This window comes from Mesocricetus auratus, unplaced genomic scaffold (genome assembly GCF_017639785.1).
Source record: "Mesocricetus auratus isolate SY011 unplaced genomic scaffold, BCM_Maur_2.0 Super-Scaffold_100031, whole genome shotgun sequence".
In the NCBI taxonomy this organism is placed as follows: Eukaryota; Metazoa; Chordata; class Mammalia; order Rodentia; family Cricetidae; genus Mesocricetus; species Mesocricetus auratus.
In genome coordinates, this window is record NW_024429212.1 from 70,393 (window position 1) to 214,571 (window position 144,179).

Consider the following 144,179-nt stretch of genomic DNA (forward strand, 5'->3'; position numbering starts at 1 on the left):
GGTCAAGGTGTGGGCTAGGTGTTTCCAAGTTCTTCCTTTGTCTCTTTTACAATGAATTGAAAATAGGGGATCCCACAGGATTTGCGAAATAAGCAAGTTGATTTTACTTGGAGTCAAGTGACAGCGCAAATTAAAGAGGGATATACTGTCAAGATTGACAGAAACACGCAAGTGAAGATACTAAGAGGGAAATAGTGTTGCTGCAGCCTTTTATGGGGACTGTGGATGAGAACTCCTGGAAAGAAGCTGCGTCTACAGGGACTGATAGGCTGATTAGAACCGGGGTACTTCGGAGAGATGGGAATGTTGCAGTCCAGAAACTAATTCAATGATGTAGGCTTTTCGGGTGGATCTGGTGGGACATGCATTCTGGCACTCGAGAGTCACAGAATACTGAGTGTTACACAGCTCATATGGAAAGGTATCCTGGAGCTCAGGAGCCAAGGACTATCACAGGTTGCAGTAAGCTTGGCTGCTTACAGCCCTGCCTCAGGGAAAGGCTTCCCCAGTGTATCGGCTCTACTCTGGCAGGAGAGGGTCTTCCAGCTGGGGATGTTTGCCCAGTGTAGCAGTTTTGCTCCACAAAGTTTGCAGGAGAAGGTTTCCCTGGCAAAGTTGTTACAACGCAGCTGTGCTCCCGGAGAGTCGAGAGCAGAGTTCTAGCCCTGCCCAATCTGCTCTGCACAGGGTGGTCTCCGCTCTGCAGCAAAAGAAGGTCTTCACCCAAAGCTCATCCAAGGGGTTTATTGGGAGGGAAGAATCCAGGAGAGTGGCTGCTCTCTGCCAGAGTGGCAGAGGACAGCCAAGGCAGACCAGCCACAAGCTGAACAGACACAGGGTTTATATAGGGCTTCCAGGGTGGGGATTGGTCAAATTTTAATGCTGAGCTCAGATTGGCTAGAGCTTCAACTCGAGGATTGGTTAGTTTTCTCTACAGGGTTAGGATCAGATTTGGCTCTGGCTCTAGTTTCAGGGCTAAAGTGTGCTTCTTTCTCTGATCCTTTTTAGCCCTTTGGCTCTAATTTTAGGGCCAGGGTGTATTTCTTTCACTGGCTCTGATTCCAGGGACAAAGTGTGTTTCTTTGGCACGGTTTTCAGGCTCAGGGTGCATTTCTTTGATTCTGGTTGCAGGGCCAAAATGTGTTTCTTTGGCTGGCCCCTTTTCCCTACAAAAGACCTTATTTTTGGGCTAGTTCTACACCTCCCCTCCTCCACGTGGCCGTTCCCTGCCACCTCTGTGTTGATACTAACCTTTTAGAATCTGTTAACTTAGTAGGCCACTAACTTCCACCAATCCAAAATCTCAATAGCATCCTGGACCTGTGGAAACACTTCTCCCACTTGGTGGTGGTCCCACACACCTTTAATCCCAGCACTCCGGAGGCAGAGGCAGGCAGATCTCTGTGAGTTTGAGGCCAGCCTGTTCTACAAAGTGAGTTCCAGGACAGGCTCCAAAGCTACACAGACAAACCCGGCCTAAAAAAGCAAAAAACAAACAAAAAAGAAAAGAAAAAAAAAAAGAAACACTTTTCCCAATTTGAAGTACCTGCCTCTTTGATGTATCCACTGATGGCTTTTAATCTTGCCCTGATATAACTTTCTTTGTTCTGCAAAACTATAAAAATTCAATGAATGGCTTCCATGCTGAAACAAGGTATTTGGATTAACCTAGATCTGTGCCCCTGAACCATGGTCACTCAAGATAGCTCCAGAATAAATTATATCTTATTCCATTTAAGATTAGGCTGTGGGTTATTGAGTGTTTTTTTTTTAATGTGGACAGCTATGACACCAAAACGTGGGGAATCTGAGCCAGATCCACTTTTCACTGGAGGACTCCCTGAATGGAAGCTAAGTACCTGCATGGACCCATCAGAGTCCAGACAATCTGGTGTTATTTCTCATGGATTTTCTGGGGAATAGCTTCATAAAATATGATCCTCCCATGTAACAGGCTGGCAAATATAAAGCTACTCTAAAAAGACACTTGTGTCTCTCCACCTGAGTACCAGACTGTTGAATGAATGGACCCTAAGTATGTGTGTGTGGTTTTCTTAAGAATCTCAGGCTGGGAGATGGAAGGAGCACTAGCCAGAGGAGTAACTTGTCCCCCTGAAGAGTATTTCAGACACTTCTAACATCTTGTCAGACCACCTTATAGAATAAAGCTAAGCCCGATAGTGGTGGTGGCGCTCACCTTTAATCCCAACACTTGGGAGGCAGAGGCAGGAGGATCTCTGTGAGTTCGAGATCAGCCTGGTCTACAAGAGCAAGTTCCAGGAGAGCTTCCAAAGCCACAGAGAAACCCTGTCTTGAAATAAACAAAAAAAGAATAAAGTTAAAACTCAGATAATGTTGAACCAATGGTGGTGTGACTGGGTCAGGGCATTCTGTGTAATGCAGGTTGTTTGAATAAAGAAGACACCCCAAGATGAAACTGTAAGGCCTGTGTGGCAGCAAGTCCAGCCTCTTCTGATGAACTGAACCCCGAGTAGCCATAAAAGGTGTATTTATTCATTGTTACACAAAGTATTTCTCATACCAAACTCCTTAATCTATTTTACATGGCTTATTAAAAGAAAGCATCACATGCCCTCATGACTTTAGTTCTTTATTATGTATCATTTGTAATGCACAGTAATACAAAAGGCTCAGGTGTGCCTTGGGGTCTTGTGAGCAAAGTCTTGGGATGGCTGCAATGCCCCTTCAGTAAGATAATTCTACAAATCACAGAAAGAAATCACTGTTTTCCACAAGGATTCTTCAAGGTCAAAGCTGTTCATTCTAATGTTGACCCTGGATACAGTGACTCTGCTAAATTCCTACAACATGACTGTACCTTGGGAAGGACTGGTTGGATGTGCTCATCCTTGGGGCTCTGTTTAAACTTTGATGTTACTTCCAGACCCTAAAGGTGTACTTGAGAGGTTTGCTGGATCTCTGTTCTCCCTTTCCATTGTGAGCACATTAAATAACCATTTATTTTCTGCTGTCCACTTTAATTTGGTTCTTTTAATAGGCTTGTTGTGAAAGGGTGCCAGATACCCAAGTTAGCTGTTAGAAAACAGTCTGGGATGAGAGGAGGGGGGTGAGAATGACCTGACCCTTGGCCATTTAGAGAGAAAGGGGCATACAGACATGACAGAATATTCCAGCTTAAATGTATATGGCAAATGTCATATTTTGTTAAAAAACTTTTGTGTTACTAAGCATTCCTCACTTTCTAAAGAATAGAGAAACTTTATACCTTAATTTCCTGTAATTGTGCCATGTGTCTATGATAATTGTTTCCAATATTTTGGGGGTTTTGTCATATATTTTTGTGCCAAAATTTTTTAACAAACTGTGGCCACTTCAGTTCCCTTTTTAACTTCATTTTTACATGCTAAAGTTATTTTCTTGTATGCCCAATTTAAATGCACATGCAGACTCAAATTTAAATATTGTAATAATATATTAAGACTCGGTAAATACATGATATTTATGAATTTGAGTACTCTAAACACATTAAAACCTATTAAAATGACATCTTTGGGAATATTAATGTTTCAATAAATATCCCATTTACATGGGAGCTCAAACTTCCCCCTAGCCACTTAAGCCAGTGGTTCTCAATCTTCCTGATGCTGGGACCCTTTCATACAGTTCATCATGTAGTGGTGACCCCCAATCATAAAATTATTTCATTGGCATCTTACAACTGTAATTGTGTTAGCAAGGAGCCTGCCTGACTCCATTTTAAAGGTATGAACTACTATGAAATACTATGCTGTATTTAAAAAAAATAAGTTTCTGTTTAATGTGAGTTGAGTAGCTCTGCTTCCGGGAAACTGACCTTCCCCAACCCATGACCTTCATTTGTTTTTGAGAATACCCTGACCCTCCCTGACTGTCCCTGACCCCTCATAACTTGGTGAGTAATCACAGGATGTTTTTGAAAGTTTTTTAAAATTTCCTTATTGCCCAATTGTCTCCCTTCTCTAAAACTACTCGTGATTTTACTCCTTAAAAGGGTCCAAGAGATGGATTCAGGGTTCTCCTTTTAACCAGACTTAGGAGGCAGTTGCTGGCCAGTTCTTGGGTGCACCCCAATAAAAATCAAGCTTGCTTCAAATCTGGCTCAAATTGTATTGTGGTAGTGGTCTTATTCTCGCCATTAGGATTAACACTAGTTATGAATTATAGTGTAAATATCTGATATGCAACCCTAAAGGGGTCATGACCGTAGTTTCATTACCGTAAGCTGACAGGCTAAGGACAAACAGTGTTAGGAGGGGTGATTGATGTGGATTACCAAAGGGAAATGGGGTTTTTCTCCACAAGGAAAGACAGAAGAAAGACTATCTGTACCATGTCCTGTGATTAGTCAATGGCAAAGTTCCTTCTACACATGTTCCCTGAATGCCACAGTGTACCAGCACAACTCTAAAACAGTGATGTTTAATAGAATTTATGGAAATGATGAAACTGTCCTGTGTGTGTCCTACACACAAGCCACAAGCTACAAACCATAAGCTGTTTCGGAGCTCTTGAAATTTGACTAGTGCAAGAGCATCTGAACTTTAAAATTAATTTCATTATATGGAAATTAAGCAGTTACACATAGGTGAAAGCTACCCCAAAATAGAGAAACATCAGTTAGCAACATTAAGTCCTTGCACTTGTTGGTTTCCAACCGCAGACGAGCTGGCAATGGACAACAGGACCAATTATAAGTACTTTTTTTTTCATTTTCTAGTTGTCCTTATGGATATTCCTTTTGTTTTGGTTTTTCAAGACAGGGTTTCTCTGTGAAGCTCTGGCTGTCCTGGAACTCACTCTGTAGATCAGGCTGACCTCAAACTCACAGAGATCTGCCAGCCTCTGCCTCCATGAGTGCTGGGATTAAAGGCATGTGCCACTATTACCTCGCTCTTATTCCTTTTTTTGAGGATTTATTAATTTGCTTCTAACATTTATTTTGGATGACTTAATTTGTTTCATGATCCCCTGCACTTGGATGACAGATGCGTGCCATCACACTAGGGCAGTATGGTTTACTCCGGTTTCTCAAACAGCACTTATTAATACATTCAAAATAGCCTTGATGTTAAATTGAAGTAAAAGCATCATCATAGATGTGGATGTGGCTCAGTGAACAGGAATTGAATGTTTTTTTTAAAAGCAAGGTAGCCCATAATGATGTAATCTATCAAATTGATTGCCAAGATCCATTTTGGCCGAAGTAACGAAAATGCATCAAGGCTAGAGGTCTGCTTCTGGCAAGGGACACATCACAGCTACTTAGCCTCAGCAAGGACATGGAGTACGCACTGGAAGAACTTGCTGGAGTCACAAGGCCATGAGAGTTTAGCAGGTGGCTCCTGCTCAGTGATCTATCCCAGGATCCTGTGCTCCCTGGTGAGGCCTTCAGCCAAGCCAGGCTGGAAACATCTGCTCAAGCCAAGCTACAGGGAGTCTAAAGAGGCACCCTGACATTCCACAGATCCCAGCCTTTTCCCTCATCCATTTCCCTTACCAGCCTAGGGTTTGCCTATAACTTAGCATGGTTTAGTTATGCAGGGTTATCATGGTTCAGTTAACTCCTTGTCTGTTTTGGAGAACTATCTTAACATGAAGGTGCTTCCTGCCTTCAGGGCAGAAAGCAGAATCCCACCTTGCCTGCTCCTATGTAGACATGCCAAAGGCTAGAGACCAAGGGTATGGCATCCATTAGCTGTCACTAAAGACCTGTCATTTGGAAATGAGCAAAACCAGGCAGTGACAGGTCATGGGATGATTTAGCATGCAAACTCGGTGAGCATTATGTTCAGCTTTGGAAGAACAGAACCACAAAAGGGACAGGGACACAGACTAACACAGAGCTCTACAGAACTTCAGCAGGCACTTCCAGGGAAGACTAGCTCTATAGTGGGAAAGGGAGGGAAGGGTCTTGTGTAAGGAAGGTTTCCAGGAGTCCTGGCTCTCCATCTAGTAATAAAAAAAAAACTGTCCCTTTCATCAACTGCCTATTGTGCCTCAGCAAGTACAATTAACTTCTGTTGAGTTTAGTAGAGCCCTGAGGACTACACCAATTAAGGACCACTTCCCTGAAAAGGGACCATACTTCTTGAAAAACACACCTTGCTGTAGGGTTCCCCTGACACCAGCTTTTACATCCTCAATTCACACCCTCCTGGGATGCTACCTGCAAGGGTTTTTTTTTGGTTTTGTTTCGGTTGTTTTTGACATAAAGTCTCACTTTGTAGGTGAACCTAGTCTTAAAGATTTTCCTGAGATTACAAGTATGTACTACCATATTGGCTATGATCCCAAACATCTCCTAAAGGAATATGTGTTGAAGGTTTGTTCCAAGATGATTATATATTGGGACATGGTGAACTTTTTGGGAGGTAGGGCTTAGGGGAAGAAAGTTAGGTCATTAAGATGTGTTCTCTTTTTTGGAGTTTTATTTCAGGACAGAGTTTCTCTGTAGCTTTGAAGCCTGCTCTGGAACTCATTCCGTAGACCAGGCTGGCCTCGAACTCACAGAAATCCACTTGCTTCTGCCTGCTGACTGCTGGGATTAAATGCCTGTGCCTCCACCACCAGGCAAGATGTATTCTTTTAAAAGATATATCCATATATTTTAAGTTTTTGTGTATATTCTATGAGTATCTTGCTTGCAATGTCTGTGCATAAACCATGCATTCCTGGGGCTCACAGATGCCAGAAGAGGGCACTGATTCCTCTGGAACTGGAGTTATGAATTGTTGTGAGCCACCATGTGCACTCTGGGAATCAAACAAAAGTTCTTCATGGCTGAGAAATCTTTCCAGCCCACTAGGGGTATGATCGTGAAGGGAATGTTTACTCTCATTGATTTCTGGCCACCATGAGGTGAGATGATTTATTTTACTCGACAGCCTACTCTGTTATGATGGCTGTCACATCACACACCCCCAAAAGGACCATGAACTGACACCTCTGAAATAATGAACCCCCTTAAGTTGACACAGTATTTTATCACAATAACAGAGTAACTAAGACAAATACAATGGTTAAAATCATGGGAGAAAGGGGTTTATTTGACTTGAAATCACATGCTATAGTCCATCATGTGGGGAAGCCACAGAGGCAGGAGCTTGGGGACAGGTGGTCACACTACATCAGTGATCAACAGAATAGAAAAACAAATACACCCACGCCACCGCTTGCTTCTGCTTGTTGTTAAGCTAACTTTTTTTCTTCTTTCTCTGATGCAGTTCAGAACCCTGCCTCTGAAGTGGTTCTGTGATTCAAGCAGGAATCAGGACCACATGGCTGTCACATTCAGAAAGTGTCAACAAGACACAGCATCATGGAACAGTTCCACGCCGGCGTCTGCCACGTCATCCCCGAGTGGAATTGCAATGAGAAAATCCCAGAGGTGTGACTTGTGATGCCAAAGGCTATTTCAACGATGTGGTAAAGCTATGGGAACTTACTGGGCAGTGGTGGTGGAAGACTTTAATCTGGGTGTCTGAGAGCTGAACTGGAGAAATACCAGACAGAGCAGAAGAGCAAAGGAAATGCCTGGACAAGAGCGGGAGCAGCTGGAGAAGCTCCCCGGGAAGAGCCAAGTACACTGAACTCGTCTGTAGGCCAGAGCTGCCCTGGAACTCACAGAGATCCGCCTGCCTCTGCTTCCCAAGTGCTGGGATTAAAGGCGTGTGCCACCAACGCCTGGCTCAGCAAAAGTTCTATGGAGTGGGTACTGAAACTCTAATTAAAGCATTATTTTCTTTTTCCTTACCAAGCACACATTTGAATCCGAGATGTTCTGTGCTTGTAATTTGTTTGCTACTCCAGTTACCACACTTTGTTATTTTTTTCTCCCATGACGTCATTAACCTGGACATTGGGAAACTCTGGTGCACCGACAAGGGCCTGATTCCTGTGGCCAATCTGTCTGTCCTCTCACCTGTGTCAAACCTGCTTCCATTACAGGTCAGCCACAGTGACATCTTGCACAATCCCGAGGGTAGTCAGCCACTACTTTGAGCAGAGAGGCCCATCTGCGACAGTGTTTGCTTATTTGAAATTCAGCTCTGAAATGCATTCTGGTGTTCGGTGGGGGGGGGGGCTGTATTCCATGGCTACGGCACGCTGTCTTCATGAGGACAGGGAGGCAGTTCGGCAGTTAGGATCCCCTGCTGCTCTTAGAGAGGACCCAGCACAGAAGGAAGGCAGCTCATAACTCTGTAACTCTAGTTAGGGACTACCACTTTCCCTTCCAGCATCCACAGGCGCCAGCATTCATGTGTTCACGCATAGGCATCAATTTAAAAATTAAAAAAAAAATCTTAAGAAAGAGGCCCCGATATTCCTGGGGACTCATTGAACAGAGCTGCACAGGCACTTTATTTAGTGCAATCCAGAGCTCTCCAATAAGTCCTTCTTTAAGCAGCGGTATAGTGTTTCTCATTCCCTAGAACAAAGATACTAGGGGAGAATGGAAAGAAAAAGGGATTTGAAGCGATTTTATGAACTGGTTCCGGCAGCCCAATCACTTGGAAAAGAAGCCTTCCTGCGTGTGTGTGTGTGTGTGTGTGTGTGTGTGTGTGTGTGTGTGTGTGTGTGTGTTGAGGGGGAGGGGATGTAGTACAGGCCGGTTAAAGAAAGAAGGCACTCCCCCAAGATGCAATTTTAAGGCCTGTGTAGCTGCTGGAAGGCCCAGCCTCTCTGATGGACTGAACCCAGTACAGCCGAACAAAGGAGTATTTATTGTTACACAAGTCTTTCCTCCTCTAGGTCCCTAATCTAATTTACATGTTCTCACTAAAGGAGAGTATCAAATGCTCTCACGACTCTAGTCCTTTATGTCATTTATTTATTTATTTATTTTAGTTTTTTTAAAGATGGGGTTTCTCAGTGTAGCCCTGGCTGTCCTGAAGCTCACTGTACAGACCAGGATAGCCTTGAACTCAAGAGATTTACCTGCCTCTGCTTACCAATGCTGGGATTAAAGGCATGAGCCACCACCGCCTGGTATAGCTGAGGATTTTTAAAGAATAAGAAACTCACTAAAGGTCACACGAGGACTCTGACACCACATCCTGGCTCTGTAACAGAAGGTCCAGGTCCATCCTTAATTAGGTTTTCCTTAGGTCTGCAAAGCCACTGGGCACTGGGCCAGGGGACACTGCAAAGCAGCTGAAGGTTCCAGTTTGTAAGGCTCCATGTCACTCTGAACAACTCATCCAAACTCCCTGGCTTGTCACTATAGTTACACTGCTCTCTCAGCGCCAGGTCTAAGGGGTTAGTGCTGACCAGTGCCCTACGTACTGTCTCTCTGACACTGGTATAGCATACACTGAGGCCAGCAAGAGCTGCCCCTTGTATACTAATGTCACACACTAAAACACTTCATGCCAAATATTCAAGTCAGTGACACCCATTACCAATTACTTAATTTAACTGGCTATAATCCAATACCATATCCAAATGGTAATAGATTTTTTTTAGATAAGGGCTCATTACGGCATCTATTTCTCATCTTCCTGCCCAAACGTCCTGAATGCTAGATTGACAGGCTGGACCACCCCACCACACTTACTAAGGAGGGTAAGGCAGGGATTGGGAGTTGGTCATAGGCTAGAGCAGTAGCTTGAGCAACAAAATGAGAGGCTGTCTAAGAAAAAGAAAGTAAGAAAGGAAAGACAAAAGAAAGGAAGGAGGAAGAGAAAATGAAGAAACTACAACACAGAAAATGGAAATAGTTATGGGGCTAAAGTCGAGTGGGAAGGTGGCAGCTATGTGTCACATGAAACCGAAGAATCTTCTGATAATTTATCATTGTTGTGAGACACACTTTCTGTAAGTATTCTCAGCTTCTTTTGATTTTATTATGTTTGAAAGACTTTTATTTGTAAACGCGCGCGTGTGTGTGTGTGTGTGTGTGTGTGTGCCCCCCCCCAGTGTACATGCAGATCTCTGTAGAAACCAGAAGAGGGATCTATCAGAGCCAGTAGAGTGGGTTCTGGGAACTGAACTCTAGTCCTCTGAAAGAGTAGTATTCTAGTTTCACTCTGTTGCTGCATAAACAGCAATTTGGGGGAGGGAAGGGTTTATTTGACATACACTTTCCTTTCGGGTTGAGGGAAGTCAAGGCAGGAGCCATGAAGGAATACAGACCACTAGCTCACTCTTTAGGTTGACCCCTGGCCCGATGTTTAGCTAGCTTTTTGATCCCAAACATCTCATAAAATCAAGCCTCCCTGCACTTGGAAGCTCAGGAAGTTCATGGCCATCCTTAGCCACGAAGCAAGTTAAGCCTGGGCTATGTGAGTCCCTGTCTCTAAACAAATAAACACACAGTTTTAAAAGATGGCCATAAACTGATCCTGACCCCCTGAATGTGGGTGTCAGTGAGGAGACTCAGGCAATCAATGGGGTTTTTGGGTAGTAGATCAGTATTTATCCCTGGCACACAAATGGACTTCCGGGACCCATCCCACAATGAGGGATGCTTTCTCAATCTGGACACTTTGGGGAGGGCCTGGGCCTTCCCTGCAACAAAATGACAGACTCTAGAGATCCCCCGTGGAGGGCCTTACCCTCTCTGGGGAATGGAGTGGGGATTGGGTGGGGCGCTGGGGAGACTGGGGGGGAGGGAGTGGGCGTGGAGGGGAGAGAGAGGGCACTGGGGCTGGCAAGGGAAGCAAGCTTGTTTCTAATATAAATATATAATAAAAAGTGTAAAAAAAAAAAAAAGATGGCCCCATAAGTGAATTTATATTTCACCACTACCATGCTAGTACTTTTCATTTACCGTTGAAAACCAAAGCTTCTGGAGCTGGATAATGCCAGGAGACCTCAAGGTGAGTCTTCCTGGAAGCTGCTACCAGCACCAGAGATACCAGTCTGCCAGCGTGGAGAGCAGACTTCTGGGCCTCGGGAGGGAGGGAGAGAGGGCCGGCGGGGGAGGGGCTTCTTGAGGGAGTGGCCTCTGGGGGGAGGGGCTGAGGGGGCGGGGAGGAGGGCCACTGGAGGGGGCTCGGGAGGGAGGGCCGGACCCACACTACGACCTTAAAGAGTGTCCCGGGGACGCAGCCGCCAGCGGAGCGCGGACGGCGGAGTGCCAGCCGGTGCAGCCAGGCGCGGCGGTGAGGTGGCCGGCGTAGGAGGGAGTGTGCGTCCGGGCGGCCGGGCTAGGGGATGCGGCCTGACAGTCTCCGCCCTGCTGCACACGTGCTACGACACCGGCGCGGACCAGGCTGGCCGCCGGGTCCCGGGAAGAGCAGGGGGTCAGGAGGTTTCTGTCTCCAGCGGTGCCGCGCGGGGTGCGAGCGCTGCGCGGACGCGGACGCGGGGGTGGGGGGAGGAGTCCGGTGCAGGCCGGGTGACGACGCGCTCCGCAGCTGCAGCAGTAGTTGACACCCGGTGGCCGGTGCCCTGTGCTCGGCCGAAGGGTTTCGATGGAGGTGGCAAGCGGCCTCCTTCCTGCCATCCAGCTACAGACCCCGGGACAAGTCTTCCCTAGCGAAATGCAGCCTCACCCGGTTCGACCACCTAAGAAGTTAATTTCCTCTAGCGACCAGTCGTGGTACTAGCGTTCTTTCTGCGACTACTGGGTAGTTTGAAGGGAGAGAGGGGGATGCGAGAGGATTCGGGTTTTCTACTCCAAATGGTACAGCAAGCCTCTAAGTCAGTTTAAATCCTCCGTGCGGACCAGTCTGGTTTGTGCAAGTCCTGCAATCTCTCCAAGCCACAGTTCATACTCAGTTCATTCTGAATTCTTTCTGGGCTCATCTGTTAGTACCACTTCTGTCTTCTATAATTTGACAGGTGTCCCTGAGAAGGAGACTAAGTGGTAGAGTGCTTGAGCAGTATGGAGGAAGTCAGTCAGGTTTAGTCTCCAGCACGGGAAAAGCATTTTTATATATAATAATGTTTTTGAAATTATAATTAACATCATTTCCTCCTTCCTCTTTTCGACTTCTAACCCATTCCATGTAACTCCCTCTCAAATTCCTGTTCTCTTTTTCTTTGTGACTTCACACACACACACACACACACACACACACACGGAGAGAGTCCTAAATATATAAATACAACCTTCTCAGTGCTTATAATGCTACTTGTATGTATGTGGTGGATAACCAACTGGGGGACTCTTCCCTTGGGACGACCCTCCCTGCATCATTTCTTAGTTGCCTGTTTTGGGTTTTTTTGTTTTGTTTTGTCTTGTTTTGTTTTTGGTCCAGGTTTGAAGCGCCCCTGAGATTTCCTCCATCCATGTTAGCGGGTCTATTGGTATCATCCTCGTGTAGGTTTGTTTAGGCTTCCAAGTTGATGAGACTTCATGGATATAGCCTTTCTGACATTTCTAAGAGACAAGCACAGCAAACTTCCTGTTCCTTTGGCCCTCTGCATGTGTTATCTCTAGGATTTGAAGTGTTTACATTTGGCTTCTGTAAAGGGGTTGAATTCACAGTGACTGCATGGTTTTCTATGCCTTCCCAGTTAGTAAAGAGTCGTTCAAGTGAAGAGAAATGAAGGCAGTGAAGTCTATCTGAGGCCATGTGACTGTTACCCCCTGCAGCTAGTCTTTTACTTTCACTGCAGAAATACAGTCCTGATGTTTTTGTAACTACCACATTGCTAATTTTAAAAGTTTTTTTTTTAAGAAAAGATTCTTGGAATGTGGTCATTGATAAAGCGTTTTTTTTTTTTTTTTTTTTTTTTTTTTACAAATTCTTGGTTGCCCACTGTCATTATTTTCTCGACTTTGAGAATGGCTTTGGCCATTTGAAGGAACCTTGGCCTAGTGCACCAACCTCAATGTGACGAGGCATGAAACTGCCCTCTGTTATATGTAGATCAATTCTGTATTTTGAGAACATACAGAATAGTTTGAGTAATGGGTAACTTGATGTTAAGGAATTCTCCATTTTTTTTCTAGTTAATATTGAGTCCACATCTCAGCAAGTTGGTTTTTCTTGGCTACTTGACTGTCTGAAACTTACTCCTGGGGTTCCCATTAAGTAAAATGGAACCCAGTTGTCCAGATGTGGTACCAGTGTGGCTGGCCCACGTTATCAGCCTTGCCTGGGAGCTTGGGCTGTGAGGCTCTCTGGTCCTACTTGAGGCCTGTTCAATTAAAATCTGAATTATGGCAAGACCTTATGTAAATCTACACATTCGCTGTCAAAACGTGATGGAGTAGTGATGAGAACAGGATCAGGGCTCTATGCTGGCCTTGTGGCATCTGTGACTACCTGTGCGTGGTAATTCTATAATCCACCTTGTCTAGATAGAGTCTTCCAGTTTCGGGGCCACCTGACTCAGTGGAGCTCCTCGGCCATGGCGCTCAGCGGCACAGGCTGCTGTCTGAACTTACATCTGAGTTTGGTGCACTGGACTTCCATCATAGGCCTCTGAAACGCTAGTCTGGTGTGGTCTGGGCCATTTGTGATTGGCTTCTTATCTGGTGTTTGTTGTCCTAAATAAAGTAGGGGCTGTAGTAGTGATACCCTGGGGAGCGGAAGTGGGTCACTTGGCTACGTTGAAACATTCAGCCTCCTTGGGAGCCTATCTTCCCACTCCCGGTAGTTAAGGTGCAGTGGCTTAGAGAATGGGGCACTGCAGGGGCTAACGGAGCCTTTCCTTCCTCCCAGGGCTATGTGGTACACATCCTACACTCTAGAGAATTGCCTTCCACAGAATCCAGTGGCACCATGAAGTCCAATCCTGCCATCCAAGCTGCCATTGACCTCACGGCAGGGGCCGCAGGTAATCCTTAAAAAATCTTTCCCCCTGTATTTATTCCTGAGTCCTTTCCCCTGTGTTCCTAAATCCTTTCCCCTGTGTTCCTAAATCCTTTCCCCTGTGTTCCTAAATCCTTTCACCTGTGTTCCTAAATCTTTTCACCTGTATTCCTAAGTCTCTCCCCCTGTGTTCTTAAGGTAGTTCCTCAGATTGGATTGGAAATTGTTACCCCATAGGTAGTATACTCTACCCTCAGAATGAGTCAATTTAATGGAAATGTGATACTGGTCAGGGCATGGCAGTAAGAACCATATAGTAGTGATTAATTATACTAAAGCTGTACCAGTCAGTGAAGGATGACAATGTCCCTGATATTGCTAGAAAGCCTGCTTTCCAAAATGAACTAACTAACTTGGCTACTGTCACATGCCAGGATAGGCATATGGCAGTGGGTCACCCCACGCTGGGCAGTCCTCAGATCTTTTGTTGTACAAAATGCCAGTTACTGTCCTTTTTGTGATTATCTGCCCCATGTGAGCAGTTGCCCAAGGTGACTGGAAGAGGGTATCGGATCCCATCCCCTGGTGCAGGAGTCATAGGCAGTTGTGGGCCACCCACGTGGGTGCTGGGAACCAAAGTAGGTCTTCTAGAAGTGCAGTAAGCTCTCTTACCGGTGAGCCATTTCTCCTCTCCCGTTACTGTCCTCATTGGTGATGGGAAAGAAAGGAAGTCTGCCTTTAGCAATGAGGCTGGTGTTCCTCAGTGTCTCCTGGTGTGTCAGGGAAGAAGATGCAGGCCCAATCTTTTGAGACTGGCCAGTTGAGGCCGACCCTCAGATCCTGAGCCTAAGGACAGACTGAGCCAGGGCTGGTGATCTGAGACCACAGTAAAAAAGACCATCTTTAACATGCAAGCACTGGGACTAGCTTAACCTGGGACACAAAGAACTGGGTGCCATGTCATGTTTGGGGCAAAAGCCCACTGCAAGGCACGTGTTTCCCAGGGTACCTTTGATCTACCCCTCGCTCCCCGTGTCAATTCCTGTAAATGGGGAGGCCAGAGCACCACGTTGCTCGATGTTCTCATACCCAGTGTGACCTCTTGGGTCAACAGATCAGGTGTGGTCAGGGGACTACCACCTCTCACCCTGTCCTTTGTTCAGCCGGAGGAACAAAATCCTTGAGCAGAAAACAACTCTCTCTCACCCTTCCCCCAGCTCTTCCATGCACCTCACCTCCATGAACCAAAGGTCAAAGTTGGTTCAGAAGGCTGATAAGGATCCCCTTGTCTCTGGGCTAGAGCCAAGGAGTGTTCCAATTTCATAAGCAGGTCCAACAGCTAACAAGTCTGTACCCCAATGTGTTATTAACTGCCATGAGTCTTCATGTCCCTCCCCACTACTTTATGGAAGAGAGGATGGGCCAATCCCTTGGACCCCATTCCTTCCTCTTAGTCCTAAATCATAGGATTAAATCCATTCCTTTCTCTTAGTCCTCATGCCATGCTGTGAAGATGCTGACTGTAAGTGACAAAAACATCCGCCAGCTCTGCCTAGTGGAGAGCATTGCATGTCCAGGCCTTGTCTCTTTAGTGAGAGGGTATACAGTCTCTTGAGAGAATCCATCTGCAGGCATTCTATGCTCTTCCATTAGTCTAAGAGGAAACTAGGCGTTATTGCAATAATTTTTTAAAAATTTACCTCTTTGCTGACTATGTTCATTCAGATACTCGAGATAGCACTTAACAGGTTATAGATTTTTTGGGGATGTTTTGTTTGTTTGTTTTCCAAGACAGAGTTAGCCTTTGAGCCTTTGGCTGTCCTGGAACTCACTCTGTAGACCAGGCTGGCCTCAACCCACAGAGATCCATCTATCTCTGCCTCTTGAATGCTGTATGAAAGGTGTGGGCTACCTCTACCCTATCGCCTGGATTCTTGTTTTGTTGACATCTTTGTTTTAGGGTGCCTAGTAGAGCAGCAGCCTTCTCTGAGGTCAGAGGTGGTTTGAACTTTTTGCTACCCTGTCTGGACTAGCAAATTCCTAGGTTTTGAGATTTTTTTCCACTTGCACAGAGAGCCCTAGTGTTCCATGAGCACCTCTCATTGTGATTTTCCTGTAGGTAGAGAGTCAACTGTGGTCAAGGGTCACGACGGGTGTAAATGTAAATACATTCTTTGTCTCCTTTTGGTTTTAAGCAAAGCTTCCCCCACTAGACTAGTTTCCCAGCTAGCTCATTTCTACCAAAGAGCCTAGAACTTGTCTCTGGTCTGACCTGTGTTTGCTGTAGCAGAGGTCCCAGGCTAGAATGGCAGCTAAGTCTGTGGAGTGCTTTGAGTTAGCTTAGTATCTCCCTTACATCAGGGAAAAGCAGTCCCTATCTGGAAGTTCTTGCAGGATGGATGCCCCATTAACTGGCACACTGGCTGGGAAGGAAGAACTCTACAGCCCTTGAAGTTTATCTTCCCAGTGTCAAAATAGCAAGTACCCCAAAAACCATTTTGAAGGGATATCTTCCAATGTCCTGCTTCTCAGTTCTGTGAAGTGTCACTGCTACTAAGTGGGAGGTTTGTATGTCCTGCAGTAAGTTGTCCCTTCTCCCATAAATGGCCTTAGTGACTTGTGAGTCCATGACTCTGTTGGACAGACTCTGTGCTATGATAAAATATTCAAAGAAGTCAAGCTAAGGGAGGGGAGGGAGTACTGAGATTACGGGCACTCTGCTGGTACATCTTGGTAAATGGTATTCCAGTGATTCAGAATTGTGGATAACCAGGTGAAACTCTACTGTTAACCCTCCTGGAAGAAGCAAACAATAGCAAGAAAAATCACAGAAATTGTTTTGATTGTTTAATAGGCCAAGTCATTCTCAGGATCCTTGGAAATAACACCTTGTCTATCAGTAAATAAATGACTCGTCCTCACTGCCCTCTACTTCCTACAGCACAGGTGCAATAACGATACACAATAACTGAATTGTAAAATTGCATTTCTTAAATATTTTGTGTAAGCTTTCCATTTTGGTAGTGTTTTGGCGGCCTCATCACATAGCTGCTATGTTTCCTGACCTAAGCAGGGGGTATTTGAAATGTGGGGCCTTCTAGGTCTCATGAGAGAGGTAAATATTAACTAGTGGCATGTCCTGAAACTTTGGTCCTAGTCCAGGGTCTACAGATACTATGGGGCAATCACAATGTGTTCTTATCCCTGTGTTCAGAATTCTTACTGAAGTAATCTAATGCAATTTAGACTTAGTACATTTGATATTCTCATAGTATGAGAACAAATGCAAGGCAGATTCCAGTTCATTTGTACTAAGCAAAGGCAATTGTAGTTGACTCCCTAAGTAAGTACAAATCATTAATTGATAGAGTTAAAATTCAAGTGCTTTTTCCAGGGTCAAATGCTATACTCTCAAGAGATTAATTAGCAGGCTCCTTGTTTTCATTATCTGGCACTTGGATCTTGCGTTTTTCTAAAAGTCATCGTAGGTCTTGGACAGGAAAAAAATCCTGTCTCTACCACTGTACCCACTGTCCCTTCTGCACGATTTCTCTCATGTCTATAGTGGCTGTTGTTTAGTAACCATTTGCATGCCAGGTTTGTGCCAAGTTAACACTATGAGTTGGTGTAAAGATTCAGGTGTATCCACTGTCTGGGATGGCACAGTAAGATCAGGGTCCATCCCATCTGTACCCATTAATTACATGGCTGAGCCCCCCAAACATAGGCCATATCTTGTACTCAGGCCTTGGACTATAGAAACCCAACATCTTCCCTGGAAGCATGAATCCCTTTAGGATGGACCTCTGGTGTGCTGGCCAGCATAGGCACCTGCCAGAAGTTGTATTAAACTTGGCTAGAGGATCTGGGGGGAAAGGCAGTCAGTCATTGGGAACTAAAATACTGGTAAACCATAGACTGAAGTTACTGTCCTTGTCCGTGTCTGTAGACCTATTCTAAAGCCTCATGTCCTACCTCTAGGGGGCACAGCATGTGTACTGACGGGGCAGCCCTTCGACACAATGAAGGTGAAGATGCAGACATTCCCAGACCTCTACCGGGGCCTCACCGACTGCTGCCTGAAAACCTACTCTCAGGTGGGCTTCCGCGGCTTCTACAAGGGCACCAGCCCTGCACTGATTGCCAATATTGCAGAGAACTCGGTGCTCTTCATGTGTTACGGCTTCTGCCAGCAGGTGGTCCGCAAAATGGTTGGACTGGACAGGCAGGCAAAGCTGAGGTGAGTTGGGACACTGACAGACACTCCATTGTGTTTTTAACACTTGATTTTAATGACATTGCTAGGAAACTTGATCCTGATGTGTCTACACTGTCATGATGTGAATCAGAGAAGGCCAAACGCATCGGGCTAAGAGTCCACCGTGTGCTTTGGTCCCTATGGGAAGATGTTTCTGCATGAACACAAGTGCTGGGCTAACACTCTGTAGCACGGACTTGGGCTTCAGGCTCCGTCTCATCAGCAGGGAGTACTGAAAGGGTACCTGAGCGATGCTAGACAAGAAATGTGGAATTAGGAAGCTACAGACGGACCTGGTTTTCTTTGGCTGAACCCTCCCTATACATCAGACATGCATTTGTGCTTGATCTTCCCTAGGTACCCCTCATTCAGAGACCAAGCAGAATTCACAAGCCACTGGGGATGCTTAGTCATCCTTCTTTCAAGTGTTGATTTATTTGAAATGATTTGAAATTATATTGGGGAGGGGGCTGGGGGAAAAACTTCATGACTAAAGTGCTTGCCAGGCACTGAGTTAGATCCTCTGCCAACATAAAAAGCTGGACATGATGTGTGCCTATAATCCCAGTAATGGGAAGGCAGAGGTAAGGAGATCTAGGGCCCCAGGTCCCAGAGAAAGAGATGCTTTCTCAAAATACAGATATACAACTCCCGAGAAACCCATGCACACATGTACACACAATAAAACCATCTATTGTTTACCTACACACACACACATTTATACTTGCAAAGGGCAGGCTTGCTGGCCATGTCAGTGGAAATTGGAACATCTATTGCAGCCGTAGGTTGAACACAACTTAAGTAGATTCCTTGTACATGGAGGTGTGTTCTGGAGATATCTACAAGATTCAGATGTGCTTTTTTGTCGGCAAGACTTTGATCATGATTGTAGAACCTGTGTTTAAAATCGGGATGAGATAAGACAGTCCATGGAGACATTGTAGGACCTAGGAGGGCTGAACATGGTCCTCCAGCTCTCCAGCTAAGAAAGGGCAGGAAGCGGAGCCCAAGGAGGCCGAAGTAGAGGACCAAGAGAATAGCATCCCACAGGGAGACCAGACAGAAGCAGAGCAGTAGGCAGCTGACTCTCTAGCTGAAGGAGCGACTTGCTACTTCAGGACATGGGGGTTTATCTCCTGAGCTTCATTAGTGAAGGACAGCATGGGAGAAAGCCGAAGCAACAGTGGGTACCCAGGGAAGGTTCTAGTAGAAGACTCTTTGCTCCCTCTGGGCCTAGTAGCCTTTGGCTGTAGATCAGAGATGGTGATGGGAGCAAACTGTTGGGGTGGGAGGTAGGGGGGCGGTTCTGCCCCACGTGTCCCTTCTCACTTCCCTGGCTTTGCCTATGAAAAGACTGGTTTGAGCACATTGCCTGTAAAAGAAGTTCTTAACTGGTCTAGATAATAAAAAGCTGGAGTCAGATACAGGGGGATATGCTGAGAGGTCAGAGAGAACGAGCAGGCCACAGCACGCCTCACCTCCTAAACGTCTCAGCAGAGAAGAGAGCAATTTTGTGTTTCTCCCTACTTATAGCCTGTTTCTGCTGAGTTAAGTCGCTTCCTGCCTGTCTGTACAGACCTCTAGACCTCTATGGTTAGCTAGTGGCAAGCTCCATTCTGTGACCTCCAGAAAGGCTTTATTTGTGCAAGAAAGACATCAGCACAAGTGCCTCTTCTCCTTTGTGCTTTATTTGAGACATGGTCCTACTGCATAGCCTGGGCTGGCCTGAAATGCCATCCTCCTGCCTACAGTGTGCATTCCTGCATTCACTTGGTCTTTTCTGATGGACAGTAGGATGCTTACAGGTGTGTTTCTTTCCACCCTCTTTAGAAGCAAGAATTGGTGTCACTGAAAAAGGGTTGGAAAAGGCCTCATTGTGTTTCTTGTGTGGAGCTTTGAGGAAATTTATTTAATTCATGTGGTACCCATAGTGTGTAGCTTCTTACCACACAGTTAGTTCTTTAGTATGGTCACAAGCCTGTTTAACTTGTTCTAACACAGCGCTAGAATCTTTTCTGAGCTTAGATATTCTCTTCAGAGAGTTTTGCTTCGTACCTGCCTGGGGAACTCTACCTACAGTCTGCTGTACTCCTCTGACACTGCCTACAGTCTGCTGTACACCTCTGACACTGCCTACAGTCTGCTGTACTCTGACACTGCCTACAGTCTGCTGTACTCCTCTGACACTGCCTACAGTCTGCTGTACTCCTCTGACACTGCTTACAGTCTGCTCTATTCTGACACTGCTTACAGTCTGCTGTACTCTTCTGATACTGCCTACAGTCTGCCGTACTCTGACACTGCCTACAGTCTGCTGTACTCTTCAGACACTGCCTACAGTCTGCTCTATTCTGACACTGTCTACAGTCTGCTGTACACCTCTGACACTGCCTACAGTCTGCTGTACTCCTCTGACACTGCCTACAGTCTGCTGTACACCTCTGACACTGCCTACAGTCTGCTGTACTCCTCTGACACTGTCTACAGTCTGCTGTACTCCGCTGACACTGCCTACAGTCTGCTCTATTCTGACACTGCTTACAGTCTGCTGTACTCTTCTGATACTGTCTACAGTCTGCTGTACTCTTCAGACACTGCCTACAGTCTGCTCTATTCTGACACTGTCTACAGTCTGCTGTACACCTCTGGCACTGCCTACAGTCTGCTGTACTCTGACACTGCCTACAGTCTGCTGTACTCTGACACTGTCTACAGTCTGCTGTACTCCTCTGACACTGTCTACAGTCTGCTCTATTCTGACACTGCCTACAGTCTGCTGTACTCCTCTGACACTGCCTACAGTCTGCTGTACTCCTCTGACACTGCCTACAGTCTGCTCTATTCTGACACTGCCTACAGTCTGCTGTACTCTTCTGACACTGCCTACAGTCTGCTGTACTCTGACACTGTCTACAGTCTGCTGTACTCTTCAGACACTGCCTACAGTCTGCTCTATTCTGACACTGCCTACAGTCTGCTGTACTCTGACACTGCCTACAGTCTGCTGTACTCTGACATGTAGAGTGTGTCTTTATGGCCCTTACCATCGTTTCTTTTTCAGATGGAGAAATAGTCATAGCTGCTGGACCAAGGATGGTGTCATCTGAGCCCACTTTCCCCTTCCACTTTGTCCTCTTTCTGTTAGACCAGCAAGGATACTGCTGGTCAGATCTAGAGAGAGCATTCATCAAGAGTGGCAAAGGGAACAGTTAAAGGAAGCATTTCCTGTGGATCTCTGCAGCCGCATCACAAATATTTGTGTGTCCTGGTGTGAACCTGATGTGGTTTCTACTTTGACCTTTGGCTCAATGAGATCTTACACAGCAGATGCATTTAGGTCAAACAGTACATTCTTTTTTTTCTTGAAAAAATTTTATACAATATATTTTAATCATATTTTCCCCTCCCCCATGCTACTAACTTTATATTCTTTTTATCTCTTTAAAAAAAAAGGAAGACAAGAAGTACATACACCACACACACACACACACACACACACACACACACACACACACACACACACACAAAATGAACAAGCAGGCCAGTAAGGCAAAATTATGCAAACAGCGCAAAATGAGACAGATTCTACAGAGGATTCTTACAAAGCCCCATCCTATACTTTCTGCACTTTGAATCCCAGTTGTACATCTTTGTCCCACATGTAGAGCTGAAGGTTCTTGCGCCTTATTTTGTTGACTGGAAAGTGCTTACGAGGAAGCCAAAGTCCGTGGAAATGCTGACTTGGCCTCTCCCTTAAGATGTTTTATGTTCATTCAGATTCTGGAACCATCCCAACACCCGAGGCTGAATTGACTTCCATGTTTATCAACATCTGAAACCTTCGCTCTCACAAACTTTAACATGTTCTAGGTAATGACCCTCATTGACAGTTGCCTGTCAGTTGATAGTCCCTGAGGAAGGCCAAATATGGCCAAAATACCATTTGAAGCTTTGGCTTTTAACAAATGAGCTAAGGAGAGATGTGAAGAGGTGAACTAAACACAAGGATGTCGGTATGCCTGCTTGGCTCATCTTTGTTTGTGGTACTAGGCTTAATTCTCTAAGGTTGAAAGGGTCTAGCCAGCAAATAGTCCTGCTTCAGGCAGTCCCATGGTAAGCCTGAGGATGCTCGAGAGGCCAACTCAGCCTGTGGACAGCATCTGTTGTCTGACACACAGAGTCAAGGCTACAGAAAGCGAAGGCCAAAGCTAGAAGCAAGAAAAGAAACTTATTTTGTTTACAGTAGTCCGGAAATACAAGCGTGTGGGGTTGGAATCTGCTAGGTTCTTCTAGGGTATCTTCTGGCTCTATGACAGCATTGCAGATGGAATCATGAGGAGAGGTCACCAGACACTACAGGAAGCTCTGCTCTAATGGGAGTTAACTGCAGTCCTATGAGAACTGTATTTGTCCCCTCTGAGGGTGGCAGCACCCTAGGACCCACCTTTTTTATAATCGAAACTTTTTTTTATACAGTGTATTTTGATCGAGTTTTCCCCTCCCAGTTCTTCCCTACCTCTTTACCCACCAGGCTTTATAGTCATTTTCTCTTCCTCTCCCTCTAAAGCAAACAAAATCAAAACAATAACAAAACAAGAAACACATACAGTCCCCCCCCACACACAAATGGAGGTCAAAATAAACAAGCAAAAAGGTGCACAAAGCAAGCTGAAGCAAAAAGTCTACAAAAATGCCAAGTTCGCTTTGTGTTGCCCAATGACTTCAGGGAAGTGTGGTGAATATGCCCAGTGAGACTCCGCCGGAGCAAACCAATTTTTCCTTTGCTCCAGGCACCAGTTTTAGGTAGCTGGTTAGGGGTGGGAGCCTGTGTCCACTTCTCCTTTCTTAGTGCCAGGACCCCGTCTGGCTGGAACCTGTGCAAGTCTTAACACCTGCTGCCCTAGTCTCTGAGTTTATATGTGCATCAGTCCTGGTGTGTCTGGAAGACACCGTTTCCTCGGAGTCATCCATATTTCTGGCTCTCACAGTCTTTCCACCTCATCTTCCGCACAGATCCCGTGCCTGGAGGGGAGGGGTTTGATGGAGACATCCCATTTCAGACCGTGCGCTCCAAAGTCTCTCCCTCTCTGCACTTGGTCATTTGTGGGCCTTTTGTGTTAGTTCCCATCTATGCTGGAAGCTTCTCTGATGAGGGCTGAGTGAGGCTCTGATCAGGGACTATTCCTAATGAATATGCCATTGGGAATCTTTTTATGACTAGTTCCTTTAATAGAAGTATAGTTTTAGGTTTTCCCCTAAGCCACTGACCTATCTAATGTCAGGTTTTGGCCACATTAACTGTCAGTTATGGGTTCCAACTCATGGAGTAGACTTTCAAGTCCAATCAGAAAGAAAGTGGTTGGTTATTTCCATAGCATTTGTGCTGTTAATGCACAGTACATCCTGCAGGCAGGTTGATGTTGTAGGTTGCAGGGTTTGTACCTGGGAGGCATTGATGACTGAGTTTCTCCTAGTAGCATGCAGAGTTCCTTCCAGTACCACGAATGCCAGTCTGCAGAGGCGAAGCCTCAAGTTAGGCATTGACTCGACTTCTCTGAGCGTGACATATGTATGTGTTGTCTTCAGCAGTGGGGTTTTACCATCACCAGTAACATTGGCAATGACCTGTCATGTTTCGGGGTTTCCAAGGCCAGGCACCACCCCTTAAATGTCCCATCACCTCAACAAGACCCAAGGGACTAAGCTTCCACCACAGAAATTGTTGGGTAACATCGGCAAACCATATCAAATCTTACCAGATGTCATAGCTGAATTGGGAAACCTTTTTGTGATCATGAAAATCTAGACTGGTTTGTGTCTGTAGTCATTACATTACATGTCTGGTTATTCCAGGTTGGATTCAGGGCCAGAAGCAATATTGTCACAAATATACTAAGGTATTAATAGACTATATTTGGGGAGGTATGGCAGTAGGTGATTTCCCCCTTTCTTCTATGATTTCTCCTTTTTCCTTTCATTTTTTTTAAATGTTCCTTAGCTTAGGCTACCAATAAGATATCATTTATTAGGAAATTTAAACATTTCTTTTGGAGGTTCTAAAGTAAAAAATGAAGATGCCAACAGGCTCCCAGCCTGGTTCAGACAGGATTTGTCACTATGTCCTCACCTGGCAGAGGGAGCAAAGTTACAGGCCATAAATGGCATAATAAAGGTCTCACCCCCAGGAACGAATTTATTCCTGATTGCCTCTTAAGTGCTGTAAACACCATTACACATTGGTAGTTAGGTTCTCAACACATGAATTGAGGGGATGGGGGCATACCCATGCAATTAGCAGTCAGGAAGACCTGAGTGGAGGCCTAGCATGCCGTTCTCTGGATGTGTGGCTTTGGGGACATATATTGCCTCTTAAGTGCCATTCCTCACAGAGTTGGAGTACTGCTGTCTGCTACAGGGTCTTGGGATTCTTCGATGGGACAGTGCATGTAGATTTCCGTCTCATCCAGTGCTCGCTCTCTCTGGTGTGGTGTGTGCGGAAAGGAACAGTGAGCTGATGGTAAATCTTTCTGTCCTTTCAGTGACCTCCAGAATGCAGCTGCTGGTTCCTTTGCCTCTGCCTTTGCTGCACTGGTCCTCTGCCCCACAGAGCTTGTGAAGTGCCGGCTCCAGACCATGTATGAAATGGAATCCTCAGGAAAGATAGCTGCAAGCCAGAAGTAAGCACTGTTCATTCACAGGTGTTAGCTATTTCCTCTTGATATACTGCTTTCGTTTTAGATCATTAAAATTAAGTGCCAAGTGTAGAAAGAGTTTTCCCTATTTTAAAATACCATGCCGGGGTAATTTTCTGAAAAGACTAGTTTATTATGTTTGGACTCACTATCTATCCTAGAGAGTGTCTTAGGCAGTTATTTAATAGTGCAGAAAGGAGACAATAAGGAGCTGAATGTCCCCTTTGTCTTCCTGGGAGCATAAGTCATGATCCTCAGCCATTTTTTGGGAGACAGCTTTGATATGGGTCTGAGAGCTACGCTAAGTGTGGATTTAGAGTCTGAGGTGAGTGCTTCATGCCCTTTCTGGAATTTCACATGGGTGTTCAGGCTTATCGCCACAATTTAGTGGCAACTCCCACCCTTCTCGAACCTTCACATGTCCTTGGTAAGGGTCCAAGTTCTGAAAACATTCATCAAGGCTGCTTTCTGTGATCCAATCACTCATCAGCTTAGGCGTAAAAGTGGCTGTCCACTGCTGTGAGGCTATGTATGCCACACGTGTCCAGAATTGAAGAACTGTCTATCAGCCTTATTAATCACAAAAAATGTGTCTATTTATCTCAACGTGTGTCTGGTTGAAGATCTGGTCAAGGGTGTTGCCATCACCCAAGGTCTGTAAATCTTTTGGGGGACCAGTCAACAAATTGACCGGTCATTAGTTTCCTCCCTGCTATTCACGGCCAGTATAATCCTTTAAAGCACCTGAGGGTCCCAACCCGTGGTGTTGAATGACCTTTTCACAAGGGCCATATATCAGATATTCACATTATGATTCATAACTGACAAAATTACAGTTATGAGGTAGCAATGAGATAATTTTATGGTTGGGGGTCACCACGACATAAACTTTACTAAAGGGTCGCAGTGTTAGGAAGGTTGAGAACCATTGATTGAAAGGGTTATTTCTGAACTGGAAGCTACGGACAGTACTGTGAATACATTCAGATCGTAAGTGGGCAGTTCTATAAACAGTTGCTAAATGAATGGGCCTTTATAACCAGTGCCTAGAGGAAAACATAGAAGAGCCTTAACACCACCACCACACAGGCTTGGATGCAGGCTTCCCGCAGCTCAGTATGGAGTCATTTATTATGATCACCTGTGCAATGGGAACAGCGCTTCAGGGACAAAGCTCCCAGAAGGAAGATGGTTGCCTATGTATGGCCTCTGTCACTCCAGGAGTCGATGCACTGTCTCTCCTGCTCCCGAGAACTAGTTACACTGAGCACGTGGCATTCTGCTTGTTCTCAGTGTGTATAAAACCAACCACAGGGCACACGATGGTAGAGATGCAGTCCCAGGATATCTGGCCTTGAAGCTGCCCCAGGACCAGGGCTCATCTGCAAAAAGGAGTCCTCTACACCCCTTCTTGAGAGACTTGGTTCTGGATTTTCCTTGAATCTCAAGGGCTATTGCTCGACCCTCAGAGTGACACTCATTTCTCTGTACCACCTGAACAAATTATCCTAAACACACAGTGGTGGTCACTGCTGACTGTCAATGTCACAGAATCTAGGATCAGCTAGGGGGCAAGTATCTGGGCACAGCAGTGAGGGACTTCGAGCCTAGGTCCTAGACTGCATGATGGGACAGTCTTCTGCCCCTGAAGGCAGATGCAGTGTCATCAGCTGCCCTGGCTTTGCCCCCACCATGGACTGTACCCCTGAACTGGGAGCCAAAAACAAGCCCTTTCTCCCTTCAGATTGCACCTCGCCAGGTATTTTATTACAAGTAACAAGTAACTAATACACCAACAAGCTTGAGCTGGGGCTCCAGGGGACAAGGCACTGAGCAAGTATAGTATTTCATCTATTTCTAGGCTTGGGATGGCTCCTTATTGTAATTCATTTTTACATATTTATTGTTAAAGACACAATCAATGTACCTTACAGAAACACATACCCAGTAGTTAGCAGGCCTAATTAGGCACAAGAAAGAAAGCAGCTGGCGTGGCGAGCAGAGTTACCAGGAAGTCTAGGAATAACAGGTGTCCTTTGAAGGGAAGGGCAGGCTACAGGAAGCACACAGTTGTAGCAAAGGTGCGAGTGTAAGTCATCCTTGGGACAAAGGGTCGCATGCACACATCCTCTCCACCCACGCTGACTCTGCCTCCTACTTTGTGTCCCCCAGTACAGTTTGGTCAGTTGTGAAAGAAATCTTTAGGAAGGACGGCCCCTTGGGCTTCTACCATGGACTCTCAAGCACTTTACTTCGAGAAGTCCCAGGCTACTTCTTCTTCTTCGGTGGCTATGAACTGAGCAGATCATTTTTCGCGTCAGGGAAATCGAAAGATGAACTAGGTAAATGTATTCTCATTGACATCATTTGGGTTCAGTAGAATCAGCCTCATGGGTTTCCTGGTCCCCACAGGTTATGTGTTCAATGTGCACCTTCCTGGGGGGTCCACCTAGCGCTGGGGAGTTTCTGGATGCCAGAAAGTCAAATGGCAGCAGGCATTGGCCAGCACCGAGAGAAATTTCCCAAAGTCAAGTTCTAACGCTAAAGCATTAGCGTTGTTAGAGCCGTCCCTTCCCTTCTGGGTGATACTAACTGTTCTGGGTCTATCAGAGGAAGGAATAGAGATATTATTTTACCGATGGAGAAACCAGCTATTGCTAATCTCACAATAAGCTATAAAACCTTTTTTTCTTTTTTAATTGGTTAATTGCCTGTCATTGCAATTACAAAATAAGATTGTCTGCGAAGCCCTGTGTCTACATCAAATCACAAATAAGTTTGCTCCCCAAACATTTTTATTCGTTATCCATTAAATGAGTACTTACTGATAGATTTACATTTAGGCATTTAATTAAGAGGATTTTTCAAGCTGTTGTGGTGGGATGCCCTGTGCATGCAAGATGTTCAGTATCACCCTTGCCATTTGCCACTACAGGTAGCAGCCTCTCTCTAAGGAGAAATAAAAACAGACCAAATAACAAAGCTTCAGAACTTGTCCATAGTCCCTGGGAAGACAAAGTCAGCCTTGCTTGAGAACCACTATCTTAGAGGTTAAGGACATTTCAAGACAAAAACAAAGCAAACAACTATGTGGCATGTGCCATTGATGGGATCGGTCTCTGTGTTATGTTTAATGTACTGGTTGGGCAGCCTAAAATACACCTGAATATCAAGTCTCCACCCATAGTTTTATCTCTACCTTGGAAACCCTAGCTCTAAGGGTAAGGTGGGCAGGGAACGAGGAAATTAGCCCGTGCTTATCAGTGGAAGCAATTTCAGTTGCCCCTGTTTAATGTAGTACCTTTTGAAAACATGGTAGCGAATCATGGTGGTGTTTCGGGAGCAGAAGATTGTTTTTTCCTTTTGGGTCACAATAGAGGAAGATTTGGGCTGTGGGGGTTAAAGTTGAGAAAGACTGACTGTATTTCAATGGGTGTTGGCTGTGGGCAGGCCAACCCCAACTGGAGGATGAGGTGTGACCAGCTGGTCTTGATGAGGCCCAGGGATATTCCAACTTCCTAGCCAGAACCTTGACCATTTTTCAAGGAGTTAAGTGTTTGATGTGCTTCTGGAAATGCCACCTGAAACCAAGAACCACTGGCTGCTTTCCCTCCCTAGGTCCTGTCCCATTGATGCTAAGTGGCGGATTTGGTGGAATCTGCCTGTGGCTTGCTGTCTACCCGGTGGATTGTATCAAATCTAGAATTCAGGTTCTTTCTATGACTGGGAAGCAGACAGGGTTGGTCAGAACCTTCCTGGGTATTGTGAAGAATGAAGGTGAGTGGGGCTGCTGTGTGCAGACACAGGGTGTGTTCACAGTGATGGATGTCTTTGAATGTGGTCATCCAGGCTTAATTAAACCTGGAACCTCTTTTTCTCTCCCCACCTCATGTCCTTTAACTACCATTGGCTTTCTGTTTCCGACCCTTTTGCTTTAGCTTGTTTTCATTGTTCTCAAAAATATTTCAAGTTGGGGGGGGTTGGGGGGAGGGCACGGGAGTAGGGGAGGGAAAGGGAGAGGGACCTGGAACTGACTTGTGAAACAACCTTGTTTCTTATCTAAATTTAAACTGAAAAATAAATTTAAAAAAAAGAAGCAAGAGCTAGCCAATAGCAAGCCTGAGTCAACAGCCAAACAATTGTAATTAAAAAAAAAAAATGTTTCAAGTTCTTTTCCTAACTTCTGGCCCAGGTATCTGGCAGATTTCTTTGGGGGGGATTTTTAAGATAGAAACTTTGTCTAGAGGGAAGAATGCTCTGAAGCAAGTGACATCACCTCATTTACATAATCCAAATATGAAAAAATCTTAAAACTAGGGTTATTTGAAGGTTTGAATGGAAGGAAAGAAGTAAATGATTTATAAATATATTAAAATCTTAAAAAGATAAAAATTTAAAAAGCAAAATAGATGCGGTCAAAAAAAAACGCCAATATCTACAAAACAAAACAAAAAGTACCTTGGACTGTGAACTCATGCTTTGGGTTTACAGAGAGCACAGTGACAGAGATATGTTTAATTCATAGCCCACATAGAGTGCAGGTCTCTTGTCTGTCACCACTCCTACATGCCTTCTCCAGGCTGGCCTGGTACACCCTAGTTAAGTTCCTCATCTAGGTCTCCCCCATGACCAAGCTGAGCAGGGTGAACACATCTCTTGCTGGCCCCCTGGGCTCTTCCGTCACCTCCACCTGGCCATGTTAGGCCTTAGCTCTGCCCTGACCATACTGCAGGAGTCCTCCAGGCATAGAAAGCAGTGCTTTGGTATTTGACATCAATCAACTTTACCAGGGGGCTTGCTACTTACCTTGTTTCTGAAGTCTGTTGAGGGGAACCTGAAAGCAAGTCCCTTCATCACAAGAGCTTTAGTACTGTGCCTGAGTCTGTGGGCCCAGGTAATCTCTGCTGTGCAGTTGGCATGTGTGTCCTCAGGTGACTGCTGTCACAATCTTTGATTGCCATTTTGTCTTGCAGGAATAACAGCCTTGTATTCTGGACTGAAACCTACTATGATTCGAGCTTTCCCTGCCAATGGAGCACTGTTTTTGGCCTATGAATATAGCAGGAAGTTGATGATGAACCAATTGGAAGCATACTGAAGTGGCGTGGTGGACCTGGATTCAAGGCAGGCATTTAGTGACTGTTATTAACTCAGGGTTTCACAGAGTACAAGAACAATGTGGAATTATTTGATTAATTGGGACTTTTGTCCTTGTCTTCCCTTCTTCTATTCAAGGTCTTAAGACTTTGTGGAAGCCCCTCTAGTCTACATGGTATAATTTCTGCCCATTATTGTACCAAAAGAAAAAAGTCACTGCTCTTGCCCTTGGTGGAATGTACAGGGTAACTCGCTGGTGGCCTTATGCACTGCGCTCCTCTCAGGACTTCTGCAGAAGTTAGAGGCACACATGCAGTTTTAGATGGTCCTAGGTTGAGGGATACACGATTTTGTACCATGTCTAGTTGTAAGTGGTGACCAATTTTTACACTGATGGCGGTAAATGATTAACTCATCCTATATGTAGGGCCAAAGGCTGCTGAGGTTAAAACGAAGAGGTTAAAGTGGGACATTAAAACTAAAACATCCATCTATATTTTTAGATAAACTTGTATGAATACTTGTGTGGCTTCTATACGCTTGATGAAATTTCAGGTTGGATATCCCAGATTTTTTTTCTTTTCTGATGCTCATAAGAATGCCAATCTTTTCCTAGGTGGGCTTATTATTTTACACTCTAGTATTGGCAGGAGTGGCCTGGAGGGTGGCAGAGTACTCACCAGCTTCCCTTCTCAGTCAAAGAGCTTCCTGCCCTGTGGTAGACCCATGATAGACAAGGGACTGCCCTGCCAATCTCTCAGGAAAACTGACAGTGTCTCTTACCTGGTCTCAGCAGGAACCCAGGGTGCTCTTTTGGTCCTGGATATGAAACCACTCTGCACCCTCTGTCTCTCTGCCTCCACCCACCAGAGGCCCTTTCAGGAAGTGGAGAAGTCTGGGCTCCCTGCTTTTGTCAAGGGGTCCTTCTCATGAGGAAGTCCAAAGGAGCCCATGAGGCACCACAGCATAACCATATCAGGGCTCACCCTCCTGAAGTTAACTTGTGGTCCATAACTCCTTGATTTACTTCTACATTTGGAGCTGGAAGTGTGTAAATTTTGATAACTATAGATTATGTGTAAATTTGGAAGACATTGTGACATAATAAAAATATTTTTATTAAGCCAGGTAATATGTATATAGCAACAAAAATCTCATTGTCCGAAGTACTTCCAAGACCAGAGGGACTGACAGTAGCATTTGTTCCTACTCTGCCTATAAGGCTAAAGAAGTAGGCTGACCTTATTAATGCCCTCTTGCCATAGTGCCAGGAGCACAAGGTTGAGGAAGCAAAGTGTCCCCCCAAAGGAGGGATGCCTCTCAGTATCCCTGAGCTGACTTCTTATGAGAAACCGTGTTTCCACTTTCTTTCCCTCTGTTCTTGTATGACCAGTGGCTACTGAGTGGTGCTTCATCTGAATTGTAGAAAGTAGGATTGGTTCCCTGCAGGAAGAGGACTGACCAGAGCCAGGGCCTCCCTTTTTGGTGCCTGGGATCTATTATCCCTGTTGGCAGTGTGTCTTCTCACAGTCTGTCCATTGTGGCCTCTGCTACAGAAATAGAAACAAGGGGGAGTGAAAAATAGAGGCCTAAGGAGAATTTTTTGTTATTATTCTGTTGGTTTAATTTGTGGGTTAATGTTTGGGTACAACTGTACTTGAGACAAAACCAGAACTTGTGATAGTTTGTTTAAAGAAATGAGTAATTTATCATTATTAAATGAAACTAATGTGAGTCTATGATGAGTTTCACTTAAAAACATTCTATCTATATTAAGGACCAATAGGAATATTAAAGAGTTATGGATAATAAATTTTAAGGTGCTGTTGCCTGTGGGTCAGGTTGTGCACTCTCATCTCCAGAGGCATGCCTGCCATGCTCCCCTGCTGTGATTATAATGGACTAACACTCTGAAATTGTAAGCAAGCCTTCAATTAAATGCTTTCTTTTATAAGAGTTGCCATGGTTGCAGTGCCTTATCACAGCAAAAGAGCAGTGACTAAGACAGCATCTATTTATTCATTCATCCATTTATTTACTGTATATGTGTGGTATGTGTGTATGCATTCAGCCATGAATGGGTGTGTGGCAGCCAGAGATTGAGACTGACATTTTCCTCTACTAGCTTTCCACAACTGTGATCAGTTATGGTTTTCTATAATAGTCTCTGTCCATTGCAAAGAGAAGTTTCCTTGATGAGAGGCAAAGACAACACTTACCTGTGTATAAAGATAAAATGCTTAGAATGCAGTCAGGGATCATGCTGGTTTAGTAAAGTAGCGGTTGTATGTTCTCCAAGATAAATGATTGCAGCATGGTATGATAACCCCAACGGTGCAATAGTGGCACACATACTGTAACGATAGCCAACAACTCTCTAATTGTACTTCAGGCTCACTCACCAAGAGGGATACCATTCCTGGTGCTGGAAACCTGGTCAATTACCTGGGGCTATTTAAGTCTACCTTAGGATATTTTGAGTTTGGGGGCGGGGTCTGGACCTGTAGCTCACTGCCTGAGTAGACCAGCAAGCCCTTGAGATTTGCTGTTTTTAGTCCCACAGTTCTGGGGTTACAGATGTGTGTTGCATCTTACACAGGTGCTAAGATCTGAACTCAAGTACTCATTCTTGCTCAGCAGCCACTTTACTGAATGAGCCATCCCTGTTTAGCCCCTCAGTGTATCTACATTTTAAAAATAATTTAAGTAGTTGCTATTAAGTTTAAGATAATTGTTTTTTCTTAAAGGGATTTTGAGGACAGGACTTTAACACATCTAGATCACTCAGTTTCCTTCAGATTCACTTAAGGTTACATAAAAGCAGTAGTCACGAAAGTCTTGCCTTTTCATGCTTTTCAGCATCCTTTTCTCCTTCCTATGTGTGTAACTAAAGAGACTTTGTCATTTATCTACCTGTGCATTGCCTAGAGAAAGGGAACAGGTGAATTATCAGTGAGGGGCTAGTTTTTTTTTCTCCTCTGAATGTAAAACTTTGGGCTGGGGAGCTGGCTCAGTAGGTAAAGGTGCTTGCTGTCAAGCCTGAAGACCTGAGTTCGATTTCCAGAGCCCATATAATGAAGTAGAGAACAGTCTTGCATGAGTTTGTACTCTGACAGCTATGTGTATACAATGGCACAAGCACACCCATGCACATATACATATACATAACAAGTATGCAAATAACACACCAAAACAAAGAAAAAATTCTTGGCACTGCTGCCAATCTGATGTATCTTAATCTGTGAATCCATAGAGGCAAATTACAAACGTAAAACACAAAATAATACTTGTTCAGAAACATGTAAGTACATGTGTGTTATGGGAACACACAATCTCTATATAGCTCAAATTTTTGACAGCAAAGATTTATTATTTCAAAGTTCTTTAAAAAACGATACCTAATACTCCTATGTAATGTATGTTCCAAACAGTACAGAGAGCCAAGCATGGTGATACACACCTTTAATCCCAACACTCATGAGGCAGAGGCAGGTGGATTTCTGACTTCAATTCTAGCCTACATAGTGAATTACAGGCCAGCAAGGACTATATAGTGAGACCCTTTATCAAAAAGAGAAAGGTCATATTGTATGTGCCTTCAAAAGAAAAATACCGAGCCGAGCGTGAATGGCATACGCCTTTAATCACAGCACTCGGGAGGCAGAGGCAGGCAGATCTCTGTGAGTTCGAGGCTAGCCTGGTCTACAGAACGAGTTCCAGGACAGACTCCAAAACAATACAGAGAAACCCTGTCTCGAAAAACCAAAAAATAAAAAAATAAAAAAAAATAAAGAAAAAGACCATTGACATTATTTTTCCTGTATACATTTATTTTCCAGAAACATATGTACATACTCACACATGTATATAATACAGACGTACCATCAAAGACATAGGTTAGAAGACATAAATTTGTAGCATTGATTGGGAAGAACATGATTCTATCAGGAAGGAGACTGGCACTTACTCAACAGCTACTTATTCAACAACTTTATCTCATCAAAATACACCTCTACTGCAAACTTTGGACTGTAAAATTTCCATGCTTTTGGTTTATGAGTATTATCCAATTCATGTCTTGGTAGATAAAGCCTAAAAATAGGAAAAAAATCATTACGTTTTCTATTAGGACTTAGAGAAAGTCACGCAGTAGATTACTTTGTTGGTGCTTCAGGGAAAAGACCTCCCTAACGATGAGAGCCTCAGACCCCTACTATGTATTGGTTGAGTCCTTCCAACTCTACCTTGATAAGGACATGTTGCTGAGTCTTCCAACACTGGTTCTTATGATCTTATTAGTGATATTTCTATAAGTGAGGCATACATACTCCAGAGGTGTGCAATAAAATCCAGTAATAGAATATCGCTTCTCCTTTAAGTGAAGAACTTTGTGTTTTGGCCTAATAGCTGTCTCCTCACCATATAAACAGTTTGTTTTATCCATATGCAAATTAAATGTTACAAACATCTTTAACATCTTATGTAAAAGCAAGCATTAAAGTGGTCCAACTTTACTTTTCCTATATCAACATGGACTAATGGCCTGTTTAATGACAACCACTTCAACACCATCTATTAACTGAGTTAAAAAATTATTTTTCTACTGTAGTGGATTCTCTGTCTATCTGTCTATCTGCCTGCCTGTCTGTGTCTCCCCCTTGTTCTCATAACCACGAGAAGATTCTTTGGAATAATCAAATCCAATTAATTTTTAAATACATATTTCTAATTCAATTTCTAATATCATATTTAAGTGGGAAATTATCACAATTGATTTTAGGTGACTTCACTAGTACTGCTGCCCTAGATGTTAGGTGTACCAACCAACTTCTAAGCTGTGGACACCTCTGGCTCACACTTGGAATTTGGTGGTTGGGTGCCACTTAGCCAACACTCTTTGAGGCCTTGCTAAACTCAAGACACTAAGTAAATGTATGTTCAACTTCATGGAAGGAATTTACTGTCACACTCAAAATCTGAGTATAATACATTTTAACTTATAGTCCAAGGGAACAGTGCTTGTGATTAATCCAACACTGGGGTTTGAGAAGCAGCTGTATTTTGAAAATAACCTTTACCAAGTCACATGATGTCTCAAGTGAGGGGAACAGAGTGGAGGTGGGAGCAGCTAATGGGATGGGGTTCCATGAAAAATTAAGATAAAAGGAAACAAACTGCAAATGTATATTGTGCTGTACGTGTATTTCATTAATAAATACAAACAGACTCTAAAAAGATTTTAAAACCACATTAAGGCGATTAATGCATTGGAATGAAGACTCAAGGATTTTGTTTTGTTTCTGTAAGTTGAACTTAGGACATCCGGCATAAACCTTGACATAATACACACATGGGATATTAAGTTGTTCTGTTGGCTTACAATGTATCCCTACCTGTTATTTCGTATAAAAGCAGTATGAAACCAAAAGAAAAACGGGCAGTCATCATAGTATCTAGGGAGATTCTAAAAAAGGCATGGTTAAAGAAAAGGTTAGTTTCATGATAAAACTGATACAAAGAATTAATGATTCCAATGAGTTTAAAATTTCTTCCCTTATTCCTGTAAAAACATTAAGCAATCACATACATTAAATACATAGCACTTTACAGTTCATAATGATACGCTCAAGACAGAAGGCTTCAAGAGACTATTGCTTTCTCAGTGTTAAAAATTTTAAGGAATATTTATTGTTAAAAATGTATTACTTCACTGGTAATTTTCAATTAAACTATAAATCTCAAATTAATGCATTGCAGTAAAAGACGCAGACAAATTGAACTTCATTAAAATGTAACTTTTATGCATTAAAATGGCATAAGGAATCATTTTTATTGTAAATTTATATATAGTAATATATATGTATATATATGTATATATATATATATATGTATGTTATGCCATTTGAGCTGACAGCATTCCCACCAAGGGCAATAGACCAACAAAACCCTCAGTACCAAGTGTGAGAAACTGTTTCATTTCAAATTATTGGCCAGAGAAGACCCAGAGATTCCCCAAACAATATAGACTATTGCTTTTACCATTGATTGCCTCCCAGAGGTTGACGGTAAGTCCCTATTGCTGAAAACACCATGGACTTTTCGACACAGGACTCAGAAGAGCCAAGCTGAACCTGACAAAGCCTCTGGAAGCTCTCTGTATCCTGTGAGGGGAGGAAAGCAAGCAATAGTCCTACCCAGCCATCAGCACTATGGCAACAGTGGCACTCTATCTTGGCATAAACCAACAGCTGAAGGCCCACTCATCAGGAGATAAGTCATGACTGGTGCCAGAAACCTAGCCAACTACCTGGAGCTAGTGGTCATGGATCTTAGAGAATAATCACTTTACTAAACCAGCATAATTCCTAACTGCAGTCTAAATACTTACCCTCACACCCACAGTTAAGTGTAGCTCTTAAACCTCGACAAAGAAGCTTTTCTTTGTAGCAGACAGAGATCATTACAAAAACAACTACAAAAAAAACATAACTGGTCAAAATATTGAGAACAACTTATCATGGAGAACCTTGCTCCAATGGACACATCCACAGCACACCTCCTGTACCTAAGACTCAAGGATCAACAGGGAAGAGGGGTCAGAAACATTGTAAAAGCCAGAAGACCAGGAAATAAGCTATGAGATGTGTTAGAAGTGATAGGCAGGCTTCATCCATGATCACAACAATATGGCTGCTTATACATGACCTAAACAATGTCAACACCAATAGACATGATAATGTGGAAGGATGAAATCTTAAAATATGAGAGGGGGGAAGGGGAGAGCATATAGGAGGGTGGAAGAAGGAAAGAGAAGGAAGGAACATTTCCTCCAAAAGAACCTCCTTGTTCTTTTTGGAATTCATAGCCTCTGTTTTCATTAATTGTTGTTAAATACATGTGTGAATACACACATACATACATACATGCATACATACATACATATTCCTATGTAAGTACAAGTTGCTCAGGCTGTATAATGTTACTTGTATGTATGTTTTTAGTGTTGACCATTTGGTATTGCATGAACAATTAGTGTGCTCATACTGAGGGAAGAGACTATTTCTCCAGCTCTCAGAATTCCCTAGTTGCCTGCAGTTCTTGGTGTAGAGTTGAGGCCTCTTGAGCTTCCTGAACCAGTCCATGTTAGCATGTCTATTGTTATTGTCCTTGCTGATGAAATTTTAATGGATGTAGCTTCTGATGTAATATCACTACTGTACACTCCCAATGTTCTGGCTCTTACACTTTTTTTTGTTTCTTCCAGACATGGTTTCCCTGTGTAGCTTTGGATCCTGTCCTGGAACTTGCTCTGTAAACCAGGCTGGACTCAAACTCATAGAGAGCCGCCTGCCTCTGCCTCCCAAGTGCTGGGATTAAAGGCGTGTGTCACCACCGCCTGGTTTCAAGCAGTAGAGATTTATCCTCCAACACTGGGTGGGAGGGAGATGGGGAGGAGGGGGGAAGGGGGACAATCAAGGGCAATAGCTATGTATCTGACAGAGGATTAATATCCAGAATATATAAAGCACTCAAAAAATAAATAATAACAATAATAAAAGGACATTTTAAAATGGACATGGACAGAGTTCTCAAAAGAGGGGGAAAATAGATAAGTAATATATCCAAAAAAGTTTATCATCCCTAGCAATTAGCAAATCAAAACAACTTTGAGGTTTCATCTTTCCCCAATAAGATTGGGAAAGATCAATAAACTGGGGTGTGGAGAAATAGGAACTTTCATTCACTCTTGGGATTGCAAACTGGTACAGGCCCCATGGAAATCAGTGTGAATTCTGAAAACACTAAAAACAAGTCTACCATATGGTCCAAAGGTCTCAACATCCTATTCCCCAGTTACTTTCCTCAGCCACGTCCATTACTGCTCTGTTCACAATAGCTAGGAAATGGAAACAGCCCAGTGTACTTCAACTGATGAGTGGACAATGAGAATGTGACACTTACACGTTATGGCGTACTATCTAGATGTTAAGAAAAATGAAATCGTGAACTTTGCACATAAACGGATGGAACTAGGAAAGATCATATTGAGTGAGGTCCTTTTCTATTGCTTTTAGGTGACTCCCTTCTTCCTTCCCATGAGGCTGTCTTCTTTCTGGGATCCTTATGTAATAAAAAGCTTCTGTTCTTACCTTTTGTGTTCTGTGATCGTCTCCACCATACCTACCTAGCACACATGGACTCAGTGTTCATTCTTGGCCATGGAAGACATTCCCAGTTTTTCATTAGGCAGGATTAAGATTACTAAAACATTTTTTTTGGTGTAATAGTCCTGACTGGCCTCAGACTCATTTGGCCTCTGGCCTCCCAAGTGTTGGGATTAAAAGGCATGCACCACCACCGCCAAGCTTAATAAAACTACTATACTGTTTATCAATTCAAAGGTAAGTTAAAAACCTTTCTTTTAATGTATGTTATAAATTATTGGGAACAATATGGTGTTTTGTTTGTTTGTCATCTTGGGTTTTGGGGAGGCAGAATCTCACTATGTAACCCAGTTGGTCTGGAACTCACAACATATACCAGGCTGTTGGGGAAGTCCTGTTATTTGCCTGTGCATTTGTCAATAAAGTACTGTCTGGCCAATAGAAAACCTAGATAGGAGGGACTAGGAGTCCAGGAGGATTCTGGGAAGAGGAAACACAAGAGAGTCAACATGTGATGCCATGGGGGTAGGACGCCGGGAACTATTCTCCGGTAAGAAACATACTTAGATTAACAATTATGGGGTAATTACTTAAGGCAGAGCTAGCCAGTAAGAGACAAACAAGGCCAACAGCTTCATAATTAATATAGCCTCCTGTGTGTTTATTTGGGACTCTTGCGGATCTAGAACCAGGCTGGCGTGGCAGAGCCCAGGCGACTGGCGGGGGGATAAACCAAAGCGGCTAGCAAAAGAAAAAGCTTCTCTTAACAGAATGGTGTCAGAAGTGGGATGATGAATTTCCACGCAAAATAACAAAAGATTTAAAGGAATTTTAGAAACAGAAGAACGGAGAGAAGCACAGAATTTTGGTAGCAGCATTTTCTCAGTTGTGCTCTGTTTTGCTATCAACAAGCCGAGATTCACGTGGCTTGCTTACCGGAGTCTTCCTGACTCGGCATAAAAAGAAAAAAAAAACCAACAAGGTTGTTTTAAGAGACTCTGCTAACAATTAAAAGGCGTGTACGTACAGCTGGAAGTGGCAGGTTTTGCTGGATGTCAGCATGGACTGAGGCGGTAAGCTGCAGTCACGCTTATGCCCGCCATCTTGACGGAAAAACCGGCAGTTTAAAACAGCCGCGGTTTAACAGATAAGACACGTGGTCAGAAAAACATAAAGATTTACAGTAAAGTCAGACTTGGATGAAGAAAATCTCTAAAGGTTTACAGTGTGTTTAAAAATATACGTGAGATTGAGAGAGAAAATGAAACGACAAAGTGGTAAATAAATACAAAAGCCGGTGTTGTGGTGGCGCACGCCGGTAGGATTGCTCCAGAGGCAGAGGCAGGTGGATTTCCAAAGAGAAACCCTGTCTCAGAGAAAAATAAATAAAAGTGAAAGAAATAAAGTAATAATAGATAAATAAATAAGCCACGTAAAGATGGAAAATACACAGAGAGTCTGGATACTGTACGCTATTGTGTTTTTCAGTTTTTTGCTTGCTCAGGAAGGAACTGCTGCTAAAGTACACTTGATTATAAATGCTGCTGAAGTAATCCAACTTCTATCTTTTAAAAATGCCTTGACTTCAAAATTTAAGTGTAAGGATATGTTACTTGGAAAAGGAGTTTTTATTTATGTTTCTACAGAAAATGAAAAGCTAAGGATTCCTTCCAGGCTTTTGTGGTTTGACGAACCAAGACCCCCGGAAGCAGTGTCCCAGGTGTTCCAACAATCGAAACAGCGAAGATGATGCAGTCTTACAGACCCCGAAAATACGGACTTATACAGGTTTCTGAGTTTTGTCATGATCCCCATGGTATAAACAGCGCCCCCTTCCAGCAGGAAGCAGTTTGGAATGAGCGACGTCCCAATTCCCATCTTGTTTATAAATCTTTGTTTTCATCTAAATGGGATTGTTTATAATTGGCTAGTGATCACAGCCAATCTTTTTTAATGGTAAAAAGGGGAATTATGTTATGGGTATTGTTTTTCATTTATTGATACAAATTCAAAGTCAATTTTGTGATAAGTATATTTCTCCTCTTGACTAAGTATTGTACTTACACTGTTCTTTTAAAATGTAATGCATAATTAAATACAGACAATAGATAGTTACTTATAATAGTTAGAATTTATAGTTAGGTAAGTTAGGTTTTCTAGATATACAAAAATATATTTGAGATGGACAGTCTTCAAACCTCTCAAAGACCTTCAGAACATGGCATTTAAAATGGTTTAGGGTTTTTCTTGACAATGAGAAATGTCTGCTCCTGGCAGCACCAATTACGTCTGAGAGGAAGATGGGCATCGAAGAAACTTGCTATGCAGTTTGCTTTCAACATGGCAAGATTAGCCATTTGGGCAAGAACTGCTCTTGCCTGTACTTCTTGACTGTTGTTGTATAAACTGGACAAGCAGGACCCACACGAAAGTGACTACTGAACTCAGTCTTACAGGGTTCCTGCTTCATGAAGAGTCTACGAGACTTTCTGCAGGACAAAGAAAAATGACTTACAGACTGCCAATGCAGATGGACAGTTTGAAATTTCCTGCTTTGCTGAGAAATCTTCTGGACACATTGTGGCCTATGGGCTGAAGATGGATGCCCCAACGTTACAGAGGAACTTCGGGTGACTGTCCAGGCAGTAAGATATCTCTGTTAATCCTAGTGTTTATATATTATCCTTCTGTGGTCTTTGATGGAGTTGAAGACAGATAGTTATAATTATAGTTTTCCTTAGTTATGATAAAAGATACATATAGAACTTTTGACTCACAAGGATGGGATGGATGATATTTTCTGTAAATCTTGCTAAAATATTGTAACTATGTTTACTTGATAACTGTTCTGTCATATACAATTTGACTATGTTAAAATTAAGACCTTTCTTTTGTTTAAACAGAAAAGAGGAGATGTTGGGGAAGTCCTGTTATTTGCCTGTGCATTTGTCAATAAAGTACTGTCTGGCCAATAGAAAACCTAGATAGGAGGGACTAGGAGTTGAGGAGGATTCTGGGAAGGGGAAACACAAGAGAGTCAACATGTGACGCCATGGGGGTAGGACGCCGGGAACTATTCTCCGGTAAGAAACATACTTAGATTAACAATTATGGGGTAATTAAGGCAGAGCTAGCCAGTAAGAGACAAACAAGGCCAACAGCTTCATAATTAATATAGCCTCCTGTGTGTTTATTTGGGACTCTTGCGGATCTAGAACCAGGCTGGCGCGGCAGAGCCCAGGCGACTGGCGGGGGATAACCAAAGCGGCTAGCAAAAGAAAAAGCTTCACTTAACACCAGGCTATCCTCAAATTCACAGAGATTCACTTGCCTCTGTCTCCTGAGTGCTGGTATTAAAGACATATACCCAAACTCCCAGTGGCTACAATATATTTTAAAGATACAAAACAAAAACATAATCACTACTTTGTAGTACACTTGTTTTTTAAATCAAAATGTTTCTATTTTTATTTGAAAATTACTATGTTTATTATATGGAATTCATAAAAGAAACTAAAATATTATATGTATTCTTTAGGGGAAAATGTTTCATTCTGATTTGTTGCTTTCTTCTAACCTCCTGGCCATGGGCTAATGTCTGTCATTTCTTTATTGGGAATTGTAGCAAAGGAAATTCCAAACCAAAATCATTCAAAAGACTAAGAAGAAAGAGCCATGCTCGGTGACACAAACCTGTAACCACAGCACTTGAGAAGCTGAGGCAGGAGGAACACAGGTTCAATGCCAGCCTGTGTTGCCTGGTAAGCTTCCGGACAACCTGGATTGTGAAACTCTGTCTCAACTAACTAAAACAAAAGAAAAAGACTAGGCAAGAACAAGGTGCATCTTGATTACTCACCAGAGAGAGAAATTTCACTTTCACATCATCATATAGAGCTGGACAGTTGAATACATTAATTATTAGTCTGTCTGTTTCAACATCATGAAATATCTGTGGATAAACATGAAATTCAGAACTACATGCTTGGTTAAGAAGTATAAGAGTGAAATCCACTTTTACTCCCTCAAACACCCTGAATTTATCAAGTATTCATGGTACCATAGCCCAGTCATTTCATATATATATATATATATATATATATATATATATATATATATGTAGATATTAATCCTATGAAATAATAACTAAACTATTTAAATTAACCTTACATCTGTTGAAGGCTATGACAGGACAGTGTTGAAAAATACAGTGCTAAATAGACCTTAACCAAGAAAGCATTACTGCTGGAAATATGCCATCTGATATTCCTATATTGAAGCCTTTCTGAAAAAAAAGGCACTATGCCTGCCATCCCCATACCCCATGTCTTGTGCTGGTTGTGCAGCCTTTGCACCCATCTATCCTAGTGAGTTCCTTGCAATCTGAACCACATATGACATTCCCACTACTCAGGCCTAGCTGTGTTAGCAGCTTCTGTGCTGACCTAGCCTGGTAATTCTCACAGAGCATCACCTGGCTATGCCAAACCCAAGGCCTCGCCTTACTAGCACAGCCTGTGCACTCATCAGCCTAGCTTGGTGAATACTCCAGCTTACATCTCATCTGCACATACTCCTATGCATAGCTCAGCTAGTGAAGCTTGCACACCATCCCGGGCAGACCCAGTCATAAGTCCCATTCATACACTTCTTGGTTACCACTGAATCAGAATCACCCACACCCATCTAATCAAAAATCAACACCAAGGGGCTGGAGAGATGGTTCAGCAGTTACAAGCACGGGCTATTCTTCCAGAGAACTTGGATTTGGTTCCCAGAACCCACATGGTGGCTGACAACCATTCGTAACTCTGGTGGCAATCTGATACCCTATTCTGGTTTCTCTGGGCACATGGTGTACACATACAGGCATGCAAAAACACCTGTACACGTAAAAAATAATCAACACTGAGAACCAGAGAACTGACCTACCAACTCTTCATAGCTGATGTCTCAGATCAACCAAACATGGGTGGCAACCAACAAAGCCAACGTCTACTAAACAGAGCAGACTAGAATTCCACATCTGATATACATCCAAAAAAAGAACTCCACATGCCCAGGTCACTTTGGAAAAAAATCATAACAAATGTGAAAGATGTGTTCTCCAATGAGAATTACTTAGATGAACCCAGGACACAGGATTTAAAAATAACGATGATGAGCAAAGAACTCATGGAGTTTAAACAGTTTAAATCTCTCAATTAACTTAAACTCCCAAGTGAAGTCCAAGAAAACACAAACATGGTTGAATGAAATAATGAAGAAAAGACAGGATCTAAAAAATGAGTACAGCAGAAAGACAGAAATACTGAGGAAAACACAAGCTGAAATGATGAATTGAAAAACTCAATAACCCAATTAGAAAGCTCAGGGGAAAGCTGTACCAATAGAATGGGTCAAATAGAAGATAGAACATGAAGACGAGAGTGAAGTGGAAAAATTGGAGCACTCAAGCAAAGAATATAAAGAAATTCATAGCACATAGGAATATGAGGAACTTTAAGACCCCATGAAAAGACCAAAACTATGAATTACAGGCATAGATGGAGAAGAATTCCCAGTGAAGGTCATAGACCAGGTTGTAGAAGGAAATTTCCCCAAATTAAGGAAAGGCATACATATAAAGATACAAGAAGTACATGGACCACCTAACATAAGGGACCAGAAAAGAAACTTACTGTGGTATATTATAGTTGAAACAATATATAGAACCAGGAGGGCATATTGAAAACTGCAAGAGAAAAACAAGTCACATATAAAGTAAAAACAGCAGGATAACTGCTGAATTATCAATGTAAACTTTAAAAGCCAGAAGACCCTGGAGTAGTGCACTCCAAGCTCTAAAAGAACACAAACACCACCGGAACGTGCCATCCAAACCTTTTTTTTCTTTTTTGGTTTTTCAAGACAGGGTTTCTCTGTGGCTTTTGGATGCTGTCCTGGAACTCGCTCTTGTAGACCAGGCTGGTGCCACCCAAACTTCTAAAGGAAGGAGGCAACCCACAGTTGTACTTAGCTATGACACATATGAGGCACATGAATGACTAACATGACATGATAAGCCTAAGGGCACAGTGGCATACATGCCTTAGTAGTAACCTACAGCTCTTTAATTGGACTTGAGTCCCATTCAACCAGAGGAAAACCATGCCTGGTACTGGAAACCTAGCTAAATACTCAGTGCTAGTGAAGTCACGGAAAATTGTGGAAGAGGGGGCAGAAAGATTTTCAGAGCCAACTGATCAGGGAATTTGCTGTGATACTGTGTCTTCTAGTAATTGTGGGAAGTGATACACATAAAATGTTCCCAATATGACTGGCCAAACAAGAGCTGAACAAGGATAACACTAATAGACATGCCAAAGTAGACAGGGAAAAGCCATGGGGCCTCAACCCTACACAAGAATTCTAGGCACCAGGAAAAAGCACACAGACTGGCTATTCAATACCACATGGCCAACCCTGAAAACACGCACACAAGTAACATTATATAGATGGAACAGGTTATATTTATGAATATCCATGTACATAAATATACATACACACATGCAATACTAATTAATGGAAAAAGGGGTCATCAGTTTGGATGAAAGCAAGGAGCAGCATATGAGAGGGTTTGAAGAGGTAAGAGAAGGGAGAAATGTTATAATTACAGTCTCAAAAACTTAAAAAATGAAAAATAAAAATAACACAGGTGTTAACCAAGATTACTATGCCCAGCAAAATTATCAGCCAGAGTTTGGATCCTCAGCACCTACATAAGAAGCTGGGTGTGGAGGATCATTCCCATAATCCCAGCACAGGCGATGTGGAGACAGGAGGATCCCTGGTCTGTCTGAATTAGCCAGTGCCAGGATCAGTTCGATACTCAGTCTCAAAAATTGAGGTGGTTAGCCATTAAAGCAGGCACCCAACCTAGGCATGTGGATTCCGCATGCAACCATAACCCGCCGCATGCACGCACCAACAAAAGCAAAAGTAAAACCAGGATTTCAGTTCATGTGTTTTCTCTTACCATACAATTTTTGGAAGAAAAACAGGAGAATGCAATCTCTTGCCACATTAGTATCTGTATTTCCAGATCACTCCCATCACCTTTTCCAACACCTAAGTAAAAGTGAAAAATATAGAGTTGTTAAAAGTCAAAACAGCTCTCCTACTGACACTCCAGCCTGAAAAGAGACTAATGATCTTACTGAACAAAGTGGTCATATTTAATCATTTGACCTTGTATAGATTTTGTCTTTGAAAAACAAAGACTTCAAAAACCCAATTTTGTCTCCTAAAGCAGAATTTATAAGGATAGAAAGGGAGAGAAAAAAAACATAATTTACTTCCTAAGAGTTAGAATCCCATTGTTTCATCTTTCTAGAAAAAAAAAAAACAGGGAAGGTGGCTGACAAATTTTCCTGGACTTCCAATCATGACATTCAAAAAATTATTCCTCTTATTCTACCCTGAGTCCAGTTTGTGAAGTAATCTATATGAAGACACAGGGCGGCCATAGTCAGACTTCCTTTAGCACTCAGTATAAACTTTACATAAATGGTCTTATGGCCCTGTCTCTAGTTCTAATGGTCCCACTTCTTTGTTTCTCCTCAAACACCTGGTTTTGGAAGCCTCCGCGTAACTTTCCCCATGTTTTACCTTAACAGATTAATAAAGTCATAGTCATTTTTGATGGTCCACTTAACATTGTTTTCTTTACAGTTCAGGCTTCATTAACACAAGCTTACTAGATTATCATTATGAATTGTAGCTTCTTGCCTGTTTCCTCTGCTCCATTCCAGTTACCAAACTTCTACCAGAAATCAATAAAATGCAAAACTGTTATATATGTGTATGAAAATGTTTTATGTAACATAGTATCATTTACAATGAATATAGATGATAAAAATTTAAAAATGCAAAACTATATGAAGTCGAATACTTATATGACAAGAAAAATGGATTTATCTAAGCCCTTAAGTTCTCACATACTTAAAAATTTCAGACTATGTGATTCAAAAACACAAAAGTAAAACAAATTAACAAAAACCCTATGAAGTGAAAAATCTATCTTACCCATCCTTCACCTGTTTTGTTCCTCAGCAACAAATATGTAATCAATATTATTTATTTATATTTTTAGGTGATGAAATTTTTGGTTTCTATATACATATATTATATATATATATATATACATACACACACACACATTACATCCTGATCACAGTTTCCCCAACCTTCTCTCCTCCTAGTCTCTCATTCCTACCTCCCCTCTGCCCCACTCCATCCACTCCTTCTCTGTTTCTACTCAGAAAAGGGCAAGCCTTCCAAGGATATGAACAAAACATGGCATATCAAGTTGTAGTAAGACTAAGCACTTAGCCTTGTATAAAGGCTGGGCAAGGCAACTTGATTTACTTTTAACAATCAATTGTGAATATTTGTTTCCCACCTAAATGTGAACGCATACACCCCTTTCTGTTTCACGGAAATAGCTTCATATCATTGGTTTGAACTTTGCCAAAATTTGGGTTTAATTAAGTATAATGTTACAGGTGTTTTAAAGTACCACACATGAACAGGCAGGTAGGAAATGACTGAACTTATGAGTAAATACAAGTTATTGGACACAATTAACTTACACTTATATGGACAGATTATTTGTAATTATCAATTTTCTGCAAAATAAAAAACTACAAAATAGCTCAAAGACAATGGAAGGTGCTGAGAAGCCTAAACAGCAGCATAGACAGATGTGGTCTATTTTCAAGTCTACACCTTTCCTGACCATTCCCTTTCTATTCTGACCTCTTTAAGGGAATACTATTCTTCTTCAAAAAACAAGACTGGTTGCTGACATGGGTGCTGTAATAATGTTACCCGGACATGTAGGCCTCCTGAAGTCTAGTATGTAATCTAGAGCAAGCCCCCCTTTAAGTCTGGGGTCAGAAGATCACATTTCTGTCCATGGGTCTTCCTAAGGAGTCTTCCTTAAACAGTGCTTAAATGCCTCTGCCTTGTGTTAAACTGAAATTACAAATCAAGCCCATGAAATGCCCTGCTAGAGTTCCATGGATATGTACTTCTGTGTTAATGCCTCTGGTCTTTGACTAAATCTATAAAACATTCTAGTTTTAAATAAACAATGTCTCCACAGAGGTTAAATAAACATGAAACTATTATTGAGGGAAACTATAGTCTTATGATCAGATATCATGTCAGGGCAATGGATGAGATACTTGAATTTATTAGAACATTTGTAATCTTAGAATTTTTAGTAAACAATTTTTATTCTTGGTTTTTTGGCTTTGTTTTGTTTTGTTTGAAACAGGGTTTCTCTGTAATAGCCTTAGTTGTCCTGGAACTCACTCTGTAAACCAAGCTGGCCTCAAACTCACAGAGATCTGCCTGCCTCCGCCTCCCAAGTGCTGTTATTAAAGGCGTGCGCCACCACTGCCCAGCCTTAAATTGTGTCTTAAAGGTTTCTTTCTGAATAACGGAGCAAATGTCAAAGATTATACACATAGGTATTATTTTGTGTGTTCCTCAGAGGATCTCTGTGAGTACTGACTTATGTGCTCCAGAACTCTAGCTGCTCAACTTTGAGCTAGTTCCCTCCTTTGCCAACTTCACAGGAACTTCGTTAAAAACATTTGTATTCATTCTTTGAGAATTCCATGTAACTTGTTCACCTTCTGCTGCTGCCAACTCTCCTAGATCCATTCCTTCAATACCCCCCTACTTTGTATCTATTTGTTCTTCAACTGAAACCCATAAAGACTAGTTTGTATTCCCCAAATGTTCTTGGATGTATAGTCTTCCACTGGAATGTAGTTGACAGAAGCTAAACTTTCAGAGCAAACTGACTCATCTTCTGCCAGCAGCTGTCAACCACCAGTGGTTCCTCAGCTGGACATAGGATTTCATGCCCAACCTCTCTCTTCATGCTGAGCTTTGGTCTGGTTTGGGCTTGCCCCAGTCTTGTGTGTTCTACCTCTACTATTGTGAGTTCAAATGTGAACTTCCCACTGTGTTCAGAAAACACTGTCTCTTTGCAGTCATCCACTCTTACCCTCTTTCCGCCCTGTCTTTCCCATGATCTCAGCCTTGGTATGGTGGGGAGTGCCATTTATATGTTCCACTTTATGTAGGTTGTGATTAACACAGACACTCACAACTGTCAGAGACTGCAGAATTTACCCAAGAACTGCTAAAGGGCAGGAGACACTGGAATAAGCCTGGTCTAACACAAGCCTTAGTAGTTATGTGGCATTAAAGAAAACACTTGCAGCCTGGGTATTTAAGGCATCTTGACGTCAAGATGCTAGTGAAGGTTGTAGCAGGAGGAGAAGGGGTAAATGAAGAAATCAGGTGGTGAGAAAAAGGGGGTCAATGAAATGGCAGGCGAGGAAATTATATGGGGATGTCTGCAAGATGGACCTTGAACTAGAGTTGAGTATGGGAAAGAAGGGGTCTCGAGTACTCTAGGCTATCTTCTTTCCCTGCCCCTCCATTAATGCTGGCCCAGAAATATTCCCTGGACTGAGGTCAGCGAAGCAATGAGAAGGGACAGGGGTACCTTCCCCAAGCCCCCCACACCAGCTGATGAAGAAAAAAGAAGGAGAAGGACATTTAAGAGCTGTCAACAAGCTGCCACTTGGTAACTACAGAGGTCAGAGTTGATGTTTGGACATTGTAAATAGCAGTTGCCTTCCCAAGCATGAAAACACTGACCCTTCTGCACAGCACTTCAGTTCCAAATAAAGCACTTACCATGAATAGAATAAACAATGAATCTTTTTATCACGAGTATTTTTCTTGAAGGGAGAATCCATTGGTAGCTAACTTTCAGTTTTTCAAAATATTTAACATATCTATTCTGCAAAGCAACAGAAGCCTCAATTAAAGTGGGGATGAAAAGTCTAAAGTCAGCATGACTAATCCCGCCTCCTTTTGTTCTCCTTCCCCATATTCCCCCTTTACAAAGAATTTGTCAGGTACAGTTGAGGAAACAATTGCAGGATGCTATTACATAGTTGGGTATATTTCATATATGTTGTCTAATGACTCAGTATCTACCAAGAAAAAGTACTGAGTGGGGTACTGATGCTGTGGTGAATGAACTAACATGAAAGGAGCCAATCCTTATGTATGGGCTGCCCATGTTGTTGGTTTTGTGCATGTGTTATATAATATATATGCATATATATGTATTATACACACATATATGTTGTATAAGTGCATCTGGGTATTATGTGGAGGCCTGAGGTTGCTGATGGTTGTCTTCTTGGATCATCATCATCATCATTATTATCATTATCATAATCATCATCAAGACTCGTCATCAACATTTAGATAAAATCTCAGCATGTATCCCTGGCTGACCTTGAATTTTCTATGTAGACCAAACTGGCTTAGAATTCCCATAGACTTATTTTTCTGACACAAGGTCTCTCAGTAAACCTGGAGTTTATCCATTAGCTAGACAGCTAGACAACATAGCCCAAACAGCAAACTTCTGGTTCAGTGAGAGGCCCATCTCAAGACACCAAGGTAGAAGCAATAGAAGAAGATGCCCAGTGCCTTCTTCTGCCTTACATGTATGCACACAGCACATGTACCTGCACATTCACATGTATGCACTAGACAAACACACACATACACACACACAGAGAAAGAAATGGAAGTCATGTGTCTTTCTGAGTCTGTCATGTTTACTCTTTATACAGAACCTAATTCAAATTATATATAATGTGTATGTACATTGTGTATTTATATGTTTGTGTATGCACATACAGCTCATGAAACTAGACAGGGCATCAAGGGAGGGAAGGAAGAGATCTTAAAGGAATGAGGACGCAGAGAGAATAATGGAATACTAAACTGAGGGAATGAAGGAAATGAGCCAGAGAGTGATGGATCATGGATGAGGACAGTGGGCATGGGGGGGGGTGAATGGGAACAAAATATGACACATATATGAGGATGTCATGATGAAATCAATTGCTTTGTATGCTAACCTAAATGTTAATTTTTTTAAAAAAGAAATGACAGTTATAAGAAAGGTTTCTGTAAGTCCTTACTCTGAAGTGGATGTGATGTGGCCAGTTGAGTTGTCCACAAGTCATAGGATGTGACGGTGTGTAAGTACCACTACTCAACTGCTGAGGATGTGATGGGGTGTAGGATGTGACAGTGTGGAAATGCCAGTACCCAATTGCTGAGTCCACCAGCACCAGCAAAGGGCACTCTAACCATGACCTGGCCAATACTTCTTAAACCTGTAGTTGAGCCCTTGCACTGGTAACCTTGATAAATTATAAGAATAAAGTTTTTGGTTTGCTTTGACAAAGGGTTTCTCTGTGTAGCCCTGGCTATCCTGGAATTCTCTATGTAGTCTAGGCTGGCCCCCTTCAATCACAGAGACCACAGAGATCCATCTGTCTCTGCCTTCTGAGCACTGGGATTACAGGTATGCACCAACCAGCATGTCTGATGGATATTAAGGTATTTTTTATGTTTTTGGTTATGAGCCTAACTTTTAATGGCTAAGTCATCTTTCCAGCCCATATTAAGGTATTTTTAAGAGAATCCTTATGTCAGATGTTATACTGAAATACTTGTAGGGAAAAAAGGTATTCTGGCTGGAATTTTCTTCAAAATAATTCAGGTTTAGGGAAAGAAAGTGTGGACACTAGTATTTAATGTCTCTACCCAGGAGAATGGGTAGGCAATGAATGATGGCGGGCTAAAATGATGCCTGAAGTGGTATGACGACGATAAAGTGTTCTACTTCATTTTTGTGTATGTGTTATGGTTTGAGGGTTATGGTTTGGCTCCCTCATCTACTGCTTCCCTCAGGGGCAAAGAAAATGGAACGATTGACCATGAACCTAAGCTGAGCCAGACAAACCTCCCCACCTTTAAACTGCTCCATCACATGTTTGACACAGCGCCGACAACTATCCCTAGGACACTGTTTTTGAAAGAGTAAAAGGCAATAGCACATATTTCACAATAGTTAGTATATAGAATTAAATGTGATATATAGATACACACATATGAAATACAATCTTATCTGATATATAATAAATATTTTTTGAGACCAGGTTTTATCTAGGCTAGCCTCAAAACTGAGATCCTCCTGCCTCACTCTAGGATTGTAGGCATGAGCCACCATGGCTGACTCATAATAGTGTTTTACAAAGTACTTATTTTTCCTTTTCATTCTGTTTGTTTATTGTTTTGTTTTTTTTGAGACAGGGTTCTCTGTGTAGCCCTGGATATCCTGGAACACACTGTGTAGACGAGGATGGCCTCAAACTCAGAGATGCCCTTGCCTCTGCCTCCCAAGTGTTGGGGTTAAAGATATTTACCACCACTGCCTGCCTTATTCTTCCTTAAAATATAATTTCTCTTCCTCTCTCTGCCCCTACCTTATAATTGTCATATTTTCTCTTTATACAGAACAACACAGAGAGAGAGAGAGAGAGAGTCATACATACAGATACAGACATATACACAGAGACATACATATAGACACATCACACACACACACACACACCATCCAGAAACAGTTCCTGTGACATTCTTCAGGGATTGATGTGTTCATGTGTCTTAACAGGTGTTAGGGAATTGAGTGATATACTTAATATGATGGTTACAGGTCAGGAATGGCGTACTTTTCGAGGGCAAACCAATTTCTGAACCCTAGAAACAATAACAAATATAAGATGTAAAGCAGGATGTTCTGAGCAGATCACAAGATTTGGCATCCAAGGTGGGTTTCTCAGCTTCAAGGAGAGAACAAAGCCTGGCCCAGGACAACTAAGCACTGTCAACTAGACATCAGACTGGAAGGGTGGGACATGAAACTATAACCACTGTCTCTTGCCCTCCCACAGAACCCTCAAAACAGGGGTCTTACCTGAGAAGGGGTCTCTATGCCTTGAAACTTAGAGCTGCTGCTTTTATCTGTTCGCCGCTCCCCAAAAAAGTAAAGACTTTCCTATGGGAAAGAGGACAACACAGCATGGTTTAGCTTCACTCTTCCTTTTCCTACTGGAAAGGGGTTCGACACAGCTTGGCGTAGCAAAACTCTTCATTTTCCTGCACCAGGCATCCTTGAAGTCTGGCTTCCTTAAGCTGGCAGTCTCTGGGTACCCTAAGTTTGGTTAGAAAGCCAAATCAGGAACTTCTCTAGACTCATACACACTGGAAGGCTACAAAGCATCTGGTCCAACCCTTCTACCTTCCATTTTTACAGACAAGAAACGGGCCAGACTCCAGCCAGGGAACCAGGTGGGTAAACTCAGGGTACCACTGAACCTGGAGCTCATTCAGCTAGATTGTCTGGTCAGCAAGCCCTTGAAATTGGCCTGACACCCTGCCTCAGACCCTCCCATGTTAGGGTTATAGAAGCACGCACACTGTGTGGACGTGGTTTTTACATAGGTGCTGGGGATCCGAACTCAGGCCCTCCTGCTACAGCAACAGGCTCTTTACCCACTGAACCACCCCCCTCCAATGGAGCTCACTTGATTTGATTAGGCAGGATGACCAACAAGTTCTAGCGAAGCACCTGTCTCTAGCACCCTACTCACCCATCCTGGAGTTACAGACAGGTACATGCTACCATGTTTTTATGCGGGTGCTAGGGTTCTGAACTCAGGTTTTTATGCTTATATAACAGGCTCTTTACCAACTGAGCCATCTCCTCAGGCCCTCATGAAGTTGATTTTATTGCTCATTGATTATTGATTTGTAATTTAAAAATCACTGTCCAGGGACACCTTTTTTTCTCCTTCTTCTTTCACTTGTGGCCTTGGCCCACAGGCACTAGACCAACTGGCGTAGCCTTATGGCAGGCATGGCATCACCCACAGCCACTAGGGACTATAAGAAACTAGAATGCCACACCAATTTTCAAAACCTATGTGTGGTGGGACTCTGGAAGTGCGTGTGTTTGGGAACCAAAGCCCCTCCTTTACAGCCTGCAAGAGGATAAACAGAGCTTTCGGAAGGAAGCAAACTCCTAGAGGCAGAAGAGAGACTTCTGTTTCAAAATGCGTGAAGAGGACAAGCAAGATGACTCAGTGGGTAAAGGAACTCACTGCCAAACCCGATAACTTAAGTTTGATGCCCAGAACCCACACAGTGGAAAGAGAAAACCAACTCACATACACACTCTTAAATAAAGGTTAAAAAAAATTTTAAGGCTCTGGAAAGAGGCTAAGTTGTCTCCTCAGACCTTTCTAGCAAGGTCAGATATCTCCCACACACTGACATTGACTAAGCAGAGATAATACTATGCTGTTGTGAGTTGGAAAATGTTAATTTCTAATGACTTAATGATTGTAAAGACACTTAAGTCCTCTGAAGGCACTTATCTAATTAATCTCGATATTATTCTTAGGAAGAAGAAGTCATGTGATTGGTGGTGAGGGGAGGGTGAACATTTTGACCTTTTCCCCTCATAATCCAGGCTAACTTTGAGTTTAAGATCTTTCTTTCTCCTGCATGGCACTGGGTCAGGGGCAGCACCAGCAAACCCAACTGAGCCTTTTTACATTTGCATGATGTAGCTTAACCTATTTTACCTTAATTTTGCAGTTACTATGCCCTGCCTCTATTAAAATGTTGCTATTGTACATATCATGATTTTTGTACTACTTATGTTTTAAAATATTGCACTAAAATCTGACAAATATTAATTACTAGAGTGTTTTGCATTCTGTTAGATTTTGTGTCTCTTTGACCTTAGCCTAGTCCTGGCCCAGGGCAAGAGATAGGTCAATAACCAACTGAATATTAAACAAAGGAGTACAAATCCAGGGTTTCTGAAAACCGCCTCTCCAGTTTAACTTCTAGGAGTCATGGCTCAGAGTCATCATAACACCGTGCTGCTCCAGAATAAGAAGATTCAGTCCACGTGAGAAGAGAGTGATGCTTTTCATACCTTTGCATTTAAAGCTACCTCACTGGCAATGAGACAGGCGCAGACCATGGTTCCCGTTCTCCCTAGAAAGAAAAGAAGACCATTTAAAGAACCATTGCTTATCAAAGAGCTCGTTTGAAGAACTCCCTCCAAGGACCTGGGGAGATGGTGTAGTTCTTGGTGGTCAGAAAGCATCAGGACCTGAATTCAGATCCTAGAAGCCATATAAAAAGCTGCTGTGATATTATCAACCTTGACCCCAGCACTGGGTGGCTGGAGTCCGGACCCGGAGGTTTGCTGGCCAGCCAGACTAGCCCCAAACAGCGAGCTCTGGGTTTAGTGAGAGACCATGATGCAAAAAAAAAAAAAAAAGGTGGAGGACCAGCAAGATGACTCAGTGGATAAAGGTGGCTTGTTGCACAAGCTATGTTCAATTCCTAGAACCCACAGGGGAAAACCAACTCCATAAAAACATCCTCTGACATCCACACATGCACCATGGCATGAGTGTGCACACGCCACACACACACACACACACACACACACACTATTCTTGCACACACACATACACATATACACATACATGAATCATGGTATACACACACACTATTCATGCACACACACATACACATATACACATACATGAATCATGGCATACACACACACACACACACACCATATATGTTAACACACAATACATTTTAAGGTGAAAAGCAATTGAGGAAGAAATTCCAAGGTCAAAATCCTACACCATGAGCAGAAATACCTAAAATGCATTTTTTTGTAATGGATGTAAACAAAATACCCACAACCCCACTGAGCATTTGTGATGGCTATTATTCCTCCCATTTAAGAGTTCTCAATTTAAAAACTTTACCCACAGTCTCATGCAGTTCAGACTGTCGTCAAAGTCTCCACAGCTCTGATGCTGGAGGCCTAGGGCATGAAGTCTCCCTTTACACCATCCATCCACACGCACCCCACATTATTTTCTTCCATGAACATCTCTTCTTGTTGTGAAAGACGAGGTAAAGATTTGAGGTGTGTGTGTGTGTATACGTGTGTGGTGTGTGAGTGTGTGGTGTGTGTGCATATAATATGGTGTATGTGAGTGTGTGGGTGTGTGTATGTGGTATGGTGGTGATAGTGGTGGTGGTGTGTGTATGCGTGCGTGCGTGCATGCGTGCGTGCGTGCATGCATGCGTGCGTGTGTGTGTGTGTGTGTGTGTGTGTGTGTGTGTGTGATGTGTATGTATTCTTGCATGTGGAGGACAGAGGATGTTGTCCTCTGTTGCTCTCTACCTTATTGTCTGAGATAAGGACTTCCAGGCCCTGAAGATCACACTAGCTTATTATCAAGCCCTAGACATCTGTGTGTCTCTACCCCAGCACATGCTGGTTACAGACATGCTGGTTTTTCCATGAGTTCTGAAGCTCAGAACCAGGCTACTATGTTTACATGAAAAGCATTTCCTTTATGGCATGCTCTTCCCAGATCATCTTTTCAAAATTGTCTCCTTGCTATGGTTTCATTTATCTATGGTCAGTTGACAACAAGTCACAAGGTCAAAAGTAGCCTAATGCCATATCACAACAGCTCTGCCATTCTCCTCCCTTCATCTTAGAACAGAGGCATCGTATCATCTCCCAACAGGACTGGGGAGAGTTCAGAACAGCAACGTATTTTAAGAGAAACCACATTCACATAGCTTTAATCATAACATATTGCTGCAAATATTCTATTTATTAGCTACTGTTATTAATTCTTATTACTCCTAATTTATACATTTGCTTTTCACGGGTATGTTGTGTAGGAAAAAGTACAGTATCCACGGGCTTCAGTAATCCCTGAGGCATCAAAAGGGCAACCACTGGAGGAATGGAACACATCCCCATTGACAAGAGATTCCTGTATTAATGGAAATACCCAAAGAGGTCATGAAGAAGCTCATTGGCTTTTGACTTCTAACTTACTGTCAGTTGACCATGGCGAGGAGAAACATGGATAAGATGGGTGGATTGCTGTATCGATAGAATGGATTTTTGAATTACTAAAGAAAATGCTCCAAGATGGGCTGTGGTGGCGCACACATTTAATCCCAGCACTCAGGAGGCAGAGGCAGGCAGATCTCTGTGAGTTCAAGGCCAGCCTAATCTACAAAGTGAGTTCCAGGACAGGCTCCAAAGGCTACACAGAGAAACCCTGCCTTGAAAAACAAAACTAAACTAAAGGAAAATTCACCAAATGCATTCAATATGTATTCCAGATGGTCTATGTTAAGCTATGTAAGATGTGAAAAAATCTCAATTGATTTTATTTAATAAGACATATAATTCAATTGCACCAAGGCCACTGCAGAATACCATAGCCAATTAAAATATGGAGTAGTGGAGACCAGTCCCAATGTATACATCTACAAAAGAGTTCCACACCACTCAGGGGTCATTGTAGAAGAGGGGGTGAGACGATTGTAGGAGCCATAGGAACAGGTGTTTGGTGTGAGATTGTCTCCTGGGGACACCAGAAGCTACACCCATAAAATCTTGCCAACATGACTGCCCAAATGTGAGCTGAACAAGGAGCTCACCAATGAACACTCCAAACTGGAAGGAAAAGCCCACAAGGCCTGAACCTTATACACAGAACTACAGGCAATTGGGTAAAGCTGGGAGTTAAAGAAGAGGCCATTCCTAGGGCAGAACACACCAATTGGTTGGTTCAGTACCAAATAGCCCTGAAATATACATACAAGGAACATTATATGAACCCAACAGGTTCTATTTGGGAAGACATATGTATACACAAATACATATAAGCATGCAATAACAAATGATGAGAAAAGAGGCCATGAGTTTGAAGGAAAGTGGCGAGGGGTAGTTAGGAGGTTTGTAGTAGGATAGGGAAGGGAGAAAAAGAATTAAAGTCTCAAAAAGAAAAAAATAAAACCCACGATGTACCGTTGGTGCTGCTCATGTGCTTTTGAATGGGTGGCCTCCTGGTGGAGCATAAATGACTTGCCAGGGGACAAACTGCTAAGAAGACTGATGCTCCCTCTCCAAGGAGCTAACAATTGCCAATTGTTCCTTAGTTAAGGGGGAGCTCATGCCCAACTCCCATCTCTATTCTGGGACTGTGTCTGGTTTGAACTGTCACAACTGCTATGAGTTCCTATGTGGATCTCCCTCTCTCCATCAGAAAGTACTGTTTCCTTATAGCTGTCCACTGCCCCTGACTCTTACAATCTTCCCCTTCCCTCTTCCACAATGATCCCCAAGCCCTGGGAAGAGGGAGTGTGATTTAGATTTAGTCTCTCATTCTTTATACTCGACTAGCTATTGGTCTCTATATTAATCATCATGTAGTACAAAAAGAAACTTCTCTGCTGGTGGTTGAGAGTTGCACTGACAATGGGTATAACAACAAATCACTAGAGTTGGTTTAACACTGTGCCCATTTAACAGTCTCTCAGAGTCTGTGGACAATCTTATCACAGAATCAACCCAGTCATCGTGTCATATCTGAGTTTCAACTTGTGGAATGAACCTAAAATTCAATCCAAAAGTGGTTGATTGCTCCCATCCCAGCAGTAAGCATGCCTTGCCAGCTATCCGTTACTGTAGTTTTCAAGGTGACAGCTGGATAGAGTGAGGATGGCTTTTCCCCTCTGGTAGCATGAATAGCAGAATAGCATGCTCCAGCACTATGAAAGCTAGCCAGCAGGGATGAAGTTTCCAAGTGAGTACCAGCTTGACTTCTCTGTGTTCTATGACTAATATATGTGGTATAGTCATCAATAGGGTCTTGTTGTCAAGTTCTGGAGGGTAACCAAGAGCCTTGGCAATAGTCAGTGATGCTTGGGGGCATATGGGACACCATTGGGAAACAACTTCAAAAGAGGGAGCCCATTCCTCAAACTAGGGCAGAGAACTAAGAAGGGAGTTCTCTAAAAAGCATGAATAGCCAAGAAATGCTTTTTTTCTAATGTCCAATATCCTTAGCCATTAGGTAAATGCAAAGTAAAACTACTTTGGAGATTTCATCTTATTGAAGTTGTAATGGCTAAGATAGAAAAAAAAACACGTCCTGGGTTGGATGTAAAGAAGGGGAAATAGTTACTCACTGCTAGTGGAAATGCAACAGGTAAAGCCACTATGGAAGCCATAGTGGAGGTTGATCAGAACTCTAGAACTAGATAAACCACTGGAACACATACCAGAAGGACTCCATATCTACTACAGAGATACCTGCTCACCCATGTTCATTCACAATAGCCAGGACATGAAACCAGCCTAGATGGCCATCAACTGATGACTGGGTAATGAAAATGTAGTATATTGGAATAATGGACTGTGATTCATTTATTAAGAAAAACAGAATTATGAAATTAGCAGGTAAATGGATGGATCTGGAAACAGAAAGACAAATGAATGCTGTTTTCTCTCATTTGTGTCTCACTGGGTATACAAACCGCACTTAAGGGTAGACCTGTGCCTAGCAGTAGATGGCCATCACAGAATGAACTCAGTGGTGTTTTCTGTTGGTAATTTTTTGTCTGATATTTCTTTGTTTGGGCATTTGTTTTCTTATTTTTGGATTTTTGAGACAGGATATCTCTGTGTAGTCCCAGTTGTCTCAGAACTTACTCTGTGGACCAGGCTGGCCTTTCGTTGTGCCTCCCAACAGCTGGCATTAAAGGCATTTTTATATTACTGGTCTTTGTATATTATAGTTTCCAATTTTGTAGGGGCTTTGTTTGAGTGTTTCTTGTTCTTTTTCATTTTTTCTTTTATTTTGAATTTTAAAAATTGACATGTTTGTTTTGTAAAGATAGAAAGAAGGCATAGAGTTGGATGGGTGGAGAAGAGGATCTGAGAGAAGATAGGAGAAGGGAAACCACTATCAGAATCCAGTGTATAAATTTTCAATAAGAAGAGTACTTCTGCCGGGCATTAGTGGCGCACGCCTTTAATCCTAGCACTGGGGAGGTGGAGGCAGGCGGATCTCTATGAGTTCGAGGACAACCTGGTCTACAGAGCGAGTTCCAGGACAGCCTCCAGAACAATACAGAGAAACCCTGTCTCGGAAAAAAAAGAAGAGTACTTTTCTTTTCTAAGATAAACCAGTGACAGGTTTAGTAGTCATGCCTGTGATATCAGTGTTTGGAAGGAGACAGGAGGATCATGAGATGGAGGCCTTCCTGGAATATATTGGTAGTTCAAGGACCAGCTGGGATAATATTATCCAAACTGTCTCAAGGAAAAACAAACAAACAGAAACAAAACAAAAAAACCTCTTTCTAAACAATTAACCGCAATAGCAATAAAAACAACAACAAAGAAGAGTTCGAAGGTATTTCCAAAAGAAAACATAGTCATAGCCAACAGGTTTATAAAAATGTTCAACATCACCAGTCATCGGGGAAAAGTGGGTTAACCACAATAACATAAGTGTGATAAAGTGATGCATATATTGATTAGTTACATTCAGCCACTCTACAATAAGATAAAACTACAAAATATAATGCATATCATAAATATATATAATCTCTGTCAATTAAAAGAAAAATAGCCTTAAAATAAAAAGTATTATTCTATTCTAAAGATAAAACATTATTGGTATGTTAACAGACTTACATTGATTGTCAAAAGTAAAATAATCCAAATATTTAATAAGCAAGGGAAAATATTCCCAACCTTCCTTAACTCTTATTTTTCTTCCTTCCTTTCACTCTCTTCCTCCTTACATTTCTTTTGTCTTGAAAATGATTATTTTAAGGTGTTAGTGATTAATATGACTAATAGCATTAGTTCCCATGCATATTTCTTTTCAAAAAGGGAAATTAAAAGAAAGGCAGTGTTACCTTTTCCTCCCTTACAGTGAATCGCCACAACGTTTTCAGGATGTTGAGTGAGCCAGTCATTTACTTCCTTGGAGAACAACAACATTTCCCTGATTTCAAAAATAAGGTTTTTAATTCAATTAAATTTCTTTTCCAAAAAATAATTATCTTACACACTGAGCCCAAGGTATTTGACCCTTTGTTGACTGTCAACGTGGAGTCAGACTTACTCGAGGGTAGGGACATTATGGTCATCAATCATGACCCTGCGGACCCTGTAGTGAAAGTACTTCGGGTCATAAGAATTCTCACCTAAAATAAATAATAATATGTCATACATCTATGCTTAATAACATATCAAATGATAGTTATGAACAGATTTAAAGTTTCAATTAGAAAATCTGTCTTCAAGAGTAGTTTTCTGTTTGCTCTAAAAACCATCTTTCAGAGTTACAAAAAGGTTTGGCTTTTCACCTCAGGCAAACTAAACTCATTTTTAAAGGAAGCTTCACCTTTAACTTTCTAGTAACTTCTTGACACATCGTCATCGGTGCTAGGAAGCACAGAGCAGAGACAATGTAGATGATGGAGATGCCAGTTCCTAAAAAATGTCCAACTGACAAGCATTGAACAAATCACTAGAGACAGGATGGTAAAGTGAGCTATAATATTATCAAAGGGTTACATTTTTATTTTTGTTTTAATCCAGTGCTCTCTCCTCATCACAACCTCCTCCAGGTGGGTTAGAGAGCAGACTTGCTAATGTTTACACCTTCAGTGTAAGCTAGAAGGAAATAAAGATTTCCTGACCCTAGAACAGACATTTCCTAACTTGGTTCACCTCTGCTCTGCCTGCTCTTCCAGGACCACCTTTGCCTCCCTCCCAGAGTACTTTCTGCTGGGTGAGCTAACTTTCCTACCACATAAGGTCAATACAGGATGGGACATTTTACTCTAACTCCCCACCACTAAATACTTAAGAATAAATGAAATGTAAGACAGGAGTCAGCAAAACCAATCTGTTCTCTACCTATGACAACACAAAAAGTAAGTTGTGTACATACTGCATAGATTGTAGACTTGATAGTGGTTTGGATGCTTGGCGTCAAGGAACCGCGCAACCTCCTAAAGAAAGACAGACGCAAATGTTACATATCCTGTGTCATCCAGAAGTAAGAGTGGAGAGACCAGGGGTAGCCAAAAATGGTTACTATTGCTTCACCTGGTCCTCACTGGCATCTTCTAGTGAAACTTCCCTAAATATGAAGATATATAGATATTACATCATATGCAACATGCTAATAAAGAAAGTCATATTATCCTCTGCCATAATTTGAATTGAATACCCCTATAAGCTCAAATGTTTAAACACTTGGTCCCCAGCCTGGTGGTGCAGTTTGGGAAAGTTATGGAGCCTTTAGGAGGTGGACTATGGGGAGAAAGTGTTGAGGCTTTATATCTTAGTGTCACTTGTTCACTCTCTCCTTCCTGAGAGTGAATACAATGTGACCAGAGAAGAAATTCTCCATGATACATAACTGTGGTGAGATCTTATTTATACTCTAACAAATAAAGCTTGCCTGAAGATCAGAGGGATGAATTAGCCAATAGCTAACCATAGATGTCTGGAGGTCTGTACAGACAGACAAGAAGTGATATGGCTGGGTGGAGAGAGGAAGTGATAAGGCGGGAGAAGACAGGAACTCGGTCTCTTTTTGGCTGGGAATTTAGTAGGTAAAGTGGCTGTGGCTTTGCTCTTTCATCTCTCTGATCTTTCAGGATTTTCCCCTATATCTGACTCCAGGTTTTTACTATTAAGACCTATTAGGGTTTCTATTACACATGATAATCAAAACACCAAATGTACAGAACAAAGAAAGAATATTAAAAGCTTCAAGAGAAAAAGACCAAGTAAATTACAAGATAGACCCATTAGAACAACACTTGACTTTTCAGTGGAAACTCAAAAAGTCAGAAGGGTCTGGATGGATGTTCTACAAACTCTGAGACCATTGATGCCAAACCAGACTACTATACCCGGGGAAAACTATCAAAAGGTAGAACAGCTGGGTGTAGGGGTGGGGGGTGGTGGGAGGTGGTGGTGGTGGTGGGAGTGCCTACCTTTAATCCCAGTACTCAGGAGGCAGAGACAGGTGGATCTTTGTGAGTTTGAGGCCTGGTCTACAGAGCTAATTCACAGACAGGCTCCAAAAGCTACAGAGAAACCCTGTCTCTAAAAAACCAAATCAAACAAACAAAAAAAGTACTTGTTGGGGGCTGGAGAGAGGGCTCAGAGATTAACATCACTGGCTGCTCTTCCAAAAGTCCTGAGTTCAATTCCCAGCAACTACATGGTGTCTCACAACCATCTATAATGAGATCTGGTGCCCTCTTCTGGTGTCCTCGCATACATGCAGGCAAAACACTGTATACATTTAAAAAAAAAAAGCAACAGAATGTATTTTCCCTTCCTTTCATCAAGCCTGGCTTTGTAATTTATTTGATTCAATAGAACAGCAGAGGCAATTATATCACTTTAGGCTTGAGCATGTGTCCTAAGGGGCTTGGCAGTCTCATTTGGCTGGTGTTTTTGTAATCTTTATCATTGCCATTATGTCAAAAAGGCTGAACTTTGACCTATTTGGGCTGAACAGAAGTCTTTTTTTTCCAAGACAGGGTTTCTCTGTGACTTTGGAGGCTGTCCTGCAACTAGCTCTTGTAGATCAGGCTGGTCTCAAACGCATAGAGATCTGCTTGCCTCTGCCTCCTGAGTGCTGGGATTAAAGGCATGTGCCACCACCGCCCATCCAGAAGTCTTATTTTAAAAACAGATATCACATAGATCCACCAAGCAATCTATTGAGAACTGGAAAATCTTCAAATGACTCGGTAGTTGTTCACAGGTTCGTGAATTTCCAGCTGAGATAGCCAGTCCTGACTTCATTCACTAGAACTGCCAAGCTAAGCCCAATACAAGTCAATAAACCACAGTATCACAAGTTTAAAAGACACTGGTTAGGACTAGAGAGATGGCTCAGTCATTAAAGGCTAGGATCACAACAAAAAATATAAAAAATAGTGCTTATAAGCCAGGAAAATTTTACAGTAGTTTATAAATAACACATTGATGACAGTCAAACATGAGTTTTCACTGAAAGATTAGCATTTAGAAGTATATTGACATTGCTAGTATTTAGCACTGAGCACTTGCTATGGGAACACCCTTACCTTAATTGGATTTCTATAGAAAGACTGCCCTCCAGTTGATGGAAACGACATGGCAATAATACGCTCTGGAAGTCAAAGTCATGGCTATGATGAATATCATAATAGAGATAGCACAACATACAAAAATTTCATTTACATATAACGAAACTCCTTTTTAAAAATAAAAGTAACATTCAGGACAGAAAATTAAAACACATTCTCAGAATAATCAAAATGATACTTATACATTAAATTATCCAATATAATAATAACCATGAAACTGGCACAGTGATCATAAGACTCAATTGGTTTATCCATGGGCCACAGATTTTTATCGGCTTAAACCTGAAGCTCCCTCAGTGTGAGTAAAAAGTTATTTTCTTTTAACAAACAAAAGAAAACAGCCTGAACTCCAGTATATGCAGGGACTTCCAGAGTGCTGTCCAGTCCACTTGACTCAGGAAACCATAAACCAGCAAGAGTGGAAACCTCATTTCTAGGGTTGTAAGATGATTGAAAAGTCTCCTGGGATCCTTGGGACCGAGGTTAACCACTAGAGCTGAATAAATGAAACTCCAACTAAAAATAACCCACCCCACCTTCTGTACTACAACCAAGTAGCTCTGTTTTGAAGTGACATAAGTAGATACTTCCATTGCAAAGGTCATACCACCACAATAGCATGTGTACTCCTATATAAGAATGCTTTGAAATAACATGGCAGAAATAAAAGAGCATGGAGCATATATCACTCACACACAAAATGCAGAATTTTTATAAACAATATCAACAGGTAAGTTTCACGAACCAGTAACGTAAGTGAGGTCCAGGTCAAACCCATCTTTATTGTATCGTCTCTTGTTTCCTGAAACCTGATTTGGAAAGTCATAAAGTTGGGAAACATCAATCAACAGGAGAAAGAATATAATATACAGATCTACAACTTGAAACATGAGACAGATGTATGGTGCCACTCACCAGCCGCCTAGTCAGCTTTTCAAGGTATCTTTTCTCATGAGCCAGCTGGAAAATTCTTACCAGAATGAGAAGCCACAGAGGTGGGAATAAAACTGCCAATCTAAGCAAATTTATAGATTAAAAGTTTAAATACCCATTTTTTGCTAGGAAAAAAACACGAATGATTTTTACTATGGATAAGCCTAACACTTTCATATTTATTTATTTTTGGTGGTGCTGTGGGTCAAGTCCAAGGCCCTGAGCATGACCGGCAAGTTGCTCTAATTGAGTCATTCTTGTGGCTCTGTATTCAGTTTGGAAGAGTGGTTCTTGGTCAGGACAATGCTGTTTTACCCCTATGTAGATGTCTATGTCTGTGTCTGTGTCTCTGTGTCTGTGTCTGTGTCTGTGTCTGCGTCTGCATCTGTGTCTGTCTAGAGATGTCGATGTCTAGAGATACTTTTGAGTGTCATACTGTTATGTGGGTGTTGCTACTATAGAGTGGAAACAGACTAGGAGTACTGGTGAACACTTCACCATGAATGGCATCTTTTCCAAGAATTATCTGACCTAAAATGTCAATAATGCTTGGGAAATAAGTTTGGGAAAAACAGACTCAGAATTTGTGGTTCAATATCAAGAGTTTTTTTCTTTTCTTTTTCTCTTCTTTCTTTCCTTCTTTCTTTCTTTCTTTCTTTCTTCCTTCCTACCTTTCTCTCTCTCTCTCTCTCTCTCTCTCTCTCTCTCTCTCTCTGTGTGTGTGTGTGTGTGTGTGTGTGTGTGCAAGCGCGCGCACGCGAGCGCGTGCATGTATGTTCATCAAAACATTGCCAGTGTTATTTATATTGCAAACAGGGAATCACTACTACTGATGAAGACAGACACATCAGGAAACAGACTGGAATACTAACCAAGTATACTAACTGGCATTTCTCTTACCATAAAATACACCAAGGTAGAGAACTACTGTTCTGAAATGCTGGGTCTTTAATTTGAAACCACATGAACCAGCCACCTGGAAGAGCTCTGTAAAGTTCTTTAAAGCATGGGGTATGGAGTGAAGGGGAAACTCAGTGGTAAAGAGTACTTGTTGCTCTTGCAGAGGACATGGGTCTGGTTCCCAGCACCCACATGGCAGCTCACAACCATTTGCAAGTCCAGTTTCAGGGGATCCGGTGCCCTTCTCTGGTCTCTTCAGGCACTGCCCACATATGGTACATATACACAGATGCAGGCACAACACCCATACCCATAAGAAAAATAAGTAAGTCTTTTTAAAATGATAAAAATCAATGGGGTAGCAGGCTCCAAGCCACTAATTCAGTGGTTCTAACATGACAACTGAGAGGCTGCTCGGGTTGCTTTCAACACACAACTAATTAGTTGGATTCTAGACTGAAGTCCTAGGAAGTTTGGGTACAGAAAGAAACCAGTTATTTCACAAATGAATAAATTTGCCCCCCATCTTTAGACACATATCTTTCTTTTCTACATTGCCACAGTAAAAATGAGGGGGGGGTGGATAAAGAGAAAAAGCATAGAAATCACGGAGAAAAGGGAAAAAGCTTCCTCTTTGTGGCTGCCCACATTACCCCCTGGTCTCGTGCTATGTTTACTACTCTTTAGAGAGTCAATGAAATTTTAATGTTCTCTTGATTATAGGGAAATGCCAGGACTGCCGAACTTTATATCTAAGGTATTTGGGATTGAAATACAAATGGGAATTTATGGATAATTTTATAACATTCTGACGTTAAAGTTGATTTAAGAGGAGTTAAGTCTAGTTTACTACCCTTTGTATGTTCTCTCTTATTTAGCTAAAGGTTCTTAGTATGTATATTCTCAATGGACCCCTAAATGCCAACACTGTTTTAGTTTCAAAATTCATGGAAATTTATATAAACATTTCACTGGCACAGTCAAGAGAGTTGAGTTAAAATATTACTAAAATCAGGGGAAATGCAACAAAACAAAGGAAACCAATAACCCAAAAGAACAAAAGAAACAAAAGAGGGGGACTGGAGAGATGTCTCAGAGGTTAAGAGCACTGACTGCTCTTCCAGAGGACCTGGGTTCAATTCTAAGCACCCACATGGCAGCTCACAACTATGTGTAACCACAAGTCTGACACCCTCACACAAGCATACATGTCCTAAAAACACCAACGAAAATAAAAATAAATAAATTATATTTAAAAAAGAGTTTTTAGAGTTAAGCCATATGTTTCATACCTTGGGGTATCTCTAAGAAAATTCTTGTCATAAGATATGTAAGTGAAGGCAATGAACAGAGTCACACCAATAACAACGGCATATATGGTGTTCAGCAAATCAGAAAAAAACTGTCTCCTGGAGCGGAAAGATGGGAGAGTTTCAGAGCACATGTTATTCAACTCATCTTCATGAAGAGTTCTATCTTCAGCCCTATTGGTAGTCTCAGGAAGTAGGTGGGTTATCCTAACCTCACCTGACATCCTATCCACTTACTGGTTCCTGGTCCCCACCCTGTCACCTGCATATAATTCTGTCCCAAGCACATGTGTTTTGTGGGGTGTGAAGGTCAGCTGAAGTTGAGACCTGGCCTTGATGCTTCTGAGAGTTATCATCTATCATGGGGTAGAGCTGCCCAAGCTGTTCATGCTCCTGTAAAGTTATCTCGATAAACTAACTAGTTCACCAAAATAAAAAGACAGTCCAATCTTAATGTGTTTAAAATGCACTGTCAAAACTACTGGATTACGGGGAAAGTATAACATCAATAGAAAGTTTTCAAATGCTAAATTTATATTTATGCAGGCATCCATCCATCATCTATCTATCATCTATCTATCTATCAATATGTGTATCTTTCTATCATCTGTCTGTCATCTATCATCTGTTTATCATCTATCATCTGTTTATTTGTCTATCTGTCACCTGTCTATCTAAAGTGTCAAGATAGCAATTCACAGTTGATCAGTAAGAGACAGAAGGAAAAAAACTGAGTAAAAGGCAAGCACTTCCTTCTCTTTTGTAGGTAAGGAAGTAGACACTTTGCATTGCTGGCGAGCAAACAAAGCTGAATATGGAATTTAGAGAAACTGGGATTGTGAAAGTGTATAAAAGGAACTTATTATATAGGGAGAGGGCTCCATTATTTCAAACGCATGATCTTTGCATGCATCCTGGGGTTTCAGTGAACTGATATGGTCTGCCCAGGGCAAAAGCAGATTTCCTTTCTTCATATGTGATCAGTGGTCTTCTAGAGAAACTTTCTTCTGATGTGAGATGGCATCTAATTTTAGATGGATGCTTTCCAATTGTCTTATTTATGATTTCTGTTGCTGCAACGAAATACCATTACCAAAAAGTAAGTTTGGGAGGAAAGAGTTTATTAGGCTTACACTTCAATATCACAGTTCATCATCAAAGGAAGTCAGGACAGGAACTCATGCAAAGCAGGAACTTGGAGGCAGAAGCTGATGCAGAGGCCATGGAGGGGTGCTACTGACTGGCTTGTTCCCCATAGCTTGCTTAGCCTGCTCTCTTAAAAACTCAGGACCACCAGCCCAGGAATGGTACCACCCACAATGGGCTGGGCCTTCTCACATCAACCACTAATTAAGAAAATACCCTACAGCTAATTCTTATGGCTGATGTTTCTTAATTGAGGTCCCCTCCTCTCAGATGACTCTAGTTTATGTATCTGCTTTGAGTCTGAGTTCTATAGGGTTCCTTAGAGGATTATCAGTGAGGGATTATTTAGAGAAGCGTGGGCATCTTACCAATAGCTACACCACTGAAGAAAATGGTTATAGAGCCCTTTTTAGACTCTGAGAAACCAGGCAGTGGACAACTATCCCTAGATCAAAAAGGGGCACCAGGATAAAAAAAATCTCTTAGGAGAGGTGAGAAACTACACTCTGAGATGCTCTGAGAATAAAATGAAGCTGGAGGACAGAGCAATCTAACATCAAGGCATGGCTCACCCACCCACCTGCTTAGAAAATCAGAAAGGAAAGATCAAGGTCTGTTTCACTGTGGTGTTGTTGATGGAAAGAAGGTGCCTCTGAACACTTCTGTACTGAACTATAACTAACATTTTGCAATTTCCACTGAAAGATGAAATATTTATGAAGTATTGTTTAGTGTGTCATCAAATCCATTTTGGAATTCAAGTCAATCACTATTAGCATTTGTACATAACTATGGTAGTTTGAATGTAATTGGCCTCCATATTCTCATAGGGACTGGCACTATGAGGAGGTGTGGCTTTGTTGGAGTGGGTATGGCCTTGTTGGAGGAAGTGTGTCACTGTAGAGGTGATTTTCCTATGCTCAGGATACTGCCCAGTGTCTCAGTGGACTTTCTGTTGCCTGCAAGCCAAGATGTAGCCACATTCCCCACCATGATGACAACGGACTGAACCTCTGAAACTGTAAGCAAGGCACCCCAATCAAACGTTTTCTTTATAAGAGTTGCTGTGGTCATAGTGACTCTTCACAGCAATAAAAACCCTAAGACCTAGTTGGTACCAGGGACTGGGGTATTGCTGTGATAGGCCTGACCATGTTTTTGTTTATAGAAATATGGGCTTTGGGAGTTTGGGTTAGGAAAACAGTGGAAGGCTTTAAGCAATGCTTAATGGGCCATATTAGTAGGAGCACGGAAGACAGTGGTGCTGAAAGTGATTTGATGAACTGTGGAATCAAGAGGTTTCAGATAAGAAGAATGTTAGTATGTGACCTAGAGACTAGTTGTAAGGATTTTGGCATTATGCTGGCCTGCCCCTGTCCCCTGGCAGAATGCATTCAGGCAGTATCTTGGTCAGCCCAGGGTTCCATGGTTGTGTAGCCTGCATGCAGGTGCAAACGACCCCTTTAAAAGACAGACCTATATGCCCACTTATGATCTCTTTCCCTCTCTCTTTCCTGCTGTTCCTCTGAGGCAGACAGGACTTTTCCTGTATCCCTCTTCTCTTCTGTCTTCTCCCTGTCTCTCTGTTTCCGTATCTTTTTAATTATTTTCTCTTTCCTTCCCCCTTCCCTCCCCTTTCTAATAAAAGTTTACACTTATGCTCTGTCTGCCTGGCATGTTTGTCCCTCCACCTGGGTCACCCTTGCCTGCCATGAAATCAGCCAAGGTTACCCACAAGTTTATTATAACACCAGTCTTGTGATATTTTGATCCAAAGAATCTGCCTGAGGCTAAAGTGAAGAGTTTTGGATTAATTCCGTTGGCAGAAGAAATCTCAATCTCAAGAGCCTAGTATAGACTGTTGTGTGGTTATTAATGGTGACTCTAATGAATATTTATGATGAAAAGGTGAAAGCTGAGCAGGGTAAATTAAAAATATAAATTTTCAGGAGAAAGGGAGTACCAGAAAGTGGAATGGAGCTAAATCCTGTGTTCAAGGAGATAAATTATATTAAGAAATGGAATAAAGGGAGTGGTGACCTCAGGGCAAGATCCCACCAAGCTAAATTTCCAACTTGTGAAAAGTAGCTAGAAAAAAACTTAGAACCAGGAGTGGTGGAGCATGCCTTTATTCCCAGCACTTGGAAGACAAAGATTGATGGGTTTCTGTGTTTGCGGACAACATTGACTAGAGATACAGTTTCAGGACAGCCAAGCATAGGCAGTGAAGGACAGAAAACCAGTGAAGATGCAATTTAATAAGGCGGCCATGTCCCAGGTCTAGCAAGCAGCAAAACTTGGCAGCATCAGCCATGTGGTTCTGGCTTTAGAGTTAAGGATAGAAGAAATGGGTTATAGAATTTACCTCCACACCTAAAGAAAACTGATGATGACAGGCAGGGGTGCCACTGAACAACGAAGGCCTACAGAGGTCATTTTGTGAAGTTGTGAAGTTGAAGCCTGGATTGTCTAGGAGATGCAAGAGTTGTGGGATTCTGAGGAAAGCTGCTAACAGGGAGTGGAAATAGCCCCAGAGAAAGAAATGTGTTGCAGTCAACAAAGCTGAACAGAGTTGGAAATCTGAAGTGTTTCAACATTAGACATGAAGATGCAGAGTTTAGAGTATGTCCAGCTTGTTTTCTGTCTTGCTTTGGTCCAGTATTTCCTCATTATGCTACTTTCCCTGAATTTTGGAATGGTAATGTGATGGGGGAAGTCATTCTGTATATATGTTTGTCTTATTGGTTGATAAATAAAGCACTGTTGGCCAATGGGGAAGCAAGATATGTGGGACTGGGAGTCGAGGAGGATTTTGGGAAATGTAGTCAAGAGTAGAGGGTTACCATGTGTTTCTGGGAAGAGAGGACAGATGAGGCTAGAATTCTTGGTAAGATGAGACCTTATAGAAATATATATATATATATCCATAATTACTAATTATACATATATGTATATATATTAATACTTAAGACAGAACTAGCCAATGAGAATCCCTGGACTTTGGCTGACAGAATTGTAACTAATAGAGTCTCTGTGTATTATTTGGGGTTGATGAGGATCTGGGACCAGGGTGGAAGGTAGGGTACTCGTTACATGTGGTGTCCTCAATGTGGGGCAAGAATTTCCACGTAAATCTAACAAAAGCTTAAAAGGGCTTTTAGAAACAAAAGAGCAGAGACAAGCATGGCTTCTTGGTAGCAGCATTTTCTTGGGTGGGCTCTGTTTTGCTAGAGACAAGCAGAGACTTGCTCAACCAGTGCTGGCAAGGCAATAAACTTACACCCGCCATGTTGGAAAGCCAGCAGCTAAAACAGTCACGGCTTTCATTTTAGCAATGTTGTTTAACAGATAAAAGACATGTGGCCAGAAAAACATGAAGATTTACAGTAAAGCCAGATTCAGATGAAGTAAAACCTCTAAAAGGTTTACAGTGTGTTTAAAAATATATGTAGGCTTGGGATAGAAAAAGAAACAGGATAGTGGTAGAAAAAAAAAGAAAGAAGAGTAGCTGAGTGTGGTAGCACATGCCTTTAATCCCAGCACTCAGGAGGCAGAGGTAACCAGATCTCTGTGATTTCAAGGCCAGTCTGGTATACAGAGGGAGTTCAAGGGCAGCCAAAGTACACAGAGAAACCCTGTCTCAAAAAAGAAAAAAGTATGCCTGGCGGTGGTGGCACATGCCTTTAATCCCAGCACTCGGGAGGCAGAGGCAGGTGGATCTCTGTGAGTTTGAGGCTGGGCTGGACTGATAGCCTCCAAAACAATACAGAGAAACCCTGTCTGGTAAAAACCAAAAAAAAAGTAAAAAATAAGAGAAATAATAGAGGGATAATAATAAATAGATGTATAAAAAAGTCATGTAAAGATGGAAAATACACAGAGTCTGGATACTGTATGCTATTGTGTTGTCTTTGAATTGTTTAATTGCTGGGGAAGAACAACAAATTCTAAAAGACATTTGATTATCCATGTTGCCAAATTAATCCAACTTATATATTTTAAAAATTCTTTGACTTCTAAATTTAAATATAAGGACAGATTACTTGGGAAAAGAGTTTTTGCTTGTGTTTCCACAGAAATTGTAAAGCTATGGATTCCTTCCATACTAGTGTGGTTTGATGAAGCAAGACCCCCAGAAACAGTGTCCCAAGTGATCCAACATCTAAAACAGCTGAGATAATGTAGCCTTGCAGACTACCAAAACAGGGACTTAGTCATGATTCCCATAGTATGGACAGTGCCCCCTAACCAACAGGAAGCAGTTTGGAATGAACAATACCCAAATTCCCAAATATGATTTATAAATTTTTTGTTTTCATTTAAATGGGGTTGGTTATAAATGGTTAATGGTCACAAACAATCATTTTTTAAAGGTAAAGGGAGATTATGATACAGAAATGAATACTTTGTCTGGGAATGGATTTTTATTTATTGATACGAATTTAAAGTCAATTTTGTGACATGTATATTTTTCCTCTTGGTTAAGTATTGTGTTTATACTGATCTTTTAAAATGTAATGCATAATTAAATACAGATTGTATATAGTCACCTATAATAGTCAGAATTTATAGTTAGGTTAGTTAGGTTTTCTAGATATACAGAGATGGATTTGAGATGGACGTTCTTCAAAACTTTCAAAGACCTTCAGAAAATGACATTTAAAATGGTTTAGGGTTTTTCATGACAGACACAACTTCTCCTGGGACACCAATTATGTCAGAAAGGAGAATGGGCATTGCAGAAACTCATTATGGAGTTTGCCTTTGACATGACAAGACTAGCCATTTGGGCAAGAACCTGTTCTTGCCTGGACTGTTTGATTGTTGTAGTATAATCTGGACATGTAGGATCCACAGGAAAGTGACTGCTGAACTTACAAAACAAGACAGACAGTCCTGAAGGGTTCCTGTTTCATGAAAGAGTCTGCCAGACATTCTGCAGGACACAGAAAAATGACTGACAAACTGCTAATGTAGGCAGACAGTTTAAAATTTCCTGCTTTGCTGAGAAGTCTTCCAGACACACTGTGGTCTATAGGCTGAAGATTGATGCCTATACATTATAGAGTAACTTAGGGTATCAAGATGTCTCTGTCAATTCTAGTGTTTATATATTATCCTTCTGTGGTCTTTGATGGAGTTGAAGACAGATAATTTGGTTGAGTGGATCTGACAATTCTTACAGGAAACTTCTTACATCACTGCAAAAAAATGGCTTTATGCTTTTTAAGATAAATAAATAGAATCACACTTACCCTTCTACATACACTCGAAGAAGAACATCCACGAGGAAAAACAAAGCGATAGCAAAAGAAACCGAGCGATATTCCAGAGGAATACTAAGTTTTTTTTCAATGAGATGGAGATCTATAGCCACAAAAATTATATCCACAAACATCAGCATAATTCCAAATATTCTAAAATTAATAAACCAAGAGAGTGGAGGTGTTGCCTTCATAGTGACACAATATTAAAGCCAATGTTCAGATGTCACCCACCACCAAGTCCTCATTTAGAGCTAAACTGTTCTATGCCAGAAAGAAAAGCGCTGCTTTAGCATCCTAAGAAAGTGCTCCATTTCCACCCAATAAAAGCAGTGGTAAAAGTCTGCACCAAGCACCCCAAACACACTTCCTACAGCAGGGATGTCTCTTTAGCACTACAAGCTACAACAACAAATCTAAAGTCACAAGCTTCCTGGTGTAAACACTTTAAATGCCCAGAACTCATAAAGAGCTTTTACAAATCTCTCATAATAAACAAAATCACATTAGTCTGAATAAGTTTAAGACTTTAGCAACAAAAAGAATCAAAAGCGAAAAAAAAACCCACTCTAACCAGTAAATATATGACTGCATATTCATAGGCTTATGCTTGGGTCCTGCATACAGGACAGATATATGAGAAAGAAAGAATTCAATTCCATACACATTGCATGGTTAATTGAACTCAACTGTCCCTAAGCCTTTTCTTGCATAGTCTCTAAAAACTCCTTATAAATTATTTCCCTAAACTACAAAGATGAAACAACTCTACATTAAAGTGTGTTTTTAAACAACTATCAATCCAGTTAAAATATCAAACTTGGAAGTTAGCAAATGTATACTTTCTTACTTTTACATTTAGAGGCAGAAAAACACTATTAGATTTGCGGAAAGGTTATTTCTTTGTGCATCTTACTGTTCAGTCTTAACTAAACTTCCAAGATAGACTAGATTACATTAAGTGTAGATACATGAACTAATTATCAACACTTTGACAATCTTTTATTTTGTTCTCTCTTGCTTTTTGAAGGTCATTTCTCATTAAACTTTTAAAATTAAATGTAATAAATATTTCATTACTTTCATTTCAAGATCCTCACATACCTGAAGGCAACTGATGACACAAGGAAAACCACTATTTTCTTAACTGTGTTGCTGTAAAAGTTAATACAATTAAATCAATCACATATTCCTCCTAACATGTATTATGAATTTAGCAAAACAAAATCTCTTCATGAGTATAAATTTTAAATAAAAGTACTCAAAAATGTATACCAAAATGTTCTATGCTAGAAATTAAAATGTTTACACTTTTGCTTTTTTGTGTTCCTATCTAGGATATATATGAATAAAACACCATGCTATGGATATTTAGTAACGTATCTTTGCATGTAAAGTTCCACATCCAGCTTTAAGGGAACATTAAGCCTGGGACCAACCAAATAAAGCATCATGGCATGGAGATGGAAAAGGGTAGTTTTTAAAAAGTGTTCTGATGTCAGCTCTTCTATTAGCAAATTAGGATCTCGGGCAAGACATAAAACTTGGAGATACCTTACTGCACTAGCAACAAAATAATGGGTTCCTTTTTAAAAATACAAACTAAAGGAGCACTCCCAAACTCTTTCTGTAAAGCCAGTATGTTTCTAACACCCAAGTCAGGTAAAGATATAACAAAACTACAGGGAGATATTCCTTATAAACATAGATACAAAAATCTACAGTGAAATACTAGCACACTGAATAAAAATGCATGCTTACAAAATCATTTTCCATGACAAATTTGGCTTAATCCTGGAATACACTGTTGGTCCAACATCCATGTCATTAAATATAGTAAATCATACAAATAACTAAGAAAAATAATATGGTTATTTCAAGGGATGTAAAAACAGCCTTTGGAGAAACCCAACATGCTTCATGATAAAATCCCTAGAGAAGTAGAACTAGAGGTAATGATCTTCAACATAATGAAAGCTATACATGGCAAACCCACAGCCACAATCTCCTAAATTAAGAAAAACCCAAAGCAATTTCATTAAAATCAAGATGACACAGGCCTGCCAGTTATCCCCACAATACAGTGCTGGAAGCACTAGCCCCAGCAACAAGGCAGGAGAAGGAAATTACAGGTCTATGAACAAGAAAAAGAAGTCAACTTATCCTTATTTACCAATGAATGACTAGACAATAGAGCAGAATTCTCAATATATCTATAATTCAGACACAAATGATTTTAAGAGCATATTTTTTTTATAGAGAACACATATAAATGCTATTAGATATGTGCAATAAGAAGTATCTCACGTAATATTATTCAGAAATAAATTAAAAATCAATAAAATACATCTTTTATTACCAAAATATGCTCCTTTTCATTACCATTTCTCATAGACAAAGGTCTATAAACTGGAAATCAGAAGATATTCAGGAAAATTAGGAAAGACCAATGTTTATTGGTAGCAATAAAATTACTACCAAGGAACAAAATTATCAATTTTTAAACTGGGAAAACTGGGAGTAGACAAAAATGTCTTCCCAAGCATAGTACTTGTCTATAAATTCAACTGGTTATTATTGAGTTATTTTCCACATTTCTCTTTTATTATTTTTGCCACATTACATGCTATGTTTTCCCAAAGACAAGAGATCCATCAATGACTCTTTCCCTTCCATCAAATATCAAACTCACTTACCAATATGTCTTGCGAATATCAATACATTCATCAGCATCATACATCGTGGAGAACTGTTTTAACTTGCTTTAGCACCAACAAATTCAAAGATATGTCATTAGAGATTGCTATGTTTAACAGTATATATAAAAAAATTATTTGAACTAGAACCCCTTGAGTCAAAGATTACTGACATCATTGTATTCAAGTCAGTACTGAAGATTTAAAATATTCATCTAAGGTCTGAGTGAATTCAAAGACCTATTTTGCATTGAAATATGCACAATTTCCCTACAGTTTATAAATTTCTTAAACACTAAAAACTTGTATGCCTGTTAGTTGTTTGGAAACTGGTATATAATTTTACCTAAATTAACCCTTGTATACTATAAAGACAACTTGTAGCCTTATAAAATAACCTAATGAATCAGGATTAAAGTGCAATTTTTATTACTACATCTAAACCTATCTGTAGTGCCATTTTGGAGGTTACATTTATTTCAAAATTCAGCTTGGAAGTGTAGTTAGTCAAAAATGTTGCCCTTTCTAATTTCATGATTTGCAAGTCTTTCCACCACTCTGTACTTTTTGTTCCCTCTGGACACTTTTCTTGCCCTTGCATAGTATTAAAATAGATGAAGTCTGAGAAAAGGACTCCACTGCAATAATGGCTATGGGTTTGAGACACCAGTATCATGTACAGGCAGAGCTCTGAAGGGTGAGGAACAGGTTTAACGGCTATTAATTTGATCCTACTCTGCTTAGGGTTCCACTTTCTTCCTCCTTACCTGTCACCTCCCTTCTTGCTCCAAATAGGGCTTGTCTCTGTGTCTCTGTCTGTGTCTCTGTCTCTCTCTCAGTCTAGTGGTGTCACACAGGTGGTCAACACATGAGAAGTTCAAAGCACTCTTGTAAGCATTTCTCCTTACATTCAATTAAGACAGAAAGATACCTACAGATACTACAGTAAGAAGACTTTAAAAAATAACATCATAATCTATATTGTCATTGATACTCCTAACGAACTCCACAAGTCTCACTATCTTTCTTTTCTGGTGCATCCCAATACATAGAAATATATATTTACATATACACATATATATATATGTATTTTTAGGTCTTACCATTCGTTGATGTCTTCTTCCTGGAAGTCTGATGTTACATCAGATGAGGCAATGCTAAAACAGTTTTTTTAAAATAGAGTCAGCACATGATTTTATAATTTTTTGTTCAAATTGGCTATAATTACTGTTTGACATTCATGAACTTGTTAACTTTTAATAATTTAATGGAAAAGATTAAGCCTTAATATACCAAAATGGCAAAGGTTTAAGCACTGTTCTTTCAAACTGAAATTAACCCCAGTGGAAAACAGTATTTCATAGCTGGATATACATTAGGGTTCAATTTTTAGGTCCATTTTTAACTAACATGCATTACTGATATTCCCACACAGACTTTTTTCCCAAGATAGGGTTTCTCTGTGTAGCTTTGGAGACTATTCTGACACTTACTCTGTAGATCAGGCTAGCCTCAAACTCACAGAGATCCTCCTGCCTCTGCCTCTCAAGTGCTGGGATTAAAGGTGTGCGCCACCAACACCCAGCTCCCATATGGAATTACAGAATACTTTCAGCATGTCCATCCAACCTCCATTCAACCATTTCCTGGTAACCTTCTCAGTCCCTATAACTACCATATTCTGCTTTCAAATCAACTCTTGCTTTTCCTCACATATAAGAGAAATTATGTGATCTTTGTCTTTCAGTACCTACTCTACTTCACTCAATACAATGTCATCCAGTTCCATTCATCTTACTGGGAATGAAAAATGTCATTCTTTTAGGTTTAACAATATTTCACTCTATCCATATATTGCATTTTCTTCCTTCATTTCTCTCCTGCTATATACTTAGGCTCAATGTATATCTTGGCTATTGAGAATAGAGCAGTAATACACATGAATATGTGAATATCTTCATTATATGTTCACTTTGTTTCCTGTGTGTAGGCCAAGGGATCTCTTCAGATTGTTTGCCATTTTTAAACTGATGTTACTGGTGTTATTTCTTGGGTCTTTTATATATTCTCAGTATTGACGTCTGTCAGATGAATGGTCGAGAAACATTTCCTTCCATCTGTACACTGTCTTCTCTCTATTATTTCATTATTTGGAAGAAGCTTTAAGACTTTTTAAAATTGTGCGTGAGTGGAGATCAGAACACAGTTTATGTAAAGGAGTTCTCTTCTTCAACCTTGCAGGGCTCAGGTTTGGCAACTGTGCTTTTCCTGCTGGCAATCTTGCTCATTCCAGAAGCTTTTCGTTTTTACATAGTCTTTGTCAAATTTCATGTTTGTTTTCTGTGCTTTTGGGGGGCCTTCTACAGATAATCATCATCTGTACCAATGGTAGTTTCTGGCCTTGATGAAGGTCCTCGCTACATTTTGAGTTGTTTTTTGTGCAGGGTGAGAGAGAGAAATCTAGTCTCAATCTTCTGCATGGTTATGCCCAGTTTCCTCAGCATGATTTGTTGGAGAGGCAGTCCTCATTCCAAAATTGGTTTTCTGGCACCTTTGTTGCAAATCAGCTATTTATAACATGTGGGTTGTCACCGGGTTTTTACTCTGCTCCACGGGTCTATGCACTATTTTATGGCAACTCTATGTTGCATTACTGTGGCCATGTGCTATGCTTTGCCATCTGTCTTGGAATCTGATTCTCTGGAATGCCTCTAGCTTTGCTCTTTGTGCTTAGGCTGGCTTTAGCTCTCTAGGATCCTTTGTGCTTCCATGCTTATTTCAGGCTCACCTTTTTAATTTTGCAAAGAACATCACTGGCATTTTATAAAGGTTGTACCGATCAAGAATCTACTTTAGTCCTTAGGTACCCATGTGTGTTAGGACACCTTCTTTGATGAATGTCAATCGCATCCACCATCGCTGGGTCTTTCACAAGTTGAGGTTCTTTCTGTCCCTCAGATAAAGCAGTAACTGCAAACCTGAGACAGAAGACCTTTAAAAATGATGGTAACTGTGGACTGTGGCACTGGTCTCATGTGGGAAGAGCTCAGAAGAGTGAAGGATATAGCTGTGGTTTATTAGTTTCTTTTATATCGTCTGAGAGTGTCTCTGTTTCCTGCCCACTGTGACCTCCTTTTTACTTCAAAATGGGTATTTCTCTACTCTTGGCCTACTCCACTATTCCATCACACACAGACATTCTAATATTTTCTGTGGGTTTTGGCTGCTAGTAACTAAGAGTGAAAATGATGAATAATATTGAGGGGCCCCCCTTTGGTCACCATGACAGAGCTGTGTTCCCTTGCATGGTCCTGACAGTACACACCCCATTATCAAACGCTACATGTTATTCTGGAAGGACTGGTATACACAGAGAGGAGAAGTGCACAGAAAAGGATATTAATTTATTTATATCTTACAGTATACTGGTGGACACAGTTGAGCACGCTGTTTTCAATCCGCTTGAATTTGTGCTAAAGGATTTTAAAAAAAACTCAAATAAGTTCAGGTTAATTACAATCTAATGATTATAATTGTCTTTCCATCTATAAACTTTTGAACTTAAGATTTTTCATATATAGGTCAGATGCTGTAGTTCCATGGGAAATGCACCTGCCTAACATGTGCAAAGGTCCTAGCAATGTAACAAAACAAAACGTGGTGTAAACCAACTGTTTATAACCTAGTACATCACATTCCCTTAAATGATGTTTCATATTTTAATAAATACTTTAGTCTTGTTTAAAGAGAGAAGTAGCTGGATGTTGTGGCATATCTGCTACAGTTCCAGTTTTTGGGAACCTGAGGCATGAGGATCACAAGTTCAAATTCATCCTGGGCTATATAGGAAGGCATCTAAAAAAATACAGTAAAGAAAACAAACAAAAGAAAAGTAATTAACGTTTTTACTACTGACCCTGAACCAATGTGTGAACGTTATAGTAGAATTTACTTCAAATCCTGTTCAGTGCATAGAATCTTATCTGGCTTATCCCACCTGACATCTGGTTTCCCAAATGTCTCCTCCATCCTTTATCCCACCTGACATCTGGTTTCCCAAGCGTCTCCTTTATCCTCTTATTCCCACCAGTTGTTGTTACTGTGCCAGAGAGCATCTCACAGGTGTGAGTCAAAGTTCTTCCGTATATGATGCTTTTTGTTTGTGAGCACCAGCTTCACCTGGTAGCTGAGCTCTGAAGACTGACAAAGGCATCAAGGGTTCATTGCTTGTGTTCTTTCCAGGCTCATCTGCTTCCTGTTCCCGGCTATCCCAGCACTTCAAACAGGAGTCTCTGCTTTCTTACTCAGGGTAATAAAGTCTAATACCCAGAAACTTGGAAATTTCCCTAACAGTTCCAGCTGGTGGTTAAGAGTGTTAAACACACTGCCAGGAGGAAAAAGCATTGCTTTATGAGATGTACCTCTTTTATTTGAATTGGTCCAAAATGATAGGAAGGTCCATTTACATGCTAGAGAGACCACTCCTACCTAGCAGCCTCCAAATCTTACATCTTTCTCCGCTTCTGAGTGTGTGTATATATATATATGGGTGCATCTGTTGTTGAGTATATGTGAAGATACAAATGGCATGTGTTTATATCCATCTTTATTCCATTATTCATTACTAATGCATTTTGTTAAAATATTAGTATATATCTTACAGTTTACTGTCAGTTCCATCACCATGTAGTGACACAGACTTATTCCGGGAAAGGCTAGAAGATTTTTTTAAAAATACATATAATTAGATGTCACAGATATAATTTTCCAGCTCAAATTCACTTAAATTATTCTAAGCACTATGAACTGACTAATATTTACCCACATGGCAGTGTTATTTGAAAACTTCCATGTATTCTTCCTACAAACCACAAACTGGCCCCATTGCTGAAGACAACACCTACACAACTCACTGAACATGGAGAAGTCAAGTTGGTGCCTACCTAGAACCTTGACCCCTACATGCTAGCATCTTTGGTGCAAGAAGGTATTCTTTAAGCTCCAAAGGATAAATGTAAACACCAACCCAGATGCAAACACTTTGAGCTACAGTGGTGTCCTGCCTATAAGATATGTTAGGGCAATGGTGGCACAAAGCTTGTGGAAGTAACCAACCAACATCTGATTTGACGTAATGCCTGTAACATAAGATGGAACACACACCCAAAACTGCTTGGGTGACCAAGAACAAGATGGCTTTGGGACCTAAAGGAAAACCAAATATAACTGTTCTACAAAAGAACAAAGCAATAAAATGACTGCTAATGATATGCTGCTATGTCCATAGGTCAGTGCCTTGCTCAATTATCAACAGAAAAGTTTCCTTATGCAGTAGATGGGAACAAGTACAGAGACCCATAGTCAGACTATATGCAGGAATGAGACACATGCTAAGCAAGTTCTGAGGCAAAGCTTCCGTCTGAGGAAATCACACACTTGGAACATTATAACCACTGGTGGCAGAGCTCTGGAGGTGAGGGAAAGATCTAGGATCTTCTAGACTGTTCTAATATCCCGCTGGGGCCTCTTCTCCCAGCCCATTGTTGTGTCCCCCTAGCTGTACTGGGGATCCCTTCTATCTATTACATGTAGAACTTTTTACATAGTAACTAAAGGTGACAAACATCACACAAGACCATCTTTTTGATTTGTTCTCTTTTTCTACATGATTCAAAAAAAAGAATATTTATAAGAAGACATTGAAATAGTTGAAAAGGGTACTTGTAATAATATAGATGTATTTGACTATGAATAACACAAATATCAGTCTCTGTGTGTACATATGTACACACACACATATATATATACTTATCATTCATATCTTACATTTCTCTCATTAAGTCACTCGAGGAATTCAGTGCATACAGGGATGTGCTAAGGACAAAAACAGACATAATAAGTCAAGATGTGATACCTTATTTGGAATATGACATGATATTTCCCATAGAAATGATGTCTTACATGGTTATAAAGAGTAGAAAAAATAAAAATTAGCAACTCAAGATTGAAATACAATTTTGTTTTTCCTGTTAAACCTGACATGGCATTAGCTACTCTTAGCTTTTTGTGTGAGATTTATTTGAAACTCCACTTGATTTTGTAGGCATCAGATCTTCAATCTCTTTTGACGTCCTACTGCCCAAGCCCCTCCATTACCTCCTTATTGTGACCCACCTTTGCTGAATTATCTGACCATGAGATGTGAGCAGGTGGCTACAGACCTAAGACACTGTTTCCTCCCAGTGCAGTGATAGCCTGAGGTTTGGAGTATGAGTATTAAAATTAGTGGCAGAGATCTGGAGAGCAATGGACATATTAAACTTTTATTAGCTCCATTTTTTCACACTGAGACCTAGACTGCTAATGTCTTCTTGTTATAAAGAGGGTTTTCTTTTCTCTCGCTCCACTTAAAATATCAAACTACAATGAAAAACTATATAAATTCACAGATTCTTTTAAATTCATATTAGCTACGATTCCCTCTCACAACATATAAATTGGTTGGACTCTGAACCTCCCTCACATCTAGACCTAAAGAAGTACTCTGACCAGGGCTGGAGAGATGGTTCAGTGGTTAAGAGCACTGGCTGCTCTTCCAGAGGTCCTGAGTTCAATTCCCAACAAATACATGGTGGCTCACAACCATCTATACTGGGATCTGATACCCTCTTCTGACCTGCAGATAGAGTACTCATATACAGAATATAAACAAATAAACCTTTTAAAAGTGTCTCTATAAAAAGAAATATCCTACCTGGGTGGTGGTGGTACATGCCTTTAATCCCAGCACTCAGAATGCAGAGGCAGGTGGATCTCTGAGTTTGAGACCAGACCAGTCTACAGAGTGAGTTCCAGGACAGCCAGAGTTACAAAGAGAGACCCTGTCTCAAAAAACCAAAAGAAGAGGAGGAGGAAGAGAAGGAGAAGTATCCTAATTATAATCTAGACTCCTTTCAGTCAATTTGACCAAGAAGACAAAGTTATCCACAGATGCAGACTCATACAGTGCCCAAAATACTATGAATTCTCAGGAATATTATGCAGAGTAGATTTTGCAAAACTAAACTTTCCCTTCTTTTCACAGTTCTATACTTTTTATGTATCATGTTTGTACATATTCATGGAAGCATGTGTCCTCATGTGCATGTTTACATACAGGTGTGTGGGTGAGCTGTCTTAAATTAACTTGTAACTTGACTTTTATAATTCATTCATGTGTAATCTAAAGTATTTAAAAGTATAGCCATATACCAGGTATAAATATAAAAACTTCTGGAATCAAATGACTACATTAATTCTATGAGTTCTGGGTCATGAACTGATTCAGTTTTAAGTATTCATATATATCACTACTTCAAATTGACATTTTTATATTAGAAAATAGGCTATCTATATATAGTAATAATGAATTTCTTGTGTAACTCACTTATATTTAAGTAACCAGTATCTTAACTCCAACATATAACGGGTTTTTTGATGGAATTTATTTCTAATTCAGCTACAGTTTATAGACATTTATTCTTCCTACCAGTTTTAAGTCCTCCTTGGTTTCATTTGTTGTGTAAATATGAGATGAAAATGAAACTATGGACCTATGGAAGTTCCATCCAGTGTGGTGATGGACTGGGATTTGGGTGCCAGCCATATATAATGGCAGTGCTCTGGTGGGACACATCTGAGGTCCAGTCATTTTTGCTGAAGACTGTTTCCTGTCCTGGCCCCTGGCTTCTGCCATTTGTCCTTGCCTTCTTTTCCTTACATCTAACCCAGCAGACTGCCATACATAAGCATACTAAAAATTTCCCTAGGGTTTAGTTTCTGATTGCTCAGACTTGCAGCCAAATTAAGGGGTGATAGGAAGTGAAAGACCCCCGCCGCACTCCTGTAACCGTGCCCTTTCTAAGAGCACAAAATTCAAAAGCTGTGACATCACCAAGACGAGTACCCTATCGGCTGTACTCTCGCCTTCTACCTCATTTGCATATCAAGCCTGCCGGACCTGATTGAGAGCAGCTCTTGCAAGGTCCACAGGACTTCATATGCAAATAAAGCCCACTTCTACCTCCCCTAACCCCATATAAGCTGTACTAAAATCCAGCCCGGTATGCTCAGCCTCCCGAAGTGCTGCAGCATCCGCAGGCGCCTCTGTGAGCAATAAAGAACCCTCTTGCTGTTGCATCCAGTGGCTCTGTCTCCAGGACATACAGGACTTTACTGAAATTAAGCCTGGCATGTATGGCTACAAATATCTCTTAGTTTTTATAGATACCTTCTCTGGGTGGGTAGAGGCCTACCCCACCAAACATGAGACTGCAAAGGTGGTCACCAAGAAACTATTAGAAGAAATCTTTCCCCGATATGGGGTGCCTCAGGTAATAGGATCAGACAATGGGTCGGCCTTTGTCTCCCAGATGAGTCAGCAGGTGGCCAAGATACTGGGAATTGATTGGAAATTACACTGTGCATATAGACCCCAGAGCTCAGGTCAGGTAGAACGTATGAATAGAACAATTAAGGAGGTCTTATCTAAATTAACGCTAGCAACTGGCTCAAAGGATTGGGTGCAACTCCTACTCCTGGCTCTGTATCGAGCCAGGAACACCCCAGGCTCTCATGGCCTTACAGCTTTTGAAATTCTATATGGGGCTCCACCCCCAGCCATCACTTTCTTTGATTCTGATATTTCGGACTATGCTAATTCCCCCTCTCTACAAGCACACCTGCAGGCCCTGCAGATCATGCAGAAAGAAGTTTGGAAGCCCTTAGCAGCCGCATACCGGGATGCCACTGATACGCAAACAGTGCCTCACCAGTTCCAAATCGGAGACTCAGTCTGGGTCCAGAGACACCAAACCAAAAACCTCGAGCCTCGCTGGAAGGGACCGTATACGGTACTCCTGACAATGCCTACAGCACTGAAAGTTGACGGTATCGCCGCCTGGATCCATGCATCCCACGTGAAGGCTGCCCACCCAGACGCTTCCACGTCTCCTGCCCAGGCATGGAGACTCCAACGCTCTTAAAACCCCCTAAAGATAAGACTTATTCCAATTAGTTGTCTTGCTACCCTTTTGACTACCCCATCCTGTTGACCAGCCCCCATACCCTAAAGCAATTAACCTGGCAGATAGTCTCCCCAGCAGGAAATGTCTTGTGGTCTCAGTCAGGGAACCATGCTGTGGGAACCTGGTGGCCCTCACTCACTCCGGACTTCTGCCAACTGGTGGTAGGGTCAGACTATTGGGATATACCAGATTATGAGGCAGACACATTGCCAGAAAAACTAAGATCAAACCCTGGCAATAGAAGCGTGCATGGCTATGGTGTCCGGAGAGTCCGGACCCCAATAGGATGTGCCACCATCGAGAAAAGGTGTAAACTGGGTCACCAAGACTTTTACGTGTGCCCAAAGGATGGGAGGGACTTCCACATGTCTCGTAAATGCGGAAGCTATGACTCTTACTTTTGCGCCGCCTGGGGTTGTGAGACCACTGGCGGTACATACTGGAACCCCTCATCTTCCTGGGACAAGGTCACCATATTAAAGGGCTGGGGAAAAGAGATATTGTTCCAACTTTTCTAGAGGAGTCTACCTTCCCCTTAACATCACCTTTACACCGAGTGGTAAAAAGGCTCCAGAATGGATCAGGGGATATACTTGGGGGCTCCGCTGGTACATAGAAGGGGAAGATCAGGGGGTTAACTTTAAAATACAACTTAGAGTACAACAGGCCTCCCAACCAATCGGTCCCAACCAAGTCCTGGCGGAGCAGAGGCCGGCATCCTCCTCCAGTTTCATACCAACCCCCCTGCCAGTGGGTAACTCAGTTAGAGTTGAAATAACCACACCAACCTCACCCCCTGACCAGTCCCAGGATGCCCAGTCCCAGGAAGACTTCCTGGGGACAGGGGATAGACTTATTAACTTAGTAAAAGGAGCCCACCAGGCCCTTAACTCCTCAGACCCCGATCGAGCTAGAGACTGTTGGCTATGCCTCAGCATAGGTCCCCCTACTATGAGGGAATTGCTGTTTCAGGAAATTTCTCTAATTATACCAGAGCCCCGGAATCGTGTTTGGTACTGCCTCACCACAAGCTAACTTTGCCCGACGTTTCTGGGCAAGGGACATGTTTAGGTCAGGTTCCTAGGTTGCACCAGCCACTCTGCAATCGGACCGTCCAGACTCTGTCAGCAGGGAACTACTATCTGGCCGCCCCAAATGGTACGTACTGGGCCTGTAACACAGGTGTCACCCCCTGTATATCGGCCCAAGTGTGGAACCAAACCTCAGAGTTCTGTGTGTTGATCCAGCTGTGGCCCAGGATCACCTATCATAGTTCAGAGACCGTTTATGAGTTCTTCGAAGACACCCCTAGAAGGCAGAGGAGGGAGCCAGTAACCATGACTCTCGAGATCCTCCTAGGAGTCAGGGGCATCGCGGCAGGGATGGGCACTGGAACTCATGCCATGATACAGACAGGGAGATTCCAAGCCTTGCATGACGCCACGCATTCATACCTAAAAGCAGTTGAAAAGTCAATCACTGCCCTTGAAAAATCCCTGACCTCTTTATCTGAAGTTGTTTTACAAAATAGAGGGGATTAGATTTACTCTTTTTAAAGGAGGGTGGATTATGTGTGGCCCTTAAAGAAGAATGTTGCTTTTATGCAGATCAGACAGGGGTAGTGAGAGAGACTATGGCTAAATTAAGAGAGAGGCTGGCCCTGGGAAAAAGAGAATTTAGTTCACAACAAGGCTGGTTTGAAGGATGGTATAACAGATCACCCTGGTATGTTACCTTACTTTCTACTCTTATGGGACCTCTAGTTATACTGGTAATTATTCTAACATTTGGTCCCTGTATCCTTAACAGGCTGGTGCAGTTTATCAAGGAAAGGCTGTCAGTCATCCAGACCTTAGTCCTAACTCATCAATATCAGGTTCTGAAGCAACAGGAGACAGAGATCCCTCACAACAGTTAAGTAAAGGATTTTACTTAAGGATAAAAAGAAATGGGGGAATGAAAGACCCCCACCGCACTCCTGTAACCGCGCCCTTCCTAAGAGCGCGAATTTCAAATGTAAACCGTGCCCTTCTTAAGAGCGTGAAATTCAAAAGCTGTGACATCACCAAGACGAGTACCCTATCGGCTGTACTCTCGCCTTCTACCTCATTTGCATATCAAGCCTGCCGGACCTGATTGAGAGCAGCTCTTGCAAGGTCCACAGGACTTCATATGCAAATAAAGCCCACTTCTACCTCCCCAAACCCCATATAAGCTGTACTAAAATCCAGCCCGGTATGCTCAGCCTCCCGAAGTGCTGCAGCATCCGCAGGCGCCTCTGTGAGCAATAAAGAACCCTCTTGCTGTTGCATCCAGTGGCTCTGTCTCCATTTTTGGGCGAGGGTCTCCTGCTGGGAAGATTCTCACTGGGGGTCTTTCAGAAGGACTTGGTGTCCAAATCTGTCCTTCTCTGTGAATTTGTGAATAAGTATACCTCCATGCATAAATTTAGGGTTCTGTATCTACCCATGTGTCTTTTGGCACACAGCTCATTCATAGCTTCTCACCATGTTCTAACTCATGTAGAGAAGTGATACAGGATTTAAAGACACACCGGGTGAACATGGTGTGACTCCCTGGACTTCACACTCTTCCAATTGCCTTTACTAATACAATCGGTTATTCTGAAACATGCAGATCACTTTTCCACCAAAATTAATTCTATATATTTGAAATAGACATATCTTGTCTGGTAAAAAAAAAAGTTCAGTAAGATTTTTGTCTGGTGTTTAGCTTTCTGTTTTCAGGGTTTTTCTTCCAGTACTACTTACTAGCTGTGATCTTACTAGCCAGAGGTCCCTCTGCTCCTTCCTGGTGTTCTTTCTTCCTGACTCCAATTAGAGTCTCTCTAGGCTTCACCCAATGTCCCATACATAAAAGGTCTGAGTATCTGAAGCATTTAACTGCTACAAACACAGAAGGACAATACACTGACAGGATGACTCATCCTCCCGAGAGTGATTCTCTTTATTCAACTTAAACTAAATGAAAAGCACTGCTCCCTACAAACACACCAGGAAGAATGTTTAGTAACAGCTCAGAGACACTCTCTTCTGCCATGGGTGCTTCTTGGAGTGCAGCTCCCAGATTCCAATCTCCCTCCACCACCAATTTTAATGCTTGGGTTTGCGTGTGTACAAGCATACTGTAGAAGTGTGAGCATTCTGATGCATTTATGTCTTCATTTACATTTTCTAACTCGTGTTATGAAATTGGTGATGCCACCAAATGTCATTGACAACAAAGTATCTGAATCTGGGTTAAAGGAATAAGAAAATACATGATCACACATGAATTGTGAATCTAAGCTTCAGTTTACATTAAAATTTTTACCTATCATTCTGCAATTGTATTTATTTAGTAACAATGGTTCTGTAACTTAATGAACAATATTAAAATATTCATGTGTATGCCATGAATTTAAACAGGAGATTTTTTAAAGTGAACACAAGGCTTTATACGCCAGCATTGAATACCTCAAATCTATAAGAATGGAAAAGAGTCCAAAGAGGGGCTTCTCTCTTACAGTGTAATAGCCTTTCTTCGCTGTACTTATCTCAGACATTACCTGCGGGTTATAAGGGAACCCCCTTCTTGCTTGTGATTCTCAGAGCCTTTATCACATCGTCACTTTCATCAGTCATGCTGTTTTCTTGCATTAGAGATTGTCAAGCATCTGCTGCTCTGACAGGGGCTTACTGTAGAGCGATGGGAACTGTAGAACTGGTCCATATGGTGCCAGGGCTCTGGAGGGTGAAGATGCTTCAGGTCTCCATCTCCTGCATCTCTTCTCCTAAAAGTCCTGCATCTCCCTCTTTGCTCTTGCTTTCTTTTTTCTCCTAATCAGATTCTCTCCATCCCTGGCTCACACTAGTCTGGTCTCTTACAGGAACTCTGAATGCTTCCTAAGGGATTGGCCGCTACTTAAAGTGACAAACTGGCTGAAGGAAGGATCCTCTCTTCCTCAATCTGGTTTAAAATAAATGCAGTCAACTACAAGTCATGAAAAGAGACTATTTAGATACAGTTTAAAAGGTTTTCTGATGTCAAGAATATTCTTGAGACAGTTTTGTCAAATCTCAATCTCTTCCCATGGTTTTTATGGGGTTTGTGTGTATTTTTCAGGTGTGTGTGTGCATGCGTGCAGGCTAATAGAAGTTTGTAGATCTGTGTGGAAACATACATATGTACATATTTACATGTGTGTGTATATATAACTGTACTTTTTGGGTGTTTTTAATTCAGTTCACTCACCTACCACTCACTGCTCCATAAAGGCTTTTTGATGTTGAATCACACGTGTATATTCTAAATTATTGAAAAGTATTCAGTTAGTAAAAAATACATGTTTAAATATAATCACTTTAGGGGGATCAAATAACTACATTTATTATACTTATTGCATGGCAGCTGATTTAAAAATATTCATATGAAAATCATTAATTTGCATCTTGTAGGCAACTAAGGAAAGCTGGAACTGGGAGAGGTGTTCTTCTCCAGGGAAAAGCACACCAACTGGTTGTCCAGTGCCAAAACATACAAGTAACATTCTACCAACTGAGCAGGTTCTACTTAGGAAGATACATGCATATAATATACATACACATACTTGCACACAATAGTAATTAATGACAGAAGAAACCACAGATTTGAAGGAGAGAAACGGGGTATGTGGAACGGTTTTGAGGAGGGAAAGGAAGGGAGAAATGTAATTAAAATATAACCTCAAAAATAAGAAATGCAATGCATCCAGATTAACTATTAACTCCAAAGTGTGACAATCTTTTGGTGCATTTATTTCTAACTCAGCTACAGTTTATAGGTATATACCTTTCATACCACACCTAAATCCCCGAGTCATAACTCTGTCTTCTACCCTCTCACTTTCACCCCTGGTGGTTCTGTCCTCCCCATGAGATAGGATGAAGTAGCTGCAGCTGGGAGGCAGTGGCTCCATCTATTTAACAGTGAGTACTCATGTGGAGCGCCAGCCTCACCTGGCCGGAGGACTCAAAGGGTGAGGGATACATGGAGGTTCCATGGCAGGTCTTTTTCTGCTAAGCCTCCTAGCCACTCTCAGTGCACCAGTCTGTCTCTATGCTCTGAGAGTAATCTCAACACTTAGTGAATCTGATTATTTCCAATGCATTGGTTATTAAGGGTGAGAAATACTGACACCCCAATAGCATCTCACTGAGAGACATTCAGACAGACACAGCACCTAAGTACTTGGTTTTTGCCATGGGTACAACCTGAGGGTGGATCTTTATATAGACCTTAACTTTTTTTTCTTTTTTAAATCAAGTTTATCCTTTGACTAAGGCATGTATGTATATAATACTTTCTGATCATTTATCTTTGGACTAAGGCATGTATGCATATAATGCACTCTGATCATTGATCCTTTGACTGAGGCATGTATGTATATAATACACTCTGATCATTTATCCTTTGACTGAGGCATGTATGTATATAATACACTCTGATCATTGATCCTTTGACTGAGGCTGAGGCATGTATATATATAATGCACTCTGATCATTGATCCTTTGACTGAGGCATGTATGCATATAATGCACTCTGATCATTTATCCTTTGACTGAGGCTGAGGCATGTATGTATATAATGCACTCTGATCATTTATCCTTTGACTGAGGCATGTATGTATATAATGCACTCTGATCATTGATCCTTTGACTGAGGCATGTATGCATATAATGAACTCTGTTCGTTCTCATCCCTTATCACCTTTTATCCCTTTTCCACCCCTCCCAGTCCTCTAAACAGTCCCCTTACTGCTATCATGTCTTTCTGTTTTACTTCTTTAACATACCGAGCTTAACCATGGCCACCCATGTGGGCACAGGGTAAGGAACTAGCCACTGGAGTATGGGTAACTACCCTGTGGCTACACCACTGGAGACAACAATTGCCCCTTTGCTAACAGTCATCAGCAGCCAGTGGTTCCTGGGGAGAGGAGAGCAGGGCCTCACAGCCCCTCCTCCTCCCACGAATGAACGCTGTCAGGCCCAGTCTCACGCAGACTCAGTGCAGGCAATGGCAGCTGCTGTGATTTCATGATTGTGACAGCCATGTTGTGCTGTAAAGGTAGGGTTTCCCAGCACATGTACCTGTCATCCAGCTCTTACGTTCTTTCCACCCACTCTTCTCCAGTGTTCCTTAGTTTTAAAGAGTGAGAAAACACATGGCCCATTTAGGGCTAGGTGTTCAACTGTCATTTAATGTTGGCTTCTTTTGTCTCTTATTGTTCAGTGTTTCTGTATATGTGCTGTGGGATATTTGTACACTGTTTAAGATACATTGCTGTGATTGGTTTAATAAAGAGCTGAGTGGTCAACAGCTAGGCAAGAGATATAGGTGGGATTTCTGGGGAGGGAGAAGAAGAGGAGATGAATGGAGGTGTGTAGGAGATGCCATGGAGACACGGAGAGGACACTCAGAAGGAGCAGGATGAGTGACATGTGACAGAAGAAAGTAGACTAATAGAAATGGGTTAATTTAACTTACAAGAATTAGATAAAAACAAGCCTAACCTTTCTAATTTAAATTAAAAAATCTTTTTAAAAAGTATTGTTACTTTATAGATCATTAAATGTATTTAATATGCCCAGGAAAAAAGGAAAAAAAAAACAAACCTAACCTAAAGCCAAGCTTTCATAATTAATAATAAAGTTCCCTGTTCCCTGTCATTATTTGGGAGCAAGCTGGTGGCCCAAAGGAATACCCAACTACACATTATTTGGGACAAAGAAAGACTTGTTATATGTATATATTCATCTTTATATAAATGTGTAGATGCATATACATATTCACATATTTATGTATATATGTATATATTTTTGGTTTCTTTTTTTAACTTACGTGCCACTGAATGGCTCCCGATAATCTGATAATGTTACTGCTGGATACAAACTAAGGGATTATAAAAGTACAATGTCACACACAAAACACTTTTTATGGTCAAAATAACTATAATTACTCTAAACATTAGCTGGTTGATCTTTGACTACCCATATGTAGATCATTATTTGAACTTGGCATGCCATTTTGAATACGGATTGGGCTTTATATGTTAATGGCTGTCTTGACAGGTATGATAGCTCAAGCCTATAATCTCAGCAATAAGGTGGTGAGGCAGGAGGATTCCAAGAGTCCAAGGACAGCCTACATAGTGAATTCAGGCTAGCTATGGTTACAGAGTAAGACTGTCTCAAAAGCAAAATAATAGTGACAAAAAAAGAATATCTTAGGCCTATGAAAATAGTAATATTCATAGATTTAATTGTTACCTCAGTACCAACTTGTCTTTTGTGGTGATGTTACTTCAAACTCAACTTCAGTTTGTAGATACTCATCACCATGACCTCACTTGATTCCTGATTCTGAATTCTCCTCCTCATCTGCTCATTTTCAAAGATTACGTGTGTCTCTTCTGCCCATTGAACAGGGTTTAGTAAGTAGCTCACTCCAAAATAATGGCAAGTTTGCATTGGAGGTATCAGTCCAACACAGTTGGAGAGCTTTTAAGGGTTAGGAACAAGTTTAGTATCCATGGGTTCCATCTTTCATGTTTGAGCTCCACAGCCCCATGTTTGATTATTACCACTGCCTTAATCCCAAGATGCATTTCTCCTCATTTTGAATGTTGTCCCCAATATTAAATTGTTAATGTCCTAATCACTGTTATTATTTAGAAACAGTCATTGCAAGCATAAGCAGTTATGAGATGAGATCACACTCATTAGTTCAGTCTTATTCCAATATGAGTAGTATTCTTACAGAGATGAACATCTGGAAATAAGACACACATGGGAAGTGTGTACAAATTGAGGCAGAGACATAGAGGATGAATCCATATGCCAAGGAATGCCAAAGATTTCCCACACCAGCATCAGGCAAAAGAGGCATAAACTACTTTTTCTTCACAGTCCTCCAAAAGAGCTGGCCTTGAAGGCATTGTGTATCAGACTTGTGAATAAATTGCTGTTGCTTAGGTTATCCAGTTGGAAAGCTTTATTCCTGAAGCCACAGCAAGTTAATGCCACTTCTAGTCTTGTCTCACACACAGACAATTTGACAGTTTTCTATGAGTTTGGGTCACTAGTCACTAAAATTTTCCCTGATACGCTTCTCGTTTATTCAACTAGGTCCAAAACAAGAAGGAATGCGATAAACAGACACTGGCATCCCAATGCTTTAGAAATAATACACAAACCACTCTATGCCTAACACCTGTGTCTCTTTGTATATATATAGGTAACTGACCTTCCAATGTTGCTTTCATTGTTGGCTAGTGTTCTCTCCTCTTTTTTGCCAGGGCTAAAGAATTAAAATTTTACACAATCAAACACCACTTAAATCACAGACTTACTTTTCATTAAATTTACCTACAACTTATAAATTGGTTGAACCAAAAAATAATTGACATGCTAGGGGAGGAAAGGTCATGGGGAGGTGGGTTAACTTACACGAAGGCTGTATGAAAACTCGATGGAAACTCACTACTTTGAAAGGAAGTTTTAAAAAAAAAATGAAGATACCCTACATAGATGGACAATGCTGCTTCCAGAACACATGGGTTATGAAACAACAGTCTCAACACTGGGTATGGATGGAATGCTTCAAAGGGTCTCGGTGAGGTACTGCCTTTGCTTTGGGTTGCCCTGAGGCTCTAGAAAGCAAAACTCTAGTGCTGCGCACTGTGGTGTTAGGACATGGAAAAGTCAATCTGGAACTGCCTGAGAATTTTAAAAATGAAAGATACGAACCAACTTTCTTTTTTTTTATAGGAAAAAACACTTTTATTTGCTATTAACAACACATCCATGAACAATCTATTATATAACATCACAATTGTTTGCTGTTAAGAAATTTTCTCAGTAAACAGTAATACATTGGGCTGACATCACCCTTCTTAGCCCTTCTAGTTTCTGCTTCCCAAGTCCTATCATTTCCTCCTTAGTTTCCCCTTGGGAGGTTGTGTCTCCCACCAGTCATCTGACACTGTGTGTTTCCATGAGTACATTAAAATGGTTTCCATTCAGATGGAAAAAAAAAGTTAGCTTACCAAATGTTTGGTTTAAATACCTCGGAAGCACTCGATGACTCAATTTTGTTTCTGTGAAGAAAGAAAATAGAGACACAAAGAACAAAGTTTGACAACATCAAAGAATTATTTTCCCTATAGGGCCCAAAACTAAGTGACATACAACAGATTGTGGGGCCCAGGGCAGAAGCTTAGGATATGGCCTGAGGTTACCAGAGTGGAAACATGAGCTGTCGTCAGGAGTGTGTGTGTGTGTGTGTGTGTGTGTGTGTGTGTGTGTGTGTGTGTGTACACTCATAGTGACTTAATAGCAGTACTTTGACCAGTTATGTCTCTTCATTAACAATGGCTTACTGCAAAAGAAGCTTTCGTGACCAAGATACATGCTTTCACTGGAAATAGAAGACTGTATCAATAAAGGATCAGCAACAAGGATTAAATGTCCTCTGTATGTTTTCCACCTTTGGTCAGTAGGCTAATGCAGGACTAGGAGTCAGCTGGGAAGACCAGAATGGAGGAGAGGGAGGATGGTGAACAGCCCCTCCCTTCATCTCTGCCCAGTGTGGCCACAGGGATCCTTGGTAGAAAGTGCTGCTAGCCAGTACTCCCATTCCAATTCTCTGTCTATACCTAATATCCATTTGATCTTTTAATGGTGTCCCAGAGATCTTGCATTTTCTGTTCACTCCTTTTAAAATACTATTTTTATTTATTTACCACTTGGATGTCCTAATTTATTAATATTATCTCCAAAGTTCTCTTTTATACGGAGTTATTTTAATATTTCATTTACTGAACTTTTCATTTAGATTTCTAATACCTCCCTCCAGAATCTTCATCTCTTTGCTGAATTTCTCTTTTATATCCTTAGTTGTCTTCCCTAATTCAATCAGCTGCTTATTTATATTGTTTTTGAAATTATTGTTAATTTAAAGTCATTCTTTTGAATTATTTGTCTGGCATCTAATCTAATTTTATATCTTTGGAGTTCATTTCTATGTTGTTGTTTTTTTTTAACTTTTGGAGAACCCGTGTTGCCTGCTTTTGAAATTCCTTGTGTTTCTAGGTTGAGGTTTGTGTATTTGTGAGATCTTTCTTAGGGAGCAGCCTTCCCTTGGAATGCCTGGGGGAGTGTGGAAATTGATTTGTGTGTAGTATTGAGTGCAATTCCAAATGAATTCTTAGTAGTTTCTTTGTAGTAATTGTGCTGGAGCCTATGTGACCCATTTCCTCTGTAGGTTATAACAAGAGTGGGGACTCTCTAGAAGTTGGGGTAGGTGTTTGCAGACTATGCACATAGGGTGTGCATTCTATGTTTACTTCTCTGGACTTTTGGAAATACGTGATATGAAAAGGTATGGGGGTTACCTGTGCTTAGGGCACTCATTGATATGCAATGGAGGTAAATGGAGCATGGCTTTTCAGGTCTTCACTATTTGTGCCTATTTGGGGGCAGAGTTGTTGTCCATGGCTCATAGTACCACTAAGGACTATGCAGATGTCAGGGGCCTCAGCTGCCACCTAGGGCCAGTGTCTGAGAGTTGAGCCTCTACTGGGACTATGCTGATCTGAATAACTTGCGTTCCACCAGGGGCTATGGTGTCTGTGTTGATGTTTGTGGTTCCTGTTACCACCAAAAACAGTGATGATAGGGCTGCACAGAGTTGGTCCTGCCCCTCATTGGCTGCACCACTAGGGAGAACTGATCCTGCCCCTCAGGTATCACACTTGGCCAGTAAACTAGAGCTGATCCTGTTGGTGGGTGAACCAGGCCTGTCAGTATGAAAGCAGGAGAGTTTCCCTTGCCCCCTCCCTCATATGCCGTGGGGTGGTAAGGATAAGGGAAATATGCCCTCCCTGCCCGATCCCTTCCCACCTACAGCAGGAGTGCTCCAGGGGCCAGCCATACAGCCAACACAGAGTAAGAAGGAAAGAAAGGCATATAGAATGGAGGAAGGTAAAAGCCCAGAGGCAAAGGTGATGGAATAATTTAAGAAAAGCTGGCTAGAAACAAGCCAAACTAAGTCAGGGCATCCATAAATAAGAATAAGCCTCCATGTATTTATTTGGGAGCTAGGTGGCGGGCCCCCAAAGAGTAAAAAACAGACAACAGCAACAAAAGAAACCCAACTACAATCCTGACATCCCTCCTTAATTTTACCCACCATGTCTGCCTTCTATGCCCCTCAAGTAAGGTATAATAGCTACAGTCCTGAGTTTGGGTTCAATCCAATTTAATGTTTCGATTTTGGGGATCCCTGGAAGGTGAGGCACACTTTCAGGTCCATTATCCCCTCTCCACTTTTTGCTGGGGGCTCTTCTACCTCCCACTCCCATCTCCTCCATGTCGCCAGCAGAGCTCTCTCCTCTTTCTAAACTAACCTGAGAAAGGGTCACTGATTGATACAATCCTAAGAGTTATGGCTGCTGGATATTAGGAATTATAAACAGGCTATGGCAAATTTCCCCCAATGATCAGTTTTACTTTTTCTCTATTTCACTCCTAAAAGAAAGAAAGCTAGATACACATGTTTTCATCTCTAAGAAAACCAATTAGTGCTATGTGTTTCCCAAATGTGTCATGATTTAGATCAGTCTAATAAACTCACCTGTTGACAATGCCCTCCGAGGACAGAGAACATATGATGAAAGTGTTGGCAGATCTAAAGTAGAGCAGAGACAACAATCAGGCCAGATATCTTACAAGGCAATCACATTTCCCTCCTATTGGATTCCGGGGAACGAAAAGCCACAAGGAATTATAAGAGGACTGAAAAAAGACTCAGAATTCAGAACTGGGGACCCTTTGGCAACCTCTGTGTGTTATGTGCATGGGCCCATCACAGGAAAGAGGATGGGGACTCTAAAGGTAAAAATCACGGTTTTCCTTTTTATTCCTTCATTTGCAAGCCATTCAAGTCACTCTGGGTGAGCTTAATATCAGGGATGAGGAGGAAAATTGCTTGTGAGCAGAAACAGAAAAAGAAAACCCCAGAATAGCCAACACCACAGTAGCAAGGGCTCCCTCCTGGTCACCTTTATTCAGAGAGTACAGATGCTCTGGGTCACACTTAAAAGCTTCTGTAAGGGCAGAGTGTGATAGAACACACAACAAGTAGCAGAATAAACAACTGAGACTTCCCACTACCCAAATGCTGGTTTGGGGTGGTCTCATCTCTTTATGAAAATAATCTCCCCTCTGTAGACCTGTGCCACATATAAAACACATCTTTTGATGGTCAAATTAATAAAACTATGCTGACTGTTCATCTTTTACAAGTACAATTGAGTTTTAGACATCATGCCTTCCAATATATGTTATACCACAACATAAGTGTGGTGGTACACACCTGTAACCCTACTTTTTGGGAGACCGAGCCAGGATCTTGAATTAAAAGTCAGTCTGGGCTAGTTGTGGAAGCTCTGTCTCCAACACACACACACACACACACACACACACACACACACACACACACACACACACACACCACTATGTTGCAACAATGGAAACTGATACATACTTTTGAAATTCAAAACATATTCTCATCAAAATAATTTTCCCTTATGACAACCCAGGAAATCGTGCATTACTTTTTCTAGAGAAAAAGTTCCTGTGGTACCCTTAGTAGTCGCATTCTCCTGGGAATAACATATTTTAAGAAATAACACAGGATGGGCAGTGGTGGCGCACACCTTTAATCCCAGCACTCGGGAGGCAGAGGCAGGCGGATCTCTGAGTTCGAGGCAGGCTGGTCCGACAGCCTCCAAAACAATACAGAGAAACCCTGTCTCATAAAACAAACAAACAAAACAAAACAAAACAAAAGAAATAACACGGGCAGTGGTGGGTCATGCCTTTACTCCCAGCACTTGGGAGGCAGAGGCAGGCAGATCTCTGTGAGTTTGAGACCAGTCTGGTCTACAGAGCTAGTTCCAGGACAGCCTCCAAAACCGCAGAGAAACCCTGTCTCAAAAAACCAAAAAGAAAAAAAAAATAGCAACAGGACTGGAGATGTGCCTCAATGGTTAAGAACACTGGCCGAACTTCCAGAGGTCCTGAGTTCAATTCCCAGTATCCACATGGTTGCTCACAACCATCTGTAATGAGATCTGATGCTCTCTTCTGGCCTGAAGGAGTACATGCAGACAGAACACTATTAAATCTTAAACACACACACACACACACACACACACACACACACACACACACACAATGAAGGTTGCTAAAATGGTGTACACCTGTGATCCCAGAACTACCAAGGTAGGGGCAAGAAGATCCAGAGTTCAAATTCATCTTTGGCTACTTATCAACACAGAAGTGACCCTCTGCTACATGAGAGCCTGTCTCAAACAAGCAAACAAAAAAGGAAAGAAATTAAAAGAAACAAATAGCAATAGAAATATGCTAAATAAGACCTGTGCCATAACTCCTGTAACACAGGACAAAAGGACTTTCAAAGGCAATCTTGAGGAACACACAGGAGATGAATGTTTTCAAGGTGTTACCCTGGCTGAAGACCATTAAAGCCTTTTCTCAGAAACCAGCAGTGACCACTCAGGTAGAATTAAGGTAAAGCAGACAAGCCTACAAGTGAGGGAAAGGCCAAAGCCAATCATTGGATCTTCACTTTCTCAGTCCCTACATCTCCAAAGCCCAAATGATATCCCTGAAGACTGTCTCCTTCAATGTTACTTTCCCAGGAGATCGAAGGGGATGTAGCCTATGCCATAGTGTTTCCGAGGTCCTGAAACTCTTTGTTCCAGACCCTTTTACCTCTCCTCATGCTAAAGAAAGGCACAGCTCCCGTCATGGCTTCCAACAAAAGTGACTTTGTAATTCCTCACCTAAACCAATAAATCTTCATACAATGCTGAGACAACAGTTGCAAACTGAGCTCACCCCAAGCAAACCTTCAGCTCTTTCCCAATCAGCCAATAGTGCAAAGGAATGTGAGCTTACAAGTCACTATAACTAGATACTCAAAAAGCATAACTCCTGGGACAAAAAACACAGCACCTGGAACAACATGTAGAAGAACAAACCAAAAATTTTTAAATATTGAAAGTGTATCGAAAAATACACTTAAGGCCTAGGAAATGGAAAGGTGATGAGAGACAACACGATGACTCTGTGGGTACAGGCACATGCTGCATAAGCGTGCCAACCTAAGTTCAATCCTCAGAACCCATGTATGGTGGAAGATAAGAATTGACACTACCAGCCGGGCGTTGGTGGCACATGCCTTTAATCCCCGCACTTGGGAGACAGAAGTAGGCAGATCCCTGTGAGTTTGAGGCAAGCCTGGTTTACAGAGTGAGTTCCAGGACAGCCTCCAAAACAATGCAGAGAAACTCTGTCTCGAAAAACCAAAAAAAGAAAGAAAGAAAGAAAGAAAGAAAGAAAGAAAGAAAGAAAGAAAGAAAGAAAGAAAGAAAGAATTTGCCCTACCAAGCTGTCTTCTGACCTACACACAAATATGCGACATATGCACATACATGCACATGCATGTGTGTGCGTACACACACAATTAATTATCTTTTGATGGTGTTGGAACAAGTCTTATGGAGCTGTGACCCCTGAGTGATATTTTAACAACCAGCCTGGCAAGATATGTCCATGAGTACAGCAATACTGTCATAAATGCTATGGAAGTAACCAACTTTATAACAACCAGTCTGGCAAGATATGTCCATGAGTACAATAATAGTGGCATAAATGCCTAAATTGTAGAATTTTGAAGGAAAATTATAAGCATAGATTTCTTTAAACTGAGAAGTTGTCAAACTCCATTTGTATTCAATTTACATCTATTAAGAAGGTGCACATATGTCCCTGACTCTGTTAGCCCAGACTGAGAGCTGTGCTTGAAGGGTACGTCTGGGTCATGTCACCTACTTTTTATATCCATAGTGCTCAAACCAGAGATACAAAGGGTTCTTCTTGAACCACTGCATGGTATTGTCTTGTGACTAAACTTCATCCACAATTAACCTAAAAAAAGGAAATGGCATATATGAATTTTATATTCAATGAGTTGAAAGTACATTTTACATTAGTGAAATCAGGATGAAAGTCATTCATATATACATAGAAACTTTATATACATTATAAAGTCTTGAATCCTTAATATTCTTAAATCTGCAATATGTACAAATTTGTCATATCAGTGAGACATAAATTCTGTTTGCTTTTGAAATTTCAATTCCTGACATACAGGAACAGATTTGTTGTACGTTCAACAAAAATTAAGCTTAAATACAAGACACTTTAGAGATTAGACAATTACTATATGGGACAAAAAAGTGCAATAAAACCTCCTCTTTTCTGTCTTCATTATTTTTGTTGCTGTTTTGAAAAGGTGTTGTGATGTAGCTAACGCTGACCTGGAACTCCAGACCTTCCTACCTTACACTCCTGAGTGTTAGGTTTGTGTCACAATGCCTGGCTTCAAGCCACTTTTAAAACAGCATGGCAATTTATAATATTTCCATCTCTAAATAGTCTACTCAAAGAATATTCAAGGTCAAAGAAAGAGGAGGGATACATGCTCAAGAGGTTACAAGTGGATTTATGTTGTGTAAGAAAACTGCAAGTCATCAGGAAATAGAGATTGTCAAATAACTGGCCAAGTTAATGACATCATGGTGTCTGTAGAGGCAAGCAAATATTTTAAAACATAAAAATAAGTAGACCTGGGGGCTGGAGAGATGACTTTGTGGTTAAGAGCAGTGTCTGCTCTTCCCAGCATCCCCATGGCAATTCACACCTGTCTGTAACTCCAGTTCCGGGGATGTGATGCCCTCACACAGATACACACACACACACACACACACACACACACACACACACACACACAAGCAAAACACTAAAGTACATAAAAATAAAAATAAACTTAAAAAATAAAGAGCAATTTTAGACAAAGATGCTGGTTTTGATTTGGGTACTGCAACACAATTATATGTAAAATCTATATTTTCCAGCAGTAACAGCCTATGCGTAGTGGAAGCAGGAATCTAACGCCTCTTAGGCAGTGCCAGGAGCTGTACAGGTGTGAACCAGGACAAGCCAAAATAGACCAAGATCTCTAGGGGTCCCCACTCTACCCCCTGCCAATTCTGGACCCCATTACCTGCAGGCACTGCTTTTGCTAGGGCTTGGAAAGAGCCAGAGCAGCAGTGAGGCAGGGCAGAGGGACACAGAAGGCCTAGTGTCTTACAGTTTAGCTACTCCTGGATCTACAGGGGAATAGACTTCATTCACTCCAGTTCCCGATGCCAGTCTTCTCTCCTGCTGCCCCTGAGGGTAACAGCTTTTCTTTTCTCTTCTTTTCCCTTCTTTTAACTAAGCTTAAGTCAATGAAATCAGTCAATTTATGGCCAGGATTAGTACTACATCTACCAACCTAATGGTTCTTGGATCCAGGGTCGAGGCTCTGGGTGTTCCATGGAGAAGGAAGAGGCATGTTGGTTCTCTCCTCAGCTGAGCTAAGGTACACCTTCCTGTTTAAGTGCCCCTGACAACTCTAGTAAACTCGCACTGATCCCAACCCCACCCACCAGATCTTCCCTCTAAAACTTTCACTTTTCAGATTCTCTTAGTGAGAATGAGGTAAGAATACAAGCAACACAGATCCAGAGGGGAATGGAATATCCTTGCTCAGACCCTCACCTCAAGGTCTTTATCTATTGCTAAGAAACAAGCCAATATGCAAATAGAATTCCATGCCATGGCAACTGTAAGACAAAGATGCTGGCTGTCTTGAGATTGCTGTGAACTGGGAAATGAAATGAACTTGATTCCACATGGCAGGAAATTAGAAACAGACGCTGTCCCCTTAAAGATCACAAGCAAGGGGGTTAAGAACTTATATGAAGATCAAAGATCACAGGACAGTGTCTCAGAGCAGCGATCGTCTGGCTTCTATTTTTTTTCTTTTGAATCTAACAGAGAGGATATTTCTTCTTGTGGTGGCTTGAATGAGAATAGTCCCCATAGACTTGTATGCTTGAAAACTTGGTCCCTATTGGCTCGACTGTTTGGTAAGGATTAAGAGGTGTGGTTATTGGAGGAGTGGGTCACTGGGGATAGGCTTTGAGAATTCAAGAGACTTGCACCATTTCCAGTGTTCTCTCTCTGCCTTGTGATTGTTGGTGTGTAAGATGTGAGCTCTCAGCTGTTCCTACTGTCTGTCATGCCTTTGCTTTGTCATGGATTCAAACTGGAAACCATAAGCTCCCTGTTATAAACTTTCCTTTTTGAGTTGCTGCTGACATCTAGAGTCAAGAGGTCAGAGAAGCTGGAGAGGAGATGTGGAGACGATGCTACTAAACACACAAGAGACTTACCTGAGGGAGCATTTTATTTCATTTTTATTTCTTCATTTTATCTTTCTCTTTCTTCGTTTTCTCTTCTATTTTTCTCTTCATTTTATTTTTTCTTCTTTTTCTCTTCTATTTTCCCTTATCCCTTTTATACTGCCTAAAACAACTATTTCTATGTAAGAAAAAATTACCTTACAACCACAAGTTACATATTTTCCAAAAACAAATTTAAAATCTTTACACAGGAAGAAATCACATTATGATCACAAGTTACATGTTTTTTTCCGAAGTCCACAGGTAGTTACACATTTTCCTTTGTATTAATTTGTATTAAATGTCCCACCATAACATCTTTACCACAAAGCAATGATCCTTTTGTTATTGATTAACAAAATTTTAAGCAACTCTTATACTTTAGTCAGTTCCATTGTATTGCCAGGTAGCTGTCTGCAGTTTCAATGTAGCAGATTCCTATTGTATTTCTACTCTACAAAACCTTAAACAAGTGGTCTAGCTAACCATCTATTTTTTTCTTTACACACAACAGGGTCATTTAATTTCCTTTCTTAACTTTGTTTTTTTCAAGGTGCATACCGAAGCCTGATTAATTCTGTAAGCTACATGACCAAGGAACTCAGACCTAACTTTGGGTAGAGGGACACAATTGCTTTCTTTGATCATAATCCTGTTCCCACCCCCCACTCACACAGGCAAAATTCATAGGCTATAATGCATGAAACCTCCTTGTTCTTATTTTCCATCCTCAGCAAATCTCCTATCTAGCAAAGGGGAGGGTAACTTCTAATCTTATCTCTGTCTTTTTTTTATCTCTCATTAGAACAATTGGCCAGGCAGCCTAAACCATCTCCACTAACTGTCTTCACCACCTGTACCTTTTAGGTTGACTCTGAAAGTTCAAATTAAATCACTGCTCTTATAAGGATCATCTTCATTATGATCGGCAAGTAAACTGCCCAGTGAAGAGGAGGAGTGGGATTTTCCCATGAAACAATCACACTAGATGCAATGGAGTTCTTTCACATAGTAATCACACCATACCAGATACAGAAAGAACACATAGCAGCAAGCGTGAAAAAGCACAAAAGAAGCAAGGGGCATTCTGGAGACCATCCCCTAAGGCTTTGCCTCTCCAAGGTGTACCTACCCATCATAGCTTTGCTATCTGACATGTTACCCTGGTCATGGTGTCTTATCACCGTGACAGAAAAGTAACAAAGATACTCTTTTGTTATTTTTTGTTACTATTTAGTATTTGTTACTGTTTAGTAAAAATGTTGAGGCCAATATATCTCTGGAATAAAAGAGTTTATTAAGCCATTAGAGTTGCTGACCAAAAGTAAAATGACTGGTCTGGACACAAGCTCACTGGTCCACCAGGAGCATGGCCAGTAAGAAATAGGGACACCAGACAGACCTAGAGAACCACAGGGCTGGTAAGAAGGCATAGCTGATAAAAGCGCTTGCCATCAGGCTTGACAACCTAAGGACAGAACTGACTCTCAAAGTTGTCCTCTGACAACTACATGCACATGTCAAAAAAATCAAAAGAACATTAAAGTCAGTATAATTTTTTATTTTATTTGAAACTTTCATACATGGATGGTATATTTACATTATTTCACTCCACTCTCTCCCCACTCCAGCTCCTCCCACGTCCTAGCCACTCCCTATCTAATTCATCACCTATTCTTTTGTACACACACACACACAACACACACACAATGCTGAGTTCACTTGGTATTGTTCATATGTATATGTGTTTAGAGCTTTGAACATTGTATCAGGGAACTCATCCTTAGAGAAATACTGGTTCTCCCTCTCTGATCCACACTGTCACATCAACTTGTGTTGTTATTGTGCAGGTCTTGTTTAGGGAACAATGTGGTTAAAATTTCACAGTGCATCTCACTATCATTTATAGAAGACAGTATCCTGCAGCAGGAAACTTGGACTTCTGGCTTTTACAACCTTTCCAGACTCTCTTCCCTAATTTTCCCTAAGCCTTGTGTTGTAGATGTTATCAATGGGAGATGGGAAACCCGTAGTCAGTTATTCTTTGTATCTGGCCAGGTGTGGATTATCTCTTTCTGCTGCAAAAACAAGGCCTTTGATAAGGAATGAGAGCTACACATATCCATGGATTTAAGGATGGGTACTTTGAACACAGTGGGGACTTGTGTCACTGGTTTAGGGAAGTTTTAGTAGTAGGTTACCCTTTAGGGTCTGTGGCCTTACCAGTCATAGCTAGCTAGCTCTATTTAATGAATTCCTTCCTGTTAAGCAGGCTTTAAATCCGATTAGATGACTGTTGGTTTTCCCCCAAGATGTGAGTGCCACTACTGCACACCATTGGGTATACCTTGTCTTGTGGTTCACAAGCATTACAGTTGGGTAGGACTATTGATTCCTTTTCTCTCTTGGCAGCTGGCATTGCACATCCAAATGCTATGAGAACTAGTCCTCAGGCAGGAAGCTTCCACATCAGGTTTCATTGTGATTCCTCCAAATTGCCGTGTCAAGGGCAATAGCCACAGCCTATATTGTTCTGGAAATCTTGAACTCCACTAGCAACGCACATATTTCCCATGTTTGGCACAGGGTTTTGTTAGGTAGTCTATGGCATCTGAGGGGAGAATTATCACCCCAAATAGCACAATTTCATTTAAATTATTTACATGTGTATTACACATACACATATACACTATATGGGTTTTTTGTTGTTGTTTTGGTTTGGTTTTTTTGAGACAGGGTTTCTCTGTGGAACAGTCCTGGCTTTCCTGAAACTTGCTTTGTAGACCAGGCTAGCCTCAAACTCACTGAGATCTGCCTGCCTCTGCCTCCCAAGTGTTGGGATTAAAGGTATGCACCACCACCGCCTAGCTGTATGTGTTGTTTTAAGTAAACAAAATATTATGTTTCCCTATGAATTTTTCAATCATCCTTGGTGTTCTTTATCCCTCCTGCCTCTCTCTTGCTCTCTCTATTGTTCTACTGTCCCCTACCCAGATGAACTTCATCCTCCCAATTTCCCTATTTCCCCATACATAGCACCTTCGTCACACTATCCCCCTCTTTGGGGCCTCTTCTAGCACACCATGGGTTTGCTTGTTTGTTTTTGTTTTTTCTTTTGCTTTCCTGGTTTCTGCTAATCACCCCTGGTTATACACTCACATCTAAAGATTTTAAACTAGGATCCACAAATAACAGAGAGCATGAAGTGTTTGTCTTTCTGTGTCTGGGTTACCTCACTTGCAACTCTTATGATTTCATTCTCCTTTGCAGATGAATAGAAATCTGCAGTGTGTGTATGTACCACATTTCATCATCAGTTCATCAGTTGAGGGACATTTAGGTTGTTTCCATTTCCTAGCTATGGTGAATAGAGCAGCAAAGAACATGGCTGAGTGAATATCTATGGAGTGGGATGCAGAGACCTTATGCCATGGAGTGGTATAGTTGGGCCATATGGTAGATCTACTTTTTATCTTTTTACAAATTCTCTACATTGATTTCCAGAGTGACTGTACCAGTTTTCAGTCTCATCAACAGGAAAAGAGGGCTTACCCTTTGCTGAATCCTCTAGACTGTTGTCAGCTGCTTTCTTGATCATAGCCATTCTGTTTAGGGTAGGATGAAATGTCAATGTAGTTATAATTTGCATTTCCCTAATTGATAATAGGATTGAATACTCTTTGACATATTTTGTAGACAATTTTATTTCTTCTTTTGAGAATGTGGTTTAGATCCATAGCCCATTTTTTAAACTGGTGTCCGTTTTTTGACTTTATTTTGTATGTATGTTTTACCTGCATGTATGTATATGAACCATGGGAGTGTTTGATACAAAACAAAAGGCATTGGCCCCCACAGAACTGGAGATACAGATGGCCTTGAGGAACCAAGTGCATGAGAGCATTGAACCTGGTTCCTCTGCAGAAAGTAACAAGTGTTGGGCCATTTTGAGTTCTTTGTATGCTTAAGGTTGCTTTGTATCTCTAAATGAAGTTTATTTCAAAGTCTATAAGTAGACTGTATATTCTTTGTTGTTGGGTGGGATATCACATAGATATCTCTTAGGTCCACATGATGATGTAGGATGTCATTTAATTCTAAGGTTTCTCTGTTTTTGTCCAGATGACCTGCCTATTGGAGACTAGGGTGTTGAAATCGACTATATTGGGTGGTGCATCTATGTTTAGTATTGTGATGTTTATTGTCGGGTTGCTTTTCACTCTTAGGCTTTTTTTAGGGGGCACCACCCAGAACCCAAATAAATCACACATGGCAGTCTTATTATTTATGAATGTTGGCCTTAGCTTGGCTTGTTTCTCACCAGCTTTCCTTAACTTAAGTTATCCCTTTTACCTTTCATCTCTGGGCTTTTCCTGTTCTCTTACTTCTATAAATCTGACATTACTCCGTGAATTACTGTATAGCTGGATAGCTGGCCCATGACATCCTCCTCTCATTCTCTTGCTGCTTCTCCTCTTCCTTATTTCTCCTTCTATTTGTCCTCTCTGGCTGCCAGCCCCTCCTATCGTTGCTCCTGCCTCACTATTGGCCGTTCAGTTCTTTATTAGACCATCAGGTGTTTTAGACAGGTGCAGTAACACAGCTTCACAGAGTTAAACAAATGCAGCATAAACAAAAGTCACACACCTTCAAATAATATTCCCCGACAGATGTTTTCCTGATTAACTGATCCCTTGATTAGAATGAGGTGCCCTTCTTTGTCTCTTCTGGTTAGTTTTAGCTTGAAATCTCTTTTGTCAGGTATTAGGATGGCAATGCCTGCCTGCCTGCCTGCCTGCCTGCCTGCCTGCCCGCTACTTGATCTCCTTTTCTTCTGTCCTTTTAAGTGGGGCCTATCTAGCTTTACTGTTCCATTTCTTATAGACAACAGATAGATGGATTTTGTTTCTTCATCTCTTCAGTCAGCCTATGTCATTTGGTTGTTGAATCAGTTCATTACTATTTAGAGTTATTAAAAGTGTGCATGTGTAGATTGCGGTTATTTTGATGATGTTTTTGAGATTCCAACAGAGATGGGGGAAGTAAAGTTCATGAGGCCCCCACCTTTAAATGGAGAGCTATAAGCAACTGCCATCTGCCGAGAGAAGGGGAGATAGTCTTCCCCAGGGAGGAGACCCCGACTGTTTATCCAATGCCAAATGGTCACCCCTGAAAACATACATGCAGGCAACACAGAGTGGACTAAACAGGACACATTTTTAGATTCTTTTTTATGTGCATGTAAAAATGATGATTTAAAAAGAGGAGACCATGAATGGGAGGATAGACATAGGTGGGGTATGAGGAATGAAAGGGGGGGCAAATGGTGTAATTATATTTTAACTAAACTTAAAAAAACCCTAATGTTGACGACCTTACATTTAAATTTTTCAGTAACACTAACGTTAAATACATCAATGATGGTGCATATATATATATATATATAATTATCAGTTTATTGCTGAGAACTTTGATGACCACAGCTTTATCAGAGTTATGTAACAACATTTATGCCGACTCTATCTTCTAAAACTATTCATGTTTTCTGTAATTACCTTTTACGACAAGGCATTAAGGAATACATACATAGTTCAAAGTTGTTACCTATGGGACATGGCAATTGATAATTTTTAATATGTGTATATATATTTAATTTTAATTTAATGTGTATGGATTTTTTTGCCTGTGTGAATGCCTATGCACTATGTGTGTACCTGGTGCCAGTGGAGGCCAGAAGAGGGTGTTGGATTCACGGATGTGAAACTACAGATAGTTGTGTGCTGCTATGTAGGTCCTGGGAATCAAACCCAGATCCTCTGGAAGAGCAGTCAGCACTCTTAACTCTTGAGCCATCTCTCCAGCCCATTATATTCTTTTTTTTAACTTGTTACTTTATAGGTGAAAGCTTACTTCTAACTCAATGGCTCTCAACCTGTGGGTTGTGACCCCTTTGTGGATTAAACAACCCTTTCACAGGGGTCACACATCTAATAGTCAGATATTTACATTATGATTCATAACAGTAGCAAAATTACAATTATGAAATAGCAATGAAATAATTTTATGGTTGGGGGTCACCATAGCATGAGGAACTGTGTTAAAAGGTCCCAGCATCAGGAAGGTTGAGAACCACACTATAACTACTCAGTGTGAAGTCTGAAGCCACAGAATTAGCACCAGGTGGATGCATTTGGATATGCAGAGTTTCATGCTGCACAGAAGGCCTAAATTTTAACAAGTCTGTGGGCCATTTATATGCAAGTGCAAGAATAAAATAAATTTAAAGTGTCAAGGTTTGGGGGTGGAATGAAGTTCAGTTGGTAGAATACTTATGTAGCCTGCAGAGAGCCCTGGGTTCCATCCTAGCACTGCATAAAAAGGCACGCTCATGCATATCTCACAGCGAAGGCAAGAGGAACAAACATTCAAGTCACCTTTGACTGCACTCGGAATTCGAGACCCGTATAAAATACACAAGCACCTGTAAATGGAGTTCTTAATTGGTCTAGTTAATAAAAGGCCGGAGTCTGATATAGGCTGAAATCATAGAGAAAGAGAAGTCACAGCACACCTTACCTCCTTGGCTTCTCAACAGAGAAAAGCGATTTCCTGTTTCTTCCTGCCTATATCCTGTTTCTGCCCAGCTACGTCATTTCCTGTCTGTCTGCACAGACCTCCAGACCCCTATGGTTAGCTAGTGGCAGGCTCCATTCTCTAACCCTCAGACAGGCTTTATTTGTACAAGTAAGCTATCACCACAAGTGCCTGTGTCCAAAAAAATTAAAAACAGAGAGAAAGTCCTAGGAATTCTAATAACCCTGATAGGCTGAAGAAGCCGAGTTTCAAAATCTCCTAGACAGGATTCATAATACTAGGATATTCTGAAACAAATCAAGATAGCCAAAAACATGGGGGAAAGATTCTAAAGGGGAAACTGGTACAATTAAATAAGGTTTATAGTTTAATAGTATAGTGTCAATATTGACAGATATGCTGTGCAGTTGTACGTGCTGGCGGGAGCCAGGGGAAGGGCATAACCGAGTATTCTGCTGATTTGAGAAATTTACTAGTATATAATGATATTTACAGTAAAAATTTTAATTTTAGCCAAGCAGTGGTGGCATACACCTTTAATCCTAGCACTTGGGAGGCAGAGGCAGGTGGATCTCTGTGAGTTCAAAGCCAGTCCAGTCTGCAGAGTGAGTTCCAGGACAGCCAGGACTATACAGAGGAACCTTGTCTCGAAAAACAAAAAGAACAAAAAAATTTAATTTCAAGGCCTTGACTTAAATTTAACTTGGTGACTTTTCTGGGCCTGTTTCCTCACTAAAGAATAAATTGGGATAGACGCTCCTTCAAGTGCACTCAGATCCACAGCATAGCTTTGCTACTCAGTGTTTGTCCTACTTTATTCCAACAAAGCAAATAACTGGGATGAGCAGATACTGGGAGGAAGAGTGAGTCCTGGCAACAATCATGATGCTATTTTTTAGGTGATTCATCTCCACTGCTCACTTTCCCAGAGGGCAGAGGCCTGAAGAACAGTCCCCAGCTGGCAGAGAGCTGAGAGCCTCTTTAAAGGCTAGCAGGCTTTTCTAAAGGAAACTTACTCAGCCAAAAATATTTCCAGAAGGGAGATTTTTGTTTTGAGAAACATTTAAATTTTTTTATTAGAGAACATGAAAATACAATCCTACCTGTTTAAGAGTAGTGGAGTTCATTAGGTAGGGACTGATGGAGGTGACGAGAAGTGAGGCTGGGCAGGTGGTGTGGGCCCTCAGGCCTTTACAGAATGAAAAAAGGGTAACTTTGGGGATGGAAGGGCCCATCTGTAGATCCGTCCCCCTGCAGTTTGGGAGTGTGTGGACAGCAGCAGGGTTGGCCTGTGGCTTCCACAGGTGTTACCTATCAGTCAAGTCAGCTTTCCTGCCTGTCCCCAGCCAGTGTGTCAGCCCCTCAATAACCCCTCGAATGTTATTTTGTTTCACTTTTCCCCTAGGGTTATCAAAGTATCTTTGGAATGACACAAATACAGTTTTTTGTCATTGAAATTTAACCTTGTAATTTAAATTGAATCTGTAATTTAAAGTACATCTGCATGTACTTGTAGTATTGTTGAAACTGACTGCCTCCCTAGTCCTGGCAAGTAGGAAGACTATCCCAGGAATGCGTTTGGCAGTTACAAAACAAATCTGCTTGGCGGTGATCATTTCCCTAGACACCCTCCCACGTCTACATACTCTTCTCCCCTGTACGACTTCCCTTCCAGGCTTTCTTCTTCCTTATTTCTCAATGTTTCCCTTATCCCTGAGTCTAATTAAAGCAAAACTCCAAATTGAAGAACCCAACCTCAGAGTAGGAGGACTCCTTCCTCCTCACTACTCCCCATATTCGACAAGATGCCCTTTGGAAGGCTGGCTACCCATTTCCATCAGTTCAGAGCTGAACTCAGGAAGCACCTCCTTCAACACAAGAACTAAGTGTATTCAGTTGGCAACATTTGTGTAGTGTTCTGGTTTGGCTTGGCTTGGTTTGGGGTCAAAGCTCACTGGACAGTTTCTACCATCAAGTCTCTTTAGAGTAGAAGTCAACCAGAAAACTCTCTGGGACACCTTTTAGAATGGTGTGCTTCCAGAGGAACTAGCAAGAAGACCATTTTAAGTTTGGGGTGTGCTCAGAGCCAGAGAAGGTCCCGAAGAAGATGCTTTCCACATCCCTCAGCATTCCTCCAACTGCAGGAGGAAAACCACACACTGGCAGTGGGTGCGCTCAGTCAGTACTCACCAGGGTTACGCGACCTATCTTAGCTGCTTCGAGTTGCACTTGGTTGTTTATTATCTATTTACTCCTAGATGACTCTTAACTACAATTCTAGATTATACCACAGAAAGACTTTAATCCCTATCTGAATTAATTTAGATATCTGAAGTTTTATCCCTTTGAGCAGAAAAATAAAAACATTATTTAAATTTTATGGAATTGTGACTTATATAGTCTGCCTTGCATTTAGAACAGGCTATATTTTAAGATTTCTGGATGCAACCTATTCTGAAATGTGATAGGCCCCCCCAAGGAGGGAAAGATACAGCAGCAGGGTTGTATCTGTTATCACAAACTCACTTGAGAACTCTTTGGTCATGCTTTAGTCTTCGCCCCTTTTTCTTCCCTAGTGTCACGATATGCAACTACACAGTTGCTAATATGCCTGTCCATGTACTTTATGCCATCATCTAATCTCATGCAGCTTTGGAATGATACATGGGACCATAAAACTATATATAAAATAAGTCTTTAGACCTTCGGTGCAGTGTGTGTGTGTGTGTGTGTGTGTGTGTGTGTGTGTGTGTGTGTATTAAACACCACATTCACGTGTAAGCTTTGTGTATGATCCAAAAGAGGCAGAGGAAGTGAGAACGGAAACCATGTGAGTCATTAGACCTGATTCTCTTGAATAACCAGGTTACAATAATACAAGATCATACCACTTTTTGAGATGTACTTCATATTTATAGCACATACAGGTTTTGAAAAATGTGTCTGTCAACTAATCAAGGCAAGATACATACCATTTCCATTACCCATGGAAGTTCTCTTAAGCCTCCAAAGCAATGCCCATCTGCCCCTCTATCAAGTGGAAACAGTACTCTAATGTCTATCTCTAGCCATGGTTGCTTGCCTTGGAACTGTTGGCTAGTGGGTTCATATGACAGATAAATATAACACAATGTGTAGATCCATTCTTCTGCTGGAGTTTGGGCTGTTTTTAGTGTGGAAACTGTTATTATGAGTTCCCTTTCTTTTGCAGTAACAAGAATGCCTGACAAAAGCAAGTTAGGAAGGAAAGATGTGCTGTTCATTATTTGAGAATAAAGTCCATCATGGTGGGGGAAGCACAAGGCACATTGCAGTCACATCCAGGAAGTGGGAAGGTTAACGCTAGTATTCAGCTTCATTTCTCCCTTTTATTCAGTATGAGACTCTAGCTAGTGGGAAAGAGGCTACCCATATTCAGGATGGCTTTTTGCTGCTCAGTTAAACCTTCTGGAAACATTTTTGTTTGTTGTTTTTGGTTTTTCGAAACAGGGTTTCTCTGTATTGTTTTGGAGGCTGTCCTGGAACTCACTCTGTAGACCAGGGTAGCCTCGAACTTACAGAGATCTGCCTGCCTCTGTAAGTGCTGGGATTAAAGGTGTGCGCCACCAATGCCCGCTGGAAACATTTTTACAGACACACCTAGAGTTATGTCTCTAGGCTGATTATGAATACAATGTAGTTGACAGTGAAGATTAGTCATCACAGGGTATTACTAAGAAAAGCCCTTAGGAATATTAAAGAGCAAATAATTTTGTGGACATGTGCTTTATTTCTCTTGGCTAAATACATTAGTGTGGAGTTTTCATTCACATTTTTTATATGACTCTCACACAAAATGATTTCTTCAATTATACTTGTTGGTTTTTAATATTTAGAATTTGCCTGCAATCAAAGCAACGTAGCTACTGTTCCAGAAGAGAACAGAAGTAGAGAAAAAAGCATGATGGGTAGAAGAAGAAAGGGGCCCAAGGAGGGAAAGCTATGATGCACGTAAGGACCCAAAGGAAGGCGTGTGGTTAGAGTTTGCTATCTGAGGGGAAGAGTGGTAGGAGATGACGATGTCTGTAGGTAGACTAGGGAGGACCCTGTTAGGGCATACTCAGTATGCCAGATCTCATCTTAACTGCATTCAATGCATGGTCTCTAGAAATAGAACAGTATGGGTTAGGGGAGGATGGACATGTTTAGAGGAAACAGAAAAGGCTCCTGTTGTAGAGCTTTGAATAAATGGGCATGTTAGACTTGTACAGAGATGAGGTCAGATATAAAGTATTTGGGGAATAGAATTTGAGTTCCTATCATCAAATGAAACACGGATTCTGTCCTGCCCAGTCCTGCAGCCATTCAGTCCCAAATAAACACACAGAGGCTTATATTAATTATAAGCTGTTTGGCCTATTGCTCAGGCTTATTACTAACAAGCTATTACAACTTAAATTAACCCGTAATTCTTATCTATATTTAGCCACGTAGCTTGGTACCTTTTCTCAGTAAGGCATTCTCATCTAGCTTCCTCTGCATCTGGGTGGCAACTGCTTCTCTGCCTTTCCTCTTTCCAGAATTCTCCTAGTCTGGTAGCCCTACCTATACTTCCTGCCTGGCTACTGGCCAATCAGCATTTTATTCAACCAATTCGAGTGACAAACCTTTACAATGTACAAGAGCATTATCCCACGTTACTACACTTCAAGGTTTTTTTTTAATATATAGAATCCTATCATTTGCAAACAAGGATGGTTTGACTTCTCTGCTGTTTGTGTCATTTGTATCTTCTCTTGTCCTTCCTTTTGCTCTACCTAGGACTTCAAGTACACTACTGAATAAGAATGGAGAGAGTGAACACCTTTGTCTTTTCTTCCTTTATGATTTTACAGTAAGTACTTTCAGTTTCTTTCCATTTAGTTAGACATTGGCTGTGGGGTTGTTGTATGTTATCTTCCTTATGTAGAGATACAACCCCTGTATCCCTATATTCTCCAGGACTTCCATCACAAAGTGATGTTGGATTTGTGAAAGGCCTTTTCTGCATCTAAAGAGACAATGATGTGGTTTCTCCCCTTGAGCCTATTTCTGTGGTAGATTGCATATATTCAGTCCTGTAAACCAAATCATTCCTGAATCTCTGGCATACAGTTAACTTGATTAAGCTAGGTAATCTTTTAGATGAATTTATAAATTTAGTTTGCAAGTAGGTTGTGGGGACACCAGACCTTGAGCAGAAACCCACTTCCCCTTTGGCCTGGGAGCAGGCAGCTGTGTAATGTTTACTGAAAACAATTCAGTGCTAAAGCTCTTGATAGAGCTCAGATAAGGGCTTGCTCACTGAAATACCATGCCTTTCACACCCCCCTATGGCTAGATGCCTCTTCCTGTTTCCCTGCTGTGTCTCCCCGATTCTGGGGCTGGAGATTAAACTACCAGCCAGGAGGGTGAGAAGTCTGAAAAGACTGGTATGTAGATGGATGGCAGAAGTCCTTAAAAAGGGAAGCTCTTTTTTCTTGGAGAGACTTCTCCTGAGAGCTCTCTCCTAAGCGGACTGGGGTCTCCTCCTAAGCTGACTTAGGAAGATAAAGTTTTTCTTAAAGCAACTGACCGGTCTCTGTGTCATCTATCCCGACCACCTCGCTACATTCTCGGATGCAGGCCGCACAGCAGGTGCGACAGTAGGTTTTAATTATTTCTTTTACGTTTAGGAGGCCTAAGCAACCTAGGGGGGCTGTGGGTAGTAGATCAGTATTTATCCCTGGCACACAAATGGACTTTGCATGCCCATCCCACAATGAGGGATGCTCTCTCCTAGACACTTGGGGGAGGGCCTAGGCCCTGCCCTGAACGACAGACTCTGGAGATTCCTCATGGAGAGCCTCACCCTCCCTGGGGAATGGAGTGGGGATTGGGTGGGGGGCTAGGGGGAGCAGGAGAGGGAAAGGGAGCTGGGATTGACGTGTGAAGCAAGCTTGTTTATAATTTAAATAAAAATATTAGCTGGGCGGTGGTGGTGCACACCTTTAATCCCAGCACTTGAGAGGCAGAGGCAGGTGGATCTCTGTGAGTTCGAGACCAAGCCTGGTCTACCGAGCAAGTTCCAGGACAGGCTCCAAAACAATACAGAGAAACCCTGTCTCGAAAATAAAATAAAATAAAATAAAAAATATACCCAAGGGGGGGGAAGATTGTGATACAATTATATAATTTCTCTGTAGTTGAATGTTTTTCTCGGCCCTGCTGGTCCTCTTAGACCAGTTTTTCTCCCACTCACAGGTCCCTATCCACTTATGAAATAATCACTCAGAGGCTGATATTAACTATAATTGTTTGACCAATGGCCCAGGCTGATTGCCGGCTAGCTCTCTTTTATAAACTAACCCACTTTTAATAATCTATGTATCACCACATGGCTGTGGCTTGCTGGTAATGTTCTGGCATCTTATCCCTTCTGCAGCTACCTGGCTCCTCCCTGACTCTGCCTTCTTTCTGTCACTCTGTTTGGATTTCCTGCCTAACTATATTCTGCCTGGCCATTGGTCAAAACAGTTTTATTTATCAACCAATAAAAGCAACACATATTTGCAGCATGCAGAAGGACATCTCATATCATTTCTCCCTTCCCTTTTCCCTCCAAACCCTCCTGAATACCCTTTCATGATCTCCTTCAAATTCATTTCTTCTTTTTTTCATTAAGCATTTAACTGGGAATTTTTGCATATATGTTCATCAGAGAGATTGGCTTATAATTTTCTTTTTGTTGAATCTTTATACAATTTTGTTATCAGTGTAATATTGGCTTCATAAAAAGAAGTTGGAACTGTTCCTTTTCTATTTTATGAAATACTTGGGGGAGCATTGGCTCTTCTAAGAAGGTCTGGTAGAATTCTGTGATGAATCCATCTGACCTAGCAGGCATTTTTAGGTTGGGAAATTTTCAATTAAAATGCTTTTTTCTCATTGTATATTGTGGGCATGTTTAAATTATTTATTTCATCTTGATTTAACTTTAGTGCATCATATATTTCTAGAAATCATCCGTTTCTTGATATTTTCCAGTTTGGTGAAATACAGATTTGTAAAGTATATTCTTATGCTGTTCTGAAATGCCTTAGTGTCTATTGTGATGTCTCCATTTTCATGTCTTATTTTATTAATTTGAATCTTCTCTTTCTTTTGATTAATTTGGCTAATGGTTTGTCAATATTGTTAATCTTTTCAAAGAACCAACTCTTTGTCTCACTTTGTATTATTATTATTTTATTTGTACATCATTAATGTCAGCCCTGATTTTGATTATCTTTTAGTCACCTTCATTTTGGGGAGTATTGTTTATTCTTTATTTCTTTCCCCTTTAATTTTAGTGATAGTTTCACTGGGTATAATAGTCTGGGTTAGCAGTTGCGGTCTTTCTGCTTTTGTTTAAAAGTGGATCAGGTGTTATTTTGGTGGGCCTGCTTTTTTTTTGTTTTGTTTTTTGGTTTTGTTTTTTTTTTTTTTTTTTTTTTGGTTTTACGAGACAGGGTTTCTCTGTATTGTTCTGGAGGCTGTCGGTCCAGCCTGGCCTCGAACTCACAGAGATCCGCCTGCCTCTGCCTCCCGAGTGCTGGGATTAAAGGCGTGTGCCACCACCACCTGTCTGGTGGGCCTGCTTTTGTAATTGACTTGACCTTTCTCCCTTGTAGATTTCTATGCGGTTTCTTTATTTTGTGATTCTAATATTTTAACTATGTTATGGAAAGTTTCTCTTCTGGTCCTGTTTGTTTTGGGACATATAGGCCTCTTTTACCTGGAGAAGCACCTCTTTTCTTGGTTTTAGAAATTTTCTTTTATGATTTTATTGAAAGTATTGTTTATCCCCTTGCTATGATGTCTTCTTCCTCTCCCTCTTCCTCCTCCTCACCTTCCTCTTCCTCCTTCTCCTTCTCTCTTCTCCTCCTCCTTTCTCTTTATCTATAATTCAAAGTTAATCCCTTTCATGGTGTCTCAAAACTCTACTGTGTTCTGTTTCTTTTTCTTTTTTTTATTCTCATTAACTTTTAGTGAGTGATTTAAATGCCCTATTTTATCTTCTATCACCAACTCACCATTTTCCATGTGAGTCATCCTATTGGTGAGAATTTCCACTGAGGTTTTCATTTGGCTCTTTAATTTTCACTACTAGCATTATTTCAGTTTGGCCTTTCTTCAACAATTCTCTTTATTGGATGCCTTTTCATATCTTGGAATTGACTTTCTGTTTCACAAAGCTCTTTTTGTTTTCTCTGAGTTGTTTGATCATGGTTACAATGACACTTTTCAGTGGTTTGTCTGGAAGATCTGGATTGTTCCCATTATGTTCATTAGTGGTTTTGTGTGTATTGCTTTTGTCTTCACATCTGAATTAGTTTCTTAGTTACACTTTTTTTTCTCAAATCACCTTTCCTCTTTCAGTATAGGTGTACACAATGCTCAGGAAAACATTAAGTTCTAAGAGAGTTGAGACCTTGTTTTCTTTTTTTTAACTTGAATTGAGGACTACAGGCTTTATCCTTGGTGTTTGAAGACTCCATTAATGTTTGCCTGTACAGTGTACCCTTGGTTGGTCCTCTTCTGTTACCTTCTGGTGTGGCTCTCTATGTCCAGTTGCTCTACTAGAGTGCATTCAGGTCACCTAAGGGTTGGGATAGCAGATCTAGGGAAGCTGAGTGTGTAGTCAGGATATCAGTTGGAAGTACAGCTGTGATCAAGGAAATGAAATTTATTGTTTCTTCTAATACTTTACAATTATTTTTTGATTACATTTTTTCCTGAGATACATAAGTCCAAGTTTAGCTTAATGAAGGAGGTACTTAATTGTTATCAAACATAACGAGAAGGGCTGCTGAGGAGATGCTCACTGAGTAAAGCATTTGTTGACCAACCATGAGGACCTGAATTCCATCCTAGCACCTGGTGAAATCTGGGCACCTTAGTACATACCTGTAATCCCGGCACTGGGATTCCTCGAGCTGGCTAGCCAGCTGTGTAACCTATCATTAAATTGCAGGTTCAGTGAGAGACTCTCTCAACAAGTAAAATAAAGGGTCTGGAGACATGACTCAGCAGTTAAGAGTACATACTGCTCTTGCAGCGAACCCAAGTTCAACTCCCAGCACTCATGCTCTGCAGCACAGTCCATCTGCAATTCTACCACACAGAGTGCATCATCTGTGGACAGCTGCACTCACTTTCACACTGTCACACACATTTAAACATAAAAAAACTTAAAGATACAGACTTGTGGAGCCTCATCCCAATACTTCTATAAAACACTCCCATAACTAAGACAAGGGGAATATTGCTGCAGAACAGGGGGCAGAAAAAAAAATGTAAGAGGTGAAAGAACAGGGAGTTAGCTAAGAGATTGTGTCTCCTGGTAAAATTAGATGTCGCATTGATAAAGTCGAACTGATATGACTGCCAAAGTAGGAGCTGAACAAGGATGACTCCAGTGTGCATGACATAGTGGACAGGGAAAAGCCCTTGAAGCCTCACAAAGAACTATGGGAACTTAAGAATGCTGAGAGAGGTGTCTTCTCCAAGGAAGAGCACACCAATTGGTTGTCCAGTGACAAGTAGTCAGCCCTGAAAACATGCATACAAGCAACAATATAGGGACTAAACGGGTTTTATTTAGGAATATATAGGTATATACATATATATACACACATATATATTGCGCAATATATGTATATACCTATATATTCCTAAATAATAAGTGTGAAAAAAGAGACCATAAATTTGGAGAGTGGGGAGGGCTGTATGAGAGGATTTGAAGGGAGGAAAGGAAAAGGAGAAATGCGATTATATCCTAACCTCAAAAAATATCTTAACAAAAAATACTAAGCAGAAATAATCCCAAACTAAATAAATCTTTAAAAAATATAATGGAGGGCAATCCATAGAGGCATCCCATATCAACCTCTAGTTCCTACATGCAGACACACACACACACACACACACACACACACACACACACCTATGTATGTACTTGCACATGTACAAAAACACATGTTTTTCAAGTATCCTTTTCTTGTAAGTCTTTTAATAAGCAATGGCTCAAAACAGTCAAAGTCTAGCCTATATAGGGCATTGTTCTGATTTGATTGAACAAAAAGTTTGACTTGGAAAATAGTCCTTGGGAAAATGAGATGGAATCAGCAGGGCTAGAGTAGAAACAAGCTGTAGCCTCTTGGAAGAGCTGTGGCGCTCATGCTGAGAGATATATTCTCCATGGCCATTTCCTTGTTTTCCTAATACACAAAGCCCATCTCCATCTAATGGGCTTTTAAAATATTTTATATTTCCAGATCTTTCCCCCAAACACTGTACATTTGTGCCATAGGATGGTATAGTAACAAAATATTGATCGTCAAAAATGCCAGTAAAGTTTGAATCGTTGACTTTAAAAATCATTCATTTGTTTGTTTATTTTACATCCTGACTGCAGTTTCCCTTCCCTCCTCCATCCCAGCCCTCCCCGCCTCTGTCCCCTCATCCTTACCAGCCCTCCCCGCCTCTGCCCCCTCCTCCACTCCCAGCCCTCCCCGCCTCTGCCCCCTCATCCTTTCCTTCTCCAGTTCTATTCAGATAAGGGCAGTCCCCCATGAATAGCAACAAAGTATGGCATATCAAATTGCTGTAAAACTAAGCGCTTCCCCCTTGTATTAAGGCTGCACAAACAACCCAGTATGAGAAGCAGGGTCCCAAAAGCCAGTGAAAGAGTCCAGACAACCGTGTTCCCACTGTTAGATGTCCCACAAGAAGACCAAGTTATACAACTGTAACACATAGGCAGAGTGCCTAGGTCAGTCTCATGCAGGCTCCCTGCGAATCACTGACTTTAAAAAATGATTTACTTACTCTTATTTATGTGCATTGGTGTTTCACCTGCATGTACATCTTTGTGAGGGTCACAGATCCCCTGGAACTGGAGTTACAGACAGTTGTGAGCTGCCATGTGGGTGCTGAGAACTGAAACCCGGTCCTCTGGAAGAACAGTCAGTGCTCTTAACCACTGAGCCATCTCCCCAGCCCAAACACTGACTTTTTGTTTTTGTTTTTGTTTTTCGAGACAGGGTTTCTCTGTGGCTTTGGAGGCTGTCCTGGAACTAGCTCTTGTAGACCAGGCTGGTCTCGAACTCACAAAAATCCGCCTGCCTCTGCCTCCCTAGTGCTGGGATTAAAGGCTTGTGCCACCAACTCCCGGCAACACTGACTTTTTTAACCAGGAATGTTACATTTTGGATACATTCTAGTGTTTAATTTACTGTTTCCTAGATAAACTAGAGGAAAATAGCTACAGGATGTTTTTATAATATGTGACCTTTCGAGCTAGACTGACTGGGCCCAGTTCCTGACTTTGCCTGGCTAGCTGTGGCATTAGACAAGTAATTTAACTTTACTTTCTTCGTCTACAAAATGATCATCATGTCTCATATTTGATGTGAGAATTAAATTAATCGGATACATATAAGAACGTGAGATAATGTCAACACATAGTAGCCAGTCAGTGAAAGCTAATTATTTTAACTTAGTATAATCTTATAGCAGATCAGGATTGCTTAAGAATATGAAATTGTTACCCTCTTGTCAGAGCCAAATACACTAGGAAGTCGTGTGTTGCATCATGAACCAATGTCAGAGAGATGGGAGAAGCATGAGCTCACTCTTGCATAGTGATTGTTGGGCACTCCTGAGAATTCCTTACTCTGCATTTCCCACAGTTGTGCAAATTCCATGACATATGCCATGAGACTGGTCCATAAAGTCCACACTAGAAATGCTTCCGAGTTGTTGGGAGAAGCGTCTAGTTATATGTTTGGAAAACACTTCAAAATGAGCCCCCTCTACATCTTTCGCAGACTGTATCAACAAACAAAAGCACTGATGAGGGCTGGTGATGTAAGTCAGAGGTAGAGTGCTTGACTAGGATGCACGGACCCATGGGTTCAAGGCCTAGCACCACATAGACACAGTGTGGTGGCACATGCCTAAAAGCCCAGCATTCTGGAAGACAGAGCAGGATCACTCTTGGGTCCCCATCTTTTTTTAAGATTTATTCATTATATGTATATAGTATTCTACCTGCATGTATGCCTGCAGGCCATACCATAAGAGGGCACCAGATCTCATTCATTACTGATGGTTGTGAGCCACCATGTGGTTGCTGGGAATTGAACTCAGGACTTCTGGAAGAGCTGCCAGTGCTCTTAACCTCTGACCCATCTCTCCAGCCCTTGGTTTTCCATTTTAAAAACACACACACACACTATACCCATCACTTCAGTGATCTCACTGAAGTCAATTTTCAAGACTAAATTCTACCTCTAGGCCACTGTGGCATCCAAAAATCTCTCCTTCCAAGTTTTGCTTCCTCTAGGCTTCATGAGGATGGAAAGTTGTGTTAATGAGAGGAGGAAGATAATGGAGTCTTACATGAACTTTGGAAAGTTGGCTTGCATAGCGTCATCACGAAGAGGATTCCAGTCAACAATTTTGTTGTTGTTGTTGTTCAGAATGAATGTGTAGGCTGGAGTCTGTTCTCAGGCCATAAGTCAGCTTTTGTTTTTTCCTAACTAGGCGTGCTAAGTGAAATTAACCTTAAATGGTAGTCACTCTTTTTTTATTTGCTGTTTTATGTAAGTCTTTGCTAAGCCTTTGTTACTAAATTCTTAGGCATTTATTCAAGATTGACATTTCCACCTCTGCTGGCACCACGAGAACCTGGCAGCTGGCCACGATAGCAGCATTAGGATTACCTCCTCCCAGGAACTCATTAATGCTGTATTGGATGGCGTCAACTGGAGTCATTCCACATTCATCCAGCAGGTATTTATAGAGTACCTACTCTGGGCATAATGAAGTATCATGAAGGCAGCTAAGGCACGGTCTCCCGTTTTTCCTCCATTTTAGTTGCTTATTTTGTATGAAGTAGCATTTGCCTGCATGAATGTTTGTGCACTACCTGCACGCCTGGGACTTTCAGAGCTGAGGAGAGGGCATCTGGTACCCTGTTACAGATGGTTGTGAGCGGCAAGCACTCTTAACGCTGAGCCATCTCTCCAGCCCTTCACCCCCTAGTCTACCAAAAGGGTTTAAACATTGCAAGTCCAGGCATTGCTTTCCTTTCTTGTTGTTATGCTAAGGATTGAATCCAGGTCCTTGCACATGCTAGGCAATGTTCTACCACTGAGCTGAATCCCCAGCTCCTCGGTTCTCTCTTTATCTTTAGATCCTCTGGGCAGACTTGTTCCTGACCTTGCCAGAAGTCAACTATTTTTCTTCAGTTACTTCTAACTGAAATCACAGCTCATCTTCTTTTAATATTCTAAATAAAAAACTTGCTCTTGCCCATGGATTTTGTTTTGTTTTACTCAAAAGTGGTAGCAGTTGTATGAAATGAGCCCCAGGCCTGCCTCAAACTACTAAGGAAACATTCTACCACCGACCTGTGTCTGTGGCACCTGCTCAGTGGAAGAGCTCTGTAAGAGGCCTTAGATTTGATCCCTAGTTGAAAGCAAAACAAAACCTCATGTTAAATGTGAGGTGATGATGTTCAATTATGTAAAACTGAGTGGAAATTCTGTCCTAGATCCTTATTCTAAGTATGTAGTAATTAAAACTAATAAGATTGTGCTTTATTCCCTCCTTGGGCTCAAAGTCTCTCAGAAAGGCAAACATAGGCAAGGCAATTGTTTCTGCTGGATGATATCAGAGAAGACTTGAACAATCCCCAGATGGACAGAGAACAGTAGGGTCCTGTACATTGAGAACATCATGTATAGGGCCTACAGAATGAAGAGGGGTTAGCAGTGAATGAAGTGTGCAGAATTGTTGTGCCAAGTGGGTACGTCTCATTCAAAAAGACCTGTGCTGATAAGTTTCTGTGAGTTCTGTCATCAGGGGTCCAAGAAAGAGAACTCCTTATGGTGAGTGGAATCATCAGATTTGCATTTTACAAAGAATATTCTGGCTGCTATGAGTGGTATGAATTAGATGAGAATAAGATAGATAAAGGGCATTTTAGAAATATAATAAAAAGGACCACAGATGGTCAAAAACCCGTGTAGACAGGCCCCAGGCCCTGGAGTAGAACCTGCTGTTAGTAATTTGCTAAGTGGGCATAGAGTTAGACAAATTCATAATGCCCCATTATTGTTCCTACAGATTAAGGCACCTCTCAACTCTCATCAGGGAAGTTTCTGTTTGCAGTAAACACAGATCAGCACAGACCTGCAACTTCCCAACGTGCAATTGAGCCCCTCTAGAAGCTACTGGGGCCAGTACATGGAGACAGTGGTTAAGAAGCAGAAACTTCGTCTACTGAAATCTTCAACTGCATGTTAAAAGATTGCATGAAACATATTTTCTCTCAGAGGCAGGACTTCACTGTCGGTGAGAGCCCCGGAAAGCTGAGCTAGGTAGATGGTAAACATCACTTCACAGGAAGCCAGTCAGCCCATAGTGTTCCACTTGAATTTCCATTTCAACGAAGCTGTTTGGTCTCCGTCTGACACCCCTGGATAATTCACCGGGAAATCTGGAGCAAGTGAGCGAGCGTGTGCCCTGTGTGTCAAAGGTTGGCACACAGACCCGCGAGCTTGGATGAAGAACAAAGCGTTCTGGTGTGACAAAAAAAAGAAACTGGGGAGGACCAAGCCTGGCTCTTCTTTCATCTGTGCAGAGCGGCTGTCAGACGGCTCTGGACAACCTACCCCTCCTGTTCCTGCAGAGCAGACAGTCATCACCAAAGCTGCCCCCGAGGAAGCATGTTTTAATGTTCAATAAGAATGGCACAAATGGCAGCTCAACAAATATTAACATTTGAAACCACTGTGTTTACAGCTGTGATTCCCCCCTGCCCCCCACCCCCACCCCCGTCTGAAACACCGCCCCCCCACCCCAGTCTGAAACCTCACCAGCAGGCCGACATCCTGATATACTCTCTAAAGGAAAACAATCTAAAAGCAGGATGGGTGTGGCAGCAGGGAGGTCACTACGCAGAAGAAGAAAATGCAGCTATTTAAGTGAATGTCGATTAGTCGTTAGGCCTCTGGGCTGAAAGGAATTATGCCTCTTGGTACCTTGGGAACAAACTTCAGAAGAAGTAGCCCCATTTTTAGGCTCTTTGTTTAGCTCTTACTGCACAACAAAGCAAATTACAAGACCACTCCTGAAATAGTTATGCACACAGTGGCAAGCAGCAGAAGGCTCCTCCCCTCTGGGAGAAGCTTCCAGATTCCAAAGTAGGAAACATTCCGTGTAGTATTCGAAATGCATCATACATTTGCCTTATTTAATTTTTATTAGCAATAATAAGCCAATAGAAAAGGGATAACAAAAGGGAACATTCGGGATAAATAACTTCTTCCTAATGAGTTAAAACACACACACACACACACACACACACACACACACACATCCCTCTGGGTGAACAAATTCCCACAAAGTTATACAATATAGTTAACAGAAAACATGTGAGTAGCAGATACTGCCAGCTGGGTAAAGGGCCCTGGGTGGGTCCTGCAGCTTCTTAGCTTAGATGACCAGCTTCTCCACACTAAGTGTACTTGTGGTTTCATCTTCTTCATTGGAGCCGAAGTACCCCGGGAGGTCCAGCATCCTTTGCTCAGCCTCAGTGAGGCGGAAAGAGGTATTGTCATAGAAGGCGAACTCTGAGTGGATGGGGAAGCTCTGGCACTTATCTTTTCTGCAGTGAGAAGGGCTGAGCTGGCTGACTTTCTGGTAGCTGTCTTTGGGGAAAATGGGTGAAGACTGCTTCCTTGAAACACTCCTGTGACTAGGGGACGGGCCCCTGTGAGCTCCATGAGGCTCTATTCTCTCAGCTCCTACCACTAATCCTGCCTGGCGATCACCCGAGTCTGGTTTCCTCCTGGGATGCCCCACAGTGTAGGATTTAGAGAGGGGGCCTAAGGGACTGTTGGTCCGACCTGCCCCTTGGAAGTGTTCTGATCTCTCTGGAAACAGGTAGGCACTTCGACTAGGAGGCCTGCACCTATCCTCCATCTGGTCCCAGGTCCGCATCCTGGAACTGTAGGCAGGGACCTGGCGGGGAGTCAGTGCGGACAAGCTCCTCTCCCGGAAAGGGCGGGACTGCTTGGCTTCATGAAAACTAGCTGTCCTCCTGAAGAGGGAAGTTCTGGGGTGGCATCTCTCCGATGAGCCCTCTCTCCCACCGGTCGCCCTCATCTGAGACTTGCGGATCAGGGTCTGGCTGGGGCTGACTGCACAGCTGGGCGGAGGCGCGATGCAATCCAGCCTGGAGGGGGGCCTTTCCCCGGCGCCTGCCACAGGCTGGTCCAGAAACGGAGACTTGATTCGGAACTTGCTTGCTGTTGCTGCTTCTTCGGAACATTCCAGGTCTAAGGGAGGGCTGGCCGTGGCACCCACTACGGTGTCTGTCAGGGGACTCTGAGACACGTGGTACACTTTGGTCGTCTCTGTCAACCCCTTCTTCTTCATCTCTTTCAGCTGCTGCTGAGCCAGGCGGTAGCTGAACAGGGGCGGGATGATCTTCTGAGCATTGGACTGGAAGCTCTCACTGCCTGAGGCCTCATCGTCAGGAGCTGCTGGCGCACTGCACCTGTAAGTCAAAGGGATGCCTGTGTCCCCTGGGCTTCCCCTGGGTCCGTCACCCGCATCCGAGAAGCTTCCGCGAGGCTCGCTCAGCTCGCAGATGTTCTCCTCATCCGAGTTCTTCCGGAAGCCAGGAGAATGGATGGAGTTGTGTCGGGCAGGGGTGCTGCATTTGGGGGCTCTGCCGAACCTTCTCCAGAGAGTGATGAGCACAGTGGCAATGATGATGAACAGGCACAGGGATATCCCTGTGACAGTCACGACATTGTTGGACTTCACCGGATCTTGGGGTGGAATAGACGATGAGCCTGGTGGCCGGAAAACTTGAAAAAGAAAAAAAAAAGTTAAAACAAATGTATCTCTGATGTTGATTTCTCTGCATGATTTTAGGGTCAAAGTGGTTGCCCTAGTTATCAGAGCAATTAAAGAGGAACGGAAAGAACCAATGGCTTGCATTCTTGATGACAGCTGAAGGCAAACGAGATGACCAGTAAAGAGAAAACCCAGCAAAAACAGGGACTGCACAAGGGGGGTGGCCCGGGAAGCCACAACCAGCTCAGCAACTGCAGCCAAGACCCCACCCCCCACACACACACTTATAAAGACGGGAACATGGGTTACCTACAGTTAAACATACCCGTGAGAGGCATATGTGGAAAGTCTTGTATAAAACTCGAAACCAAAAATAGGATTTAGGTAACTGTTCCTAAACTTTCACAATTAGCAAACCTCCCTGAGGAAAATATGACTAGAACATCTCTTGTCCCCTTCTAACATCTAGGACCCATCCTCCTGAGCCGGAGGAGGTGACCCATTTCCCGCTCTCCACCGTCACTCCCCTCGCCAGCATCTGCATGGGGCGACTCATCTTCATACCTGAACTCTCGCCAACATGTGTCCCACAGCCCCGATGTTTTGTGAAGATGCAGAATCCCATGGAGTCTCCCCCTGTACTGCTGCAGGACACTTGGAAACCTGTCACCTACCCTCACTGTGCCCCACCCCACCCCTGCCTCAGTCACTACCCACTAGCTAAGTCCTTGCAGGCACCTGTCCCCTTTCCTCTGCAGTATCACTCGGTTTTACCACCTCCACCTGCTCCCAATCTTCCCTGGTGCTGTTCTACTTTTCTCTAGAGCACACTGCATTTCAGACTCCTCCATCTCCCTCAGAGGGAGGCACACTTGGCCTCCTCATCTCCCTTGAAGCCTGCCGATCGCACGGAGAAACTTTCCCCAACCTTCTCTGCTGCAAGCTGTCACATCTCTCTCTCTCTCTCTCTCTCTCTCTCTCTCTCTCTCTCTCTCTCTCTCTCTCTCTCTCTCTGTCTGTCTGTCTCTCTCTCTCTCTGTCTGTCTCTCTCGGTGTGTGTGTGTGTGTGTGTGTGTGTGCCTTCATAGGTCAGAAGAGGGTTCAGACACCCTCGAGCTGGAGTTAGAGGGACCTGAACTTCTGCAAGATCTGATTGTCAACTTGACACACTCAGGAAGAGGAATTAATTACCTCCATCGAATTATCCTGAGGGCATGTCAGGAGGGAATTTTCTTGGTTGCTAATCCATACAGGAAGGCTCAGCCCACTGTGGGCAATGCCATCTTTGGGCAGATGGGCCTGGTCTGTATAAGGAAGGTGACCAAACACGAGCCTGGAGCAAGCCAGGTAGGCATTCTTCTGTGTTCTCTGCTCCAGCCCTGCCTGCAGATTTCTGCCTTGGCTTTCCCCAGTGGTGGGCTGTAATGTATAAGATGAAATGAACCCTTCCCCCCCTAGTCTGAGGCAGGAGTCCATCCCAAGCGAGCCTTCTAGGCATGTGAATTCTCAGCGGCTGCCCCAGCGTCTGAGGAAAGGCAGAAGGAAACTCATGGCTGTGCAGGCCTGTGTCTCTGCACTTCCGCACTGCCCAACCACAGCTTCCCACAGCACTTTCTTCACCATTATCAGTGTCATCATAGCACGGCAGCAGCTGCACCACTGTTGGCCTCTTTCTCACACCCGTGGGGGACAAGTGTGCTCCTGGCTCTCTAAGCCATCCTTTCCCGAGGGATCATCCATCCGACCAAGTACCCCCAGTGTCCTCTCCAGCAACTCCCTTTTTCTTGGCATAGAAATGTGCACACTCTTTAGACCTTAAAGAGACCCTCCCCACCCCCACAATGCCACAGCCAATCATACTCCTTGTCTTCCCCGCCCTGCTTAGCAGAAGAGGGGGTCCGCATTTACTGACATATGAGAGGGAGAGCTGTACTATTGCAGGAAGCAAAGTTGATGATAGATGAGCGGTATGTCAGTAAATGTGGATTCCTCTTCTGCTAAGCATGGCTGGGGAAGCATTTTCTTCTACAGCCAGACAAAACGCTGGGTCCTCAAGTCAGTGAAAACAGTTGGTGAAAGACTCACTCCCTGGTGTGTCGCTTCTGTTATTCGTCATGACCACTGATGACAATGTGTGGCAGCATTCCCATCACCCATCACAAAGTGCTCTCTTTGCTATATCACTTTCTGACTCTGGCTGGCCGCTTCAGAAAAACACAGCTGGAATGAGTTTCTCACAGCTGCTTGTTTGGCCTAAACCACTTTATCTAACTCTTCCTGGATCTCCTGGAGTGAAGGAGATGCCCTGATGTTAGTGAATCTTCACATCTCTAGGGAGTGACAGACAGACAAAATAGGAAGAAGCAAATGTGTGTGGAATGATCATTTTATCCAACTAAGCATACCCCAGGCCTCAGTGTACAGGAAGGGGTATCTTTATCACTTAGCTGTCTGGTTAACAATGTGTGCTTTTCCAGACCCCACCCAATATAACAGAAGTTAGATGCCAGAACATAAAATACAACCTCATTTCCTCAAAAAAAAAATCTCCAGTTCCACTTGCTGATGTCTCTTTTAGAAAGCTACACTCCCTGCATACAAGGGTGAAGTCTTTAAGATTGGCAGTTTACTACGACTCCTGCTTCCCTTGATTCCTCACTTTGTGACTCTAGGCAGGGTCCAGAGCCTTCCCATGGAGTGTGCAGAAGGGAGGATACGGTCATCACTTAGTATCTCAGGATTGTCTCCTGGATGTTGGGCATATCAGCCGCTGCAGGTGTCTATAAAGTGGTATCATATTTGCATAGAATTCACATACATCCTCCTGCTCTGGAAGACATTTTTAGGTCACCTATATTTCCCAGAATAGTACAACAGTTGCATAACTAGTTGTCACACTATATTGTTTAGAGAACAATGACAAGAAAAATGGCTGGGACTGGCAAGATGGCTCAGCAGCTAAGGGCATTTGTTGCAGACACTAACAGCCTGAGTTTGACTCCCAGAACCCACAAGGTGGAAAGAACAAAGACCTGTAGTTGTCCTGTCCTATGACCTCTACATAAGCACCATGGCACATTCGTGCACTCAAAAGTTCAGGTGTATGTGTACATGCAAAATTTTCAATGTTAAAAAAAAGGAGAAAAAAAGCCGGTGTTGGTGGCACACGCTTTTAATCCCAGCACCAGGGAGGCAGAGGCAGGCGGATCTCTGTGAGTTCGAGGCCAGCCTGGTCTAGAGAACAAGTTCCAGGACAGCCTCCAAAACAATACAGAGAAACCCTGTCTCAAAAAACCAAAAAAGAAAAAAAAAGTCTTTACATGTTCAGAAGACATGCCATTTTTTTATGGAGTTGAGGACTTATTAAAGAAGATGGGTTGACTGAGGGCAGTAAGAAGAGCCTAGGCTAGGGTCTCAATAAGAAGACTAACTGGAGAATAACGATCTTCAGATGCTAAAATGAAGGACACAAGGCCTATGGAAAGACCAAGCAGCAAGAGGACCTTTCTAAGGCCACAGGTGGTGACACTGAGAGAGGCTTCTGGGTGACTACGGTCTTGGCTAAAAGGTTTCGTAGGTCCAAACAAAGGGAAGCATCCAACACATCCCAACCCCAGAAGGATGTGGAACTAAGGATGCCTTTGAATCTGCAAAAGGAGAGTACAGGAGGGTGGGCCTTGACAGAGGAACTTTATCTACAAGTCAGGACCTCAGCAAAAGCTGGCTAGCTAACCAAGATGCTTCTCAGGAGGTGGCTGGAGTAAGAAGAATGCAGACCCTTCATCGCCATAACTGTAAGTGCTATTCAGCTCCACAGAGGAAGCAAAGCTGGTCAAGCAAATGATCATCCCCATGGACACTCACATCAAATACCCTTGCCCAGCCATCAGGGTGGACCTCCATGATGCTCAGAAAATGCAGGAAAGTCCAGTCGCTGGTGATAGCAAGAAGTAATAGCCCTGCCTCCTCTTCTCAGACCGAACTGGTTACAATAAACTGAAAAGGAAAGAAACAGGGCCCCCTGCTTCATTTTGACAACAGATGGTCTACACACCGGCTCTGAGAGTGAAGGGTGGAGATCAAGGAAAGATGTATTTCCATGGGAGTTTCTGTTGTGTTTTGTTTTAAGGTGGCAGAGAAGTGAGGGGAGAAATGGCAACTGTTTGGGCGGGATGATAAGCCTGTGATCCTAACACTCCAGGTGCTGAAGCAGGATAAAAATTCAAGATCATCCTGAGCTGCAGAGTGAGCCCCCAACCCCAACCCCCCAACAAAAAAAATCTGGTGCCAGCAAGATGGCCCAAACGGTAAAGTGCCCACTGCCAAGCCTGAGAGACCGAGTTCCACCCTTGAAATCCACACAGATAGTAAAGAACAGATTCCCGCAATATTCTCCAACAACTATTTCTGTATTTTTTAATTGCTTAGCATATCTGAATCTTTAGACATATCCCTGTGTCACTTCCCTCACTTCCAATATTAAATCCTGTTGGGGAAGTCCTGTGTATATGTTAATAAATTACTGCTGGCCAATAGGAATCTAGATAGGTGGGGCTAGGAGTCCAGGAGGATTCTGGGAAGGAGAAACACAGAGAGTCAACATGTAACGCCATGGGGGTAGGAAGCCTGGAACTATTCTCCGGTAAGAGACATACTTAGATTAACAATTATGGGGTAATTACTTAAGTCAGAGCTAGCCAGTAAGAAACAAGCAAGGCCAACAGCTTCATAATTAATACAGCGTCTTGTGTGTTTATTTGGGGACTACAAAGAGGCAGAGCCCAGGCAACTGGCGAGGGATAAACCAACGCGGCTAGCAAAGAAAAAGCTTCTCTTTACAAAATGGTTGTCAGGAGTGGGATTGAATGTCCACGCAAAACAACAAAAGCTTTCAAGGAATTTTAGAAACAGAAGAACAGAGAGAAGCACAGATTTTGGTAGCAGCATTTTTCTCAGGTGTGCTCTGTTTTGCTAGCCACAAGCCGAGATTCACGCGGCTCGCTTACTGGAGTCTTCCTGACTCGCCATAAAAAGAAAAAGAAAAAAACCCAGCCAACAAGGTTGTTTTAAGAGACTCTGCTAACTATTTAAAGGTGTGTACGTACAGTTGGAAGTGGCAGCATTTGCTGGATGTCAGCATGGACTGAGGCGGTAAGCTGGAATCACGCTTACGCCCGCCATCTTGAAACGGCAGTTTAAAACAGCCGCGGTTTTACAAATAAGACACGTAGCCAGAAAAACGTAAAGATTTACAGTAAAGTCAGACTTGGATGAAGAAAATCTCTAAAGGTTTACAGTGTGTTTAAAAATATACGCGAGATTGAGAGAGAAAATGAAACGGCAAAGTGGTAAATAAATACAAAAGCCGGCATTGTGGTGGCGCACGCCGGTAGGATTTACTCCAGAGGCAGAGGCAGGCGGATTTCAAAAGAGAAACCCTGTCTCAAAGAAAAATAAATAAAAGTAAAAGAAATAAAGTAATAATAAATAAATAAATAAGCCAAGTAAAGATGGAAAATACGCAGAGAGTCTGGATACTGTACGCTATTATGTTTTTCAGTTTTTTCATTGCTAAGGAAGGAACGACTAAAGTACACTTGATTATAAATGCTGCTGAATTAATCCAACTTCTATCTTTTAAAAATGCCTTGACTTCAAAATTTAAGTATAAGGATATGTTACTTGGGAAAGGAGATTTTGCTTATGTTTCCACAGAAAATGAAAAGCTGAGGATTCCTTCCAGACTTCTGTGGTTTGACGAACCAAGACCCCCAGAAGCAGTGGACCAGGTGTTCCAACTATTGAGACAGCTAAGATGATGCAGCTTTACAGACCCCGAAAATACGGACTTATAAAGGTTTCTGAGTTTTGTCATGATCCCCATGGTGTGAACAGCGCCCCCTTCCAGCAGGAAGCAGTTTGGAATGAGCGACGTCCCAATTCCCATCTTGTTTATAAATCTTTGTTTTCATTTAAATGGGATTGTTTATAATTGGCTAAAGATCACAGCCGATCTTTTTAATGGTAAAAAGGGAATTATGGTATGGGTATTGTTTTTCATTTATTGACACAAATTCAAGGTCAATTTTGTGATATGTATATTTCTCCTCTTGATTAAGTATTGTGCTTATACTGATCTTTTAAAATGTAATGCATAATTGAATACAGACTATAGATAGTTACTTATAACAGAATTTATAGTTAGGTAAGTTAGATTTTCTAGATATATAGAGATGTATTTGAGACAGATAAATAGTCTTCAAACCTTTCAAAGACCTTCAGAAAATGGCATTTAAAATGGTTTAGGGTTTTTCTTGACAATGAGAAATGTCTGCTCCTGGCAGCACCAATTATGAGAGGAAAATGGGCATCAAAGAAACTCGTTATGGAGTTTGCTTTCAACATGGCAAGATTAGCCATTTGGGCAAGAAACTGCTCTTGCCTAGACTGACTGTTGCTGTATAAACTGGACATGCAGGACCCACAGGAAAGTGAATGCTGAACTCAGTCTTACAGGGTTCCTGCTTCATGGAAGAGTCCGCGAGACTTTCTGCAGGACAAAGAAAAATGAATGATAGACTGTCAATGCAGATGGACAGTTTGAAATTTCCTGCTTTGCTGAGAAGTGTTCCAGACACATTGTGGCCTATGGGCTGAAGATGGATGCCCTAACGTTACAGAGGAACTTCGGGTGACTGTCCAGGCAGTAAGATACCTCTGTCAATCCTAGTGTTTATATATTATCCTTCTGTGGTCTTTGATGGAGTTGAAGACAGATAGTTATAATTATAGTTTTCCTTAGTTATGATAAAAGATAAGCTACATATAGGACTTTGGACTCACAAGGATGGGATGGATGATATTTTCTTTAGATCTTGCTAAATGTTAATAGACAAAATGTTGTAACTGTGTTATTACTTGATAACTGTTCTGTCATATACAATTTGACTATGTTAAAGTTAAGACCGACCTTTCTTTTTGTTTAAACAGAAAAGAGGAGATGTTGGGGAAGTCCTGTGTATATGTTAATAAATTACTGCTGGCCAATAGGAATCTAGATAGGTGGGGCTAGGAGTCTAGGAGGATTCTGGGAAGGAGAAACACAGAGAGTCAACATGTAACGCCATGGGGGTAGGAAGCCTGGAACTATTCTCCGGTAAGAGACATACTTAGATTAACAATTATGGGGGTAATTACTTAAGTCAGAGCTAGCCAGTAAGAAACAAGCAAGGCCAACAGCTTCATAATTATTATAGCCTCCTGTGTGTTTATTTGGGACTGATGCCGATCTAGAACCAGGCTGGCGGGAAAGCGGCTCTGGAACCAGGCGGGCGAGAAGGCTCCTCTCAAAGAAAAAGCTTCTCTTAACAAAATCCCATCGTCTCACTGGCAAGTTACTATCCCAACTACTCCAAACCTTAGACTCTGAAAAACACAAAGTCGGAACAATGGCAATCAGAGAAGTAAGCTTTCCACTGAACACACACTGGCAGCTCCCAGACTAATTGACAGGGGCTGTGAGGAGTGGCCCGAGAGGAAGCAAGAACACCTACCAGCACACTCCTCCAGGGAGCATGACGAGGTCTCTGAGGGCATTCCAGAGCAGCTGGGTCTGGAGGGGACAGAAGAGAGACACACACGGCGGCGCTCTCGGACAGCATCCCCACACGTGGTGCTACACTGACTCCACGGCTGCCACGGTCCCCAAGTTTCTGCAAGGATATAAGTCATGCTTTTAGCGCCAGTCACTCACGTATCAGTATTTTTACTGCACCCAAATGAAGTGGCAAAACTCAAAGCTCTGGTCTTGAAATGCTAGAAGTAAAAACATCTTCATGAATGTAAAAAAAAAAATCTGGAGTGTTAGTCTTAATCTCGAAACAAAGAAGAGCAGTATAATGTATGCAGCCTTAGCCAGTTTTAGCATTCCTACAACCCACCAGAGAGCTGAGGTCACAGGGCACCAGACCAGCCTGCAGTGAAGGAGAGTCAGACCCCTCCAAGGAAAGAGGGGCTGCAACACTTGTTTGCCTGGGACAGAGTCCAGGACCCACCCACACAAGCTCATCAGACAAACACATCTGAAATGCAGTGAATTGCTGAAAGAGTAGGATGAGAACACAGAGCCCCTGGGGACAAGAGAAGAAGGGGAGCCTGTGCCCACTTGCAAGTCTCCTCCAGGGATCCCACCAGAAGGACTGAGGTCAAGTGTAGGACTAGTTAGTGTCTCTTCAGTGTGTGTCTGGAGGGACAAGGTCACAGTAAGAAAGAAGTCAAGCCTTATAGATCCTTCCTTCCATCTCTTCTTTGGAACAATAACCTCAACCACAGAGGAAAACATAGCAAACCAACCTCACCGAGAGCATCACTAAGGACAACTGTTATGGCAGAATTGGGGAAGGGCTGAAAATGTCCTGGGCCCACACAAGGTCCTTCCACCACTACGTAAGATCAGAGAGCCTGCCTGGGATTCAGATACATGGCACTTGCTTCAAATGAAAGAGAGCCATGAGACCCTTAGTAAATTAAGTACCAAGTAGTTTAGTATTAGCAATGAGCAATACCTCCAGGTTAGTGAACTACATACCGAGTCCCAAATACCAACAGTTTGGTGCCTGTGGCAGGCAAGAGCTAGAGGTGAAAATTAATGTAAAGGCTGGCAAGATGGTTCAGTAGATAATGGTGCTTGCTACCAAGCCTGAAGATCTGAGTTCAATCCCCAGAGTCTACACATAAATCCTACAGATTGACCTCTGACTGCCGAATGTGTGCCAAGATGGAAATGGAAGGACATAGAGACATGAAGAAAACCCCCTTGGCAGCACAGTGTTTCTCCTAAACACAGAGTAACACTGACACGTATTGAAATATTAGATACAGTAAGGGTTTGCAAGAACAACAGGAACAACCCAAACATGGACCAATTCCTTACCACGTTAACCCAAAGCCCACAAAAATAGCTTATTGAAAACAGAGGTATACCTATTTCTGGAAATAAATTACATTTGCCTCAGGAAATAAATTACACTTGTCTACAATTTCAAGCAATTCTGAGATACATAAAAAAGCAAGAAAAAAAACAGTAATCAATAAAATCAGACTCAGACATGACTTAGATATTAGGTATATTGGAAACGAAACTCAAAACACCCATGACTAATGTGTTAAATTAGACATTAGTGGAAAAGTCAAACAAGATACACATACACATGGAAATGTACCACTATAAGCTAAGGATACTAACTGAAATGCTAGAACCACAAAACAAAGCAGCGAAGATGAAGAAAGTCTTCCTCCAACTCCCAGATACTTAACACATCTGAAAAAAAATATGAACATAGGAAACTAGAACTAACCCAAATGGAAATATAATGATATCTGAGTAGAATATGTACCCCAAACAGCACATGATAGGAGTTTCACACACTCCAACCCCACCCTGTGCATCTGTGTAGAGAGGTTCCACTCTACTAATGGAAAGTATTTACGTCCTAAGGGCTGTGCCATCAGGAATGATGCTAATTAAACTCATCCCAAAAGACTGGGGAGGTGTACCGTTTTTGCCTTCTCTGTTGCTCCCCCTGATGACATAGCAAGAAGGTCCTCCCTCACCAGATGCAGGCTCCTAGACTTTTGCTTTCCCAGCATCTAGAATTAGCAATAAACCTCTGTTCTTTATAAATTACCCAAACTCAGATATCCTGTTGTTTTATACAGCACAAAAATGGACTAAGATAACAAGAGGGAACGAGGTGAGTGAGAGAAGCACAGACAACTGTGGGCAGCAGAAAGACCTCAGCTAGTCTCTCACACACATACTTGGGATTCTGGAAGGAAAAGGCAGAATAGGAGAGAAAATTACTTGGAAAAGATATGTCTTAAAAGTGCCCAAAATTAGCTGGGCGGTGGTGGCGCACGCCTTTAATCCCAGTATCTGGGAGGCAGAGGCAGGAGATCCCTGTGAGTTTGAGACCAGCCTGGTCTACAAGAGCAAGTTCCAGGACAGCCTCCAAAGCCACAGAGAAACCCTGTCTCGAAAAGCAAAACAAAACAAAAATGCCAAAAATTAACAAAGATACTAAAGGACAATTCAAGATGCTGAGAAAACATCAAGTAGGAAGAATACAGAGAGAAAACAAAAACAAAACAGGAAAACATGGGTCACTAAGATAGATTCACGGATAAAGGTGCTAATCATGAAACCTGCAAGTCTGAATTCTACTCCCCAGACTGGGTAAAGGTAAGGGCTGGTGAGATGGATCTGTAGGAAAGGCACCTGCTGCCAAGCTTAACAACTTGAGCTCTAGCCCCAGGACCAACGTGGTATATGCCAGAACCCAAACTGGGTTAGCAACACATGAGGTCCACCACAGCTCCTGTCTTCTATCCCTGCCATAGGTGGTGACTACATCTCATGCCATTTGTAGGAGATCAACTTCACAACCAGATGCAATTGTTAATCGGGACAAAGGGAAAGGGAAAGATTCAGAAATGAGTCCTTGCTGAACTAACAAAAACAAGTTAAATTAAAGTTTCTTCTCCTCCATTTGAAAAGTATTAAGAAAACATTTTACATTTGTTTAAAATTACATATAACACATATAAATGTGTGTGTGTGTGTGTGTGTGTGTGTGTGTGTGTGTATAGTTACATAACTTAGGCTGCCAATGCTCTTCCCAAAAGCCATAAACCATGCCAGGTGTTGGTGGTGCACATCTTTAATCCCAGCACTCGGGAGGCAAAGGCAGGTGGATCTCTGTGAGTTTGAGGCCAGCCTGGTCTAGAGAGCAAGTTCCAGGACAGCCTCCAAAACAATACAGAGAAACCCTGTCTCAAACAAACAAAAAAACCCATAAAGCATCTAACTAAAACCCAGCACAAAGGATGAGAATTATTGGTTAGATTCTAATAGACTCCCAAAACAACATAGGCTATGGCTGTTGCCCTTGACTGCCTCCTAGAGGTTGAAGACACGTCCCTATTGCTGAAGACACGACGAACTTCAGACAGAGAATTTGAAAAATTCAATCTGTCTCTGAGCTTCCTCCTCCCTGAGGACTAGGTTTCAGAATACCAAAAAGTGCTATGCAAGCTTCCAAAGAGGGATGCAATCAGTCCTACCCAGCTGTGATGCCTATGAGCCACAACGACCAGCATGTCAGGGAATTCCTAAGGGTGCAATAGTGGCACTCTATCTTGGCAGTAACCAACAACTGTCTAATTAGACTTAACGCCTGCTCATCAGAAGGGAAATCAGACCAGGTACTTGGAAACCTAGTTGACCATCCTGGACCAGTGAAGTCATGGATCTTAGAGGAAGCCTACTGCTACCACTTTGCTAGACCAGAGTAACCCCTAGCTGTGTTCTAAATATTTGTCCCTATACCCACAGAGAAGTGTAGATCTCAACCCTCATCAAAGAGCTTGTTTTTGTAGCAGATGGAGACCATCACAGAAAACCACAACTGGTCACAATGCAGCCTCAACAGATACATCTACAACACAACTCCTGCACCTATGGTTCAGGGTATACATGGAAGATGGGCAGAAAGATGTTAAGGGTCAGAGGACCAGAAGATCTGTGAAATGGCATCTCCTAGAAATGACAGGGAAGTCACAACAAGGATATCACAGCAGCGTGGCTTCTTAAACATAACCTGAATAATGAAAATTCTAATAGGAAAAAGGGAAATCTTAAAGGCCTCACCCCTAGAAAAAGAACTGCAGGCAACTAACAACTGCTATGAGAAGAATTAGCCTTTCTAGAGATAAGCCCCTAAGGCTATCCAACACCAATTGGTCAGCCCTGATATCATATACACATAAACAATACTAAACAGATTCAACATGTATGTATATATTTATGTGTAGGTGTGTGCATATTTAACAATAATAATCAAAGAAAAAAGGTCATGAATTTGAGACGGAGTAAGGGGGAATGGAAGTGTTTCAAGGGAGAAAAGTACATACATACATACATACATTGACACCTCTAGGACAATCACTAAAAAACATTTTAAGGTAGAAATCATAAACTCCACATCATGGTTAAAGTAAATTTTCAACTGATCTACGAAAAGAAAAAGAAAAACAAAACAAAGATCTAATGTAACTCCAGAAAAATAGACTTTAATCCAAACATGTAATAATAATACTAAACATACCAACTAAAAAAAACAGATTGTTAGATTGGATTAAAAGTCTGACATGACCCAGGTGTGTGTGTGTATACATATGTGTGTGTCTTGCCTTGTTTGAAAATAATACACATATAAATATGCATAATACACGCATAAAACACATGTAGGTCAAAAATAAAAGGACAGAAGAAAAAATATGCTTTGGGAACACTGGAAGGAAATGGAGTGCCTATATTAACAAAAGACAAAGCTAGCCGCAGAACGGGGGACATTACATGGGTACAGAGGAACAATGCAGGTCAAATGAGTCAGTTTACTCTTAACAATCCTAGAGGCAGATCCACCTATAAACGGAACCTCACAATACACACAAAACTCCCCCCAAACAGCTTTCTTCCCACACTTCCAGTACTGGCATGCTGGGCAACTGCTCTTCCATTGAGCTAGCTCCTCCAGATAACAATGCTGTTGATAAATTCAAGCTTCCTCTTCGAAGCAGATGTGAAACCACTGCCACACATACTAACTTGTTTCTTATTGAAAATCTGTCCAGACCCCTTCTCTATCAATACCCACCCAGCCCCAGGATCTGTCTGATCCCGCAGCACCACATGTCTATGTAATAACGTCTCTTTATCCATAATGGGCAAGAACTTCTAACGCAGCTTCCGCTACACAAAGCACTACAAAAACAAGGAAAATAGTAGGGCAGATGTGTTCTCAGGGGAGCCAAGTGGTGCAATCTTTGGAGTGAGTCATGGAATATGAGTTCGTTAAGGTAATTAAGTCTCTGGGGATTTTCACAAGAGTACGAGCATTATAAATGAGCATCATGGACCAACATCAACGGAGATGTGGTAATGATATTCCATACAGAGGTCCAAGTGAACACAATATTGGTTCTGTGCCTCCTGGATCACACTGTAGTTTGCCCTGTGGAAGAACAAAGAGTTGGCTTTGTCTATGAGACTCCGGAGCAGCCCAGTCACTGAGTCCCCCATGCCTGTGAAGCTCTGGGAATCTCCTATGAAAGTCTCTGTGTTCACCTAATGTGGTTCTTTTTCTAAAAATCTACTGGAAAATATATCAGTACAAGATCTAAAAGGAAAGTTAAATCAACATACCATTGTGCTTATGTTTGATACCATGAAAAATGGAGAATTACAAAAGGCAATAATCCTTTTGTTTCTCTGAGCATACCAATTAAAAGCCCAAGATTGTTAAATTGGATTTTTAAAAAATACCACCCAGTTATATTCTCTTTAAAAATGATTTTGACTTTTCATAAATATAAGTATAATTTCTTTGAAGTCATTTGTTAAATAAAACCAGCAGTCCCCTTAGTGGGAAACAGAAAAAGAAAATCAGTTTTGATTTAAAACAAACAAAAACATGAATCTTAAGCTTTAAAAAAAACTCATTTAAAAATGTTGTATTTAGGGCTTATGAGATGCTCATGGGGTAGGAGCATTTTTGCCATGTGGGCCTGAACCCAAAGCTCCCCAGCACCTATGCAAACGCTAGGCATGGCCACCTATGTCTGTAATTCTAACACCGGCATTGGTGGGAGCAGGCAAATCCCAGGAGCACCCTGGTCAGACAGCCTACCTGGAACTGAGCTGCAGATCAGGTAAGAGACCTTAGTTGAAGAGAAGTAAGAAGAAGGAGGAGGAGGAGGAGGAGGAGGAGGAGGAGGAGGAGGAGGAGGAGGAGGAGGAGGAGGAGGAGGAGGAGGAACACACTAGAGGAAGTCATTGGAAGGAGGCAGGTGCCTTCTCATGGAAAACACCGGCTCTAACACATACGCATGTGCACACATCTGAATCCACCAGCCCTAACACACAGACATGCACACACATCCAAACCTGCCACAAGACTCTGTGCTATTTCCCCTTGAAAGTAAAATCATGGCTCAAAGAACAACAAAAAGTAAACATTTAAACTATTTTTTAAAATCCACTTCTAAATAAAAATAACTAAATAGGAATTAGCTCTAGCTCAACTAAAGCAATAATCAAATTTACACAGGAAAAACATTTAAACACTGAAAGCTTCACATCCCCGAAGATATTAAACAACTTTGAAGAAAACACTCTAAAGTGGGAATTTACTAGACATATACTATAGTTCTTACATTGGACATGAAATGCAAGATGACTAGTATTCCAAATAACTGTTCTTTGTGAATGAAAGGTTTTGTTTGGTCCTCTTAGATGTGTGTAGATACACATACTTTAAAACAAGCTCGTTTGGCCAGGTACAATGCCTTTCCAGCCACCACAAAAGATACCAATTCTGAATGAGCAAAATTTGTCTGGAATGAGATAGGGAAAACCTCTTCTGACTCTAAGACCATTTGAAGGAACAAAGCTGGTGAACTATTGACATTGCTACAACGCTGTGCTCTAAAGACCAAGATAACTAAACAAAACATGCGTAGCAGAAACCCCAGACATGAGTGAGAAGTAGGGACACCTCAGGAAAGCAGTTCCATTTCTTTGCACAGAGAGAGGTTCACTTCCATTGAATAGTGCTCATCCTTGGCCATTGGACAGTGCACATCCTTGGCTATTGGACACACAAACAATTACAGGTCTTCCAAAAGGGCTACACAGTATAGAATGGATAAGGAAAAAAAAAACAGATTATTTTCCAAGCTGAAAGCTTCTTATTGTCTTATATAGGAATTGACAGAGTATTGAACAGTGATAAAAGCTAGTCTTCTTAACCTTTGGTCTCATTTGTTTTGTGGTCCTGGAACTAGAGCTCAGGGCAAACCTGCTACCCTTGCATGAGAGCCCCAGTCTGTAGTCAACTCAGCTTTCCACTCTGACTCTTCACTCAAACATCCCCAGAAAATTACTTCACTTTTCTGTGCCTTTACCTCCTCACCTATAAAATTGACAATATAATGAACCTAAGTTATGGAATTATAAGGCCTATACTAGTGAATATCCACAAAAAGCCACTTAGAACAGTAACAGGGACCAATTAATCACATAAAGACCACAAGTGGTCCCTTTTGGGAACATCTAGAATATACTGTATCCTTGGGTCCTAAGACATACTTAGAAGAGAAGAGAGGCATGATGTATTACTCCATTTTCAAAAACAAGATTCAGCGAGTCAGTGCCTCAGAAGAGTGGCCATGGGAAGGCTGGGGAGAGTTGTGGGTAAAGTGCTGCTACAGTAACACGAGGCCTCTCCCCAGCATCCATGTGAAAATCTGGGGAGTCATTTCTCAGAAACTGCCAACATCGTTTTTCCTTTGAGACATGATTTCTCACCAGGTCCCAAGGCTTCTTGATTAGGTTAGCCTGGCTGCTCAGTAACCACCCCCCATCCCTGTGTTTTCACCTCCCCAGGTTTTCACCCCTACAGACTTGATCATGGTGCTGGAAGGTTCTCTGCACACTTGCAAAGGAGAAAGGTAAGCACTGACACAGCTGCAAACTCTTCCATCTACAATGGTGACCTGCCTGCAGGATACACTGGTGCAATGGCGGCCCAAAGCTTGTGGGAGGGACCAACCAAGATCTGATTTGATTTAAGAACCACTTCACAAGACAAGCCCACACCCTGTGAGACTAGATTGGCCAGGGACCTAGGAGAAAACCAAATGCTACTGTTCTGCTAAAGGGCTGTCGTGATAAAATGACTCCTACTACAATCTGTCATTCTCATAGATCAATGCCTTGCTTGGCTGTCATCAGAGAAGCTTCTCTGCGATGGATGGGAACAAATCAAAGGCCCACAGCCAGACAATATTCAGGGAATGAGAGACCTTGGAACACTTAGTCCTAAATAGGATGTCTCCATCAGATTCCGTCCCCCACCCCCACCCCTCCCGGGGCTCGGGGAACCTTGCAGAACAGGTGGTGGAAAGATTGTAAGAGCCAGAGGGGATGGAGGGCACCAAGGAAACAAGGCCTTCTCAACACAGCAGGACTGATGCCCATATGAACTCGCAGAGGCTTGGGCAGCATGCACAGGGCCTGCGCAAGTCTGCACCGGATGAGTTCTAAAGCTGAAGGGAGAAATGGACGCATGTCCCCGTCCCTAATCCAGAAGCCAACTCCAATTGCAAATAAAAAAGTTAGTTTTCTCCAAGGGAGTCTCACTGGGGAAACAAACCGCTCTTAAGGGCAAGCCCCATGCCCAGCAGTAGATGGGCAACACACAATGAGCTCAACGGCGTCTTTGGAGGTTCTTTATCTCATGATGTCAAGTCAGGGCATTGGCTTGTTTGTTGAACCTTACAGGTCCCTCACATCATGGCTTCTGGTTTTGTGTTTCTATAGGACTCCTGTGTGTGACTGTGTACGTGTTTGAGTCTGCATGTAGCTCTTGGGCTTTTTCTTTGGCTCTTTTTCTTCTGTTTTTTTTTTTCTATTCCAATTTGTTTTTGTTTTATCTTATTATTATTCCTTAGACGCCTGTTTGTTTTCTAATGAGAGAAAGTAAGGGTGTGGATTTTAGATGGTAGGGGAGGGAGGAAGGAATTGGTTGGAGTAGAGGGAGAGAAACCCACAATCAGAATATAGTGTACGGAAAAAAAAATCTGTTTTCAATAAAAGAAACTATAGTATCACCCCCAAGGGTCAAGGCCCATCCTGATAGAATGGGTAAAAAATTGTAGGATCCTGAAGTTAGGGGTGATAGGAGTGAAACAGTGTCTTTGGGGCAGTACATGACCTCTGCTCTCAAGAACTCACAGTGTCTGTGACTACTTGAACAAGAGCATCATGAAGCGGAGAGGGGCTCACGAGCCTACATCGCCAGCCAAAGAGATACTGATGGTTAATGGTTTTTGAGGGAAAGAGAAAATCTAAAGAGGTTATGTGAATCTTATTGCCAGGACAGCTGTATGGACACCCAGGCCCCAACAAGTTCTATAGCCTCAGAACCCATATCCACAGACTCCAATAGCTATAGATAGAAAACATTCCGAAAAAACACTGCATCTGGACTGAAATGCACAGACTGTGCTTGTCATTGTTCCGCAAACAATGCAGTATAACAACTTACACAGAACTACATTGTACTGTTTTATATGTAACCTAGAGATAACCTGGGATTTACAGGAAGAGGTGTGTAGGTTTTATAGGAATACTATGCAATGTTGGTATCTGGGGATCCTAAAACCAGTCTCCCACAGAAACTGAATGATGAATATGCTCTTAATTTTTTTGGGAAAATATAGCTATGATAATTGATATATTCTGAAGAGTGAATCGAGCATACTACAGTTCACCTAGACCATATTAATTTTGATCACATGAAGGAACTGACTTGATTTTTTAAAAATTTTTGAAAAAATCTCGATACCAACCTATATTTCTCTGAATTAGCATGCACTCCTTTGCAGAAAAGTGGCTTTTCCTCGAGATTCCAAAGTTAAAGCAGTATCTGTTCTTGCCCACATCAAACAAAGTGCAGTTAAACACTGTTCTCCTCTGTCCAAGGGACAGGCTGTTCTCAGCCAGCTGGGAAGTCCTGTCCTCTGCGTGTCTGGGGGCCTCTTTTCGAACAGTAAGCACTCCTTGGACAAAGACACAAGGAGGTGGCAGGACCATCACCTCCACCACAGACTCACACGTGACTTCCGGTGCCATCGTCAATTTGTATCCGAATTTTTGGGCCAGGTCAATAGGTCCTGTGGAAGTAATGACTGAGTCTTGACCCCAGAGCGTCAGCCCCACAGTAACATAGGCTTCCACCCCTACCGGTGCACAGCCAAACTCGACCCACTGGCCTTGAGCAAGTTCTGTCCTTTTACTGGCTCTGATCTCCAGCGGCTGTCCCCTCGTTCTTGCCTCGGGAAGACTGTCAGTAAAAATCACATCCACCAGCAAGTCCGGCTTGTCCCCTGGAAACAGGCAGAGTGGCTGAGTGGTAAAAAGGCCCACTTGGAAGGTGCCTTCAGTGGCCTCGGCTGTCCTATTCAAATCTATGTGAAAGACAGGCCACTCTACCTTCAGAAAGGCACTTTTCTCCCAGCCAGGCACTTGGGTGCTATTGTCTGTCATTTCCGGACTCATTACAAACCAGTAGTCACCGGCCTCCTTGAAGTAGAAGCACTCAAACTGGAGGGTTCCCTGGGACTGGTTGGTCAGGAGGTGCTTCGTGGTGAGGGTCTGGTTGGTGTTGGCCTTCCACAGCAGGACAGACACATTCCTCAGTGTCCCATTGACGTCGCTGAGGTAGTGGAAATCCACCGACACTGTTCTGTTGCTCAGGGCCACGTGGACTGGCTCCCGCAAGAGGAGGTACTCAGCTTCTCCGAGGACTGAAAGGAGATGGTCAGAACTGTATTTTAAAGGGTGCATTTGAGCAGGACTGTCAATGATGATTGCTTTTTTAGACACTAGAGAATGTGGAAGGAAGCCAAGGGTATCATAGAACCACAAACAGCAACTAAGAGGTTGAACACCCAGCTTGTTCCTTTCTAAGTGCTGTGTTCTCTTGTCACCCTTACGTTTAAAATGGTGAAGGGTGCTAAGTGCTCTGAATTTACAACACTCAACATCTAACTGCAGTGAACAAGTATGAAGGTAGAAAAATAATTGACAAACCCCAGGCTTAAAATTCAGGCCCTCACATTTTGCACTTTAATCATTTCCTGGTGTTCAGAGAAAGTTTGGCTTAAACGGCACAATACAAATTGCTGTAGATTATTTTAAAATATAAGATACTTAACTTCACCTCAAAGTTATTATTATCCAATATTCAAAATAAGCATTTAGGAATTTTTAGCAGTAAAAGAACCGGTGTTCTCTACTTGAGTGAGGAGGAAAGTTTTAGGTGGATGA

The 144,179-nt window shown here is 41.9% G+C and overlaps 3 protein-coding genes across 17 annotated transcripts in view; 1 reads left to right on the forward strand and 2 right to left on the reverse strand.

The window, feature by feature from the left end:
• The first annotated feature begins 11,012 nt into the window (after positions 1–11,012).
• Slc25a15 (solute carrier family 25 member 15) lies at positions 11,013–31,733 on the forward strand. Of its 7 annotated transcripts, none has more exons than XM_005087631.4 (7): positions 11,013–11,126; positions 13,641–13,755; positions 17,712–17,970; positions 24,528–24,665; positions 26,853–27,022; positions 28,299–28,457; positions 29,654–31,733. In XM_005087631.4, the coding sequence occupies exons 2-7, from the start codon at positions 13,701–13,703 to the stop codon at positions 29,776–29,778; spliced, it is 906 nt and encodes a 301-aa protein (XP_005087688.1). In that variant the 5' UTR covers positions 11,013–11,126; positions 13,641–13,700; the 3' UTR covers positions 29,779–31,733. The 7 variants fall into 7 exon arrangements, with proteins under 7 accessions (XP_005087688.1, XP_012981847.1, XP_021079514.1 ...); XM_013126393.3 differs by having other exon boundaries at positions 11,109–11,131; XM_021223855.2 differs by lacking the exon at positions 11,013–11,126 and adding an exon at positions 11,134–11,152.
• A 1,853-nt stretch (positions 31,734–33,586) lies between these two features.
• On the reverse strand, positions 33,587–101,088 carry LOC101839447 (phosphatidylinositol 3,4,5-trisphosphate 3-phosphatase TPTE2-like). Of its 8 annotated transcripts, none has more exons than XM_040733519.1 (28): positions 100,765–101,078; positions 99,258–99,353; positions 95,971–96,024; positions 93,383–93,433; positions 92,581–92,634; positions 91,177–91,227; positions 88,549–88,602; positions 81,056–81,103; positions 79,891–79,944; positions 78,649–78,702; positions 76,333–76,386; positions 75,230–75,295; positions 73,638–73,688; positions 72,525–72,686; positions 66,106–66,222; positions 63,896–63,995; positions 63,726–63,789; positions 62,939–63,003; positions 60,775–60,835; positions 59,941–60,022; positions 59,732–59,820; positions 53,892–53,953; positions 51,861–51,941; positions 48,707–48,812; positions 44,961–45,052; positions 41,802–41,894; positions 35,171–35,241; positions 33,587–33,869 (listed from the first exon to the last, which is right to left on the reverse strand). In XM_040733519.1, exons 2-28 carry the CDS (start codon positions 99,314–99,316, stop codon positions 33,752–33,754), a joined length of 2,013 nt encoding a protein of 670 aa, XP_040589453.1. In that variant the 5' UTR covers positions 99,317–99,353; positions 100,765–101,078; the 3' UTR covers positions 33,587–33,751. The 8 variants fall into 8 exon arrangements, 5 of the variants coding, with proteins under 5 accessions (XP_040589453.1, XP_040589456.1, XP_040589454.1 ...); XR_005872341.1 differs by lacking the exon at positions 35,171–35,241 and adding an exon at positions 43,624–43,676 and having other exon boundaries at positions 33,782–33,869; positions 100,765–101,088; XR_005872340.1 differs by lacking the exon at positions 33,587–33,869 and adding an exon at positions 43,624–43,676 and having other exon boundaries at positions 100,765–101,088.
• A 22,516-nt stretch (positions 101,089–123,604) lies between these two features.
• Thsd1 (thrombospondin type 1 domain containing 1) overlaps positions 123,605–144,179 on the reverse strand; it is a 33,258-nt gene continuing 12,683 nt past the window's right edge. Inside the window, exons 3-5 of one of the 2 annotated variants that reach the window (XM_005087632.4) lie at positions 142,700–143,656; positions 132,781–132,939; positions 123,605–125,238 (exon numbers count right to left, since the gene is read on the reverse strand). In XM_005087632.4, the coding sequence (XP_005087689.1) occupies positions 123,857–125,238; positions 132,781–132,939; positions 142,700–143,656 (2,498 nt within the window). In that variant the 3' untranslated portion in view covers positions 123,605–123,856. The remainder of the gene's footprint in view (positions 125,239–132,780; positions 132,940–142,699; positions 143,657–144,179) is intronic. The other variant, XM_013126381.3, reaches the window with a different exon arrangement.

Coding starts and splice junctions, on each gene's coding strand:
- Slc25a15 (XM_013126390.3), top strand. CDS start 11,439: ATGGAGGTGGCAAGCGGCCTCCTTCCTGCCATCCAGCTACAGACCCCG. Junction 13,756..17,711: donor CCTCACGGCAGGGGCCGCAG/GTAATCCTTAAA, acceptor TCCTACCTCTAG/GGGGCACAGCATGTGTACTG. Junction 24,666..26,852: donor AAGATAGCTGCAAGCCAGAA/GTAAGCACTGTT, acceptor TGTGTCCCCCAG/TACAGTTTGGTCAGTTGTGA.
- LOC101839447 (XM_040733519.1), bottom strand. CDS start 99,316: ATGCAGTGGTTCAAGAAGAACCCTTTGTATCTCTGGTTTGAGCACTAT. Junction 66,223..72,524: donor CTTCGAGTGTATGTAGAAGG/GTAAGTGTGATT, acceptor TTTCCGCTCCAG/GAGACAGTTTTTTTCTGATT. Junction 48,813..51,860: donor GCATAGAGACCCCTTCTCAG/GTAAGACCCCTG, acceptor GTTGCTTTGCAG/AATAGATATGTTAAATATTT.